Source organism: Manis pentadactyla, chromosome 16 (genome assembly GCF_030020395.1).
Source record: "Manis pentadactyla isolate mManPen7 chromosome 16, mManPen7.hap1, whole genome shotgun sequence".
Classification (NCBI taxonomy): Eukaryota; Metazoa; Chordata; class Mammalia; order Pholidota; family Manidae; genus Manis; species Manis pentadactyla.
In genome coordinates this window covers 14,541,622-14,685,800 of record NC_080034.1, presented here as the reverse complement: position 1 = coordinate 14,685,800, position 144,179 = coordinate 14,541,622, and the positions used below count along the sequence as shown (strand labels likewise).

Genomic DNA, 144,179 nt, shown 5'->3' with positions numbered 1-144,179 from the left:
AGCACTGTTAATTATAGAAGCTATGGCAGTTTGAAAATGACTGATAGAGTTTACATTATTTGTTGAAATTCCAGAAATACTAAAAGCATTTTTCTGCCACAATAACCAATTGTCCCCCTAAAGCTAGTCTCTCTAATCTCTGTCCACACTACCATGTGAATTACCTTTTAAAATCTCAGAGATCATTGGGTCTATGTTGTGCTAATGATTATTTAATATTGTTTACATACTATGAACACATATGTAATGCAATTCAATAAAAACTATTTTTGTTTTAATTTTATACATAAAGGATAAAATCCAAAGCATGGGACAGGAGGTCATCTTACATTATGATTCCAAAGAGCCTTTTCAGTCTCATCTCTTGTCATCCCTACTGCTCCTGTCCTCCACCAGCTTCTCTGAATTCTAATCACTCCAGCCTACTTGCCATTCTCCCGATTGAGTATGCACTTTCACACCTTTGATCCTTTGGAATTCCCTCTGCTAGAAAGCTCTTCCTTTGAGCCCCACCCCACTGCATGATTTGTCAAAACTCTAGTTTTCAAGGTCTAATTCAGATGCTGACTCTTCCTTCCCCATACATGTGTTCCAATGCCTTGATCAGAATTTATTACCCTTCCCTCTATGTTTCCATTGCCTTTTATTTATACCTCTATTCTAGCTTTGAAATCCTCTGATTGCTTTTTTGTTCATTGTGATTACTTTGCATCTATTCAGTATTTATTCATTCACTCAAAAAATATTTATTGGGTGCCTACTATATTACAAATACTGGTTACGTATCAGTAAGAAAAAAAAAACTTCTCTAAGTCCTCGTGGAGCTTAAATTCTAGTCATGAGTAAGATTTGAGTTCCTTGAATGTCACCTTCCCCAGCACCAAACCCAAGGTCCTTCCTATACAGAACAGTACTCAAAAGCTATGGCTGCCTGTCACCCCTTTTCCATAGGTAACTGTTTCTCTGCAGTTAACAAAAAGTGTTACTGAACAAAAAGTTAACTTGCCAATGGAGTGTAGGGATTGTCTAACTATTTTGAGAGAATCTAAGTAATTAAATATTAAATACCATTGTCCTAACAAAGAACATGATAGCAGTCACCTGGAGTATTTTTAACACCTAGGAATAATGGTTTGCTTCATTATCAATGATGACATCAGATGATGATATGTATGGGTATTTACTAAGAACCAGATAGGGTCTAAGGGCTTTCTGTATTCATCCATTTAATTGTCTCAACAACTCTAGGAGGTATTGTTATCTCTGTTATACAGAAACATGGAACCTGAGAAAGGCAGGTTAAGTAACGTGCCCCAAATCACATAGCTGGTGAGGGACAGAGCTGGCATTTGAATGCAGGCAGTCTGGCTCCTAAGCCTGTGTTCTTATCCACTGCATCTTAAGGACATAGAAGGTGAACATCTATTTCAAGGTTTGATAGCCTAGAATGAAATACAATGATTATGAATGCAAGAAGACTCTTAACACTAGTGGTTATAATTCCTGTTAGGCTTTTTTATATGTTAGAGGTTTATTCGATTTATCTGAAACAAGGTAAAATGAGAAGAGATGGCAATGTATGTTCACACATGTGTGTAAAATCCAGGAAAAGACAGAGCCCTTTAGATTCAGCCTCAGAGAGCCAGAAACTAGGTCATTTCAATTCCTAAGCTTCTCTAAGGACCCGAGGAGCAGGTCTCCATGAACGTTCTTTACTCTCATTTTCCTCTGTTAACTCATCTGCTCCTGTGTGTCCCCTTCTCTTTCATCTATCAACCAGTTTGCTTTACATTCTTCTCTGTTAAATTCCTTAGAAGGGTCTAGTTGAATCGGCTCAAAACTATTTAGAGAGAGCCTTTTGTCCCAGACTGATCGTGGAGGACTAGCAGGCTGTGGGTGGCTGCCCCTGAGTCCAGTTCCCTCTCCGGTCAACCACGGCCAGGCTGGGAGGAGGGAATGGACAGAGTCACCTGGTCCAAAGTCTTGAGCTAAAGCAAAGCCTAGACACAGGAGGCTTCCCTGGGCAAGTGCTCTGTGCCTGGCAGACACTCCTGAAGTCAAGCTTCATATAAAATTAAGAACATGTGATAACCGTAAAGAATTATATTTTTAATAAAATACTTAATATATTATATGTGGAAGTCTTATTAACTCTCAACCTGAATTATTGCAATTGCCTGCTGACCATGTTCTTCTTTCTACCCTGAACTCTCTGTATCTTTTCTCCTCCTGGCAGCCATATTAATCCTTTTAAAGTATGTCAAATTGCCACAAAACCCACTCTGGCCTTCTCATCTTTCTCCAAGTCAAAGCAAGAGGCCTGCAGATGGCCTGAACATGCACGTGACTGGTGGTCCCCTTTTCATCTCACTGACTACATCTCTTCCCTGTTGCTCTGCCCAGTGAATTGGCCTTTTTACTGTTTTTAGAATACACCAAGCACGTTTGCACAACAGTCTTTGCACTGGCCATTTCTTTGAGCTGCAATACTATTCTCAGAAGCCCTTACCTCTTCTAGTCTTTGTACAAATCACACCATTTCCATAAGGCCTAGCCCAGCCACCCTATTTAAAACTGCAATCATCCCCCGTGCCTCTAGCCTCCCTATCTCCCTTTATCTTGCTCTATTTTTCCCCCATACAATACTTAATAGCTTCTGACACACTTTATCACTCATTATTTCATCATGTTTATTATCTGCCTAGTTCTGGTAAAATATAAGTTCCACAAGGTCAAGGATTTTGTTTCCTGTTCACTAACTTATCTTCTTGATTAGAACATTACCTAGCTCTTAGAGTATACATGCAGTAAAATGTTCGTTGAGTGAATGAATGAAATTGCCATTAATTGATGTAAGGCATAATCCATCCTATTTTCCACACCTAAGAGTCTTGATTCATTTCTAACATGATCTAGAACTTTTCAGTTAATGCTGCATTCTAAATTAATGTTGGGGATTTTAGTTGAAAGTGAAGTTCAGGAAGAATCACTTTTCCATTGAATAGTAGTTAGCAAAACAGATTTGTGTGTTGATTTTTGGAAATCTTTCTAAGATAGTGTAGACTGCTGTCAGCGTGCCTGCTGACAGCAGCCTTTCTTTTTCTATAAACAGTTGTGGAATGGGATATCTGCTACATGTGGAGTCTGGCATGTCTTTACCACAAATACAGCGGCAGCTTTTTTGACATCTATTGTGACCACTCCGAGGCCTTTTGTTGTTGTTTATGTTCTCATTCTTAGCTGCAGGTTTGGGTTGACTGACTACTAACAAAGCAGTGTCGCTGTATTTATAATTTAATTGGTAGTCTACAAAATAGCATATCTGGTTTGGCTACTTTACTTAGCTTTGTGTTCTTAGGATTCATTTGGGATTTTAAAAATTTGAGACATGTATGTGAACGTTCTTGGTACAATCTAAGGGTTTCCATTTCTTTGGACACTACGAATGTAAATTTTTTAATTCTTTTCATGTCAAAACCTTTTGTTTATTTATGCCTCTAACCTTTGAGCAGTCTTCATGGAACTCCTTGCTTGAGTTAGTCTGTAGATGCCGATTTCAGGTATGAGAATGCTACAAGGCATATTACTGATAATTAAATGATGGCACTTATCCCGAACTCAAGGTAAGAAATCCAAGTTGCCCAGTAGAATTTAGATGTCGTCCTACAAGAAACTGAAAGAGCCCAGGGAGCTGTGATCACTGAAAACTTTCGTCAGCAACAGTCATCTGATTTTCACAATTCCCCAAAGGTTTGCTTCACTAAGATATTATTTTGTAGAGCTGTGCCTCATAGGATAATAACATTTCGTCTCAGAACGAGGTGCTTTTAAATTGGAACAAAGCAATCTCTTCTTTAGGTTATAAAGTATTTGGCAAACCTTCAGGATAAAAGACACTGTGCAAATATAGAACATTACTATCTCATTATGCTCTTTTATAATGCCCTAAATACTTTTTTGTTGTACTAGGAAAAAAATAATGAAACCTAGAAAATACTCACCAGATACAAAAAGGAGATCTAGACATTTTAAATGCCTATATGAGAGAACCAGCAATTCAGATTTGCTTAAATTTCCCATGATTTCACCCTCATTTACTGAATGATCTATGAGGATGAAGTATCTAAGTGTGAGTCAAAGGAACAACTTTCTGGGGTATTTAAAACTTAATCTATGAAAGTTAACAACTTTGGTCCAGTTACATGATATATTGAACCCACATTTTTATCTTCACTTTAATCCCAAATACCTATAAACTAACAATTTCTATATTTTAAATGGATAACCCCAGAGGGACAGTAGAGAACAGATCCAATATAAGGGAGGAGAATCATAAAAGGAAAAGAAAAAAGAAAAAGAGAGCTGGGAAAGAAATATCTAGGATAACAGTTAATAGAAATCCCAAGATGACAGTTGTTCAAAATCCATGGAAAACAACCAGTCTAAACTGAATCAAGAAGACAAAAGAAATAGTATCATCCAGGAAAAAAAAAAAAGAAAGTCTGATGTGTGAGCTATTCAGATGAGATTTTTTCAGTCTATAGGTAGAATGTGGGGATAAATTAGTGGTTGAGTCATAGAAAATAACAGAAACAAGAAAGTAATTCTGCACAACAGCAACTGAACATGCAACTCAACAATACAAGAAGTTAAACAAGAGGTGTAAACACTATGTAGCTTACCTGTAAATAACAGTCACATAATATAAACACAGATGTTGATTGAAGTAAAAAAATACTACACTTGCTGGGGATGTGAGACATGGAGATGTCATGTATCTGAATGTGTGTGAGAGAGAATAAAATCATCATTTCCCTTAACAGAAAAGGAATAACATCTAAAAATAAATGCAAAACCTTAAGAATCTTAGCATGTTATCCACAAACATGAAGGCAAATACCAAAAGAAATAGCTACAAGATTTTAAATTGACTGTTTCAGGGAAGCAAAACTCAAAAGTGAAAAAAAAAAATCAAAAGGAACAGGAGACTGCCGTTTTTTTTAATATCATGAATGTACAATTACTTGAACAACATTATGGTTACTAGACTCCTCCCATTATCAAGTCCCCCCCACATACCCCATTACAGTCACTGTCCATCAGCGTAGTAAGATGCTATAGAGTCACTACTTGTCTTCTCTGTGTATACTGCCTTCCCCGTATCCCGCCCCCTACATTATGTGTGCTAATCATAATGCTCCTTTTTTCCCCTTATCCATCCCTTCCCACCCACCCTCCCCAGTCCCTTTCACCTTGGTAACTGTCAGTCCATTCTCGGGTTCTGTGAGTCTGCTGCTGTTTTGTTCCTTCAGTTTTTTCTTTGCTCTTATACTCCACAGACATTTGTCTTTCTCTGCCTGGCTTATTTCACTGAGCATAATACCCTCTAGCTCCATCCATGTTGTTGCAAATGGTAGGATTTGTTTTCTTCTTATGGCTGAATAATATTCCATTGTGTATATGTACCACATCTTCTTTATTCATTCATCTACTGATGGACACTTCGGTTGCTCCCATTTCTTGGCTATTGTAAATAGTGCTGCGATAAACATAGGTGTGCATTGATCGGTCTTTCTCAAACTTGATTGCTGCATTCTTAGGGTAAATTCCTAAGAGTGGAATTCCTGGGTCAAATGGTATTTCTATTTTGAGTTTTTTGAGGAACCTCCATACTGCTGTCCACAATGGTTGAACTAGTTTACATTTCCACCAGCAGTGTAGGAGGGTTCCCCTTTAGGAAACTGCCTTCTTATGTAATTCTGGTAATACCATTTGAAAAGTATTCATTAATTAAAATAAATTTAAACTATTTCAAAACAAACCTAAGTGAAAAAAGCAATGTACAGAGAAATATACATGAATATATTTTATGCATCTATTGAGATGATCATGATTTTTAGTCTATTAATAGGGCATAATATATTGATATTTAAAAATTTTTGAACTAAACTTGAATTCCTGGGATAAATTCATTCAGTCATGATGTCTTAGGTTTTATACATTACTGAATTCAATTTTCTAATACTTTGTTAAAGATTTTTAACACAAAATCTTTAGATTTAGAAGCACTGCATCTATGTTCATGGGGGCATTGAAAGTTAATGTTCTTTTCTTTGAATGCCTTTATCAAAGTAATGCTGGACTCATAGAAGGAACTGGGATGTGTTCTCTGCTCATTTGTTTTATGGAACAGTTTGAATAGAATTAATATTTTTCATCTTCAAATCAAATAATTGGTAGAATTCTCCAATGAAACCATCTGGGTCTGCTGTTTCCTTTGTAGAACAGTTTTCACTCTAACTTCTATGGTTTTTTAATAGGTAGGGAACTATTCAAATTTTCTTTTTCTTCTTGTGTGAACTTTGGAAGTGTCATCAAGAGAATTTGCCTAGTTTGCCTAATGTTTCAAATTTACTGGCACAAAGTTATTCACAATATTCCTTTATTATCCTTTTTAAAGTATCTGTATGAACTTTCAGGATAACTCTTATTCCATTCCTAATATTGGTAAGTAATCTTTACTCTCTGTTTTTTTTCTTTTCTGGCTACAGATTTATCAATTTTATTGATCTTTGCAAAGAATATGTTGCATTCCTTTGATTTTTCTTTATATTTTTCTGCTTTCTATTTCACTACTTCCTTCTATTATTTTTATTATTTCCTTCCTTATGCTTACTTAAACCTTAATTTGCCCTTTTTTTCTAGTTCCTTAAGATTGAAGCTTGGATCATTGATTTAAGATCTTTCTTCTTTTCTAATATAAGTACTTAATGATAAAATTTTCCCAAGTACTGGTTGAACTATATTGGCAAATTTTGATGTTTTATATCATCATTATAGTATTTTATAACCTCAATTGAGGTATCTTGTCTGAACCATCTCTTATTTAAAATGTTGTTTAATTTTCAAATATCTGGGGACTTCCCATATTTTTGTGTTATGGATTTATATTTTAATTTCATTGTAGCCAGACAATAGACTTTGCATTCTTTTATTTTGATCCAGTTAAATTTATTGAGATTTTTGTTGTGGCCTGGAATATGGTCTGTCTTGGTGAATGTTACAATTATGTATGAAAAGCATATGTATTTTGCTCCTGTTACATTTCTGTAAGCATTGAATAGGCCAAGTTGGCTGAGTTCGTTGTTCAAGATTTCTGTATACTTACTGATTTTCTGTCTGTTTTATTACTAAGAAATTTCTGACTAGAATTATGTATTTATATATTTCTCCTTTCAGCTCTACCAGTGTTTTGTTTCAGGTATTTAGAAACTATTTTTAGGTGAATATACATTTAGGATTGTTAGGTCTTCTTAATGAATAGACCCCTCATTATTATGTAATGCTCTTCTTTACACCCAGTAATTTTCTTCATTACAACATCAATTTCACCACCACCCTACCAATATAACCACTCCAGCTATTTTTGCTGTTTTGATTGTTAGTGTTTACATGGTATATTGTTTTTTATCCTTTTTTTTTTTAAGGTGATGTGTTTTTAATTTAACTTTATGTCAATTGGCAAATTGAGCCATGTGTTAAAGAAGATATTTACAATGATACAAATGAAGCTCTGTTCTTGCTTTGATTGCTTTAACTTTGTAAAAATCTACTTTCTCTTTGCATCCTGGTTAAGTACCCCTGGGCCTTTTCAGAAGAATAAACAAATGCAGGCAGTCATTGTTTTCTTCCATCACCAAAGAAGGACTGTAGAATTTCATGATTTAATTTTAAGACAGCTCATATTTACCATCATCTTGATATTTATATCCTTTACTTTTCCAAAGACTATTTTAACATGCTCATTGCTCTCAGAAAAGAAGAGTTTGCTTTTGGTAGGCTGCCTTAAGGAAGCTGAAGATATTTCAGCATAACTATGACTACAAAAAGCTATCCCTTTCCTGGATCTAAATAAGGGGGCCACTGTTTAAAGTTCTCACTTTAGGGGAAATTGCATCAAATGCTTGGAAAAATGACACATTTTCTTTCCCCTAACTCTTTTTTTTTTTTTTTTGAGAGGGCATATCTTATATTTATTGATCAAATGGTGGTTAACAACAATAAAATTCTGTATAGGGGACTCAATGCACAATCATTAATCAACCCCAAGCCTAATTCTCAAAAGTCTCCAATCTTCTGAAGTATAACGAACAAGTTCTTACATGGTGAACAAATTCTTACATAGTGAATAAGTTCTTACATGGTGAACAGTGCAAGGGCAGTCATCACAGAAACTTTCGGTTTTGATCAAGCATCATGAACTATAAACAATCAGGTCAAATATGAATATTCGTTTGATTTTTATACTTGATTTATATGTGGATCCCACATTTCTCCCTTTATTATTATTATTATTATTATTGTTTTCAATAAAATGCTGAAGTGGTAGTTCAATGTAAGATAAAGGTAGAAAACTTAGTTTAGTGTTGTAAGAGAGCACATGTAGATGATCAGGTGTGTGCCTGTAGACTATGTGTTAATCCAAGCTAGACAAGAGCAATAAAACATCCACGTATGCAGAAGATTTCTCTCAGAACAGGGGGGGAGAGGTTCTAAGCCTCACCTCTGTTGATCCCCAATTTCTCACCTGATGGCCCCCCTGCGACTGTGCCTGTCTTAGGTTGTTCCTCCCTTGAGGAATCTTACCCGTCTCTGGCTAACCAGTCATCTTCCGGGGCCATACAGGGAAATGTAAAGTTGGTAAGTGAGAGAGAAGCAATATTCTTTGAAAAGGTTAGCTTTTTACTTCTTTGCATATTTATGCCCTGTCGCTTCTATGCCCAGCATTTGTCTTGAGATATCTTTAGCACTTGGAGGAGTTACGATATTCGGTAAATTCGATATGAGGCACGAATTCTATTTAAGGGTTGTAATTAGGAAGGAAGAAGAAAAGCTATAGAGGTAGCAGATGGAAGAAAACATGGGAAGATTGATTATTTCTTTGACATATCTTCTTGTAGAGTAACTTAAGCATGTACAGGTTTTAAACTACTAATTAAATTACGCACACACATTAACATAATAGGAATACAGTTACATAACCAAAGCAGATCTATAATTACCCAGCCATCTCCAGTGAAGCCAAGAAAACCAGTTAGGCACCCTAGGCATTTGTGAAAATTTGTCTATGATATGATGGATATTGTCCAACTGTACTTGAACAGTCTGAGAGAAATCAGACAAATTAAAACAACCCATTCCTGGGAACTGTTCACATCCCATATGTTCTTTTAACAGTAGATAGTCTGTAGTTGTAAGATTTTGGAGCACTACAACCTGCACTTCTCCTAATTCTTGGTTGAGTTCCAACAGTATAGATCCAGTCAAATTTGTTGTTTTACTGTATGCACAGGCCAGCTTAGATATCTCCTTCTTCATTCCCATGGCAAGTCCAGGAACCGGTGGGATGAATGCAGCTACAACTGCCGCATCGCCTGGATCTTTGTTGAGGTTTTTTGATGATCATCTTCTGGTATGACTCTTACAGAGAGTGTTGATGTTGGAAGTTCTTCTTCATATCATATCTTGGGTATTTACATAGTGAATAAGTTCTTACATGGTGAACAGTGCAAGGGCAGTCATCACAGAAACTTTCAGTTTTGATCACGCATTATGAGCTATAAACAATCAGGTCAAATACAAATATTACCCACTTCATTTTCTGGGTAGCCAAATTAGGCTTTGATCCTCTGTATAAACACAAACAGACCCTTTGCCCACACTTTGATCTGCCCTTTATACCATTGTGTAGATCTCATTGGAGGTCACCACACAGGAACTGCTTTTTTTTTTTTTTTAAGAGAAAGGAATATTATCAGAAAAGTGTACCTCCATAGCCGATCATCTGACACCCTTTAAGTAATCAAAATTAAGGATATTTAAAGCATGCATTAATTGTTGATTTACAGTTAGTTTTATCCTATCATGGAGTAATCCCCCTTTTCTTTCTTTCTTTTTTTTTTTTTGTTACCTTTAATCTACACTTACATGAAGAATATTATGTTTACTAGGCTCTCCCCTATACCAGATCCCCGCTATAAACTCCTTTACAGTCACTGTCCATCAGCAGAGCAAAATGTTGTAGAATCACTACTTGTCTTCTCTGTGTTTTACAGCCCTCCCCTTTCCTCCCACCCCCACCATGCATGCTGATCTTAAAACCCCCCTTCTCCCTCCATACCCACCCATCCTCCCGAGTCCCTTTCCCTTTGGTACCTGTTAGTCCACTCTTGGGTTCTGTGATTCCGCTGCTGTTTTGTTCCTTCAGTTTTTCCTTTGTTCTTATACTCCACACTCACACAGACGAGTGAAATCATTTGGTATTTCTCTTTCTCCACTTGGCTTATTTCACTGAGCATAATACCCTCCAGCTCCATCCATGTTGCTGCAAATGGTAGGATTTGCCCTCTTCTTATGGCTGAATAGCATTCCACTGTGTATATGTACCACATCTTCTTTATCCATTCATCTATCGATGGACATTTAGGTTGCTTCCAATTCTTGGCTATTGTAAATAGTGCTGTGATAAACATAGGTGTGCATTGATCGGTCTTTCTCAAACTTGATTGCTGCATTCTTAGGGTAAATTCCTAGGAGTGCAATTCCTGGGTCAAATGGTAAGTCTGTTTTGAGCATTTTGATGAACCTCCATACTGCTTTCCACAATGGTTGAACTAGTTTACATTCCCACCAGCAGTGTAGGAGGGTTCCCCTTTCTCCACAGCCTCGCCAACATTTGTTGTTGTTTGTCTTTTGGATGGCAGCCATCCTTACTGGTGTGAGATGATACCTCACTGTAGTTTTAATTTGCATTTCTCTGATAATTAGTGATGTGGAGCATCTTTTCATGTGGCTGCTGGCCATCTGTATTTCTTTTTTGGAGAACTGTCTGTTCAGTTCCTCTGCCCATTTTTTAAGTGGATTATTTGATTTTTGTTTGTTGAAGCGTGTGAGCTCTTTATATACTTTGGACGTCAAGCCTTTATCGGATCTGTCATTTACAAATATATTCTCCCATACTGTAGGGTTCCTTTTTGTTCTATTGATGGTGTCTTTTGCTATACAGAAGCTTTTCAGCTTAATATAGTCCAACTTGTTCATTTTTGCTATTGTTTTCCTTGCCCGGGGAGATATGTTCAAGAAAAGGTCGCTCATGTTTATGTCTAAGAGGTTTTTGCCTATGTTTTTTTCCACGAGTTTAATGGTTTCATGGCTTATACTCAGGTCTTTGATCCATTTTGAATTTACTTTTGTATATTGGGTTAGACAATGGTCCAGTTTCATTCTCCTACATGTAGCTGTCCAGTTTTGCCAGCACCATCTGTTGAAGAGACTGTCATTTCACCATTGTATGTCCATGGCTCCTTTATCAAATATTAATTGACCATATATGTTTGGGTTAATGTCTGGAGTCTCTAGTCTGTTCCACTGGTCTGTGGCTCTGTTCTTGTGCCAGTACCAAATTGTCTTGATTACTATGGCTTTATAGTAGAGCTTGAAGTTGGGGAGTGAGATCCCCCCTACTTTATTCTTCTTTCTCAGGATTGCTTTGGCTAATCGGGATCTTTGGTGTTTCCATATGAATTCTTGAATTATTTGTTCCAGTTCATTGAAGAATGTTGCTGGTAATTTGATAGGGATTGCATCAAATCTGTATATTGCTTTGGGCAGGATGGCCATTTTGACGATATTAATTCTTCCTAGCCACGAGCATGGGATGAGTTTCCATTTGTTAGTGTCCCCTTTAATTTCTCTTAAGAGTGGCTTGTAGTTTTCAGAGTATAGGTCATTCACTTCTTTGGTTAGATTTATTCCTAGGTATTTTATTCTTTTTGATGCTACTGTGAATGGAATTGTTTTCCTGATTTCTCTTTCCATTGGTTCATTGTTCGTGTATAGGAAAGCTACAGATTTCTGTGTGTTAATTTTGTATCCTGCAACTTTGCTGTATTCCGAAATCAGTTCTAGTAGTTTTGGGGTGGAGTCTTTAGGGATTTTTATGTACAATATCATGTCATCTGCAAATAGTGACAGTTTAACTTCTTCTTTACCAATCTGGATTCCTTGTATTTCTTTGTTTTGTCTGATTGCCGTGGCTAGGACCTCCAGTACTATGTTAAATAGCAGTGAGGAGAGTGGGCATCCCTGTCTAGTTCCCGATCTCAGAGGAAAAGCTTTCAGCTTCTCGCTGTTCAGTATAATGTTGGCTGTGGGTTTATGATACATGGCCTTTATTATGTTGAGGTACTTGCCCTCTATTCCCATTTTGCTGAGAGTTTTTATCATGAATGGATGTTGAATTTTTTCAAATGCTTTTTCAGCATCTATGGAGATGATCATGTGGTTTTTGTCTTTCTTTTTGTTGATGTGGTGGATGATGTTGATGGATTTTCGAATGTTGTACCATCCTTGCATCCCTGGGATGAATCCCACTTGGTCATGGTGTATGATCCTTTTGATATACTTTTGTATTCGGTTTGCTAATATTTTATTAAGTATTTTTGCATCAACATTCATCAGGGATATTGGTCTGTAATTTTCTTTTTTGGCGGGGTCTTTGCCTGGTTTTGGTATTAGGGTGATGTTGGCTTCATAGAATGAGTTTGAGAGTATTCCCTCCTCTTCTATTTTTTGGAAAACTTTAAGGAGAGTGGGTATTACGTCTTCTCTGTGTGTCTGATAAAATTCCGAGGTAAATCTGTCCAGCCCGGGGGTTTTGTTCTTGGGTAGTTTTTTGATTACCATTTCAATTTCTTTGCTCGTAATTGGTTTGTTTAACTTTTGTGTTTCTTCCTTGGTCAGTCTTGGAAGGTTGTATTTTTCTAGGAAGTTGTCCATTTCTTGTAGGTTTTCCAGCTTGTTGGCATATAGGTTATCATAGTAGTGTTTAATAATTCTTTGTATTTCTGTGGAGTCTGTCGTGATTTTTCCATTCCCATTTCTGATTCTGTTGATTTGTGTTGATTCTCTTTTTCTCGTAATAAGTTTGGCTAGAGGCTTATCTATTTTGTTTATTTTCTCAAAGAACCAGCTCTTGGTTTCATTGATTTCTGCTATTGTTTTATTATTCTCAATTTTGTTTATTTCTTCTCTGATCTTTATTATGTCCCTCCTTCTGCTGACTTTAGGCCTCATTTGTTCTTCTTTTTCCAATTTCGATAATTGTGATGTTAGACTATTCATTTGGGATTGTTCTTGCTTCTTCAAGTGTGCCGGGATCGCTATATACTTTCCTCTGAAGACTGCTTTTGCTGTGTCCCACAGAAGTTGGGGCTTTGTGTTATTGTTGTCATTTGTTTCTATATATTCCTTGATCTCTATTTTAATTTGTTCGTTAATCCATTGATTATTTAGGAGCATGTTGTTAAGCCTCCATGTGTTTGTGAGCCTTTTTGTTTTCTTTGTAGAATTTATTTCTAGTTTTATACCTTTGTGGTCTGAAAAGTTGGTTGGTAGAATTTCAATATTTTGGATTTTGCTGAGGCTCTTTTTGTGGCCTAGTATGTGGTCTATTCTGGAGAATGTTCCATGTGCCCTTGAGAAGAATGTATATCCTGTTGCTTTTGGATGTAGAGTTCTATAGATGTCTATTAGGTCCATCTGCTCTACTGTGTTGTTCAGTGCTTCCGTGTCCTTACTTATTTTCTGCCTGGTGGATCTATCCTTTGGGGTGTGTGGCGTGTTGAAGTCTCCTAGAATGAATGCATTGCAGTCTATTTCCCCCTTTAGTTCTGTTAGTATTTGTTTCACATATGCTGGTGCTCCTGTGTTGGGTGCATATATATTTAGAATGGTTATATCCTCTTGTTGGACTGAGCCCTTTATCATTATGTAGTGTCCTTCTTTATCTCTTGTTACTTTCTTTGTTTTTCAGTCTATTTTGTCTGATATTAGTACTGCAACCCCTGCTTTCTTCTCGCTGTTGTTTGCCTGAAATATGTTTTTCCATCCCTTGACTTTTAGTCTGTACATGTCTTTGAGTTTGAGGTGAGTTTCTTGTAAGCAGCATATAGATGGGTCTTGTTTTTTTATCCATTCTATTACTCTGTGTCTTTTGATTGGTGCATTCCGTCCATTTACATTTAGGGTGACTATTGAAAGATATGTACTTATTGCCATTGCAGGCTTTAAATTCGTGGTTACCAAAGGTTCAAGGTTAGCCTCTTTAATATCTTACTGCCTAACTTAGCTCGCCTATTGAGCTGTTATATACACTTTCTGGAGATTCTTTTCTTCTCTCCCTTCTTATTCCTCCTCCTCCATTCTTCATATGTTGGGTGTTTTGTTCTGTACTCTCTTTAGGAGTGCTCCCATCTAGAGCAGTCCCTGTAAGATGTCCTGTAGAGGTGGTTTGTGGGAAGCAAATTCCCTCAGCTTTTGCTTGTCTGGGAATTGTTTAATCCCGCCATCATATTTAAATGATAGTCGTGCTGGATACAGTATCCTTGGTTCAAGGCCCTTCTGTTTCATTGCATTAAATATATCATGCCATTGTCTTCTGGCCTGTAGGGTTTCTGTCGAGAAGTCTGATGTTAGCCTGATGGGTTTTCCTTTATATGTGACCTTTTTCTCTCTAGCTGCCTTTAACACTCTTTCCTTGTCCTTGATCTTTGCCATTTTAATTATTCTGTGTGTTGGTGTTGTCCTCCTTGGATCCTTTCTGTTGGGGGTTCTGTGTATTTCCGTGGTCTGTTCGATTATTTCCTCCCCCAGTTTGGGGAAGTTTTCAGCAATTATTTCTTCCAAGATACTTTCCATCCCTTTTCCTCTCTCTTCTTCTGGTACCCCTATAATACAGATATTGTTCCTTTTGGATTGGTTGCACAGTTCTCTTAATATTGTTTCATTCCTGGAGATCCTTTTATCTCTCTCTATGTCAGCTTCTATGCATTCCTTTTCTCTGGTTTCAACTCCATCAATGGCCTCTTGCATCTTTTCCATTCTGCTTATAAACCCTTCCAGAGTTTGTTTCATTTCTGCGATCTCCTTTCTGGCATCTGTGATCTCCCTCCGGACTTCATCCCATATCTCTTGCGTATTTCTCTGCATCTCTGTCAGCATGTTTACGATTCTTATTTTGAATTCTTTGTCAGGAAGACTGGTTAGGTCTGTCTCCTTCTCTGGTGTTGTCTCTGTGATCTTTGTCTCTCCGTAGCTTTGCCTTTTCATGGTGATAGGAATAGTTTGCAGAGCTGGGACGAGTGACGGCTGGAAGAACTTCCCTTCTTGTTGGTTTGTGGCCCTCCTCTCCTGGGAGAACAGCGACCTCTAGTGGCTTGTGCTGGGCAGCTGCGCACAGACAGGGCTTCTGCTTCCTGCCCGGCTGCTATGGAGTTTATCTCTGCTGTTGCTATGGGTGTGGCCTGGCTCGGGCTTCTGCTCCGATATGATGGAGTCGAGTTGGAGGGGGAGCATCTCCATAAGGGGCCTCCATGCTCCCTGCAGCCCAGGGGATTAGGATGCCCAGAGATCCCCGGATTCCCTACCTCTGGATTAAGTGTCCTGCCCTGCCCCTTTAAGACTTCCAAAAAGCACCCGCCAAGCAAAACAACGACCACAAAAAAAGATAAAAAATGGCCGCTCGTTTTTCTTTATTCTCCAGCACCAGCCTCAGGCACCTGCTCACCAGTCTTGCTGCCCTGTTTCCCTAGTATTGGGGTCCCTACCCCTTTAAGACTTCCAAAAAGCACTGGCCAAAACAAAACAACAACACCAAAAAAAATTTTTTTAATAAAAAATAAATTTAAAATGGCCACTCACTTTTCTTTTGTTCTCCGGCGCCGGCCTCCGATACCCACTCGCTGGTCTTGCTGCCCTGTTTCCCTAGTATTGGGTTCCCTGTTCCTTTAAGACTTCCAAAATCACTCACCTCAACAAAACAACAACAACAACAACAACAAAAAAATGGCCGCTCTCTTTTCTTATGTCCTCCAGTGCCAGGCCTCCAGTACCCGCTCACCGGTCTTGCTGCCCTGTTTTCCTAGTATCCAGGACCCCACACATGCCCTGTGTCTGCGCTCTGGCCCGGATGGCTGGGGCTGGGTGCTCGGCAGCCCTGGGCTCCGTCTCCCTCCCGCTCTGCCTGCTCCTCTCCCGCCGGGAGCTGGGGGGAGGGGCGCTCGGCTCCCGCGGGGCCGGGGCTTGTATCTTACCCCCTTCGCGAGGCGCTGGGTTCTCTCAGGTGCGGATGTGGTCTGGATATTGTCCTGTGTCCTCTGGTCTTTATTCTAGGAAGGGTTGTCTTTGTTATATTTTCATAGATATATGTGGTTTTGGGAGGAGATTTCCGCTGCTCTACTCACGCCGCCATCTTGGCTCTGTTTTTTATCCTTTTAACCAACATGTTACTGTATTTAGTCTCCAAAACAACTCTGTGAACTAGTTACTATTGTCATCTTCAACTTCCTTGTTAGAAAACTGAGAGCATTTAACACTCTCCTGTACTGCTTCTTCTCCCAGCCTGTTTCCAAAGCTTTTAGTCTTCATCTCTTGATACCACTTCTCACATATGACCAGATCATATTTTCAGAGCCAGCTTTTTCCGTTTACACTCCAATACAAATAAAACACCTAAATAATATGTACTTTAGCCATCACCATCATGGGACCCAGTAAGGCTCTTAGCATTTGTCATGAAAAAGATAGAAAAAAAGTAGACTGAAACATTTTTGATTTCTCTTAATTGGCTATGGGGTCAAAAAAATTAGTCATTTTTTTTTTATTGCTTACCTACAGTAGATATTGAACCCCACTTTTCTTTCTGTTGCCTGTCAAGTAATTTCTGTTTAAGTTAAGTAACAATTTATTTATTGACAGATAACATGCTTAAGGCCAAGGTCCATACCAGAAGCTTTCACCACCATGAGCACCATCTGGATCTCAGTTGTTAGTTTGCGTCTCAGAAGAAAGTGACCCTGTGAGTTGTACCCTCTGGTATTCATGCCACACAGACCCACTGGCACCTCCTCCTTGCAGCAGCTTCCCAGAGCTTGTGCTCCAATCTGTCCCCTCACATTGCCTCTGCTCCTAAGAAACTCAAAATAGGATGACAAGCCGTCAACTCTACCACTGGCCAAAGAACAGGGGTTTGGAAGTTGTTCTATAGAATCCCTTTCATCAAAGCCGAAGAGAAGATACAGTTACTCAGCCATGAGGTCAGGCCCCCCAGCACACTGCTGCCGGCTTCTCTGAATGAGTTAGTTAAGTTCTCCAGGCTTTACCCTGGGCATAACTTTTCAACAAAATCATTAGCATCCCTTAACTTCTCCCTAGGGAATTATACTGCCTTTGCACCTAAATGTAAGAAAAACAACCTTCAATGCAAATATTTATTCAACAGTCAAAATGCCTAACTCTGCTCAGAATGTTGCTCAGACTTGGCACACCATCACCTCCATCAACAAGACCACTGATACCGGAAATACCTGGGAACTGGGGGCTTAGTCCACACTACACCAAATTCCTGGTTTGACTGGATTTTTTCCAGACTAAATTAATTTATTTGTCATCTTGTAGCTATATTCATACTTTCTAAAACTTAAACTCTGGCAATTAAATATTTCAAGTATTTTTCTATCTAGAATTTTGACTTTTTAAAAAATTCCAATCAGATTTAACTAACACTTTTACATGCTGTCCATATGCCTGGCACTAGGTTGGGAACCTTTATTTTATGTCATAGTAGTAAAATGACAAGCTGATAGTTTCACAATTCTTTCTGTACAGGCTGTCATTTTAATTTTATGAAGTGACCACATGTAATAGCATTGGAAAGAAATGCCAGTGTCTACAATTTTTTTAATTTCTTCGCTTCTATTTCTCCCAACTACTATAATGTTATTTATATTTCCATATACCTTCCTTCAGAACGAAGGGTGAACTGTAGAGCTCTCATTAGCAGCTTAAGAAGAGCTCTGGGTTGGAAGCCTAAAGATCTTGGTCCTAGCAACCAGCTAAGGTTGGATGACTTTATAAGTCATTCAAATATTCTTGGTCTCAGTTTCAGCTTCTGTGACATTACAAAATTAGACTAAGTGCTTACCAGGGACTACTCTAATTCTAAGAGTTTAAAAATCCTTCAGAGAAAGAATGTACTTTGGAAACAACTAACTGGGTATATGTTTTTTGAAGTGTTAATGATTGATAGGTTGTGACACTGAAATCAGTAAAACATGAATCAAATATTTACACATACCTCCCAGCAGTGTATTTTCCATGATGGGAAGGTATTGGGCAATGGAAAATTTCTTAAATACTTTTACTGGAAGAAACTAATTAGGCTTAGTTTTTTGTTACCATTATGTAAAGTTCATACTAGAACAATTATGATAAGTAAAACTCTGTTTATTCATAGGCTAAATATCACATTAAGAATTATTTAGCAAGTTTGCTGTTAAGACTAAGAGGCTTAGGATTTGCCAAAGAATAGAGCCATTTCCTTCCATAAGATGGTGATTTTACCTAAAAGACCAAAATCTGTTGTTGTTTTTAACATTGTTAACAATTATAATTCAAAATATCAACAATGCTCTCATTAATTATAAGTATTGTTTTCTGAGGTTGTCCTAAAATGAAAGTCAGAAACCAGCGTTCATATTTTTAACTCCACCACTGACTCATGAGACAGTAAAATGTCAAGCCATTTGAATTCTCTCAAAAGATGGAAAAAATGCCATTCAACCAAGACTCCCAATTTCGGCAATGGACAGGTGGAGCCCACGTTAACTGTTCCCCATGCACTAATATAGAAAGCTTTGAAAAAAAACCCAGCTATCTACATGTTTACTAAAGTTTATTACACACTGATAATCACATTCTTCTAAATTTTATATATTTTTATAAATTGTCTAAATGTTCATTCTTCAGGATGGATTTCACATGTATGTTACCAATTTTTTGTTAATGTATACCTTCTCTTTGTTTGTCCTGAAATAACCTTTCTGAAGCTTTAGTGATTACCAAATAATGCTGGAATTTAGGGCTTTGATGACCAAGTCCCCATTATCCCCATGAGCACCCTTCATTGTGCAACACACTGATCCTATCTCCTTCCGGGCCTTTTCCACATCAGTCTTTCCACAGTCTTTCAGATCTGCTTCTACGTGGAAGCTTTCCATTCCCTGATTTTTATCACCCTCTACTACTGACCTTTATTTATTTTTAGCTCCATTGTCTTCCTTGTGTTTGTTGTCCAAAAACAAACGTTGGTTTTCAGAGTAAAAAAAAAACAATTATGCTTTCTTTCATCATCATATTGCCTAATAATATCCCACCTTGCCATGTATTCAAGCAACACATTGAGTAATTAAAGGAAAATATTTACCTGTGAATTAAAATGGACATATTAGAATTCTTTACCTTGAAATCATACTTTCATTCATTATTGCATGCTGACCATTACACTTGACTATGCTGAACATCATTTGCTACTTGTTCATTTCTTCTATTAGGAGAAATTTTCTTAGTTCCTTCCCTTCCACTATTACTTAAGTGGAAACTGTTTCCCAGAACCCTCCAGCCTAAGGGGGAAAACATATCACAATGCAATCGGCATCAGTATTTTTCTGGTTCTGGAGCATATAGTCTGTGGAAAACTGAGCCTCCCCCAAAACGAAGACTGCTTCCTGAATATTCTATTGACTGCTCTCTGCTGTTGTAGCTCACTGAAGCGGTGCCTCCTGTTGCTCCTGAATGCAGGGCAGTAGCGAGGATGACAGCATATGTTGAGGACGTCTCTACTGCCCCAAGTCCAGCCTGCACGCTGAAGTCACACTGAATGCCTGGTACTCAGGGGCCAAGTGTGCCCCAGGACAGCTTCTGTCCGGCGCAGCTACTGCCACCACTGTCGGTGTCATCATGAACACTAGGAATCTCTGTTCTTGCGGGTTTTTATTTACTCTCCTTTTGCACTCCCTCATCCGGGGTTTTAGTCCTAGATCCAAGGAGCCTGACTAATAGCCCTCCCCCCAAACACCATTCTCAAACCAACATTACCAACTTTCTCATCCCACAGGACAAGTTATTGCCCATGAAGTGCTTGCTGTCAGAATGTGTTCCCACATAAATGATCTGATTTGATCCTTAGGACCACCCTCAGAATAGGTGGTGCCACCAACTCTATAGAAGAGAAAACAAAGGCACCAAGAATTTAAATGAATTACCCCACATCACATAGTTAACAAGAGATGGAACCCAGAATTAAATCTGGTCTCCAGACCCCAGTACCCTGAAGTATAATATGCAGAGTTATCCACTTTCTACTGATTTATATTCAAAATATGTTGCTTCTAGACATTATATTGCCTCAATGTGAGGAAATCCTGGTGGCCTCCTGCCACTTCTTCTTAAGACATGCCCGCACACGCTAGAACCCTGAAACAAACACAATTCTGGCTCCAAATCCAGTTCTTTGGTGTAAAAATGTGACGATATAGTCAAGGGAGCTCGAGCTATGGAGACAGAAGGACCAAGGCATGGGTTCCTGTTCCACACGTACTGGGATAGATCCCCGAGCCTCAGTTTTTCTCGTCTATGCAATTGGCTAATAACTATTTTCCAGGGTAGAGAAAGTCCTGGCTCCCTTCCTTTGCTTCTGTGAGTGTCAAAGTCCTCTCTCTCTCTTCCAGACCTTTCCTAAGAGTTATCAATAAGCCTTCTCTGATTCTCCCAGGCAGAGCATGAGGTCTCCTTATGCCATTAACTTAGCACTTACTGCAAACCTCTTTCCACCTGCACATCCGCAAGTCCTCTTTGCCCAGTAGGCTGTGAGATAGTTGAGAGCAAGGCTTGAATCTTACTCAGGGCATATCCACAGGGTTAAGAAATAATAACTCCTGGAAAACATCATGTCTAAAATTGAGTGTTTATAGGTATGTATCCCTAGATTTTATTTTATGTTTTCTAAATCTCATTCCCTAAGCAGTTTATTTCAGTCTTCTCACCTACATGTCTCTGACAGCAAAAGGGTGTGTCCAGAGGGTCCGGAGGCTAATGCTACACAAGGTACTGGCCATAAATTCAGATGTTGACATCTTGATCATCAGTTTGTTTCAATTTTGCTGCAATCTACTGCATAATGAAATGTGTCCAAAAACATGATAGATGAGATCATCTGGAATGAAATACAGATAAATATATTTCTTTTTTTTAATTGAGGATGAATTTATTTTTACATGTATGTTAGGAGAAAATATGACCAGCTGACCAAGCTGTTGATTTCAAGGACATTTTTTCACAAATAAGAAGTAGTAAAAGGCATACTTGAATAACTAGGTGTTTGAAAACCATTGCTATACTGATTTCTTTTTCTTTTGATAGGAGAGAGAGCATGGTCCAGAAGCACAAGTTCTGGCACCGGACATCTGAACTTAAACCACAGCTCCCCCACACTAGTTGTGTGATGCTTGGCAACCTTCTTCACCTCCTTGTGCCTGGTCCCCATCTTCTAGATGGAAACACTAATCATAGCCCTACATTATGGATTTGTTGTGAGGATCAAATGAATTAATGTATGTTAAGCATTTAGAAAAGTGTCTGACACACATTAAGAACAATGTGAGCATATGTTGATATTATTGTCATTACTTGAAAGAATGTTCACATTATTTGTGGTAAAGACAAAGCGCTATGAGGTGGGCCACGGGGATCTGGTTGCCTCACCTTGTTCATCTTTCTAACCCTGACGCATTGTCCCATACACTTTGAAATACTCATACTCCTATTTGAGAAGCAAGTTGTGATAGATTCTTATAATATTTATGATGTTCAACAGCTCCTGTTTATTATAATACAAAAGTAATGCTTTAGATGTTTTCTCTTAAGGCTCTGTAGTCTTTCAAGGTCTTAAACCTTCCATGTGACTGCTGACTCTCTGTAAGAACTCGACATATTTTTGAGGTGTGATATTATTTGGGAAACCACACTGCTGGGGGAAAGCGGTTGTGCTTCCATGAACTCAACCAAATGAAGCTCTGGTGTAGAGCCTTTAGCTGTGTCAGTGGCACAAGATGGGTAATGACATGAGTTAAAAACTCAATCTTTATGCAGTGCCTTGTAGTCTAACAAAGTGTTTTAATTTACTACTCAAAAAAAAATCTGAGAAAAATTAGTATATCCATTTTGCAGATGAGAACACTTTGTTCCAGAAAAATTAAGCAACTGACCAACAAACACTAGGCCAAAAATGGACAATATGAGTTTCCAAGCAGATGTGGCTTAATGTTTATCCTTTAGAGACAAACAGTGAAATATTAATAAAATGATGATTTGGATTTTCTTCAAAATGATCAAATTGGGGAAGGGAGTATAGATGAAAAGAAACTGGCCAGGAGTTGATTAATTTTGAAGTTGGATGATGGATATTTGGGGTTCATTATCCTATTCCCTATTTTTGTAGATTTTTTTAACTTTTCCGTTATTTTTTTTAAAAAGCTTATTTAAGTTAAAGAAAATTTTTTTTTGTTTCTGGAACCAAAATGTCAGAGTGTGAGTCCTGGCTGTATTTACCTGCTGTCATTGGGTAAGTCTGCACTCAGTTGCCTCTTCTCTAAAATGGTAGTAATAATAGTTCCCTCACAGGGAAGTTGTGGGAATCAGACAGGCTGCATGGAACTGTTACACGTAACCGGCGCAGGGTATTGTCCTAATTCTCAGTCATTTGCTGTCTCTATAACAAGCTAATAATCATTTTGAACAAAATACAGATAAACTCATTCATTCCTTGAATAAATAAGCACCTATATGACATGCAAGACATGTTCTAAGATAAGCACTGGGATACAGAAGTGAACACAACAAGCAAATTAGGTGGTCTTACTTGGCTTAAATTCCAGTGGGAATTTAAAAAATAACTTATATATGTATATACACAATGTGTTCAATGCTAAAGGAGAAAAATATAGCAGGATAAGGTGGTACAGAGTGCCTGGGAGGGGACGGCTATTTGCTATAGGATGACTAGGGAAGTGGCCAGTGTGATGATGCCAGACCCTGCTCTTGTCTGCTCATGAAAACCCGTTAAGTTTCCAGAGATTTTATAAGCTGGTTGTAAAATACAGGCATGATGAAAAATTAAATTGTATCAACTTAAAATTAAATACATTTTATAAAACCAAGGTAATAAATATTTCAAACTCATCACTTCTGAACTATTTTACTACATTTTCTGTTACCACTGCTCTTGAGGTTGTTCATGTCTATTTATCTGTGTGGTAGCAATGCTATATGATGGTGTCTACTATGCACGTCTGTTCCCAAGACCACCTTGACCGACTCATTTTAGAAGCTTGACATTGGCCACTGTGGGAATATTTACACCAGGAAGTTTGACAAATGCAACAAACCAGGGCTTGGTTTATTTGATGGTCACCCTAAACTTCAGAAAATGATGAATAAAACATCAACAATGTCGGTGAAATTTAAAATTGTGTTCCAATGTAAACACAAGCACACATTTTCTTCACAGAGCCAGTTGTTAAACATTTAACAGCACACCACTAGGTAAACCTCTTTAATAAAGTGATGCCTGATTAAGAAAGTGGTAAAGAGACTCGGAGATGAGAGTGTGCCTCGCAAATATCCTGGAGAATGTATTAACAGAAGCGGCAAGGGCAGGCCCGTGGGGCTGTGACCGAGTGAACTGAGCAAAATGCTTGAGGTCAGAGACGTAAACAAAGCCAGCTCTTCTTGGCACCTTTTAGGTCATTATAGGGACTGCCTTTCAATATGGAAGAGACAGAAAACCCCCAGAGGGCTGCGAGCAGTTACCGGATCTGACTTACGGATTGGCAGGATGCTCTGGTTGCCGTGGAGAACAGACTGCCAGAGGGAGGCATTGAAGCAGGAGGATCCCTTAGAAGGCAATAAACCAGGACAAATGACAGTGGTGTCACCTTGGTGACAAGGGAGATGTTACAAATGGTCAGCTTTCAAATATATTTTGGTCGAAGAGCCAATAGGATTTGCTGAAAGATTTGAAATGAGACACGAGATAAAGAAAAATCAAGATGATCCCAAGGTGTTGGGCGTAGGCAACTGGGAAGGACAGAATCAGTGTTCACCGAGACAGAGAAGCCCGAGACGGTGTGCATTAGCCCTGCAGGAAGTGGAAGGAGGAATCTGGAGTTCAGCTTGGCTTTGGACATACTAAGTATGAGATGCTTATTGGACATCCAAAGGCAGATACTGAATAGGCAGTTGGATGTTGGTGTGAGGAGTTGAAGGGGAAACGTTTAAGCTGAATGTATTTATAGCTGGTGTTTCAAGCCACGAGACTGACTGAGATTATGCAGTGAGTTTACACAGGAAAAGGTTGAGTTCTAAGGGTTGAGCCCTGCAGCATTCCGACATTAAAAGGTCTAGGAAATGAAAAGAGATCAACACAGAAGACTGTGTGTGCCTGTAAAAAAGGGGGAAAATCACAGGGCAAAATACCTTTGAAACCGAAATCAATCGAAGGAAGAAATAAAGTGGGAGGAACCCATTTATTCTTATAAGCAGTCCACTTCTGCTCCCCCGTGTCTCTCGAGACCAGGTTGCAGAAGAACAGGCCCCCACTCAACCTCTCCAGTCCAGATAAGCCCTTGCTCGCCCTTGTAATTACCTATTGATCTGCAGAGGGACTACTTCTCTCCACCCGTTGGAAACACCTATTGTGTGGAGATACACTAAAGCCAGGCAAGAGATTCTGGAAATATTGCAATTTTACCCACACCCATAATAACAATCTATTTTAAATTGTCATTAATTTATTTGTGCCTGTAGCTTTTGAGACAGTAAACAATGAAAAAAATTAACCTGCTAATAAAATTCAAATTGAAAAAAAAGTCTGTCACAAAAGATCAGTAAAAATATGTGAACTGTGAGAAACGATAAGGTTACTATGAACTTCATGTTTGGTTCTGAGTTTCCTAGAACTCATGGCAAAAAAACAAACACACAATCAGTGTATTAGTTTTCTAGGGCTGTCATAAGAAAACACCACAAATGGAGTGGTTTAAACCCCAGATACGTATTTTCTCACTATTCTAGAGGCTGGATGTCCAAGATCAAGGCGTCGGCAGGCATGGTTCCTCCCGAGGCCACGCACCAGGGCTCTCCCTCAGCCCCCTCCCCGTGTCCCAGCATGGTCTCCTCTCTGCGTGCCCTCCCCTAGTGTCTCCCTCCTCTGATAGGTCAGCAGTCCTTCTAGGTTAGGGCCCCACACTTAGGACCTCATTTAACCTTAATTACCTCTTCAAAGGCTCTTTACAATGGAGGTTAGAGATTCAACAAATGAATTCTGGAGGAACTCAGTTCAGTCCATAACAATCAATGACTGTTTTTATTAACAAATTTTAAATATCCTCAATATATTTTAAATATTATGTTCACCCTCTTCAAGTCAGTGTTATTATAGGGTGCCTGGCTTGCCCTAATATTACTCTTAATGATTTCATTGAATGTACATGTGTGAAAATGCCCAGAGGGGAATGTTCCTGAGCTGGGCAGAGGAGCTAGGAACTTGGTTTGCCCTGCGCGCTGTCTTCAGAAGGGCAAATGGCCCTCTAAGAAGTGAAGGCTGCCGGCTCTGCTTCAGTTGCATCTTTAGGCTTTGATGCTGAGAAGATGGGTGATCAGGCAGGAAAAATTCTACATGATCCTTACTAAATGCCAAGTCAGATGCTGGGGTGCAATGCTGTAAGCACCTCTATTAGAAACAAAAGTTTAGACCAAAGGCCCAGAAAAAAGTCTGCAGACCAGAACCACCAATATCCAGGGTATGATGGGAGTCACAACATGTATTAAGAAAATTACCTTATGAAAATGTGACTTCTTTGTATCTCTAGGAGATGTATAAATACATATTTTTATGTTAACCTGAAAAAACTGATGTGTAGAGGTTCTTGAGACTACAGCATTCTTATCCCCATCTGTTTCCTTGCTCTGATTAGTACTTTTAATGATAAGTTATACTGAAGTGAGTGCAATGGGTTACAATGTGAAATGCATTTACTATGGTTGTGTTAAAAAAGATTAAGTCACTCTTCTAAATTTGTCTTAGCTCATCAAGATATTAATAGGTACCTCATTTAAAAAACTAACATTGAAACAATGAAGTAACTTTCATTAAAAATGAAAAAGGGCTCTGTTTGGTGGGGGAATAGAAATCTCACTGTAGATTATGCCCACTTTGAGGTCATGCTTAGTAGGGGCAGAGCCAGAAGAATGCCAAAGAACATTCCTGAGGGGCTATACAGCTGCTGGCTCCCCCAGGTAGAAATAAGTACAAGGAAGAGAGAATTCTATGGAGAGTATTACCTGTCATTGACTGAATACCAACATCTTGAACGCAGTTCAGGCTCAACCCTTTCAATCCACATAACAATATGTAATAAAAGGAGGGGATCTTTTCCAAGGTATTTATTGAAGATGACAATAATTAATTGAGGATCACTAAACCAATGTAATGGAATGAGGATTTGCATTCATCCTATCAGCTACCCTATGTTCCAAATAATACTAGTTTCACAAAATGCTCTGTGCAAAGAAAATTTCCATGTCAAATAAGTTAGGAAAATATTGCCGACTTCATATCTAGTATCAAGTCACAATTTCCATTAGTATATTTATTCTGCAAAGTACTTTAGTTAAAATTTAAAAAGGCCTCTAACTTTGTTTAAAAGGTCAAATTTACTTGACCAAAGAACACATTTTTAATGAGATACCTATTAATATCTTGAACTACAAAAATTTCAGGATAGTGACAATTTTTTTGCATAACCCACAGTAAACACATATTACATTATGACCCTTACACTCACCTAAATATAACAAAATCTTCATAGAGTAACACTAAAAATGTAAAAATGTTTCTACTTACTTCTGTTCTTAACATGGGCAACAATCCCACTAAACTGATTTAATATCCTATTAAACCATCGTAACTCACTGTTTTGATGATGATGCTCAATAGTTGATGTAGGCATGGATGGATGCAATAATGCAATGATTATAAAGGGTATACAAAAAGTTCTATCCGTGGTGTTTAACTCAGCTGGTCCACCCAGGTGACTTTGTACCTACTGGCCCATTAAAGCAAGCCCAGACCACTTTTTGACATTCCTCTCACTGCTCCTCAGACTTTCCCACTGAAGTATTCTTTAAAATAGCAAAGGAGATACCTATGCAACCCGAGATGGCCTCAGCATGGCCCAAAGCAAGTAGATTGTCTTCAAAGTCTTAGGTTTTATCTTAAAAGCTAATGCAAAATCTACATTAGACTCCATAAAGTAATATAATGTAAACTATCATTAAATACAACTGACATTCCAGGAAAGTGTTCCAGGAAGGATTTTCAGCAAATTTTCTTGCTGTGCCCACTGAGAGGTTTTTGTCACAATGTTCTAAGCAATTCATCAGGATCACTCTTATTCTTCCACCTAATCGTATCCAATTTGATCCAGGATTATTTCTGTTTTGCCATCTCTGTAATCGTCAAATTCTAACTTCATTTCCTGTCTCTGCAGCCACAGATTTAGCAATCTTTCTGACTCACCTCTTTACATTTTGGATCTCAGTGTTCCTTTACGGTTTTTGAGGAGGCACAATCTTATCAATTCCTGTGTCCAATGAGAAGCGTATTCTAGTATCCTGTCTAAAGAAAGTCCATCCAAAATCCCAGGTCTTTAGTCCACACTTGACTCACTCAGGCTTGGCCCCATCTTCATTTTGAGCTTACGCAAAAATAGAAACGGGGGATGGGGAATGGGTTGGGAATGCTATCAAGATTCCAAAGTGCCTCAGAACAAAATAGACTAGCCTTCAGTGATTCTGAAGTTCCTCAATGTTGTGTGCCTAATAGAGGCACTGAAAAGAGCCACCCTCATGTATCAACAGAATCTCTTGCCTTTGTGAGGTCCCCAGAGAGGTTCAACAGTCGATCTGTGGAATGCCTGGGCTTTCTGATACTAGTGCAAGACTACATATGTAGATCTACAATCCAGTGCTTGGGGAGAAGCCTCTTATTCCAACAACCAGTGAGAGCAAAAAGGTAGCTCCCTCCTTGAAAATTATGCTCGATTCCAGGCTACCTTTTCAAAGTTTTGGCATTCCTACCTCTCAGGATGTGGTAAAGAATGGGTTCTCCTAGTTCAGCTATGGGGAAGTCCACCAGTTAGCTGTGTTCCAGGAAAGGAAACTTGACACACTGTCCTGGACTTAATTCAGAGAAGGTCACAAGAGGCTGCTTCCATTAGAAGGTCACTTACTGATCCACTCCCAACCCAGTCCATCTTTAAATTCAGTCCTTGACCAACATCTCAGCTGCACCAGCCCTGCTCCTCTGCCCCTACTTCCTACCATACACATATAGATTGTCTAGGAGAAATAGACTGCAACCAGTTCTGTGTCAGTTTTTAGCTCCTTGTCACTACGTTGCAGATGAAATAATCCTTGGCCAGTGTGGTTGAAAGAAGAGTCTCTGCTGTCTTTCAGCCTGGGGTCCAGGTTGTCTTCATTCCATTTGTTTCCATCTGTATATGCCATGTTGCATTGTTTCACCTGAGTCCTTATCACTTCCCTGTTGTTGAAGCTCATTCTGTCTCTGGAGTTTGCTTGCTCAGAGGTAGCAGTATGCACCATAATTACATAGAAAAGCTACGTAAAACTAGATTTCTACCTCATAACCCTCCAGATCCAGATGCAGATATATCTTCTAAAGCCAAGAGCCCAGTGGCCAGCCCTCAAGCCAGGTATTGCCAGTAGTGTGCTTTATTTGAGCCACACATCTGTTCATAAATCGACTGGGCTGCCAGTATTTGGAAATCATAAGATTTTTATCCAAATGTCTAACTTTTCATGGAAAATCAGAAGACCTGGTTTGCCCCTTAGTCTGATATCCCCACATCCCATCTGGAGGCAAGTGACACACGTCTCCTGTATCTGCCTCTCCTCTCCAGTTCAGCCCATAATCACCATTCTGTTTTCTAACACACAAACCAAGGGCAAAGTGCTGTTTATTATTATATCTGTACTGCAGCTTGTACTACTGGTTTGTACCACTGATTTTCTTATAATCCAGAAATATTTCTTTGTATTCATGCTGATATCAACAAAAGGGAAATAAAAGACTTGTTCACGTATTTTATGACAAATGAGATAAGAGTATTTTGGGGGGAGAAATGAAAACTTATTCCTACAGGTTTAATATAAAGTGGGTTTTAAGTTAAAAGCATTCGATTTTAAGAACATCATTATAAAACAAACCACTGTAAGAACTATGACCTCTACAAGGAAAAAAATGAAAGTGATGAAATAAAAATAAATAATAATAAAAAGAACTGAAGTGTCAGGGTTGATTTGGGGTTGTAGTAATGCTGCTCTGAAGTACATTTATGGACCTGAACGTCCTCATTCAAACACTTACCAGCCACCTACACCCTAACATCCCACCTTTATCTCCACCCCCCTCCATTGGTTTTTGAGTTTGCAATTTCTGTTCTAAAGGAATAAATCTAAAAAATAACCACCAATTGTCCCCATCACTACTCCCGTGGACCCAACAAATCTGTCACCAAAATTCCATAACAACATGGTATTTTTCCGGTTAGTTGTGATTACAAATCACAGAGATGATATCTGTATACTTTGAGATGCCTGTTAAAGCTCAATGATTTAATGGTGAAGCAAAACTGTGGCATTTACACAACGGGGTGTTCAAATAGACTGGTGGTGAACTTTGTCTCCTACCCAAGACCTGTGCAGAGCTTTATGGAAACAGGGACTGAAATACGCTTCAAGCTTGATGGAGAGGATTGCAAACAGGGGATGGGGCTGATTGATATGGCAGCAAGAAACCCATTCCTAAGATTTGGGCTAATGTTGGTTAAATAAATCCCTCAAGCCCTGATTAGGTAAGGAGGACAAGGAAGAGGAAGTGGAAGAGGAGGAGGCCGCAGCATGGAGGTGGCCTGGACTAGAGTCAGAGATATTTTAAGCAAATCAGCATTTAGTCACACACAGGTTGTGGTGCCAGCAGGTCATGATCAGGACAGTCTCCCTGGAGCCAGCTCGGAACAGGGGCTGCTGAAATCCTAGCAGGCCTGGGGAGTGCTGTCATCAAGGGCGGTGCTTCCCAGGAAGAGGGGTGAGTGCAGGGCATCTGGAGCAAAGTTCAAGCAGGTGGAGTACTGACTCCTACAGTCTAAGAGCATTCGGATCAAGAACAGAGTGAAGATAAAGGATATTGTTATGCAGTTGTTATTTTTTTTAACTGTTAGATGTAATGAAGACATAAGAGACAGAGGCTTAAGGAGATTCTTCACCAGGCAACAAAATCTTTAAAAGTTCACTTTAACATTATAGTACTACCTCCTAATTAGATGACTTGTTTGTTGCAAGTTTTCAAACTGAGTTCTATCCTTGCAAATCCAGCAATTTCTTCATAAAAAGCCTGATGTGAGAGAGGTTGTTAGAGCTGTCTGGCAAAACCAGGGCTGTTCCAGTGAACACTTCTGGCATAACAAATTACCCCAAAATATAGCTGCTTAGAACAACCATTTTATTTGCTTACAATGTGAGGTGTTAGGAATTCAAGAGGATTCAGTTGGGCAGTTCTCCTTGGAGTTCCTCATACAGTTACAGTCCAGGTATTTGCTGGACTATATATATATATGGATGTCCAGGACAGCAGGCTGTTGCTGTCAGCTGAGAGCTAGCTGGCTGTTAACCCAAGCACCCACACCCTGTCTCTCAGTGTGGCTGGGTCTCCTCAGTGCATCACCACTGGATCCTAAGAGGCAGTAACTTAAGAGGGAAAGTTTGAACAGCAGAAAGCAAACATAACATTCCAAGGGACCAGAGAGGAACCTGCAAGACTCCTGACCTAGCTTTGGAAGTCACCCAGGATCACCCAGGATCACCCAGGATCCCCGGCACTGAACTCCCTTGGTCAAGGAGGTCACTAAGATTTGCCTGGATCCAACAGATCCCATCTTTCTACAAAGGAGTATCAGGGGATTTGCTACCATCTTTAATCCAGCATAAATGCCTTCCCATCATTCTCCTGTAAATCTTCTAAAATTGCTTCTTCTATGTTACTCATTCCCATCGAAACTTATAAATGAACATCCTTTCGTCTGAAGCTATGGCTTTTAATTGAAACCCTTCCTAGTAGTCAAGCCTAGAACAAAAGACAAGTTCTCTGTGTTTTGTTTGTTTTTAACATTCAATTTATTATTTTGCAATACCAAAACCTTTAGAAGCAACATTTCTCATCCACAGTTTGTGATAGGAATGTTATTTTGGAGTTAAGATTTAATATATAGAATTTCAGTTAATCTTCTTTGAAGAAATCATACAAAACAAAGTTTCTTAGGCTTGGGAATCAAGAAAGACAGGCGGTAGACTTCTCTCCGTTACATGCTGTTCCAGTACACTTGGTGTTATGCGGTCTGTTCCTAGTCAGTCTCAAATTACCCTTATACAATAGAAACTCATAATAGCACTTTTAATCAAATTTTTTTCTTTTGGTCACAGGTAAAAAGATGTTTCTGATCTCCAAAACCTTATAAGGAGTAAAAGGATGTTCTTATTTTCTCAAAATTATGAAATTGCTGTATTCTCTTTCCTCGTGGCTAAAACAGCATTTAAAATGCAGACCCCAAATCAGATGTCATAGTGAAAGGAATTAGTGCTTAACATGGAAATGGAGGGGTTCTTTGAAAAGTGCCTTAAGGGCCTCTGTCCTACACTGTAAAGCTTAAAAAATATCTGTGAGATCTGATTCTGTTTTCATCCCTTTTTGTTTACAGAGTAGGGGGTGCTTTTTGTTTTTTTTAAGTATCAAGTCAGTGGCTGTGTCTTCTTCAGTTGCTTCAATTTAATTTTCTTTCCTCTATGATACTGTTCCTAGTCCTTTGCCTCCTCCTCTTCCTCCTTCTCTGCGTGCTTCTCATATTCCTTTTCTTTCTTTAGTATTCCATACCCTTGAATTAGATTTATATTTAAAAAATCAAAATAAAAGAGGAGAAACTAAACAAGAAGCTTTGTATATTTTTCACTGTAAGGATTTATGGAATCAAATACATGGCTTTTCACTGAATCTCCCTAAATTTGAAGAGTTTCAGCTTAGTAGACAGTTATTTAAATTAAGCTATAAAGCATATTTGGAGCGAAGAGGGAAGATTTTTAAACGTTAGTGAAGTATTAAACTAAAAGTGATTTAAAATATATAGTAGATAATAGGCAAATCCAGAGAGACAGAAAGCAGGTAAGTGGTCATGAGGGACTGGGGGAGGGGCAAAGGGGAACAACTGTTTCTTTGGGGGTGATGAAAACGTTCTGGTGATCAAGTCCAACTCCTCATCTCTTGTTTTCCCTAATGCCCCTATGGGCCCTAGGACCTGTTCTTATTCGGAAGAAATCCTGAACTTCCATCATCAACCATAAATAGGTTGTGTCACACCATCCTTGTGGGTTGTGAGAGGTAAGCAGGAAAGAATTGCTCTGAGGAACAAAGAGCCAAAAATACTCCCAAGCCGACAGTGCAGCCTCACCACCCACACGCATGGTTCACGCTCGTCACACAGGCGGTCAGAGTCCATTCTGCTCTGGCATTCAGGAGTTTGAACTTACACCCTGGCACAGAGGTAACTGGAGAGAAAAGTAATAATGGTTTGAAAATCAGAGCACATACTGTGGTGTTCTGTATACTCACATGAAATTCAACCTAATTTTCATGCACACCTTCTTCCCTATATCCTATGTAAATAAAGAGAGGACTTAATTTTGAAATTATTTCCCTTTGTAAAGAAATTGTTCTATGGCCATCTTCTCTTTGAGCTTGTTTCCAGGCATTGTGCTTTATTTTGCTATTTGGGGGGGTCAGTGTTGTGGAGGCATTCTTGTTTTCTGTGATTAACTTCCAAAATCTCTTTACAACTAACAGTATTTTTAAACCCTAATAGACGGATGCACGTCCTAGGCTGGACAAAGCTGTTCCCTTCTGCTCTGAGAGCCTGGAATGTGAAAATGAGGATGCAGAATAAGACTGCAGTCAAAGAACAGAAGGGAGGAGGGGAGAGGGAAGATGTGGCAGGGGCGAGTTAGAGCGGAGATGTGGGATTTGGGCCTGAAAACTGTGTGTCCCTGAATCTGCGGAGCATGGTGACCCTCCACCCATGGGAGAAACCACAGGCCCCGGGTCCTGGAAGTCTCCAGGAAGACTGTTAGAGTCACATTTTAATTTAAACCCAAAACCACCTCCATTTCTGTGACTCCTTTTTTTTATTTCCTCCTCTCTAGGAAGTTTTTGACTACCCTCTACAAGGAAGTTCCTACCCTAATACTTTCATTGGCCAGCTCTGTACTACCCATCACTAGTCCCTCTTGGATGACCACACAAAGCCAGGCAGGTTTTACCCGTCCCTTTTTGTGGAGTCATGCAGTACTGTAAGTGTACTGGTTTCATGGCCTTTGACCTTACTGTCTTTTCTGCAAGGAAACCCTCTTCTGTGGATGTCCCCATGGCTCCCTCCCATCACAGATCGGGTTCTCTCACTCTGAAAGACTTCTGCACATAGGACGTTTTTGAGGGGTGTCGCAATCAGCGGTGCAGGAAGCGATGTAGGCTCAACAGGCTCAGCTGGCCCCAAGCGAGACTCTGAAACTGAACTCTCCTGTCAGGCAGGTCCTGTTGGGACTTTTATACCTTTACCTTGATCAGGCACTGGACATGAGCCACCAGCAGGAAGGAGGTGCCCCTGAGAGGTTCTCTGCAGCTGAGACAATCCCTGGGAGCTCTGACACTGAAGGCTGTCTGGTGACAGCTCTCTAGCAGCTAGGGTAGAAAGTTCCTCCTTGAAGGGTGATCTGGGTGGTATACCTCTGAAACTACACATCCCCTGCTTCATGCAGACTGCATAAAAGTTCTCTCCTCTGAGAAACCCTTCTGACCGTGCTATGTAAAATATCCTCTTCCTAGCCCCCAAACTCAATCCCAGCCTTCTTCTTATCCTACTTTATTTTCACTTGGCATATTATATAGTTAAGTGTGTATTTTCTACACATTACACACAGACACACATACTAAATGTAAGTTTCATTAGAACCTGAACTTTGCTTAACTCAAATTGCTGAACATACAAACCTGAACATACAACACATTGGCACATGGTAGGCAGCCCAAAAACACTTATAGAATAAGTCAGTCAACTCTGTCTGCCCACTAGATCCCTTCATTTGAAAGAAATACCCACTGAGACGATCTAGTAATTCTGTTGCTTAAGGCTGGGGTTCTTAGGTACTATCCAAAGAGACTTAGTAGCAGAGAAAAACAAGAATCTTAATATAATTGGTGTTGTCTAATGATTGACCCACTGAAGATGCCCTCTAACTCAGGCAGAAGGAATGCAAGCAAACTTAATGTATAGGGGCCTATGCTGAGGGCCCCTTGGACACATTGTGCTTGTTGGTTAGGGCTACAGTAACAGAGGACCACAGACTGGTGGCTTAAACAACAGACATGTATTTTCTCACAGTTGTGAAAGTGAGAGAGCAAGACGAGGGTGTACTCAGCAGCAGGTCTTCTGAGGCATATGGCTGCCCATCCTCTCCCTTTCTTCGCGTGGTCTTCTGATATGTCTGTGTCCACAATTCCTCTTCTTCTAAGGACACCATAGTGGATGATGGCCCAGCCTAATGACCTCATCTTAACGGAATTACCTCTTTAAAGACTATATCTCCAAATACAGTCACATTTGGAGGTATGAGGGCTTCAACATATGATTGTGGGTGGAGATCACCCACTTCAGTCAAATCACACAACCAACCAGGTTTCAGGGTTACCAGCAAAATAGATGTTAAAATTAACTCATGCACCACAAGCCCACCCTAAAATAAATGAACATCAGCCTGCACAGAAAATTCCAGAAGGCTTCCCAGATGTGAAAGCTAATTGACAGCATATAAATAAAGAAACTCCATAGTCTTACAGGCATGCTTTTAATTTTTTTGGCAAGTGGAAAGACTTAGTTTAGCTTCAAGTTGGCACTGCAAGCCTGCATTCTATACCAAGGCACAAATTAAAAGATGATTTACTGTCCAAGACATTATATTGAAGAATAACTTGGCCCCAAGGTATAACTTCTGGACCGGTTGTGTCAGGAATATCTACCATAATTGCTGAAAAACAAAAATAGTTGGGTCTTACAAAGAAAACTCTGAAGTGGTTTCAGTATTTTGGAACTGAAGCAGGGGTGAAATGCAAAGTTAATGTATCAGAATGTGGACACTCTGTTTCTCCCTATCAGAATCAGCTGAGGTCTTACTACTGGACAGTGTGATTTAGTCCTGTCCAGACCCATTGAATGTGATCCCCTGGATCTGGGACCCAGTAATCTGCTTTTGTGACAAGATCTCCAGGTGAGTCTTGAGTGCGATAAAACTTAAGAACATTGTTTTTAGAACTAGACTAGGATCCCATGTCCAAAGTATTTCCTTTGATGGACAGAAGGAAAAAAAATGCTCCTTAAACTAGCAGAAAGAGAAACATGAACAACAGTAGTTTTGTTTTGAATGTAGTTGTATATAGGACACACATGGACCCAAATGTCATTATGAGTACCTGAAGTCATTATGAATACTCTTACTAAGTCTATCCCATGACTAAGGGCTCTTCTATAAAGTGACAAGCATAGCTAAAGGAGGAATTTGTCTTTCAGGTAAGATACTCCTGGTCAAAACTCTTTAAAAAGGTGAAGATTCTCTACTCCTAGGAATTAACCCTAAGAATGCAGCAGCCCAGTTTGAAAAAGACATATGCACACCTATGTTTATTGCAGCATTATTTACAATAGCCAAGAAATGGAAGCAACCTAAGTGTCCATCAGTAGATGAATGGATAAAGATGTGGTACATATACACAATGAAATATTATTCAGCCATAAGAAGAAAACAAATCCTACCATTTGCAACAACATGGATGGAACTAAAGGGTATTATGCTCAGTGAAATAAGCCAGGCGGAAAAAGACAAGTATCAAATGATTTCACTCATATGTGGAGTATAAGAACAAAGAAAAAAACTGAAGGAACAAAACAGCAGCAGACTCACAGAACCCAAGAATGGACTAACAGTTACCAAAGGGAAAGGGACTGAGGAGGATGGGTGGGAAGGGAGGGACAAGGGGGGAGAGGGGGGCATTACAATTAGTAGACATAATGTAGGGGGGAGCATGGGGAGGGCTGTACAACACAGAGAAGACACGTAGTGACTCTGTAGCATCTTACTACACTGATGGACAGTGACTGTAATGGGGTATGCAGTGGGGACTTGATGATGGGGGGAGTCTAGTAACCATAATGTTGCTCATGTAACTGTACATTAATGATACCAAAATTAAAAATTTTTTTTAAAGGTGAAGATCCTATCTGTCAAGCAGCTGAGCAGATCCTAAACAGCAGTCACTACTACAGCTGCTCGAGCAGTTTGCCAAACTTCATGGATTCAGCCAGTAAGGAGACAATGAACCCAAATGTGTTTGTACAGCTTGCTACACATGGCACAGCAGACAGCATGGGCTCCATGTCCACACTGGTTCTTCTTACCCCCCCAAGTCCTATGGCAGTGATGCAGAGGTAGGCCCAGGTAGACACTGCACTCACAGTGGGTTTGTGTCAGAGGAAGGAACCTTGAGCTTGGAACAATCCCAGTCTATTAAAGGAGCTGCTAGTAAATTTGCCTATCCACCCCTAACGAGAGAAGCATTATCTCTAGTAGTCTGATTAAGAAACAAGTCTTCATTCTGACTAAGAGGGAGTTACCATCTTCATCACCCTGGATTATCTCCAGGAAGGGAAGGAAACTGGCTTTATTATCCTGGAGAATAAGCAAATCTGCTCCCTACCCACAGCAGTTTTGCAAATATCCTTGAACAAAGCTGTCAGTGCACTTTGCTGGAAGGGATCCAGAAATGCCAGAATTATCTTTCAATATGTTTTAATATGTTTTGCTTTGATGCCTCAAAAGTTAGCCTGGGTATTAGGAGAACTCAAGCTTGTCTTCTTTCACCGACTTCAGAGGGTAAACCTTTCCGTGTAATACTTTGTGTATCAGGAACTCAGGCTCCAAACTGTCTCAATGGTGTACCTATATCTCAGTCAGAATCTGGCACAGAACCTTAATATATAAAGCAGACTAAAGAAGAACTGCTGTCAGAGGAACTGGGGTTTCTGTTCAGCCTTCTTCCCTCCACCTCTCCGAGTCTGACTCTGGCCCACCTCTGAGCACACTCAAAAGCTCATACTCCCCCCAAACACAGCTGCAAACATCGCTGTACTGAAAGAGCAACTGATGCTGTGGAGTCACTAGTCCTCCTCAACAGGTGGGGCAGGGGGGTGGTTATCAGGCAATGAACGATGGGGTTACACAGTTATGCATAAATAAAAAATGTTCTTCCTGGCATCAATGGAGATGAGGAAAGCTGGTAGCTTAATTATTCACAAAGTCGTGGTGGTGAGTAGCTTAATTTCTATTAAGAGGAAACATATGCAAGGGTGACCTTAAAGGATAATAGTCATCTCTGTACCCATTTTCTTACTTTTTTCACCCATTCATTTTATTTAGCAAGAATATTGATACTGATAACCTACTAAATACCAATCAAATTGTTAGTATACAAAAGTGAATAAGACATGATCCCAATCAAAGGAGGTATAAGTGGAAGCAAGTATTATGTAAGAATTATATAATTTCTATAATTACAAAAAGTACACACATGTGCCATAAGAGGTTGTGATGTGTTTCTATGACGTTTTCTGCTAATTGACTTTTTCTGCCCAAGATAGTCACCAAGCATGTGTGCAGCAATTCTGTGTGTTGGAAGAAGAGAGAAAGGTTTGAGAGACACTTTTTTAAAATCTACTGGCTTTGAAGGCATTGAATGTTATAAACTCTAAATACTCTTATCATCCTTAAATTTTGCGATCAGCTAACCAAACTGTGCATCCAGGAAACCTTTTCCATATTAATGACCTCCAGCTGCTTTTCTAACAGGATAAACACATAATTATAAATCTGCTAAGCAAAGGATAATATTTTCTTAAAGAAGGATCTACAAAGTGATGTAAAGCAATGAAACATTACCATTAACTTATGTGGAAAATTGTGTTAGTTTTCCCAGACCCAAAATATAACCTCTCTTAGGCTTTTCTGATACCTTAGGACACATGTTGCTAATGGCTGCAAGAAATAAATTGAGATAAAGCACAGCTGCTCACAGACACAGTTCAGAGCTCTGGCCCTTGATGCTGAGATGCTGAACATGGTTCCCAGAATGCAGCCTGGCGGGGCCATTCTCATTGTTCGGGGTGCGCGCTGCATCTATAAAGGCTCAATGCAAAACGAATGCTGACCACTATTTTCACTTTATGCCTTTCTTTGTAAAATCCTCTTTGGATTTCATTTGGTAGGGGATAACAAGTACTAATGGATGTCTTTCATTAAAGTGAAGTAGCATAACTCTAACTTTTGAAAGGCAGGGGCTACAAATTTAGGAATGAAAATGAATTGTAAAATCAACTCAGAATAGTTTCAGCTAAATGAATACTCTTACTCTACAAAATTAATTTTTTGAGTGTAATGTAATCAATAGTTACATTCTGTTAAAGATATGAGCTTTATTTGCCATATTTACACAATTTACAATTCTGCTGTATGTCTAAGTAGTCAGAAATAAAATTTCTTTTATTCTAAAACTAAGTAACTCTGTATTTATTTTAAAATATAAAAGTAATCAAGAGAATGCCACCTGTTCTATAGTCCCTTTTCTTGTTATACTGGCCACTAGGTCTTACTTCAGTGAAAAACATGAAATGACATTTTACTATACTGGATGTACTCCGTTATGTAGGGGGAAATGCTCCAACTCATGAGCAGAAGGTTCCATCAAAAAGAAGATATTTGGTTTGAAGTCTTTACACAGCCGCCTGGGACACTGGTTCGCTGATGCCATAAGAGAGTACTGCCTCTGTCTCACTACCAGTTAGACAACAATCGTACCTCCCTCCCATGTTTCCACTGGTAATATGCACAATGTTGAAGGGTGGGAAGGCAATTGCAGGAAAACTGGGGTGGGGAGTGCAGTTTCTAAATAAGCATGTATGCTACCTACCTCCATAAGTGAATGGATCATTTCTTAGGTTGCTGGCACATGTCTAAGATGTATGACTTTATTATTTCCAGACAAGCAAAAGATACAGGGAAAGAAAACTCTTCTTTCCAGTCATTGTGCCAGCCAGACCAGCCAGAGTTGAACTTTGGTTTATGAACATTGTCACATGACAAGAGGGACCCTCCTCTTCCCTGACATTTACACGCTAATGGAGTGTCCTGTTTGGAAGCTGGGAGTTCACCAAGACCCCAGGGTTCCTAGCCCCATCTCAGAGCTGGGCACTATGGGCCCTCCAGTTCCAGCAATTGTTACGTAAGCTGAGCAACACCAGGTCTTCTCCTGAAAACAAACAAAAGCTGAATTCTAAGAGGCCCAAAGGTGATCAGTAAGCTCTTTCGGAATCCTCTCCAACTTCCCATTGCAGCAATGAACTTGAGGACTGTTTCCTCTTTTCAACCAAATCTAGGCCAATTATTACCTAAATTAAATCTGAATGGGCAGAAGACATCAAAGAGGAGTTAAAGAGTCTTTTAATCCCTTGTAAGTAATCAAGAACTTTCTGGCCGTGATACAGAGATGTCTTTCTGATTGCAATAGATGTGTTCCTGATAAATCACTTTTCAACTATATTTGTGCAAGTGTCATCTGCAAGTGTGGATTCACAGTATAGAGTCACATATTTTATTCTATTTCAGCTCCAAATTGGTGTCTAATAATTTAGCATGATTTTCACTTCTTTTTCCTCCTACATTCTGACCTCACTTACTCTCCCCTAACCCAGTATATTCCAACTTCCAAAAATATCTATTTAAGCAATGTGGTCCTGTGCATAACTTCCTTAAAGCAGGACACACCTATCTCTGCATTGACAATAGAGGCTAGTAAGTTCAAAGGGATCTCAGTAAATGCACTGCCAGCCAGCCCTTCCTTCCCAGCAGCTGTTATATGAGCTTATGCTACACTTAATTTATTAGCCTCGGACAAGTTAATTGCATAGTTTCCACAAAACAGAACATGTTGTTCATAGTCACTACAAGCTAATTCCTTTGAAAACATCAGTAATTATACAGCGACTTTGCATCTCCCAACAATTGTGTGATTAACTGGTGTTACATGTTTAAAGCTGAGTGAGCTCAGCGTCAAAGCAGACAGAGTTCTGACAAGGTTTATGCATAAAAGGACATTTTACTATCAATTCTGTTCCCCAAGAACTTTGCTTCTATATTAATGCTAGTGGGTTTGCACACAGCCCCGCCATGGGAGGAGGGGCTGTGCCTACCGCAGCAGCCTTGACATTTAAGGCAACCACAGAGAGGCAGCAAACCTTTTCCAGGCACAGAACAGGGTGTACTCACGGAAGACAGTATCAGTGGCTGCTCAGAAAATACACATCTATAAAAAGTTCAGTAAACACACAGGTGTAATAGCTTGCGTTCTATGTCTAAAAACAACTCAAAATCACACTTCAGGCTCAGTAGGTATGAGAAGTGATTGCACTTTAAAGATGTTTAAAAGTACATGGACTTCAGGGTTCTGTCTCCTAAAACCAGGAAGGAAGTGTCATTTTCGCCTGGAGTGCTGATTTGGCTTTGGCCATCCCACCTTATAGAATATTCCGCTTTGGGTTATGTTTATAGAAGGGAACACACATGGTGCTCTTAAGGAACATTTCTCCAGTGTCTTATGCTCTTTCCTCTTTCCAAACCCCTTCTTTAACACCTCCAGGTTTGAAGAAAAAAATTGGTATATTTTCTCATCACATTATTTTTCTCTGAATATCTGTGCCTTGCTTAGTTGCTTCCACAGAATGGACTCTTAGGAGAGTGAGATCATGAAGAGTTCCTGTGTTTTAAAATTTAAAAAGTGTTTTTATTAGAGAACGAAGGAGAAATAAGAAAATGCAAAAGTGTAGAAAGCAGCAATTTTACAAAGTGTACATTTTTTACCCAAGTTTAATAAAATGCAATCAGCAGTGTGACTCAGCTTATAGGTTACAAAACCCATTTTTTCCCTCTTTTTCCCAACATTTCAGTTTGGATGGAAGAAATGTTCCTTAGAGTTCAACCTTGGTGTTTTGGGGTTGGTACCGCTACAGGGGTCTCCAGGTTTTAGGTCTAATAACTTGATTTCTGGTACTTAATCCAGGTGTGGAAACATTCAGGACATCCCCTTCGACCCTGAGCCACTGTGTACATGGATGTCAGGCCTCTCTTGAGCAAGGCGGCTGCTCTCTGGGCCTTGCCTGTATAGCGATGGGGACCCCTAGTCATCTCTTCCTGTCCTCTGCTTCTCGTAAAGCAAAACCAGGAGTCAGCTGGCCTCACATGCCTGAGCACCACGGATGATCACTCTTTCTGATTCAGGTATCAGTTCACTGAAGATTCATTTTCAAGTGGCCCCTGACAGTGATTTCTGGAGTTCCATAAACCATGGCTTTATAAAAAAAAATTTTTTTATTGGTTTTCAGAGGCAGATAGAATTTCCAAGAATGGGAAAGGTGAATCTTTATATCTTAGGCTCCCTTGGAGCAGGGAAAGAGAAGGAAACATCTCTATGGTTCCTTGGATGCCTATATTTACCCAAAAGCAGCAGCCTATAGCAATTTATCATTCCAAGTCCTATATATTCACTGTCAATGAAAATACATAGGGTACACAGAATATATATATATATATATATACATATATATGCAATATAGGAGTAAAAGAATCAAAGAAATGAAGAGAAATAGTGGAGAATATCAAGAACATATGTTTCTGTGGTTAAAATTTCTGATCTTAATTACAGATCTACATTTGAAGTTATTTGAGAATTGGTATCCCACCAAAAACTGAAAGATCCATCATCCAATTTCTAAAGAGAATAGCATTTGTGAACTTTTAAATTATTCTGCTCTCCTTGTAAAGAAAAGATGTGTTACAGGAAAAAGCTTCTACTTTGCTTTATCCTTTTTACATGCTATAGAATCTGATACATTTGTTTATGTCATTTAGGGTCTTGCAGTAAAACATTTGGTATTCTACTAAATTAGATAATATCAGTAGAAAAATGTTCTGAAACAAGATACTTGCTGGGAGAACACTGGTTACTGGTTTCAATATCAGTAATTCCTACAAGTTTTCATGTCTTGTTTTAGTAAATATTAAGGTATCACGCATCTTAAGATTTTGAGGGTGAGGGTGGAGTTTTCATTGTCCATAGCCTGCATAACAACAGAATTAATTCATTGTCCACTGGTTGCAAAGCACTGTTCTAGACACCCTGGGAATTGTATTGAGTTTGCACTTACTACGTGCTCTACAAAAAGCAATTGTGATTACAGCTTATGTGTGTTGAGCACTTAAAATGCCAGACTTTGCATTAAGGATTTACGTGGATTATTGTGTTCAATCTTCATATTAACCCCCAAAAGTACTGTTATCCCCTTTTTATAAAGGAGAAATGAAGCTCAAATAAGCTGAGCAACTTTTCCAACATATCACAGTGAGCAACAGCAGAGCAGAGATGCTTCTGCCCCCAGAGCCTACGCACTAACTACTCGGCTGTAGTTGCCCTCTCTTCTCAAAGGTACTTTAATCTAATGAGAGGATTAGTATAAGGAGCAAAGGGAAAATTGAATAAATACTGCATAAGCCTGAACACCAGCATGTAAATGATTAAAGTAGAAAAGAATTGCTTGTATGTTTGCTAAGCGGGAAATTCACAGGTAATATCATGTGACTCCTCGTATCAATTTGTATGGCTGTTTAACCGATATTGTTGCTTAGCATTTTGCATGTATATGATTCCTTTTCCTCTGCTGGATTCTGACCTTACCAATGCAGACTGTGTTTTCTATTTTAGGAATCTGCCATAGCAGCTAGTAAAACCACACATAAATAGTATGTGCTTTGTAAATATTTGTGAAGTGAATGAAGGAAGGAATTACAGGCAATTAAGATTATTCTGTGGACCGGCTGTACACAGGGAGTTGGCAACAGTTTAAGTGAGATAGCAAAGCCCTGGATAAGGGATAAGAAAGAAGAGATAGAGGCAGGAAATGGTTTATAAAATAAGCAAAATTTATGGAGGACTTATTATTTGAAGTGCTTTAGATGTAGTAAACCATTTATGCTTCACAACAACTATCCTAAGAAGTAGGTACTATTATTATCCCCACTTTATAGATGAACTGCAGAGAGATAAATAATTTAACATCACCCAGGCAAGAAGTGCTTGTTTCAAGAACTCGTGCAGTTTTGTTCTGCCCTTGTCCATCTAGAGGATCCAAGGGTACTTTGAGCGTCCACGTGGATGTTAAGAGTCAAGGAGAACAATGATTCAAAGGTTACCACAAAAATTCCTGTTGGAATGTTAGGACGTTACAGCATTGCCTAACACAGAGAGCGCTGGGACGGGGAAAGTACAGACAGAAAATGAGCGTTGTGCTATTTTTTCCACATTCGGCTTAAGTGGCCTTCAGAACACTCCCCAGAAGGCATTTTGGAAAAAGGGGGGGGGTGCTAATAATAACAAAAACAACAGGTCTTTGTATTGCCCTTTTATAATCTGTAGGAATTGTGTTTACTGGAATAATTTACATTCTAAATTCAGTGACTGAATATGGCAACTCTCTTCCCATACATAAAGTTATTTTCCAGTGTTCCCCACAGTTCTATGAAGTTACATTTCTTCTTTTGGAGAGGAAAAAGCTGAGTCTCAGAGTTTTAGGGACTTGCCAGTGGTGTCCCTGCTAACTGGAGGTTCAAGTAGGTCAAAGCCTGACCTGGCTCCTTCTCAGGTAGATTTCAGTTTAAAGAAAACCCAGTCCGAGTAGCCTTCCCCACCTGGCAGCACACATTAAAACCAATCCACCCCATCACTCTTCATCTCATCCGCTATTGTGTTTGGCAATAGAGTCCTCACTCCCCCAGTGGCTTATCTCTACATTTTGTTTATTTTCTCTCTGCTCCAAGGGAACCTAAGCTCTCTGAAAGCAGGATCTGGATCAGTCTCGTGCTCTGATCTTTACCTACACAATGTCTGGTAAGTAGTGGGCATTCCATCACGGTGTGTTGCAGAAAATAACAAAACCCAAACCCCCAAAGCCTGTGGTCCCATCAGTGACAGGGGACATGTGGGCTGAAGAGTGCAGGGCAGTGTAGTAGTGTGTGTTCCTGTGGGCCCTCCCTTCCCAGTGTCCTGGCTGTGAGATAACTGCCAATTTACCAGGCCTAATGTGGGCAGGGAATGAAAAGAAATGGGAAATAATCGGGGAACTTTACGGGAAATTCTTCCCAACCGTCAACAGTGGCTTGGGATTGAGTAATGCTGGGACAATTGTAGGGTAGCCGAGAAGTAGAAAGCGAACCGGAAGGCTGAAGTATACCACAAGGTCATTTGGTGCTTACCGGATTTTACACTGGGCTTACATTATTCAATTTGTTACTTTATTAGCAGCCCCGACCTAAAACATATGCTTTAACCAAAATATTCGTAATAAATATAACATCTTAAGAATTTCTTTCCCATATCCTATATTCTTTCAGAATTTTTTTTTTTAATGTGTAAAAAGTGAATCTGCTTTGTGCACACATTGTTTATGGGATTGTTCCTTCCACATGTAAAGATAAATCAGTTCTGGGTTGCTTGCTTAGTTAGTGATCTGCCTGTGACTTGTATATGATCCACAATGCACAGAATTTTCCTTTAAGCATTTGAATCACAATAATATCCACATGGATTTTTGGCCCTGTGTGGCCTCCCACTGGAAGAGAATTGATAATTTGCATAAAAGCCACACAGAGTACAAAGAAAAGCACAGCATTATGAGTGGGTTCTGTCCCAGCTCTAGCAATTCTACTATTGAGCAGCTATGTTACCTCCAACAAGAAATGTTATGCTGGAGTCTGTATAACGGGGAGAATAATCCCTAATTCACAGAGTTGTGAGAATTAAATACATCCTGTCTGGTAAATTGTAATAGCTCAAAATTTAACTGTCACGTCACATTACATTGGATTCCTGAAATGCCGTCCAGCTGCTATGAGTGGGGCGTTAGGGGCCTTTCGATCCCTCCTACTTCCTTACAGTACATTCTAGGGATTATAGAAGAACAATCCTCTCTTTTGCGGTATTTCAGCAAAGGATATTTCTCTCCTGCTTCTGATACATCAAAAATCTTCATAACTGCAGCTGAAATTTCCAGTTCAGCATATCCTCCAGATAGGGGTTTCTCTCTGTACACCCCGCTGGAGGACCTCTGTCTGGTCCTGCCATCATGCTGTTAAAGGGCTTCTGCTGCTCAGACACTGTTAGGCTCTGTGCAGCCTGACCAATCCAAACCCCTCGACCTGGTGTGGAAGAGTTGACAGGGTAGAATGAAGGGTTGTTTTTGGAATTAGCAGTAAGGTGGGATATGGTTATGTTGCTATGTCCAATTTACATTAAGTCCAGGGTGGAAACCAATGTCAGAGAATCATGCAATCAGATGTCCAAGTTCTTGGCCTTCTGAGGTCCTTATTTACAAGTTCAGGCAATGCTAATTCAAGCTTCCATGTAAGAATAACTTCATACTTTTGTGGGATGCCTTTTTAAGGTTCTTGGGCATCCATCTCTGAAGAAGGCATATTCCTCAAATCCATATTGAGGAACTGGATGTCATGCATCACTTAGCCATGCTGCTCCAGATTACTGTGAATCACTGCAGTAAGCCAGTGTCACCTGCCCAAATTTGCCTCAAATGTTTTACCAGAGGCCCCTCCCTAAACTCAAAAAGCACAGCAAAAACCAAGCCATAGCCTTTAACAAAACTTACCAACAACTTGAGGATATAGAGAGGAATGAAACAATCAGAGAAGGAGAATGTAACCCTATAAAGTAGCCATCTGTGATCCAGGGGAGGCAGCTGTCCGAGCATGGGCTCGAGAAGTGGACGCCTGGGTGAAGGAGTGGCCGTCACAGGCTATTCAAAACCCCATTTCCACCACACAGAAATATCTTGAAGACTAAATGAGTCACCCTAAGTATTACCATTATTAGCATTACATAGATTTCTGCCTGATGCTTACTAAGCATCCACTAACTGTTTACTACTATTATTATTGTTCTTGGTGTTTGTGCCTCTCCGACACTCAGCCCACCACCTTATTCTAGGGATTAACCCACCTCCTGTGATACTGTCATCTCTCTTCCCCCAGGTCCAAATTTCCAATTTTATCTGGGATTCAGATATCAGGGAAAAATAATTTTTGCCCTCCAATAAACTAACATGCCCTCGGCCCCAGAGAAAGACAACTTTAATATTGTATAGATCAGTTTAGTTCTTTCTTAATTGTAACCCCCAATAATGGAAGAGGATTTCTGTTTTGCTCAGCAAAACCAAAGCACTTCCATTAAAGTGCTTTCTCCACAAAGGGGTACCATTCTTGGGGTGGATAAGGGCAAAGAGGACACAATCAAGTAAACCAGCAAAAATGCATAATTTCTAATTGAGAAGAATGCTGTGGGCAGTTTTCTGTGATCAAAAATAATCAGGGGACCTAGTTCAGAATCCACAGTTAGGAGAGGCCTCTGATAAGACGGCATTTACAGAGAGACCTAAAGAAGGAGAAGGAACCAGCTGGGCAAAGGGTGGGAAGAATATCACTCCAGGCAGAACAACATTTTCCCTTTGTTCTCTCCAATTTCTTGCTTTGGTGATCAGCACCGATACCTTTATGTAAAGAATGTTGATTCCCTTGGAACCTCCTACCCCCTCCCCATGGATGAGTATCAACTGGTTTTAACCAATCATGGCAATGCTATTCCCCTTCACCAGTGATTGGTTTTAGGGTAGGTGTCGAGACTATATTCTAACAAATGATAACATAAGCAGAAATACAATAGAGGGCTTCTGTAAGAGCTTTGCTTCTTTTTAAAAGGAGAAAACTACAGAGTTCACTGTCACCACCCCTTTCTTCTTCTTGCAGTCAATGTAGAAATGATAAATGGACCTGTGGCAACTATTTTGAGACTATGAAGCAAGAAGCACAGATGTTAGGAATGCCTGAATAGAAAAATGCAAACAAGATGTAACTTAATTAACTTATTGAGTCATTGGACAGCCCTGAAATCTGCTATTATACTTCATCTAATGTGAGAGAAATAAAGCTCTCTTGTTATTTACAGCTGAAAACATTCCTAATACAGCAAAGTAGTGGCTGATCATATTTTTAAGAGGATCATTCTTAAGGGGGATCCTGCTGTTTTCTAAACTTTTAGGATGATCTCAGTGTTATGTCGAGAATTAAGTCACTAACTAAACATTACTCTAGGTTTGCTACAATGAGCACAGTTTAAGTAGAAAATTCATAATCACAGAGACATATCAGATGCAAACAGAGACTTAACATTAGAGGAAAAACTTCAGAACATTCCCTCCTTAGATGAAGGTATCTGTTGGAGAAGTTCTGGCTCTTGAGAAAAAACAGAAAGTTTAGTCTAGATATAATTGTCACATCAGACTCCATGAAGTCTGATGACTCCTTCTTTGATAAAGGTTACAATATTTGATATTCTGAACCTCACTCTTCTATTTTACATAATATCTGTGAGAATGAAACTCAGACATGTGATATAAATAAGCCTTCATTTCCATTGCCAAAAAAAAGGAAAAGTAATATAATACATTAAGTGTTGATAAAGAGAAACCTGGTGATCCTTCAGGATAGTGATAAGATGGAATGGGACAAGTGATAGGCCTTCACTTTTCTTGAATATGATGTATCAAGTCATCCTTCCCACCCAAAAGTCATTAATACTGCAGAATCTTTAAAGGAAAAAATAAATAAATCCCAAACTTTGGATCCTATTAAATGCACTATACAATTCTCACTTCTGGTAAGATTTGAGATCAATCAAGTTCTATAGTCCTGAAAGTTTATGCTTCTGAACTTAATAATTGTGGGTAAAATTGTAGCATTTCCAGAATATCTTGCCTGGCTTTAGTACATCTGCATATCAATAGGCATTCAGAGGTGGAAAGAAGTATGGTTCTAGTGCATTTCATCACTCCTCAGGGGTGGAGAGAAGTTCATCTCCATATCAGTGGGTAACTACCTGGGCAAGGAGGGCTTATCTGTACCGGAGAGGTGAGGGGAGGGCCGGTTTTGCTGCTGCTGGAGCAGTAGAGAGAGATGGGCTGGACTGCAGTTTGTAAGCAATAAACGGGTTTTAAACTTTATTTCTCCCTTTGATGATTTCGGTTTTTAGAGGTATTTTGCCCCGGGATTTCCTCTCCCCAGACTTACAATAATACAGACCTAGAAAAAAATTTCTGTGAGATTTAAATAATGAGCAACAAGTACTAATGGGGAAATACCTCCAGTTTTAGAGTAAGACCTATACTCTAATCTGTCAATGGCAATCAATGAAGTAATTGATCAATCGATGTCAGATGTTATCAAAGCCTACTGTCATCTATTTCACATTTTTTACCATAAGTAATCAAAAATATATTTCCTGGTTTTTGTTCAATATTACTTATTTTTTCCAATCTATTGTTGGCTCTGTAAAATTGTTGTCTTTGTCATTAATAAATATTGTCTGCAGGCCTTTAAGAAATTGTTTAAATAAATAGGAATGGCATATTTATGGCTGTGGCCCCGTACCACTTATCCTACAGCGATGTAATCAGCTCTCCTTTAACCTGCCTAACTGGTAAGGTATGACTTTTCAGTCAGTCAGAGTTCTACAGAAGAACTCCGTAGACTAACAGAAATAGGCCCTAGTTAACTTATACAGAGTAAAGTTACTGAAAGCTATCAGAACTCATCATCTGGCAGTCAGGCTAGAGAACCAGACTTGGAATTCTGCAGAGCCACAGTATTCCCAATGACCCAGGATCTGGGAATGACAGGAATAGTGTCACGGTAACAAAAATCCAGGACCTCACCCCTGGATTAAGTGAATTCCTGCCATTTTCCACATCTTTAATCTTCTAGCCAAGATTTAAATTCCAGGGAATAAGTATCTAATTGACCTAGTTTCAATGATACACTCAGATTTTGATTAAGAAAGTATAGGGGCCCTGGAGTACAAATCCACCAGGCTGAGCCCAAAATAGTAATAATAATAAAATTATAATTCCTCTAAAAGAAATGTGATGTTATTAAGAAGGTATAATGAATTATGAGCAGTCACAAATTACAGATGTCCAACACACCATCTTTAACCCGTTTTTGCAAGTCACCTTACCTATTTTCCACTCATGGTTAAGTAATAATAATGCTTTATAGACACTTTGAAAACCAGCTCCTTATCATTTGCTTGATACCTCAGTTGCTGAAATACAGGGAGAGCTAAGTGGATTTTATTTAAACTGGAGTTCAAAGTGCTTGATAGCTTGGAGGGGTTCATGATACAGTCAGCCCACTAACACACTGTCTCCCCATTTTTCTGAGTGGCACCACAGCTAGCTGACTTGATAAGAAAGTGGCTCGTCACACATTATGTCAAGTCATAGTGAAAGATCTGGATGATGTGACCTCAAATGCTAAGATCAGCTATGCTTCCCTTCTCTTGCACACCACCAATGGCCGGTCACCACCTCAGACAGAGCCTTCCCTCTCTGTGTCATCCTGTATTATCCAGAGCACCCACCTCATCCCACATTTTGACTCCCTGTTGCTTCCCTGCTACTGCTGGTAACTTGCTTTTTCCACCTTATCAATATCTCCCCACCATCACCGCCACCAAGTACTATAAACTGATGCCCAGGAGCGATGTCACTATGCTCTTCCCTAACTCTTCAGTAGGAAAATCCCGCCATTCTTTATTTTTGATGGGACTCAGGGGATCCTGGAAATGCTTAGAAAGAAGATGTGCCAAATGCTAAACTAAGGAGAACAGTGGCAGTTGTTCAACAGCTTCAGACTCACTGAGGAGCTGAGTGGGAGAAATACTTTAAAAGGTATTACCTTCCTTGCTTAGGTTTTTGATAGAGTTGACAGTATTGAGAAATAGTCAAATTCAACCTGTGGGGTCATTTTAAGAAAAAAAATTAAAATTTTGATTACATATTGATTTTTCTCAGGATAAAGAGAATGAGATGGCTTCTTGTTTTGTCAATGAGACAATTTTCTTATTCAGTCTGCTCATAGACAGGTTTTATCTCAGATTACCAACCCAGTTATTTTATAAATGGTTGAGTTAGAGATTATTTTCAGAGGAGTATACATGAAAGTTATCAGAAATAATGTGGACAAGCTTCTCTTCATTTTCTTTCTCAAATAATGGAAAGCCGTAAGAATGGTTTGGGTCATCACTAGACACATATCATTGCTTGGGCAAAGTATGCATAAGTTGGTCTGGGAGACTGAATTGCCCACAAATATTTCAGTGAACTTTCCAGAGAGATTGGTTCCCCTCAAAGCTGAGGCACAAATTTGTGTGGTACTTACTACCTTACCAGTATCCCTACGGTCCTAGGGAAGCAGAGTGAAGGAACCAGAGACGGAGGGAGGAAGCTGGGAGAAATGATAGCAGAACATCTTACAGAGAGAATATTCCAGTTGTCCTCTGCCAGGCCCCCGACCAAGAAGCCGAGCCCTTCCTCAGTCCCTGCACATCCACACTTTAGCGTGTTTTTCTCTCTCCAAGTTAAGTCAGTAACCACTGACTTACTGTTCATAACACTGCCTACAGGGAGAAATTTTTTTCAAGACTGTCCTTCCATCTCTGGGTGGGACTGCAATGTGGTAGCAATCCACTTTCCACCAGCATGAGTGTATTGTGAGAATTCATTTGTAAACTGGCCTAAGTTGTCTCTTCTTCCCTCACTTGGGTGAAGTCATGGGGGACCACCCACTCTCCAACCTCTGTCCCAAGGAAGCCCAAGGTGTGAGCTGAATGGGGGTGTTGGTGCCACGGTGATGGGTGACACAAGAATTTGAGATCCATCTATGTGTGATTTAGTCATGCCTTCTAGACATGTTCAGGCTGGATCTCAGTGTTGCATTTCTATCCTAAGCTTGCTGATACATCCACTCAAACTTATCACTCATCATAACTGATAATACCATGATAGCGCTCTAGAGTGGGGCGGCACACAGTTTCTACTAGAATCTGGTAAAACCCAAAGCCAATTTTGATATGAGACCATTCTTGTCATCTACAATTCTTGGAACCTCCTAAACTGTACCGGCTGTGTCCATTCAAAGCCTGGGTCTCCAGTCTTTCTGCAAAACAGTGAGAAACCGAATCCTTCCAGCAAGTTCCCTTTAAGTTAAGAAGTCTGCTTTTGTTTCTTGCAGCCAAAGAACCCTGACGCAAAAAAATGGTGTACTGGTCAGGCAGGTTAGATAGTAGTTAGCTCTTCCACTCAGGCAACCTGAGCTATGTATTTTTGCATAACATGTTATCTTCATGACATTACTTACTGATCTGTTAGAGTAAAACATAAGGAACTATTTGAGCTTTCCATTGTGCCCAACATACAAAGAAAGTAACCCTGGTCTCTCAGCTCTACTGAAAAGCAAAGTAAAATACCACAACACTATTTACATATAATTTGATCATAAACTTCTTCTGTGGTTATTTCACGTCTAATTCACACAACTGTTCAACGCATTTAACTAACTAACCTAAGAGTGAAACGATACATCTCACTCCAGGAATCATGACAACTTCATATAAAAGAAAAATCAGCTACAGAGATTTTGCATGCTTTAATAACAATTCCATTTTTTGAACTACTTAGTAATTTAGGACATTAAACCTGAAAAAAATATTAATATTCTTAGGTTTCTTTTTCCTCAAAAATCACTTCCTAAGAACTAGTCATAGAGATAGATAGTGGCTGGAGGACAGAAGTGAGAGAGAAACTTTTCACTGCATTACCTTTGAACCTTTAAAACTTTGCATTAGGTGAAAATATACATATATCTATTCAAAAAATAAAATAAAACAATGAGCTGTCAAGAAAATAAATAATCTAATAAACTGTACTTGTATATGTTGATGTATCTTTATATGATGGAATAATAAAATCCATGAAAAATCATATTGTCAGCAAAACTAAACAATAATGTTTAGGGATGCACACTGAGTAGTAAAAATATAAAGAAAAATAAGGCAATGATTACCATAAAACCACTAAGACAATAAATTTCAGCAGTGAAGGAGAGAATTATATTACAAGAGTGTTTCTGGGTTGGCTGAGAAAGGGGTGGCTGCAAGAGTGTTTGCCTTTTAATAATTCACTTACGCGGTTTTCTATATTTGTGTTATATATAACAATATAAAAACTTTTAAGAGAAAAATGCTTTTTAGGGATTTTTTAATGAGATGTGAAAATGCTCACAATATTAAATTCAGTGGAAAAAAGGAAGATACACAATTCTATAAACAGTATATTCCAATTATGTATATTGGCTGGGCATTTGCAAAAATAGATATTAAAATAAATACATCAAATGTTAATTGTACCTTTTAGTTTTCTTATTATTTTGCTATTTTTCTTAAATGTTCCATATAGGAATTTGTAAGGTGAAAGTTTTATTAAAAAGGATGAGGTGGCAAACCTAACTTGTAGGGTAAATATTAACCCTTAACCCTTAGTTCTTATAAATACAGGCATTTGATACGTTATAATCATAAAATTTTTGGGCTAGAAGACATACGAGATCATTTTTTCACACACCTCTCTTTTATTGATGTGGAAACAAAGCAGTAGTTAGGCAAACTGACTTGGCCACGGTTTAGGATTAATTAGTCGCAGACCTGGGACAGGGCCCAGTTCAGCACAGGGTTCTACGCTCCCCCTAACATCCGTGCAGGCCTACTATGGAGAGAGAGCACAAAGCTTTGCTCTTTAAAGAAAGTTTCACTGACTTTAAAACATGAGCAGGTGAGAATTATAATTGCAACATCACCAATGAAATGTAAATTATGTAATGAAATACCCTAATAAAGCAAGTGTCAAAAACATTGCAAACATTTTGGTTTGGAATTTTTTGAAGAAAGAAACAAACAATACCAACACACCCTTGAACTCTTAGATCTGCAAATTCACTTATCTAACTTAGTATGGGTAGCTTGTGACTGCAATAAAGTCCAACAGGGCAGCTTTCATTGCTATAAAAATGGTACAGTATATGTGGCAACTGCTTTAAATCATGCTTGTTTTGACAAGCTGTTTCTTAGTTCCACATCATTTGCACTTTAGCTCCCCCCACTCCTGTGCCATGTAGACCCAAGCAATTTGGACAAACACCACATGACCTCAACTGTACCTCATAGGCAGAGGGAAAAAAATACAACAAAAAAAGAAAGAAAAGAGACAAATTACTCCTCCCGAGTTCTAGTTGCCACCTAACCTGTTTCTATTGCTTGTCTACTCTTCATTTTTTATATTAGTTTTTTTAGCACTTCAAGTTTTAACTCCTTGGTATGTAACATTTGAACTTTCCTCTCCATATTTTACTGCCTGAAAGATAATCTCCAACCTCCAATCTTCACTGAGGACCTACTATGTGCCAGACACAATCCTCAAAGTTAGGAATATAGATATAAATAAAACACGGTCTCTTCCCTCAAGAAGTGAATTATTGAATGGAACAGCTAGACAAATAAGCTGATGATGGCAATAACATGTGATTGGTGTCATAAAGAAACCAGTGGATACTCTGCTCATGGCCCTTTTTATCCCAGGAGTAACTATTAGCTAAAACAACCCAAGTATCTGGTTCTACACATCCATCCTTCTTTACAACATCTTAGGTTCCACAAAATGAACCCAAGTGGAAACCCTACCAGTCCCAATCCCCTGCTCATGTCAAGTTTATACAAGCAAATAGATTTTCAAACTGAATGTGCAAAAACAAACATATAGACACTTTCTATACAAATCCCTCAAATATAATTTCAAACACTAGACTATAAAAAAGATTACTGATTTATCTCTACCTTTCCAGGCAGTGACCAGAGAGTTAACTCCATGAACAAGGGTACTGTGAAAGGCATTGTTATTGACTAATCATCATCCATATCTCCCCTTATAAACAGAATCCCCATTTATTTGGGGCAGCAATGCACACAGGCCACATGCTTTGTGAGATATTACTTTCCCAGACTCCTTTGCTGTTGAGGATACCAGCGTGGCACTGTTCTGCCCATGAGAGTTTATGGAAATCTGCTAAGAAGCTTCTGAGGGTCTTTCAATGCTAGTAAAAAGGACAAAAGTAAGGAAAGATCATCCTTTGCCACTTCTTTCTTATTTGAAAGCAGAGGAGATATTTAGAGTTATAGCAACCATGGATAATGAGCTGACAAAAATAAAGACAAAAGTGAGCATGCTTAGGCCCCAGAGAAGAAAGAACTTGTATCCATGGTAACATTCTGGAGGGACTGGACTATGGACTTCTGACCTAAATTTCTGTTAGGTAAACATTACATGTTCCTATTGTTAAGCCACTTTTAAATACCCTCTGTGTTTATTTGCTGCTGAAAGCATTCCTAATGCAGATATATGTCTACCTTATTCATCTCTCTAGTCTTAGGACTGAGAACTGTGGCTGACACATTTTAAGGGGTCAAAGAATATTTGTTGAAATAATATTTAATGAGTGGATTTTAGAGCAGATACTAAGCATCATACCTAAACTTGTGGATGGAAAAGATGTTTTATTTTACATTGGATTTTTATTTTGAGTTCAATTTCTCTGAAAACAAAATGTGCAATGCAAATTTTGTTTGCCTTATACTACTTTATCCTTCCTGACAAAATCGCAGATTTGTTTATCTCTGAACACATTATCCAAGGAAAAATAGACGCCCTCTCCAGTCCCAGAAAAATCAGTATTGACTGGTCCTAGCCAATCATGGTGGTCTCATTTATACCCTTGTGCACAGTGAGTGGCATATGCCTGGGCATGAGAGGCAATTGGGGCCAACGGGGCTGATTCTTCTGGGGGCTTCAGAGAAGAGTCTTTTTCACTAAGAAAAGGTCATACACACTTCTGACAAAGATACTGCTGGAGAAGAATCATTGGGAAATGGGGACTTTGCCTTTATTTAAATGGACTTTAAAACCTTTAATAAGGAATACATGATAATGCATTACTTGTGTAAATCTGAGCTATTAATAAATAAAAGGATTAATAATAAATAAAAGGGAAATCTATTAAAAACTGATAGTTTGTGTTCTTCTGTCCACATCAGGCAACCGGTCTTGGTCTTGCTTGAAGTTTGCAAAGAATCAGACCAAAGACGTATAGCAAATAACTAGGACTCCCTGTTGAGCTCTGATTCTTGACCTCTTCTGTGAACACTATATCCTATGACTTCATATCATATGTTTCTTGGTTTCAAAGTGCTTTTCTGAGAGTAGAGGCAGCAGTGAAAATATCTCTTCGTTTCTAGGCAAACTACTGAATCATTAACTCTTGTCATCAGCCACTCAACATCCCTACGGTTGTCAGGGCTAGCTAGGTGAAGGACTTCTGTTGAATAACTGATATATCATTTTATTTTAATAGCATCCCTGAAAAGTATTAGCAAATGTACAGAGGGTCCTTAAAATGTTGAAAAGTTTAAGTAACATAGCAACATTAAATTCTGACATTTATAAAACATGGCATTTGCTTGTTGATTTATTCATTCACATTCACGTGTTTTCCCTTAATGCAGGAAAAGCAAAGAGAATGGCAGGCATAGGCAAGATTGAAAACTCTTAGAAGCTAGGCGGAGACAAGAACTTGGATGAAACTGAAGCTTAGAAAAAGAATAACAAATTATGCTTTATTAAAAGGAAGGAAAGAACAAAGGAAGGGAGGGAAGGAAGGAAGGAAGGAAGAAAGGAGGGAAGGAAAGCCTAGTTACTGATGTATTATATGATTTGGATTTTTCCTCAAGTAAGATATTAGAGAATTACAGGTTTACCATCTAAATGTAATGATTTTCAAGTATCTTAGAAGCAGTATGGTCTGATTTTAGATGTGCTGTCATTAACTTAAAAATATCTTCGGAGAAAAAATCATAATACTGTGACATTCTTCTACAGTTAGTCGTTTTTTCTATTTATTCTTACTGGCCCTACTGAAAACCTTGTTTTTTATTACTTTGTTTAAAATCTAATTTCAGTAGGATAGCAAAGCATACTTTAATGACATTTAAACCTGTTACAATCCTGAGCAAGTAAAAGACTGAAAATAAGACTTTAATATGTCAGCCAGGCAATTTTCTAAGCCTGCCACTAAATTCTGTGAATCTACCTATCCAAAAGGTCGGCAGAAGTAAAAGTTTCATTGCACAAGTTGATACCAGTACCATGTCTTTTGCCAAGAACGCTTGGTAGAACAAAGGATTCCACTGTTTCAAAACACTGACCTAGTGACTTGGTCAGAAAGGTTTTCTTTATATTAATTTAGTTGAAGAGACAGAATAAAGTCAAATAACTGTTTTGAGGTAGAAGCAATTCAAAGCAGTTCTTAAGGGCTCTGAAGGTTGATAGATCTGGGTTTGAATCTGACTCTACCAGCTGTGAGATCTTAGTAAGTCAATTTGTATCTTTATGACTCAATTTCTCCATTTGTGAGGTGGGAATAATATCAGCTCAAATACATCAAAAACTGCTGGCTGTGTCTCAATACCCATTCTTTCCTTCTTTCTTAACATTAAAATCTTAATTTTTACCTAGGCACAAATGACTGAAAAAGAATCTCTTTTACAACTAGGTATGGTCATTCGTCTAAGAGTTGGGATATATGTTACTTCAGGAAAGTATCTTTAAAAAAGGGGAGTGTGACTGGGGAAGGCAGTATAGCATAGAGAAGACAAGTAATGACTCTGTAGCATCTTACTAGGCTGAAGACAGTGACAGCAACGGGGGATGAGGACTTGATAATATGGGTGAATACTGAAACCACGTTGCTCATGTGAAACCTTCACAAGATTGTATATCAATGATACTTTAATTTTTTAAAAAAACGGGGGAGTTACCTCATCACCCTTCCTTCTTCCTACAGCTGGAATATGGACTTGATGGCAGGAGCCCCAACAGCTTCCTTTGTGAGGTAACCTTGGCAATGGAAGCTACATATGGAGCAGGAAAAAACAGAAAGAGACTTAGTCCCTCCCACCGTGTCATATCAGCCCTAAACTACTTTTGGAATACTTGAACAGGAAAGAGAAATAAACCATCTAACTTAAGCCATTGTTGGAGGCATTTAATTCTGTCAGCCTTAATCCTAGTAGATAATACTGCCACAACAAAGGTTTGAAGAATTAAATGAGATCATGTGCCTTTTATATAGTAAGTACACAACAAATAATGCCTATTATTAATCAAAGATAATATTTTGGGCTAAGTATTCAAAAGAATAAAATATATCTAGAAAAGCTTACCTCTCAGACCAGTGGCATCAAGGAATTATAGACACCCATCAAAGGATAAACTCTCTCCTGGGAAGAAATTTTTGATGTTATTAGAATAAAATACCTGCAATAAAAAAAAGAGATCAAACAGACCTGGAATAGCTCCTAATTCCCATAGTAACCACACATTTCCTTACATTAAGTGTTGCCTAATGTTCTCAGTCTGAAGGACCCTGAATTTTAGTAAGAAATTTAAAAAAGAAAATTAAGATAGGTACATGTGAAATCCTGGAAAGTAAAACCCTCTGAATGGTGATAGATCTCCTAATGATAACCTCAATTAACAACAATAGCACTATAGACAAAAAAAACAATTTTGAAATGGAAATAAATTCTCAAAAAGCTGAAAACCAGCTAAAACAGTATTGAAAAAAATGTATATATATATAATAATTATGAATATATGTGATTTCTGCATCAGATATTGTCAAGAATCATTTGAAATTGCATTGTATGTATTATAGATATTTCTGGAGAATTCGAAAATTCAGGGCACCCTTCCCCAGTCCCCAATCATAAGCTATATCTAAAAAATGTCATAAAAAATTTTTTGTTAGTGCAACCCAGTGGTTTTTCTAAGTATCCATTGACATAATTTTCACCTCTTTTCCCTAACTATCTTGCTGCCAGAGCACATCTTAGATTGCTATTTTACTTTCCCTAATAATCACAATACCAATTCTTTGTGTTTTATTTACTTCTCTGATTACTTGTACCTAAATCTCACAGCCTAAGTATCTTGAAGCCCTGGCAGAAAGGTCAGGGTAAGTTTTATAACTGCAAAGTATAAAATCAGCATTTTAGGCATCCCAGTTGCAAAGAAAGAAAAAGGAATGGAATCTAACAGTGGTAAAGCTTAAAGACCATACATACTCCACCTCACTAAGATTCATACTTTTTTTGAGATTAATACCAAAAAATAAAAATAAAAAAGAGGAATGTAGTTATCAGCATCAACATTTTACAAGTAAACATCATGCTCAGAGGTGTTAAGTAGTTTGACCAAGGTCACAGAGCTTGTGAGCAACCCAACCAGGATTTGATTCTACATCTCTTTTACTCTACAGCTAGGGCTTTTACCAGCAAGCCTTTCAGCCTCTACTGTGCACTAACAACAGAGAGCATAAAAGCAGGAGTTTGCCTTTAATACTTGCAATAATAATGCAGTAATCTGAATACACATGGAAAGTTGCAGAAATTATTAAAATAGACTCAACATTGAGAAATATTCATTAAGAGATTTCATGTCAAAGCAAAGGTACTCTTGAGGACCAATATGTTTTAGAATTCAGTATCTTTTAGATTTTAGGAAGAAAATGGGCACATATGCTATATATTATGACACCCTTCCAGCAGGATCTGGATAGCACCCCATTGTCAAAAACATTAATATTTCTGTAGTGAAGTATATGAATATTCAGACAATATAAAAGTCACACATCATTTGAGTAGTTTCATTGTTAAGTGAGTCAGCTCAGATTAGGTTTCAAGTTTCAAAAATACTTCCTCCTCTCATTGCTTTTTGGATTTCATAATCACAGGTAAGGAATATGGGCTGTACTATGTCCTACCTCACCAGGTGAGGGAAATACTAATGATAAACTGACTGATCCATTTACCAGAACTGACTTTCCACTAACAGAGCGAAGATACCATATATGCCAAGTGTGTCCCATATGCTCGGCATGAGTTTGTTTCCTGCTTTGTGACTCAATTTCCACCCATTATGTTACTCAACTGAATTTAAAAGTAGGTCATGAAAATGAAATACAGGTCAAACTACTAAAATCCCAGTAAGCTATTAAGTAATTCATGTGTGACTGTTGCAGTTCAGTGCTAAAACTACTGTTAACTTTCAACTGTTACACTTAACTTATGAATAAACAATTGGGAAAATTAGGAGGTACTATAGATACATTTTTAGTCCCTGAAATTCACCCACCACTGTACCACTAAGGTCCATCCCATTCGGGTTAAAGACATTTGTTGCCATACTATGACTTTGAAAATGGACTTGAAATAAACATTCGACACATTAAAATTCAGCCAACAATCATCTCTGCCCTGTAACTATATGAACCTGTGGACTAATTTAATGTGTCATTATCTGTCACTTGTTGAGAAGCCTTTAGACCTGGACCCAACATATTTTAAAACTACAGATAAATCTGCAAGTAAGCATACAGTTGCAAATAAAAATTAACCACTGAATCTCTTACATCATTATACTCTAGTATTGCACGGATATTTTTCTTTCCACTTCTGTGTCCATCTCTTTTTATCTTCAGTCTTCTTCAGTTCTAAAATTGGGAATTTTTTCCCATTAGATGTACACATGATTCATAGTTTTAAATGTTTAAATACATTGACCTTGGTCTTCAGGAGAGTTATTGATTAAATATTGCTAAAAACTAGGGAAAATAGTAAAAAACTAAAAAGAAAGTAGGCATAATTGTTTTTGGAAATGATTTTGGCACAACTGTTTTCCTTTAATTCTAATTCTCTCATAAGTTCATGTAGCATCAGGAAGAGGCTGCCACCCTTCTGTACAGAAATGCACAAAAGTAGCTAATTAGATACAAAACAGAAAAAACATAATACCTATGAAAAGGGTAAATGGCAGATGGTTAAATGTTATCTAAGTTTTACAAGTATTACTATTAACCAACAAAATTATTTCTTTCTTAAAGGTACATAGTGTGGAAAAAAAAATAGCATATATTTTAGAAACTGCCCCTTGACCTGCATAAAATAAATAAATGTACCTACCCCTTCAACGGCTCCAATACAGTAACTCATTTAACAGTGTAAATTACGTTCACCCACTTCCTGGCTCCACCAGGCCTTTCCTGCCTTTTCCAGTACCCACATGAAGAATGGATTCCAAATTAAATTCAAGCTTTTCAGCTTTTCATCAAATCAGTAACTCTACAATTTACCTACATGGGTATTTTAGGGAGCACTTTGGGACAGACTATTAGATCAATGGGAATCTTATAATAAAATGTATTAATCAAGTTCTTTGACTATTTAGATGAAATAATTGATGGCCAAAAGTGTACCACTTTGCTCAAGGGCTCACACTCATCAGTGGCAGAGCCCACCTAGAACCCAAGATGTCTTACTGCTTCCCCGGGGCTCTTTCCCACAGGCTCTCTCAGATCCTGTTTCATGTGTTGGATCACATCACATGGGTAGAACCTTCTGTAAAATAACAGTGGCTAAGTCCTTTGTCTTCCACATTGAGCTCTTCAATTTCCTCATCCCAATCCTACATTTATGCTTTCCTGATTTTATGAGATTTTAACTCACATTTTCTCAAAAGCATTTCAAAAGCTATATTGCAATTATTGTTTCTGCTATTTGTCTGAATTTGACCGAATAATTTGTGCAGTTATGAGAATAAAAGATCCAGAAAAAATACCCACAAGATAAGTGAACTCACTATCTATCTGCTAAAAGATGCTAGTGAGAGAAAAAGATGATAAAGAACAAATAGTCCTTGGAGTAGAGAGTTCTCATTAGGAGACCAGTTACAGCTCCGACTAGAACAGGCAAGATGCTGCCCAACGTGAGAGTTCTCTGTCACTCTCACCAAAACTGTTTCCGTGACAAGCTTCAGATAAGCAAAGAGAACAGTGGGAAGTGAGTTCTCTTTGAGCAAGAAAAGATCTCTATACATTGCTTATTACCCCAAACTATATTATTTGTATTACTTAAAAGAACACGACAGTACTACAGTGTAAAACAGTGTAATGGCCGGCAAACAAGTGTTTGCTCGGGTGTTTGCTCAGAGTCGGCACTCCTTGGATACCGGAGGCCATACCATGACACTGTTTGCCACAGTGCAAGGGTCAGTGCGATGGGTCCACTTCGACCGCCAGGTAACTGGGTTCGGACTGAGAGGTAATCACATGATCTCCTTTAGAAGACAGAATCAACTTTAAGAACCATCCTATAACCACCATAGACAGGGGTGTGGGTATTTATTTTATTTCACTATTCATTACATGCTTTCTCAAGTATTGTATACAGTTTGGTATTTACAAATGAAATCCCATACCAAGCTGCAACACCTCAAAAGAGGGCCAAGACATCTTCTTACCTGCCTAGAGCATTCTTCGTCTGAATTTTTCATCTTCATCTAATCCTACCATATAATGTTTTGTGTCATTGCCAAGATTCCAAGATATGATTATAAAAATAGTGGAAATAAATTACATGTTTTAAAAGGTACAGTCTTATCAATAGGCTTTCAATTTGTTACAAAGTGCACAGAGGCCGGGGGAACAGATTTATGATGGTCATTTATGTGAAACATTATTTCATCTTCAAGCCCAGTACCTTCTCAAAGCTGTGAGAGCAGATGCTTTTGCTCTAAAAGAACATCAGCTTTGGCCTTTGTTTCACCTGGAGTGAATCAGTGAGGAACTCTAAGGCATTATGTATAAAAAAGTATCTTGAAAAACATAACAGGCATAATTTTAATTATTGTATGTATTATGTCCAACTTGTCTCCAGGAAAAAAAGGTGTCAGACAACTCATAACTTTAAAAATGATAAAAACAGATGATTAAAGCAGAAGCCTTGGAAGAGCATGCACTAAATAACTCCGAGCTTCCTGGCAGCTAAAGCAAAAGTGAAATTCAAGATGTTTTTTTCTTCTTTTCCTTTTGTCTGATGAAAGAAAGTATACAGACTCACATGAAAAGGTAGATGTTTCTTTCTCTGGTATTAAATCATAAGAGGAATTATATATAAATGCCAAAATAATTGATATTGACTATCACAATAGACAAAACTCACCTGCAGTTGTTTCATACACCACAGAAGCATTCTTCTCGTTAGCTTTTCTCAAAGTGGAAAAAATTAAGGAAGCAAAATTAATTCATGAGCTTCATTGTCTCAGAAAACTAAATTAGTGGAACTGAGCATTTCACAATCTTTTGTTTGAACTTAATTCAAGGATTTAGCTTGGAAAAATTAGAACAGCCTTTCTGAAAGTGTGATTTGAAGATCCGATTATCAGAGGTTCCTTTTCAAAACTCGAAGATTTGGGGGTCACACTCTAAAACTACTGAATCAAAATTTCAGGTATGGATCTCAGGAATTTCTATTGTAAATAAGTTATCCTGGTCAATTGCATGCATGTGGTACTGATTATTAATAATCTCTTAGCATCAAACCCACCCGTCTGTGTTTGGCCTTGTGATGCTGAAGCCGGGTCTCTGTAACCACACTTGTTGCCGCCCGGCTCACTGTTAGGCTCTGCCGATAGGGGGCACTAGAGAGAGAAGAGAAACTAGGAGGAAGCCGCTGGACCGCGCTCCCATTGCGCTTGCTCTTCTGTCAGCGTCACCCAGATGCGGCTCTTTTCCCCAGCAGTTGGTTCCAGTTTCCACTTGGGTTCCATCTCACCCAACAACCCCCCTGGCGTTCCGTCAGAGCACCGGCATCTTCTGAAGTCAGGGCTTCAGCCCCACTGGGCTCTCCTCTGAGTTTCTGAGACACCAGCTCCAGCCAGGCAGCTTCCTCACCGCAGAGGTCTCCACGCTTCTAGGTGCCAAGAGCCACCCAGGCCTACACCACCGCCACCACCCAGTTAGTGGTGCTAACCGCTCCTGGCAGTTAGTTACCCTCTCTGTTAGCTTTGTTTCTGCCCTTTCAGTCCTCCAATTCCTGTATAACCGATATAACCAATTCCCTATATAAATTGTCTCTTAGAAGAATTGGTGTGGTTTCTCTTATCCTGACTAGGACCCTGACTTATATAAACGTTCAAGTTTGAGTTCTAGTAACTTGGAGTATTAAGGAGACATTTCCCTTGCCAAGGGATCTCTAAGTTATCAATTGTTTAAACTCTTCTGTTGTACCAGTAAATAAAACACTGGTACCAAGAGCTTCAGCTACTACATTTCATTGCCTTACAAATTTTTCAGAAGCTTTGAGTTCCAGATGAGCACATAATAAATGTGAAATTCTGTTATCAAAAATGAAAAATTTTTTTCTTAGCACCCAGATTCAGAGCTAATTCAGTTCTATACAGGAGTGGCCTACTTACAAGCCTATAAGCAGAACAAAAATTTTTCCCAGAAAAGATTTTTATTCTTCTTAAGGGCTTCCACAGGAAGCATGACTTGCATATCTGCAAGGCAAAGACCAAACTTTGGCCTTATATTTAAAGCCACCCACGACATTAAACCTACACAATTCGTCAAGCTCATTTCAATCATACTTATTAGGGTGCTGCTTCCCCCTGAGCTAGTCGTTCTCTGCCTCATCTTGTATACGGATTCCTGCTCCCTACCTTGGCTCAGGTAGTTCTTGCTGCCTGGGGGTCCCCACTGAATATACAGATACCTAGAGCAGGGCACATAATGTGAACTCAACACACGTTGGGCCTGGCTTCCATTGCCTTCCTCAGGACCATTCTGCTTTGAACTGCCATGGCAGTTACCTTATGTATGCATTTCACACACAGCACATGTTTTCTTGTGAATTGCTTGTATATATATATATATATATATATATATATACAGTCTTCCCTTCTAGATTATAAATTATGTAAGGACAAGCCATATGTCATATACCCTTGTATCACCACAGTGCCTCCCAGACTTTGCATAGAATAGTGACCAACGAATATTTGTTGAATGAATGAATGCCCTATGGATGGTCATCTACTTTTTTATGAGTCATTCCTTTCTCCTCTACTATACTGTAGATATCTCAAATTCTTTTGCAAATATAGAGGATACAAATAATGTCCAATATGCCTTATACTAATGTCTACAGTGTTATAAGACAATTTTTACATTTAGATCTGCATAATACTTTCCATACATTAGCTGTTTAAATTTCAGTGCCAACTCCATGGAACCATTTTCCACTGTTATTAGCCAAGGAAACTAAAGCTCCAAAATATAAGTGACCTTGTCCAAGGTCACATATTCCTAGAATTTGACAAGGGCTCTTTTCACACACATTGCATGGTCTCTTGGAAAGTTAGCACTTAGGATGAGGACAGTGATGAGCTCACATGACAGATTGCTCTTCTTCCTCTGCAGAGACTCGCTTCAACACCAGGAACAACCTGAAAAGAGTGACTCACAACTCCCAGCAGCATTGCCAGTTCATATGCTGTGATCCTGATCCTGACAAGTATAATAATGATCAGTCCAGAGAGTCAGATTTCTGCTGGATTTAGAAAAGCATCTTTGTTCATGTAAGGAGCCCAGTGGGTTGGTGAGAACACTGCAGCTCTTGAAGGATTTCCATCCACCCCTTCATCCCAGCCAGGAGCATAGCTATGGGAGAAGAAAGGCATCCGGCAGAAGGGTAAGTATGACTTCCTCGTGTCCCCCTCCTTCCCATCTTGAAGCTAGAGTGGTCACTGGGTAACCCAGTCCTGTACATGGGTTTCATAAAGACTAGTGAGCCACTGAAAATTTCAAACACACTAGCAACATAGAAGGGAACAGTGCAGAAGGTTCCAGCACTCTGAATGTATCTCCCACTCCTGTTGAGCTCTCTGAAAATAAGATGAATATACCCCTTTGGTGGCACTCTCCACAGAGGACTTGTAGTGAAGAACATGTTTTATAAAAATATTTGTTAGTAACTTTACAGAGCTTTCAAATAATTTTGATAGGCACTCAGGTTCTCTGGAGTCTCAAAAAATATTATAATTAATATCTACTCTTTCTAATATTTGATACATAAGATGGCCTTAATGCAAGACAAGTATTAGATTAGTACAAAGATCAAATCTGGTAAAGCTTAATTTCCTACATCAGTTCAAGTAGATAAGGTCTCTCAAACTTTTAGGCAAAAGGATTTGCCCACATCGATTTGCCTTTCTCACCCTGCCTGTCCTCCTTTGCGCCCCCTCTTGCCCCTTCTGCCACCTTTCCCTTCCTACCTCTCTCCCTGGTAACCATCCCCCTTTCTTCTCTGTCTGCGGAGAAGGGGCTTAGCCTTTTAAGAAATTGCCTTGTTTGCTGCACTTCTCTAAAGCCTGGTCTGAGGAGCCAATTCTGTTTGCATAAAATAAAAGTCAGAACACAGAAAGTTGCTTGAACCAAGGGTGGAGGGAAAGAGTTATGAATTTACTGCACAGTCCAGGGCACCCAAGTTCATGCTGTCAGCAGAGACCTAGGTTAGTTTTTTCAAAGTAATCGCTCATCCACCGACATCCTACTGGTAAGGTATATGCTTGTGAGGAGTCGGCAGGAAGTATCAGAGGACTAAAAATTATAAACTAAGCATAAAATATGTCTGCAGTTACTGCTAAGTTAGCATTTCCACTAGAGAAACATTGCATTTTCTCATATAAATGACATAATTTGGCTTTTCACCATTAATTTTAGATGCCTTTATAGGATTATGAGTGATATTTCACTTTCTTACAAAAAGAAAATTAGAATCATGAAAAAATTAACTGTTGCTGGAGACAAGGCAAGGATGATAACAGTATAGATTCCTGAAAGGAGCAGATAGGAAAGTCAGTCCAAACAAAACTGGCAGAAGGAAGCCGAATTGGAACCATGCAAAATGATGTCATGATGAAATGCAATCATTAAAACAGCCATAAGGTTAATTTACTTAATACTCTTTTTCATCCACTGAAGTCAGCAGATTATCCCAAGGTGAAGAAAAGATATAGGTGTAACCTTGTAAGAGGAGAGCTGTGGGACACAGCTACAAACAAAGCCAGCTTTAGAAAATGGCACAAAGACTACATATTGAATTTATATGATATTACTGGAAAGCAGCCAGGAGAGGTTTTCCCTGCCTTTTATTCCCAAGTCTACAGTTTAAATGGATGGGCCAAAAAATGCTACAGGTTACCTTGAAGACTCAGGCACCCAGACACAAACGGTTGCCTCATTCAGTCACACAGGCTGCTCACTGCACAACTCCAGGGGGTGCCATTCATATGGACTATGACATGAAAAGAAACCCCTCAATCTGTGAGATGGAGGCCCTTCTATGATAAACCACCAGAGTCATATAGAATAAGAGAAAAAAGCAGGATATAAAATTATATATAAAGTATGATAGTGATTCTTTCTCAAATAAAACATATACATAGAAAAATGACCAGAAGGAATTATACCAATATAACAAAATTTCTGGAAGTATGCATGTATTTACTCTCTCCTATTCCTAACTTTTTATATTTTCACATTGAATTCCTTAGCAGCTTTTTAATAAATTTAGTAGTAACTTAAAACCTCCAAATTGAAACTATTTATGGTTTCAATGTTTTAAAGTGTCCAAGATGTAATGATTAGAATGGTTTCCACACAGATGGAAAATCCTTTAGAAAAACTGGACACATCTTGTCTTCATGTGTTTACATTTCAAACTAGTTCCGCATTTTAAATTACTCAAAAAACATATAAGGATTAGCTTTGATTTCAAAAGACCAGATTCTATTTTAAATGCTGAAGAGCTTGCATGCTACATATCCAAAAGTAAGCAGGTTTCAAGTATAGTTCCCTCTGCTTCAGTGTTCTCTCAATCTCTTGGGTTGGCTTCGGTCTAGAACTGAGACGTGTCAGCAGCAACTATGGCCACATGATTTCCCTGCTCACAGCCAATGTAGAGAGGGACTGTCCACCCCTAAACCAATCACAGGCAAGAGAAGGGGACTGGCTTAGATTAATCAGGATCTACCCTAGGCCAAAGATCACTCTATCACTGCTACACAGTAGGAAATGGGTGGAATCAAGCACAAATACAGGTTTTGTAAGACCTGGAACTTACACAGTCTAGGGATTTTCTTTAAGTAAAACAATTTTTTTAAAATACAAATTTATTATGGAAATGGACATTTACATAGAATAGAAAAAAAATATAAACTTTAAAAATATGCGAATGCCATAGATATCACAAAATCCAGAAAAGGGGGCATAGTGTTTTTATTAATTAATTTCCTGACACATCCCTATTACACCTTCTACATTTTTTAGGCTGTATTCTCTTTGCCTCTTCATATAACAATTATGTAGACGTTAATAAAGAATAAAGAGAAATAGAATTCAGTCTTCTAGCATATATAGTTCAAAATTATTTTCATTATTGATCATTTCAAAAACTTTCTTTTGGCATCCATCCCAAGTTGTTATCAATGATGTCATACAATTTTCAGGAACATTATCAAATTTGGGTAGACCTCTCTTAAGTTCTTTTTTTCACATACAGCTATTTAATTTGTAAGAGTTTTCCACAGTCCAGCTTCCGGGCCCCTACCTCTCAAATGTTGAATCTCCTCCAGCACCCACATCCTGCCAGCACAAGGCACTACAGGACCTGCCCGTGGCTTCATGAGTATGGCTCTAAGCACAGTGCACAACAGGATGGTTTCTGGAAGCCATTTCTACACCAAGGCAGCTATGGGAGTAACTGCAAACCAAGTAAATACATGCCATAAACCCAAACAAAAATATTCCCTATTCACCATCCTCTTGATTGGATCTTAAAAATGGCCTTAAGCCACTGCACATCACCCAACTGAAAGGCAAGTGTGGTAGAAAGGAAGTCGGAGAGTGAAACAAAGATCAGTCCTAACTGATGAGTTAAAATATCCCATTGCTACAAATGCTACCAAAACATATGACCATGTTAAATCTGTGTCCAGGTCCCATAAATTGCATTCTATTTGGGAACAAGCTATCAAAAAATATTGTCTGGAAAAAATGGGATAACACACAATAGGTGTTTTGTTATAGTGATCAAATTATATATGCTTATTACTTAATTAGGAAATTTATTACCTTCCTGATGTGAGCCTACCTCCAATAGCACACAGGAGGAGGGAGTAGATGCAGAAATATTATCACCAGACCCTGCCTCTGAAGAATTACTGCTCAGATAGGAGCATCAAAATCTATCGGCATCCACTTTCTCCTTTAAAATACTCAAAAAATTAAAAGAAAACAATGAAATAAATACATTTTGCCATTAATATCTTGATTTCATATTATGTATATTAATTACATGAAAAAAATAAAGGCTGGCATGTGGCTATTTGAAAAAGAGTTGGGCTGGGGATTCATACTCACATTGGGCAAGGTTTGCCTACCAAACTATATAGCATGCATTGTTTCCTCTTGGATACGAGGCCACTTAACATTTTCAACACTTGGGTGGTCGATGGACTAGAGTGCATGATGATTACATTTACAGATAATAGAAACTGGAATAGGCGCTTATTACTTTAGAGGGCAGGAGTGGAATTCTAAACAACCTTTCAAAGCTGGAAAAGGAACCACATAAATAGATTAATGAGCAGTTGTATTGAGAAATGTGTGGGGAAGTACACTAACTGTACTTTTTTTTTTAACTACACAAAATGTAGCAAATTCTTGCACAAACGTTTTTCAAATGCAGAAACCACCATCCATCACAAATTGAATACACGTCAGTAAGTACAGAAATTACATTTTTAAAAATGCTTCATTTGGAGGTGGTTTAACAACAGTGTAATTGGAAGGAAACAGAAAATAATACATTTTGCCACTACATCTGATACCTTGCAGTCTCTCCTGGGTTGCAGTATTCTAACCTGGGAGAAAATGGCTTCCTGATGGCATTTTACTATAGAGCTTCTGCATCTGATAAGATTTCTCTCCACTGAGTGGAAGGAATGTCAAAGCAGAGAAATGGAGGGCCTGAAAATTGGGGTCTAAGTCAGTTCAACCACTACTTATAAAACATTTATATATAGCATTGCATCAAGTACTATAAAGCAATAAGATATAAATAGGACATGATGTCTGTGGGCAAAGGAGGATTTGGAAGGATTAAAAACAGAAACAGCAATATGCACTTTCTTTCTTAAGTGGATAGTAAATAAGTTTCACTTATTCCATAACTAAAATTAATGGCTTTTGTCAATTATGTGTCATTAATATTTCTCGAAGGTTAATATTATGAGATAAATTGAATGTTAATACAAATATGGAAATATTTATAAAATAAGTCTGATATGCAGAGTGACACCACAAACACCCTTAGAGTAGCTGTGATGAGTTAGTCACAAGGACTGTGCCCCACACATATCATGGGATCAGACAGCTGGACAGCCTTCCAGGGCATTATGGATAGTTAAAAATCTACAGATGCTTATTTTTGGCACAGGTCATTTTATTACTCTGCTTTTCTGATATTTGAAAGCCAGTCACAAAGGTTTAAGGACATCTCATTAACTTCGCTGAAAGAGTGAAGTATATAAAAAGATAGGATCAAAAGAGTGGAATTAGAAAACCTCTGAACAAGGAACTCCATGGGAAGCAAATCACCGTTTATATTTTATCCACATGATTTTATCCAGTTTTAAAGATAATTGATGAATGAAGTACAGTGTTTCCCCACTGAAACATATGTCTGAGCTGTGTTTCATCCTCAAGGATTATAATGCTTTAAAGAAATTTCCTACTCTGTCGAAAAGAGGTATCACTCCAAGAAAAGGCAACCTTCATTATTATTTATATATCATTTCTTTAAAAACAGTAATAATAAATTTATTGTTTAAGGATATAAAGCATTTTTGATAGTCTTAGCAGTATTAGGCCTTTTTGTAGCTTCAAATTTAAGAGACTTAAATTATCTTTTGAGGAAATTCTCTGTGATTGTAACTCTCAGGATTGGTGTTACTACTTTAGGTGGAATTTTTTAAACTGTATTTCCACATAATTATAAACCGTCACATATAAAATGAGCTGGAGTGCTTTTGGTGGGGGAGGATGGAATGGGAGTAAGGATTGGGAATTAAGGGAAATAGTTAAAAAAAAAAAAACCTAAAAGAAGATCTTTCATGGACCAATAATGATAAAGTGGAATTAATTAGGAATTATTCTTTTAAAAATATTTGTAAAGTACTTATAAAAAGTATTTTTTAAAAGGAGGGTGGCAATACAGTATTTCAAGGGCGGGACAAAAGTCACCTAACAGTGATTTTTTTAGTTTTCACTAGAGCAACAATTCTCAAAGTATGGTCCCTGGACCATCAGCATAAGCATGCCCTGGGAACCTGTTAGAAATGTAAATTATCAGGCCCCATCCCAGAAACTTTGAACCAGAAACTCAGGGGTGGGGCCCGGTATTAATGAAGCCCTAAAACCCTACAGGTGATTCTAATGCCTGAAAAAGGTGGAGAACCATGCTAGTAAAACTTCAGAGCTTTTAAAACCACCAATGCTGACTGATGCCAGTCCCAGACCAATTAAATTAGAATCTCTGGGGAAGCGGCATTGCATTAATATGCCTTTTAACACTCCCCAAGTGTTTCCCAAAGTTGGGCAGAATATCTTTGCCTCAGAGAGCCCCTCGTCACCCCAGAGGAAGGAGCCACAAGGCTGAGCTCCAAACAGGATTAGCTGAATTAGTTGAATTCAGTCTCCTTCAACAGGATTAGCTGAATCTTCAACTAGTTTGTTTTACTTCTTTTTCAATGAAAAATTTTCTTAAAAGAAGTGTAAAAACAAGATGATCTTTAATTAAATAGAGTTAGCAAAAGCCCCTTAATTTCAGGTGGGCATAAAAAAAGGGTTAAACATGGTACATATTAATCATCTCCAATTTGGTTAAATTTGGTGGTATATAATACATTTGAAGATGTATCTATTATTATCTTTAGTGGTAATAGTAATTAAGTTTTAAAGTAATCAGTTATATTAAAAAAGAAAACCACAAGCTGAGTACGGTCAGCCAGAATTGTTTCATTCTCTTTAAATCCATTAACGCCTGTGTCAGTCCATCCTAACCCTGAGGGAATAGGGACCCAACAGCTTCATTTTTGTTCCTGTGGAAGGGGAGAGGGAGAACTACCATCCTGACCTTGGTGCTGGGTGAGGATTACCTCGGCTGCCAGGAATCTAGAGAAAGGGCCAGGGCCGCAGTGAAGGGGAGGGTGAGAGGGTTCCTGCCACAGGAACACAGGCAGGCCCAGGCAGGGGTTCGAAGGAACAAAAAGCGGATATGGTGTCACAGATAAATCTCTCACCTGCATTCATCAGAGTTCACCTGAGGCTAGCCTTGTACAGCCAAATGGAGATTAGTCAGATATAGGGCTAATTATCTCTGAAAGTATTTTGCAAAATATTGGGGAAACTTAAAAAAATTTGCTGACATTAAATGAACATGCAAATTTCCAGCACTTATCTCAGCAGGGTTGTGCCCAAGCATCACCATTAAATATTCTTCAGAATATGAGCCACGGTATTCACCAGTAGGGAAATGACAGGTTGTTCAAGAGACGGTGTTTCCCAGGTTTCCAGCAGGGAGATGGCATCAAGAGAAGGAGACAGAGATCTTTTTAGCACTTATTATTTTATTCTCTAAACTATCATTTGGGAGTAAATTGCAGACAAGGTGCCCTTAACTCCTAGTGTCCTAAAACTCCAGAGTCCTAAAAACCAAGAATGAGAACATTCTTTCACATAACTGCAGTACAATGATTAAAATCAGGAAATGAGCACTGATACAATAATCTTAGCTAATCCACAGGCATTTGTATTTCTCCAATAGTTCCAATAATATTGTTCATAGTAAAAGAAAATCACAGGTCATAGACTGTATTCAGTTGTCATGACGTGTCATGTTTGAGTACTTTTTAAATTTCTAGCTCAGAATGTTCTAGACTCATTTTGAATGTTCCCAGCCCCAGCCCTGGAAACAGGGAAGCCTGTTGCCTTTTAGAAGAGAATGCTCTTTAGAAACCAAAATCTGGACATCAGGTGTCCTGGAAATCCAGTCTGATATCCTAAGCTTTCCCATGTTCCTGACAGTGAAAAGCCTGGTTCCATTATACAAAATATATTTATTTATTTTCTTATTCAAGAATATTCAGAAAGTAGTTCCAGAGTTCTAACCCATACTTCTAAGATAATCAAACCTTCTAACCACAGTCCAATATTTATTCAGAGTTTTTTGTATTTAGGAAGCATTCTTGAGGTCTTCCCACATAACCCTGGTTTCCCTGCTGCCACAGATCCATGTCTCCAACTGACTCTTGACAGTGATTCACTTAATAAGTGATCCAAAGTCTTTTAAGACTTCTAAGGATTATGGATTGAAATTGTGATTAAAGAAAGATTTTCAAGATAGTGCCAGAATTTTTTTAAGTTTTGGATTAAAGTAGTAGTAGTTGATCTTCCCCCTTTTTTCTGTCAAAACCTTTGAGGACGCTCTTCTGCTAGGCACCTGCTCTGCCGTACTCAGATGCAAAGACGGATCGCACTTAACACAGTGCCCTCAGAGTTACAGACTAGTGGGAGCGAGGACAGGACAACAAACAGCCAGGTGTCTTTCTGTTACAGCACGCCTCAAGGTTACCTCCCTTCTTGCTCTCCAGTACCATTTAAAAAGCCACAAATTCAACATAAGGTTTTCATGCTTAAAACTATTTAAGGCAATAGTCTCCAGCATACTCAAGGCTATTTAAAAACATGCCTTCTGACTTGTCATGCCCTTAATCTGTACTTGTTACCCATGCAAATCATTACATTCAGAAGTAGGACAATAAATATTATGTTGTGTTATAAAATCCCTTAAATAAAACCATCCAGCTTAAATTGAAAAAAAAAAAACTAAGGCTTCCCATTCTCTCTGGATGCTTTTCATATTCCCTAGCATGGAATACAAAAATTCTTTCACAATCAGGGACTTGTTTATCCCACCATGCTCTCCCCATTTCTGTCTCGTCCCCTCCCCCATTTTCCCAGACCCACTTCTCTTCCACAACTCAGGCTTGAAGTCGGACATCCTCAGGAAAGTCCTCTTTGAATCCTCAGTCTCAGATTCCCCGCCCTGATTTCCCTTAGGCCTTATATTTCCCCTATTAAGTCCATTTCTGTGTTACTGTTAATCCGTTTGCCCAGCGACTATTTGTTAAACAGCAGTGTTTCATGGTGCTTAAAAGACAGAACCTGCAACCAGACAACCATGTTTTGGCTTGAGCTTCTGCACCACCGTTCTCTCAACTGTGAAGAAATTCGAAAACCAACCTCATGGGGTTGTTGTAAGGATTAAATGAGTTAATGTATAGAAAGGGCTTAGAGAGGTGCAGAGCACACATCAAGCGCTGCAGACATGTTTGCTAGTAACTGCAATCATAGAACACGCGCGTGCCACCTTTCCACAGACAGACTCTCAGTTTCCTCATTTGTCTCCATCAAGACTGAGCTACATGGAGCCTCATACCCTGTCTTGTTCTTCCTTGTATTCCCATCACCTAACACAGCCCAAGGCACAGAAAAGGTTCACTGAATTAATATACACTCCTAATTTAATTATTGTGACAAGATTTAAAGGCGTAAATAAAGATTTTTACATTGGGAAGTAAGAATCACAGAGATAATCCACATGATTGATTTTTTCAATCCAAAATAAAGGGACTTGAGGGCCCCTCCAGGATTGCTATTGAAAAGTGTGAAAGAAAGTTCCTTTAGAGATAACTTGATCAACCCTCTAGCGGTAAGGAAAGGCGTGCCCCCTCCCCAGGAGGATAAAAGGAGCTGAGAGAGGCTGAGGTGACCCATCCGGGCAGCCGAGAGGCAAGCTACCAAGCGTGGAACTTTCTTTGGATAAACCGAACCAACCCCGAGAGAGCACGGCGGCAGAGAAGGTACGTAGAACACCCAGTACCTGTGTCCAAGTGCTGGGAAGTCGAGCTCCTCAGGCCTTCAAAACTGTTAACCATGGTTCTCTCCATTGTTGCATTTGGGGTGCCAGTGTGGATGGGGAGGTTGTTTGTAAATTTACTGATTTTGTTTGATTTTTAGAACTGTGTGCATGATTTCTTTTTTATTAAAAAAGTTCCAGTTTCTTAAGAAGTAATCTGGATCCCCCATGTACAGAATACAAATGTGAAAATATTCTGCAGACCAAATATCAGGTGAGCCGGTAAGACAAATTTTGGACATCAGGCCTATCCCAGATGACTGGGGAAACTGTGTCACACAGTTTATAATCTGATCATCAAAAGATGTTGAAGTTGGAACCCATATCCAGTAAGAGCAATGCTATGTAGTAATGTAATATCTGGTCACTGGAAAGCTTAAAAATCCATATTTTTTAATAATTAAAAAATCAATCTCATAATTGAAAAGTGAACCATAAATTTTTTTCAATAACCTGAAGTTAATATTGCTTTGGGAATCTAATTGGATGTATATAGTTGATAATTACCTTGGCCTTTTAAAAAAAGTGTTGATAGTTTAATATTGCTTTCATATATTATATATATATATATATTATATATGAAAGCAATACAAGCCACTATAGATAATTTGGAAGAGGAAGTGTTTATAATCTGTGCTACTTCAGAAATAGCCATTATATGTATTTTTGTATTTCTTTCCATACTTTTTTCTATTTACATACAAATAATTTTGTTTCAAAACTAAGATCATGTCATGTAAAGTTCATTATCCTTAACATTGCTCCATGGCCATGACTCTTTTAATGAATATTCTTGGGAAATGTGATATAAATAATTTAGCATAGAATTCTTCATATAAATTTCTTAGATTGTATTAAACTGGTCCTAAAGCTTCAAAGTAGTAAGGAAAAAGTATATCTGCATATGTATGGTTAAATCCAAACCATGTTTTTTTCTCAAAATGCACTATTCAACTTCAAATTAAATATTTTGCCTAATTAACTGAGTCCCCAGTAATCATGTGATAGGACTTAGTGAGTACAACCTCTTGCAAAGCTCTGCCTTTAAAAGACACTGTTGGCAACTGAGTTTGAGTAGAATCTTCCAGGGCAGCTGAGTGGTTTCACACAGTTTTGATCTCCATGCTTAATAATGAAAGCCAAATGTCAATGTGCTTCCTCCTTATAAATAACCAATTACATGGGAGGCTTAAAAATAGAGTTCTTGTTGGTAAGAATCTAATTGTAATGGGATACAACTAACTTATTTGACTCAGGTTATTTAAAAGGCAATGGCTATAGTTGTTTAAAGCAGATAAAAGAATAATAGCAGGGCATCAAAGTTAGTAATGTCATATCAGTTGGCCTTATTTTAGGAAACTAATGAGCACAACTGAAAATTTCCAGTTATCAATCTAGAAATTTCCATAGATATAGACTATACGTGTTTTTTTTTTTGGTAGTACAGTGATTTAATTTCTTTTTAAAGCGGAATACTGGAAGCACAAATGTTCACATTAACAGATGGTAGACTCCTCTCAGCAGAGGCAGTAAAAAGACTATAGTTTTTCTCACCAGAAGTGTATCTAGTTACAATTTACGCTTGCAGTCTTTTTTTTTTCTTCCATTACAGTAGAATTTTTCTCTATTTTTGTCAAGCATCTGATCTCTCTTGAAAATCTCAATACATGTGAGAAGGACTCGTGTTCTTTTTATCCAAATACAATAATACCAGGAGTATCTGGTCTAAAACTTGAGACCAGAAATGTGTACAATCTTTCTTTCAGACTCTAGTCCCTCCTTATGAAGGTTGTCTTAACTTCAGCTCTACCCCCATATTCCAGCCCCCTAGACAGAATTAGGCACTGTTCCTCAGGATTCCCAGAGCCCCCAACGGAAAATGGAAAACATCTATTGTACATTTTATTGCACGATATTGTAACTGTTTACATATGGGTCACTTTTGAAGACATCTTTTTCATGATTGTATACCCACCTTAGACCAGTGCCAGTGCATAGTAAATGCTCACAGCAATTTTTGTCAGACCATACAAGGAGAAGATTGTTTAAATTTAGAGGGAGCATGGGCAGTTCTAAAAAACATGGTATGGTTTGTGCTAAAGTTGTCAACATGTGGTCATATCTGAACAGAGTCAAGCAATGTAGCAGTGATACAATGCATTCCTAGAAAACTCCTATCCCTCTCTTCTACTCCCGGAACAATTACTGTTCATTTCTAGCAATAGAAGAGGAGTGCTAACTGACCCTCCCTTTTTCAAAGAATATAATTGGCTCAGCAAAGAAAATGGGCTCTCTAGAAAACTTACAGGCTGCCCTGAGATAGGCAGAGGGACAGTTACTATTCGCCATGGCAACCATCTCCATCATTAGAGGACTGAGTCAGATTTTCAGAGTAAAAACAAGGAACTTAGAGAAGGTCCCTGGAAATCAGAGCATTTAAGAGTTTGGTTTTCTTGCCACACTCATTAGAGTAGATCTAGACCCACAGGAGGTAAAATCCTTGAAATTACTGTCAGCAAGAGTGTCCCCCTTTCTCCTGTTTCTTCAGATACGGATTTGTGTGAGTGGCCTGGAGCCTGGGTTACTACTATTGTTGCAGCTGCTAGTGCAATCTTAATTCTTGGAACCACAGAGAAATGTGTGCTCCCCACTGCACTTTTAAAAATGAGTAATTTTGTCTCCCTGAGTGACATACCTACCCTACATTACCCAAGATATGCTGTCACTCTGCTTAGCAATGACGAGTGACCCTAGAGCTGCAGCACCTGGAAGACTTTAAGAATCACCCTGGGTACTTCTAAAGGGCTTGGGAGCCACAGAGAAGATTTGAGTATTTATTTAATGGACTCACGATCCTGATTTTATGAAAAGAATAGTGAGTCTGGGAGCAGCTTTCACATTTGACTAGTTCGTTTATCAAGTGTGTTTTAATCCCTCCTTACATGAGATGGGTTAGCCAATTCTCCTCCCAAGGCTTTGCTGGAGTTGGTATGAGGTGCAATCAAATAATACAAAGGAAATCATTTGGAGACTTAGGTTGCCTGGAAATGCAAAGCACATTCTGGTTAGGAGGACTTCCTCTTGGCTCTGACATGACTTTGCCACTTTCTGTGAGCACTTGGATGAGTCACTTATCCAGAGCTCTGTTCCTTGGGGTATAATTGGTTAATCTTCTCTGCTTCTCTAGGTCTATCTTTACATGACTCTAAAACTCTTTCATCATCTTATATTTGGAAAAACACCATCCTCCAACCCCTTATTGCATTTCCTGCCTTTCATCATTCTAACAGCTTCTGAATCTCAGCTCCTCCAAAAAGGCATGCAGAAATAAACACTTTGCATTTCCTTCTACATTGACTATGGCAGGCAGAGAAGCTGGGTATGTAGTTAGAGTGCTTCGAAAAGATAAAAGCCCTTTAAAATGAAAGATTATTGTGTAGAAGCCAAGGGTTCAAGAATAAAAAATAATTATGAACCTTGAAGGGCTATTTTTAATGATTTCTATGGTACCATAAATTTTGTGCATGGTTACAGGATAAAACTCTAAATAGGATGCAACTACCACAAATATTCACCATTGTGAATTAAGCCCTAAATGCAGAATAGGCAACTGCCAGGATTTTCCCCTCTCCAAAAGGATGTTGCTGAAGGTAAACTGTTAAAAATATTGTAAAAATCTGGGCTTAAATAACTGTCATTACCATTGATTGGTAATTTTAGTGTATGTAGAGATTACCTGTCAGCAGAACACATGCCAGACTCTTCTCAATTAAACTGTAAGATTTATTAGCATTTCTTTGGGCCAAACAACAAAATAAAGACAAAGGAAGTGTTTTCCTTAAATTGCCAAAAAGTTAGTCCAGTCATCAAGTTCATATTTTTGCAGGTCTGAAAGCCTAATCACACTAATACAATATAGCAATTTAAAAATATTACAATAAACTTGCTTTGAGTCTGCCACGTTAAATATCTTCCCAGAGCCTGGTTTCTGTCTGCCTAATGGTGCACAAGTGGCAGAGGGGAAGTTAAGTCTAGAATTCTCTGTGCAAAGTCTCTGCCAAAGGGATCAGCATGTCATTATCACTTTGGGTGAATCTGTACTAGATCAATAATTTATTCCTGAGCCACTGATACTATTTGTCAGTTCTTTTATCTTGTTATTTATTTCAAGGAACAAAAAGTAAGATTATTCTAAAAAGTAATGAGAAAGTGAATTATTAATAGTCCTTTAGAAGAAACTCTCAAATACAGGGGGAAAAAAAGATAGTGAACAATCTGTCCTGTCAAGTGATACTATCCAAGATAAATCAGCCTGTTATCATCATCCCTTTCTTGATTTCACCTTCTGATCTCATAGCCTGCTACATCCTATTTCTCAGGGTTTCTGTGCCTACCAAACACTAGCACTGTCCTGCAAAATATCCTTAAATCAAGCATGAAATAGTAATAGCACAAAATATGCTAGTTGCTCATGACTGTGGCCCAAGTACTATCTTAGGCACACATAAATTAACAGACATGGCCTCTGCCTTGGAAAGCTTCATGGGGTATGAGGAAAAGAGATGGAGTTTACAAAAATGACCATCAGATTGCAATGAATGTTGCAAGTAGAGGTATGTATGAGGTACTACGGAAGCACAGGCAATGGAGTAGTCATGTTGATGGGGAGGTCTGGAAAACCTCATAGAAGTTCATTTCGGACTTTAGGGGAAGTAGAAAAAGAATTTTCCAGGAATTGCAGACCACGGAGGTTTGAGGAAGCATGGCATATATTTTGGAAGTCACAATTGGTTTCAAAGGCTAGAAGAGTAACAGGATTAGGAGGTAGGACGAGTAAGCCAAAGGCATGATTTGAAGGCTTTTAAACGTCTTGCTAAAGAATTTGGACTTTCTCTACAAGTTAATGGAGGGCCACTGGAGGATTTTAAGTAGGAGAATGATGAAAACAGATTTGCTTTTTTTTTCAAAGATACTGAAATTTTTTAAATGCAGATGGAATTAGATGGAGAAAAGACTAGAAGTCATTGGCTCAAGTTATTTCAGTACAACCTAGTAAATATTGTTAAAGGAAATAAGGAAGGAAGTAGGTAGAAAAGAAGGAGGCAGGGAGTGAACAAATCAGAGGAAGACTGACAGTAAAAAAATAAAAGGAGGGGGATAATTTCTGATATATTCAGTAGATAGACTCAGCAGAAATGAGTGGCAAATCAAAAAGGCATAAAGAAAAGGGAGACTGTAGTATGGCAGGTTTCTGGCTTGGGCGTGTGAGGGACAGAGGTGTGAGTCACGGTTATCAGGACAACAGTAGGATGACCAGGCCTCATAGTGGAAGGGAGGAGGTTATTGGCTTAGCTTTGACCATGCTGAGTATGAGGTAGTTGGAATTTATCTCTGGAAATACATATCTGGAATGCAAGACAGTAATCTTTATGGAAGTACATGTAGAGTCATCATTAAATGTTTGGAAGCTGAAACCAAAGAAGACTTGTATAGTTTAAGAATGGCAGAGAAAAAAGTAAGAAATAGCCTTAAAAACACCAATACCTGTAAGGCAGGAAAGTAGAGGGAGCCCCCAGAGAAGTAGTGAAATGAGACAGTTAAAAACAAGAAATGTAGACAAGGAGGGAGTTTCCTTGCCTGTCAGCAGGTTGTCAGATAAGCTCCTAGCGTTTATCATGAAGCCTGCACATAGTGAGTACTAAGGAGCAGGGTGAACAGCTTTGGACAGAACATACCCAAGTCGGTAAGATTCTCTGGCAGTGTGGAGAATAGATCATTTTGCTCACTGTGTTCCCTTTCTCAGTGAAAAGAACTCTGGAGAGATGAGTCGCTGATGTTCACGAGGTCTATTAGCGAGGAATTAGTACAATGTCATCAAAATCGATTCATATTTACAAATAGCATGCTAATGAAGAAAAATACCTTGTGATTATAAGTACTCCTTTGTCATGTTAGTTTTTTAAGCCATTCCTAATTAATTAAAAGCATCGTGCTGATACTTGTAAAAAGGGACTTAAATGGGGTTATTTGGGGAACTGATTGTACATAAAGCTTTGAGTTCCATTTCCATCATTACTTGTAAAAACAGTGAATTCACACAGTGAGCACCAAATAAAAGGAAAAAAGCTTAAACAGCAGTAAGAAGTAATTAGGTTAAAAAATGGATTTCCCAGAGACTATAAATCAGTTGATCTGTAAGTTTGTTCACACACTTTTCCTGGCTGTCATCTGATGTTGTCAATAACATTTTTAGCTTCCTTTTCAAGCTCTGTGGAAGTGTGTGCTGCAGTGACTCCAAGTTGTCCTGACAGGTACACCCCAATATATCAACAAATACATGTTCATATACTTGTAAAACCACTATCAAAAGTCTTAAAGATTATTGAAAAAAAAAGCCGAAAAAAGTGTGAATGGTTTCTTTCCTCCTGATGAAAGCAATGCAGGCTGGACAGACTAGGAATAAATAGTATCATAAAGATAATGGAATGGCTTCATTCATGAAAGACTTAAAAAGGTGCCCACAGTAATGCCTTTCATAATAACTAATTTCCAAAGTTTTCATCCTATAGAGCAGTGTTTCTTCATAAAAATGAATCACTTGAAAGTGCAATTTTAAAAAATACTTACTTAAAAATACAAGCCTAATCTTGTAAATTCAATAGACATAAAGTTACCCTATCGAATTGCCATAAAAGTTTTTAAATGCTTGCTCTCAATTTCTACATGTATCTCTTCTCAGACTACAAACAAACAGTTCATAGTTGGCATGAGTTCACAGACTGCACTTCGTGGAGCACTGGCCTGGAGGGCAATTCCCTCCTGAAATATTCATGAGAATGAGAGGGATGGGTGGGTTTTCAGCAATTTACTATGTAATCATATTTTATGATTCACTTTTATTAAACTCACAGAAAGAAGACATATAAGCCAAAATGCAAATACATTTGTAATGGAGTCATTTCTCCCCAGGATGAGAATATGTGAGAATCCAAATTAACAATTAAAGTTCGTTTGTTGAGTAAAAAACCAGGGCATAAGGAAATAAATAACATTAAGGGATACTTCAAGGCAAGGAGAACTTAGCAGAGTGGTGGAGGCAGAGACTCTAGCATTCAAGCCATTGGGGTTTGAATCCCAGATGCATCACATAATGCTTGTGTGACCTTAAACTTTCTGAGGCTCCATGTCTTGATTTTTATAATGGGGATAATATCAATCTGGAGAGACTTATAAAAGTATTAATTATACCTTTATATGCACTTATTAATTATACTTAATAAGTGCATAGTAAGCATTCAGTAAATGTCAGCTGATGTTACAGTACAATCCTATAAGAACTAGCTCTGTAACAACCTGCTAGCATGCTCATGGTATACAAATTCAAAGCCTCTTTTCTGGCCAGAGCTGGATAAACACTGACAACCTTCAAATCTTTAGACCTCACTTCTGTGCACCCAATCATCACTTTTCTTCTGTTCTTACAATCAAGATACAATAAATTGATTCACTTTCAGTTTTTAATCACATTGCAATAGACTTTCCCTTCAATTACACTCACCACCTTGACTCAAGTTTTAGATGTTTCCAAATTTTTGTCATATATTTATGGCAATCTTTTGATTTATAGCCACACAGATATGGCATATAAATGCCTTCATTGTGGCTGAGTTTCTAATTTAAGTCTCTGAAGACAATCATACTTTTTTTTTATTTCAAGTTCTCAGGGAACTTCTCATGGCTGTGCATTACATTCTTATATCTCATGGCAAATAAATCCTCATTAAAGGCAAATTAATTCTCTGGAAATATGGGCTCAGAACAAGAATGGTTGTGATGTTTTGACAGCTAGCATCAGGCTAGGATAACCTGGTGCCTCCATTTCTGCTGCACGGTTTACAACAAGGCCTCAGACTTATCAAAACAATCTTTTCTTGGACAAATTCTAACTTTCCAATTTCCAAATGCTGCACAAGTACCCTTTTTCCTCTACTTCTGAAGAGTCATCATAAAATTAAATGCTTCAAATTGCTTCCATATTAATAATATGCCACTCATTTTCTGCAAATATTCCCTGAAATTCTAAAAATCTTAATAATATTGGATATAGTTAAATTTCTTCAAATATTCATATAATATCCACTACCACAAGCACCATTCCCCCCTTTCCTCTGCCACAATGTCCTAAGAGTAGCATGTTTCTTGGAAAGAAATTAGATCACCCAGTAAAACCCACAAAACACACAGATGTCAATTATAACAATGCTATTAACTATTAACGTTTTGGTTTATTTCTATTTTTAACATATTTTTACCTAGTTGTAATTTACAAATTACATAATTTGTATCCTACTTTTTTCACTTAACATTACAAAATAAGCATTTTCTCCATGTTAAAAGTTATAAAAAGATAGTTTAATACATGAAAATATTGAAGATGCTTTATGTAGATGTTTCCTTTCTACATGTATCTCTTCTCAGTATACTCTTAAGTATACTCTGCATTTTTAAACATTTTTATAATCACACAAGATTAACTTTGGATGTAAAATAAGCTGTTCTATAACAGCAAAAGGAGAATAAACTTTTATAATGTTGACAGGAGCCCTAATTGTATCCCTGAATTTTTAGGACACTTCTCAAATATGGGAAGATATTTAAGATCGTCCTCTGCACTAGTATCCAGACACCCCCTAAGTTATTTGCCTCTATTAAGTATATTTAACATTAAGTGATATCACCCACTATGGGTCAACTTTGTTAACCAATTTCTGTCTCAGAGCCTGATTTTTCTAACAAGTTCAAGAAAAAATGCAAACGTGTGTTTAGCACACCTTGGAAAATAAGGTCACAATAAATTTTAGTTTGTCTTACTATTACAATTATCTTTCAGGAGTTTGTTCTCTGAAAATTTGAATATACAATTTTTAGGAGTTCCCACTCCTCTACGATACTAAAATCCTCAGAAACAGTGCCTTTCTCCAAGCACACTTTGAGCACCTTTATTTCTTTCAGCGCCTGGTTTATTCCTTACAAACCTATTGCTAATGAAAATGGTCATATGAATTGTGGAATGTTATGTCAGTGTGACTGACAATTCAGCATTATGTTTAAAATAGACTTATAATAATGGCCTCAAATCTTAGTACAGTGACAGCAATTCTTGGAAGCTGTGGGGCATGTTGTGATTCAATTCTTCTTGATTCTATTTCCATATCTCTGATTTACCCACTTTCCTCCATTTCCACTGTCCTCATGATAGGCAACGCTATTATTGGTCTCCCTTTAGCAATGTAGGAAACCTCAAGTTTTTCACCCCATCACACTGATTCCACTCTAAGACTCCCTCCAATCCATCATCCACAGAATAGGAACAATGGGTTTCTTAGAACATGTATTTCCTGTTGTGCAGCTGTTGTTCATTGTCCTTAAAATAAAATTCAAATTCTTATTATGGCGTACAAGGTCCTGCATGGTCTTGTCGTTGCCAGATCTCTTGGCTGACTCCTGCTTCTCTTCCCTTTTCTTATTTTGTTGCAGCCCTTCAGGTCGTTCATTTCTTTATGCACCACCAAACTCTTCCCAGCAAGAGTATCTCTCTCCTTCTCCCTCTTTCCATGATTCATTCTCATCATGTAGGTCTGGGTCTCCTGGGAGACACTGCCCCTGAATTTCCAGTCTAAAATAAGTCACCCCAGTTACGCAGTTTATCTTCTTCTCAGCACATATTACAACTTACATTCTTGCTTAGTTACTTGTTATTTTCTCTCTCGTCTGTATACATTCCACTGGAGGCAGAAACAATGTGTATGTTGTTCTCAGTAAGACAGCAGAGTGTCTAGCATATATTAGGCATTTAACAAATAAGTTTTGAGAAGAGAGGGAAGTCATAGCTAAAGCCAAGGAAGTAAGCAAAACCCCAGGGAGCATGCAGAGCAGGGCCAGGAGGTCCTAGGACAGAACTCCAGTGAACAGCATCATTGTGGAGACTGAGAAACTAAAAAGATCTCATAAAGGAAACAGGAAAATAGATACATCTGGGAATGGGGTGCCCCAAAAGGATATTAGGTGAGAAACTAACCTGATCATATCCAAACAAATACTGGTTGAGTATCTACTGTTTGTATTAATATGTCTTAGGATTCAAGAAACAATGATATGAAAACTACCTTTAAACAGAAGAAATTTTGACATGCTTCTATAGTAATTTTCCCTTTTTCAGTGTCTTCCAAGTTGAGATGACCTACAGAAATACACTAACATTGCAATGTTTGTTGAACATGCCCAGTTAAAACACAATAATTGAGTTAGTGTAGGGGAGAAGGTTTTTAGTTAAGTAAATGTTTTCCGAAAACAGTTCGAGAACACTTCCCCTTATGTAAGGCTTACCAGTACTGCTGCTTAGGTCAGTGTCTGTCTGGATTACCTGCAGCCTAAATGCCAACTCTGTAAATTAAACCTGTCAAGTGACAGCTTTGCCATAGCATGCATAACCAACCTTTAAAATTTATTTATACTCCATTCCCTTTCTCTGGCCAGATTAAATTCTCCTTTCCTAAGCTATTTTTTCCTCGCTTCAGACTGGCATAATTCAACATGTTGCAAACAATGACCTGGAGACTGTGGCCCTCCCAGTTTCCAATTTCCAAATGATTTTTATTCAAACTTTAGAATAGCAGAAAAAAGTTTTTCCAAGATCACTAAAAATAAGAATTTTCTCAAACTAGATTCCTCCAGGTACCAGCATGTGAATCAGCCATAATAATGGTATGCTAAGAAAATGCTATAAATTATTATAAATTTGTAAGTCCTCTACTCGGTGTCCCAAGGAAACAGTTCCTTCCAGTGTGCAAAGGGAAATACTCTTTTGACTAATCTGTCCATCAAGTCATAGTATGTACACTGGAGCTCCACAGAAGTGAATGCTCACTACATTAAGTGGTAGGGTTTCTGACATGACATTTTCACATGAATAGAAGACTTACCTAAGAAATTTTCAGGTTTTATGTTTAAAGTGATTAAAATTAGTCATGAAAAATAAAGGGGAAGAAAATGAACATAATAGAGTTTAACTAAAGAGAATTCTTTCTTAAAATAGACAGTTTTTTAAAGTTTTTGAAAACTGCCTTAATCAGTTTTACAGAGAAAATATTACTTCTAATGACTGGGTTTGATGACAGTAAAATGTTTTATTTCTGATAAATGGGATTCATTAATTTAAAGATATATACATCTTTAGAACCCACCTGCACACATAACTCACAGCTTCTATGTCTGACATAAGTTGGCCTATGGACTTTGTCCTTGAAAGGCTTGTTGTGACAAGCTTAATTGCTTGTTGGAGATACCTACATCTAAAACTCCCACAGAAATGATGATGTAGCACTGCTGTGTGCTTTTTATTATTCATCAAATTATTAAAGAGACTTGATATCCCCAGCACAAAAAAAAATTGTGACTATGTATGGGGATGGATGTTGAGTAAACGCGGATGGTAATTATTTCACAATATATACAAATGTTGAGTCATTGTGTCATAGACCTGAAACTAATATGTTATACATCAACTATTCTTAATAAAATAGTATTAATAGATATGAAAAAAGACTTGATAAAACTTTAAATTGATGCCTTCAGGGAAGACAAGTCACTTTTTAAAAGCATGTTTTAAACATTTCATACAGAAAATTATATGTGCACAGAAATTTAAGTATACTCTGCATTTTTAAACATTTTTATAATCACACAAGATTAACTTTGGATGTAAAATAGGCTGTTCTATAACAGCAAAAGGAGAATAAACTTTTATAATGTTGACAGGAGCCCTAATTGTATCCCTGAATTTTTAGGACACTTCTCAAATATGGGAAGATATTCAAGATCGTCCTCTGCACTAGTATCCAGACACCCCCTAAGTTATTTGCCTCTATTAAGTATATTTAACATATTTCAATCTCATGTTTTTTTCTGGGTTCATGGTCACATTTGATCTATCACTGCAGTGGCAATACTCTTACTATATTGAATGTTTTTTCTTAACAGACTTCTTCATAGCCCCAACTGACCATTCATAGCCTTAGTCAATCTGAGGAAATTGAAAGGGATGAAATCCCCCATTCCTTTTATGTATCTGGTTTAACTGGAATGATTCAGTATTTACTAGATCTGCTACCCTTTTAAGTATTTCTGTTCTTCATCATCAGGATTTGCTGATTTACACTGTCTTCTGTAGTGTTTCATCTTCCATAAAGATCTTCATAAGGCTCTTGGAGTCTTTTTTATCTCCCAACTGTTTACTTTTGCATTTTGAATTTGCTGATGAAAAGTCCTGCCTACCATGATAAGCTCCAGGACACATTTGGTGAGAAAAGTAATACAGCTGGGCATCTTGTCTGTCAAGAGAAGTCTTCCATCCTAGGGCTTCTTCTGGACGTTGGAGTAAGCAATGGCTTTCAGAGGTTTTATTTCTTACCTCTGAGTATCTGGACTACTATTTGGAAGCCTGTGGGCTCAGTCTGGAGACAGTCTGCTATGAAGTACCAGTGCTGATGTTGCAAATGCAAATCTGTAGAGGTTAATGACTCCCCAGACCACAGGAGTCTCCTGACCAATGTCGGGATTAACTACTGTTCTCCAAGAATGAGCAGTTTTAAACTGCTGGGCTCAGTAGAGCAGAAACCCTCAGCGCGGCTGTGACCACAATGGTACCGGACATATATAAACACTGCAGCTGCCAGAGTGGCAGTCCCTTGAATACCCTGAGAGAATTTAGTAAGCTGGGCAGAAGGACCACATTTATATATTGTTTAAAGCCCATCCTTTCTCTCCATAGCTAGTTTTCTCCAGTTCATTATCCATGAACTCTCCTTTACAGAGCAGAACAAGGTGGTATCTCATCAGAGAGGCTAAGACCTCTGGAAGCTGATTAGTTCACTGGTGGGTTTGAGCCCAGCTTTTAGAGCTTGATGAGCAGAACTGACTAGATACTTCACATCAGTCCTGCATATGGTAATTACAGGATCTGTGGATCACAAAACCCACAATTTGTATCCACAAAAAATTTCCACAAGAAAACTGACTAATAGTGATTTGGCTCTGCCTACCATTTGTTGAATTTATATCTTGTCCCAACAAATTCATTTTTTGAAAAGTCATTACATGAAAAATTTTCACTATTCCAATTAGTATCATTGTGCTGGCCAGCTTTTGGGGTGAAAGTAGCTGACTGAAAATGTATTTTTTAATTACACTATTGTGTACATTGGGCAAGCTTTTTATTCACTATGATGTTAATTCTGCCCAGGATACATTGCCAATATTTTCTCCCAGTAAAACCTTCATATTTTAACTTTGTCCTAAGTCTTTTGCCATAAAGAAGTCTCTAATTTTTATATAATGAAATGTTTTTTTCTTTGAGGCTTGAGTTCCCTGACCTATTTAGAAAGGCCCCTCGCATGCCAAGATTTTTCTTTTAAACCCTCCTATAGTTTTTTAGGACTTAAAATTTTTAAATCTTTGTTCCTTTTGTAGTTTATTTGTGAAGAGGCATAATATGTTTCTCAAGTCTTTAGTTTGCCGTGATTTTGATGCATTCCAAAGTTTCCTAGGTGAGCACTCTCTTTAAAATGAAGATGACTGACTTTTGTTTCTGTAAAAACCTGACACTTTGAAAAAAGTTTACAAAGTATGCTTTTAAGAAAGTTGAATAACTGCATGCACAGTCTCTCAATAGATCCACAGTCTCTAATAAATCCTAAGCAACTAAGTATTCTGCCCCAGCAAACAATTTGATCCTTAAAATCCTCTCCAATCTACTGCTCAGTGAAAACAGCAAACAAAAAGCCTCAGTGTTAGCAGAAAACGAAGTTCTTCAAAGCAGGTAAAAGTCCTGTTCACTACTTACAGAAAGCAGAGAAAGGGTTTTCCGATTACAAACGATAGAGTTGCCCTTGCGTAGCATAACAGCGAGTAATAAGATTTTACTTCTTTTAAGGACCTAGATTACGAAGACAGTGGAACAACAGGACTGAAAATAAACAGAAAAGGAGAGCTTTAGCTTTGACGCAAGGAATCACATCAGCCCTTGACACAACCGAAGATTCTTAATTTTTTAAAACGCTTCCTTTTTAGCAGTGACTAACCTTTCATTATCTGTGACAACACACTAAGTGAGCAGTAGTACAAAGGATGCATGTGATTTCGAAATCCCGCAACTGAGCCAACGGCGGCGGCCCGCGTATGTAGTGAGGAGGCGGGACCAGGAAAGATTATCCGAGCAAAGAAAGGCCTGTGCGCATCCCAAGACAGTCTCCGGTCTTCCATAGGATTAAGTTTGCGAAGACAAGTCTCTCCCCGCTGGAAAGTGCCCCCAGCGACAAGCGTTCACCTGGTCCGAGCCTAAGGCCGTGACATTCAAGGTGTTGAGTCATGGGGCACAGCGGTCGTGCGACATTAATGTTATTTGATGACGGAGATCGTAGGGGGCAGGTGCCAAGGTAAACCCTGGCAAAGGCGACTGCGGTTTGACTTTAGGCGGAAGAGAGCAGGGTCAGGGCTGAGACCCGGTTCCTGCGCTGAAGGGATTGCGTTTTAAGTTTGGGGCAAACTTCAAGCCTCCCATGTGACATGCGTGTCCTCCTCGGCGTGAGTCCCTCCAGTCGGGTGACCGGAACCCTCGCCCGCTCTCATCCCGGCCCACCTCAGGCGTCGTCCTCCCTCGGGCCCCGCTGGGCCCGGCCCTCCCCTGCCCGGGAGACGCTCCCACTCCCGCGCTTCTCCATTCATCAACCGGTTCACACCGGCGGCGGCCGCCGCGCCGTGACGCCCGCGGGGGGCGGACCTCCGCCCCCGCTCGGCGGTGTCCGCCCCAGGCCCGGCCGCGATTGGCGGCTGGGGGTTTGCACGTCGCGCCGGCTATAAAGGGGAGGGCTTGTGACGCAAGAGCGCCTCGGCGCGCGCATTGGCTCCGTCGACTGCGGGGCGGCTCGGCGACGCGCTCTCCTCGGAGCCGCTCACTGCATGGTAGAGTCTGGTGCCCCCGCCGCCTGCACCGCCGCCGCCGCCCCGCGACGACCACCGCTGCCCCCTGCCCTGCAGCCGCCGCCGCCGCCGCCTGTGTCGCCGCCGCCTCGGGACCGACTGTATGGTTAGGCCACAATCTTCAATGAGTAAACATATTCCTGTGAGTATCCGTCGCTCCGCCGCCTCTCGAGCCGGGTTTCCGCGACCGCCCCCCCATCTCCAGCGGCGCCTTTGTTCGGAACCCGGCGTCCTCTCCCCGGTGCCCCGGGCGGGCCACGGCCCCGGGGCTGCGGTGCGGCGGGCGGCCGCCGGAGGCACCGGCTTCCTAGTGCCTGCGGAGGTGGGGGCGGTGCGGGCGGGCGGAGGCGCCTCGGCCGCCGCAGCGGACCGGGCGGGGCGGCACAAAAGCCGCTTTGTGACCGCCGCCTCCGCCCTCTGCTCTCCGGCCGGCGCGCCTGTCTGGGGCTTGGCGGGCCCCGCGGCGTCCCAGGCCCCTTTGTTCGGCCGAACGCGCGCGGCCCGCCCGGGGAGCTGGAGACGTGGCCCGGGGTGGGGCGAGGACTGCGCGTGTCACTGCGGCGCCGGATGCGAAGCGGGCGCGGCGGCGGCGGTGTGCCGGCAGGCCCGGCGGGGCTGGTAACGGTCTCCCGGGAGGCGGCCGCGGCCGCGCGGAACAGGAGCCTGGGGCGTCCACTCCCATGCTCCGGGGCCGGGGCCCGCGCCTCCAACAAAATGGCCTCGGCATCCGCTCCTGACCCAAGGTGCGGCGCGAACCCGTGATTGCGGCGCGGACAGGGGGCGCCGCGGGCGGGTCCCGGAGCTGCGGGCGCCGAGCGGCGGCCGACGCGGGGCTCGGCTGGGTGCGGAGACCGACTCCCTGCCCCGCCCTGCTCCCTAGGCTCCACCTGGTAATTCGAGCTGTTCCAGATTGAACGCCCCACTTCGGGCTCTGAATAATGAGAACAAGTCGAGTCTTGTCCTGTCTCTGGGACAAGTCGGTGGAGAAATGGCCCGGGTCTGAGCGCCTTGGAAACCGCCAGGGCTCCTGTTGCCCTCAGCTGAGGAGTCCCCAGCCGGGCGCCAGCAGGCATTTCCCCTGCCAGTCTTGGAATGACTCTGGGTGGCGCCTTTGAATCGGGGGCTATTCAGAACTCCTGAAATCCTTGGTGTGATGTGGTGTTGCCTTCTGTTGGCTTGCAGCGACAGTAGCCAACCAGAGCCAGGATTCCGAGGTTTATCTTATGCCCGTGGAAGCCTCTCGTGTTCGAGGATTAAGTTGTTCTTTGCATTGTTGATCTTCTTGGGATCCAGATTCGGAGGCAGTGCTTCCTGTTACTTTTTGCATGAGTTTTGTTTGGTGGCAGTAAATCAAAAAATACAAAAACTACATCATTTCCCAAAGGAAGCAGCAGTTTACACGTGCTGTACACTAGATGGATTCCCTAAGACGTAGGTAGATGCGGAACAAGCACTCCCAACAAGCCGTTTGACAAAGCAACTATGCAGATGTTGCCTTGACGCTGAGTCTGACAAACTGACTTAAGCTACTGCACAGAATTTGCTTTTCCCGCATGTATATATTATTCTGATTATCTGCACCTGAGCATTTGGCGGGGGGTAGGGGGGCGAATTCCTTGGTCTTTCCAAATTGCCCTTCGGTGGGTAGTTCTTTCTGTGACAAAGAAATTGGGAATGGGGGGGTGTCTTGGACTAACCAGATGATGTTAGGTTAGAGACTACTGCTGCTCTGGTAGAAGTCTCCCCCCCAGCCACTGGGTGGCTCCACTCAGCAAAGATAACCAGTTCACTAAATGAATTATTTCTATATTGCTTTCTCTGCTTCCTAATGAAACTGCTTACATGAAGGGATATGGACAGATTCGGCTGCCACAGAAATTTTAGCTGTTAAATATGGAAGTAGTGGTGTGAAATACTCTCATGAGTGGGCTTTTAGTTGAAAAAAAATAGTGCTGTACCTGGAAGTCAGAATACTGAGATACGTGTCACTGTCCTTAACAGCTTTACAGATGACTTTCATTGTATGTCATAGGGAAAGTGCCAGGATACACTTTTTATTCTAGGGAAGTAAGGGAGTAACATATAGAATTTGAGATGAAAGTATAGTCCACTATGATAATTTCTGGAAATTATTTCCACATTAGTCTGTGTTGCTGTAATAGAGTGAAGTCTTCAGTGGTGATGTACCTAACTCATTTTTTAACCCAGCTATGAAGTAGATGAACTAGCAACCTCTGAGGGCTCATATGAACAAATTTGGAATAATTGAAAATCACCTCCCTTTTAGGACAACTTTTAAGAAATGGCTATTGAGGCCAGTTCCTTTGTTTTGACAGACGAAATGAACTTGGTTTTTGACTTGATGTTTTCTGTGATCTGCTTAGATCTCCATATGTATGAATGATTTCTTCTAGAGTAATTACAGAAATGGTAGCTTGTGTGGGACTCTATTTAAAGATGTAAAACGAAAATAGGAGCAGATAGTATGAGTTTAATTTTAAACCTTTTTAAATGCTTAAATGTAAGCAAAGAGAACTGATGGAACATTTTGTTAACATTTGTTATTTAATTTGGTAGTTCACCCTTGAGCATACTAATACCATACATACAAAGTGTTTGGGGCAGTGGCTGGCACTTGGTGCTCTTGTCAATCTGCTACTACTATTTCTCAGTTCTCCCTTGACTCCCAAGTACACAAAGTTCCTTATAAACTGCTTGGAAGAAGCCAGACATTAACATCTATACTTTTTCTGTACCTATTCTGAAAATAACACTATGAATATTCACTTAATGTTTGATACTGGCATAAAACTGATTCTGTTCCTTAAGGGCAATTTGGGGTAAAGATTGATTGATTGATACTGGCTAGATAAGTGAAATTTTGTTTTTGGAATGAAGTTTTATCATAGAGTATAAAATTATGACTATCTTATACTTACAAATGGGAATTTTTTGAATTTATAAACATAACATCTGTATGATACTTCACACAGTAAATTAAGATTCAGATGAGGAAAATCTGTTAAAAGGGAATGATAAATTAGTAAATTGAGAATCAAATGAGGTACAGTTTCTATGGCAGCATTTTGAAAACCACTTTTTTTCCTCCTAAGAATATATTGGTTAAATCTTTGGAAGAGGAAGTAAATTCTGCAAGGACTAATAGCTTGTTTTCATGAAGTATGTAAAAATATTTTATCAGTTGGAAAAAAAAACTGTTAAAAGGAATAATAGAAGAATATGTATAAGGGATATTCACCAAATGTAACAGTGCAATTCCTTGTGGGGCCTTTTTTAGTAGATGAGTAATTTCAATTTAATCTTGAATTTTGTTATATTGATGTAATTTTGCTCACTCTTGAAGAGTTGAAAAGGTGACTCGGACCCCAAATTTGAAAAGTTTGTTGGTACTTACGTAAAGCATAACGTGTTCCTTTTGAATAGGAAAACAACTTTTTTTCTCTCTCTCTCTTTTTCTTCTTAACAGCAGTTCTGTGGTGTTCTTGGTCACACATTTATGGAGTTTCTGAAGGGCAGTGGAGATTACTGCCAGGCACAGCACGACCTCTATGCAGACAAGTGAACTGTAGAAATTCATTACTACTCCACCAAGAAGCCCCTGTAAGAGTGGTTAACCTGGACACAGAAGTGTTGAATTGAAATCCACAGAGCATTTTACAAGAGTTCTGACCTGGATGGGGTAAACCTCAGTGCACTTCCTTTCTATTGCCTCAGTATTACTGGATTGAAGAATTGCTGCTTCTTGTTAGGAGGTTCATTTCATTTCCCATTTCTCCCAACTTCATACTCAAAGCACTGAGAATTTCAAGTGGAGTATACTGAAGTAGACTCAGTTTCTTTGCATCATTTCTGTATTCAATTTTTTAAATTGTTTCATAACCCTATTGAGTTTTTTTTTTTTTTAACTAAATTGACATGGCTCGAATGAACCGTCCAGCTCCTGTGGAAGTCACATACAAGAATATGAGATTTCTTATTACACACAACCCAACCAATGCAACCTTAAACAAATTCATAGAGGTAAGGTTTGCTGCTTCTTAATGTCTTGAATTGATTGTAGTTTTAAATAGGGGCGTTTTATCGACCTAATATTTTGGAAAATTTGAGATGGTATACCTACAGCTTCAATTCCCAGAAATGAAATAACCAGTATCTTCTTTAGGTTAGAGGTAAATTATATTATACATTTCTAGGACATGTACTTGGTTAATTTGAATTTATAGGATCTAGTCCATTTATCGAAGTTTGTTTAAGTTTATATGTGGACAAGTGTAACAGTGTAGCTCTCACTTGTAAGAAATTTATAGGAGAAAGGCTGCCACTTAGGAATTGTTCATATATCTGCTTAGCATAATCACTAATACCATAAACCAAGCTTAGTTTCTGTCTTAAACCCCATATGAACCTTAGAACCCAATTTTCAACTATTAATTCTACTTGTTAGTTGCTAGATATCCGAAACTGTTGTCCCTGCCTTCCTCTTTTGAATAAAAGGAATATAATCCTAAATAATCTACTTGGATGCCTGCACATTTTATTTTATAAATATCTATATATGCTCAGAAACAACAAAAAGGCCTCCCAGATCATAAGAATATACTTTTATTTTTGATTACCATTTATGTATTTTTTTAAATGCTGTTAAAGTTATTTGTCATAATACAATATGGGACATAAAGCCTGTAGTGTTAAGTGGGGTAGAATTTTTTAAACACTGTATTTTGGGGTATTTCAGAATCCTTGAGTCTACTTTTAAGGTTCTAAATTACTCATTGTGTACTGCGAATGAACAGAAGTTGAAGGAGTTAATAATTATAATTGAGTCAAGTTTACTTGACTCAAGATTACTTAGAGTCAGGAGTGATTCATTTGGTTCTATTTACCTTTATCTCTGAATTTCTTCTAATCTTCTTTATTAGTGCTCCATCTCTATCTAGCCAATATAGCTACGACTATAAGCAACTCTAGTATATGACAGGCCACAGATTTTTTTTTAAACTACTTAATTAGAAATGTATGTGATATTTAACATTCCGTCTTCCTTTTTTGTGCCATTGTAATATTATTTAGAACAAGAGTACACTTGTCTGTTAAACATACAGGTTATATTATTCATTCCATGATTTTTTGTTAGCAATATCTAGCAGAGATAATCAGAATGACAAATGGCAAACCGTTGTGATGTGGTTAATAAAGACTGCACTAAATGTTTTTTTATGTATGTTTTATCCAGGAACTTAAGAAGTATGGAGTTACTACAATAGTAAGAGTATGTGAAGCAACTTACGACACTACTCTTGTGGAGAAAGAAGGCATACATGTTCTTGTAAGTATTTAATAGCCCTACATATTTGACACTATGCTACAAACATTTATTCAAATAAACCACCTATTTCCAAAGGCTTGATCGTTTAAGTTGTGACAAAATTATCCAATATCCTAATTTCCAAATAAGGGTGAAAGTTAAGCAGAGGTTTGAAAGTAGTAAAGGAACTTTATATATAAAGATTCAGCATTTATTTGCATTTCATTGACAGTGGGGTTTCATAAAACATTTATGCATGTTAAAATGCTGTTGAAAACATTTAGGTGTTAGAAATTTAGAATTATTTGTACAGTATTTATAGTTCAAATCTAAAATATTTACATACTCTTGATTTAGGATTGGCCATTTGATGATGGTGCACCACCATCCAACCAGATAGTTGATGACTGGTTAAGTCTTGTGAAAATTAAGTTTCGTGAAGAACCTGGTTCTTGCATTGCTGTTCATTGTGTTGCAGGCCTCGGAAGGTAAGGTAATTTCTTAAGTCCATTTAATGATATTAGTCCTAATTCTAGAAAAACGTGATTTTGACTCCAGCAAAGACTCAGTTATCACTTTGTGAGTCTGTTCACTTTGTTAAGTTACTTGCTAAACTAAATTAGAAATTAAACAGAATAATGTATTCCATATAGCTAGAACTAACAAATAATAAAGCTGTAATGTACACTTGTCTGTGGGCAAAATTACTTAAAGAATTAATCATGTATCCTAGATTATGTCAGTGGTCTTGGAATTATTGTCCAAGCTCCTGGGAAGAAAAAGTATGATGAATTGTCAGTGAGGTGGTTTGCATTACATAGTGTTCTTGATCCTGGAGATTCTGACCCAGTAGCAACCCAGCACTCAATGATGCCAAAATACTGCATGTCCAGATTTGTAAACCACCACCTTCCACCCCCACCACCAAAAAGAGTTGTCCTATTCTAGTGGCGAAGAGTAAAATGAACAGCCCTGGAGTGCAACTGTGTCATAATCTCACTGATAATAAAAGAAGGCAAATTTTTCCAGAGGATCTTCAGGAAAGGGGTTCATGACATTTCAGAACAAATCTTTTTTGGAAGTGGAAAGTATTTATTACTGCTTGGAATTCAGGAAAAAATTGTCTGAATTTATCAAGATTTACCCTCTCCCTTAAGTTTTTCAAGGTTGCCCTCTAATAATAAAAGATTCAACTTTTAGATTATTAGACTTATTTGTAATAGTTAAGGCATGGTTCATTTTTTGTTTTGGATAAAAACCTGGGTTTGATATGCAAATACTGATACTTTATTATTTTAACATTCTTAACATCAACATTTACTACACATATTACACAAAGTGTGAATAATAGTTCTTCTGAATTGGGGAATGGAGTATTGAATTTTCTAGGATTTGATTTTGAAAAAAATGATTACCGAAATTCTTGCCTTACCAGAGCTCCAGTGCTTGTTGCCCTGGCATTAATTGAAGGTGGAATGAAATACGAAGATGCAGTACAGTTCATAAGACAGTAAGTATTTAATTTTCTTTTCCTTTGCATCATTTTTCATTTCCTTGTTGTGTCAGTTTAATTATGTTACTATGAAAACAACTTTTTCCCAACAGCCCATGTGACCATTTTGTTCATTTAAAGATAGCATTAAAACCAGGAAATAAAAATCTGATCTCCTTTTTTACATTCCATGTATGTGCTCATACTACAAGGTTCTAATGCAGTAATACTTTGAATTTTACTTGAGGTTCTTGATTGAACATGTTTCTTTTGTTTATTTTTACTGAGGTATATATTATAGTTAATATACAGTAAAAATGCATAGGTCTCAAAGGTAAGGTGGTTGAGGTTAACCAAATGAAATAACCACACAATAGATAGATGGAATATTTAGGTCACTCCAAAAAGTGCTCTTTATGCAGTTTATTGTCATCTTTGCTGCCACCAGAGATAACATCTAACTAACTTCTATTACCATAAATTAGTTTTGTCCTCTCTTGGCCCTCATATAAACAGAATCATAAATTTGGACTATTGTAACTGCCATGCAAAAGATTTACAAGGTTAACTTTTTTACTACCCTTTTTCCATTTACACATGTATACCTGTTCATTAAGTCAGTGTAATAATCAAAAGATAAACTGCCACAAGAGGTGGTAATTGCCCATGGCACAGTAAATGTTAATATAGAGGGATTTTGCTTTTAATTACTTCATCTTTTGTTCTTACCTTCCAGAAAGCGACGTGGAGCTTTTAACAGCAAGCAACTTCTGTATCTGGAAAAATATCGTCCTAAAATGCGGCTGCGCTTCAAAGACTCCAATGGTCATAGAAACAACTGTTGCATTCAATAAAACTGGGGTGCTTGCTATCATTGCCTTGGATGTGGAACTTGAGAAAGGAACTTGTCATACATATTAGCCAACATGTTGGCTTGGTGAATAAGTCTAATGAAGCTTGCATAGGAATCTTGAAAAGAGTTTTACCAGGCCACAAGCTTGACAATTGCAACCTCTGTGGGTTACAGTCAGCCTATTTGGACACTTAGCAAAAGATTCTTGCTGTTCAGCATTTAAGATGTGCTTAGCATTTATACCACTTGACCTTTCCTGAAATCATGCAGCATTGAGTTATGTCTTTAAATTTATTCCCATGCCAGAATCCTGTCAATATAAGAAATTTAGAAAGATTAGGTGCCAAAATACCCAGCACAATACTTGTATATTTTTAGTATCATACAGAACTAAAATCCCAGGAACTATGAACACTCTGGACCTTATGTGGTTTATTCCTTAAGTCATTTCAAACATAGAAAATAGGGCCTATATGATTATTTGCCTGCTCACTTTATGTTTACATCTCCCACATTTGTACCAATGTTCATCAGGTTTGCTCAACTTTTTTTTTTTAAACCAATTCTTACAGTGATTATTTAATGTCTTTCTCCAAATATTTTGTGCTGTTATGGAAAACCTCCATTTGAAAATCTACATCATACAGAAGCACATGTCTTTAACGTCTCCAGACAAAAAAAGCCTTACAGTTAATTTTAGTGTTTGCACTTTGGGGTGCAACTTACAGGGAGGGCCTGAAAAAAGGATGGGAGGAGGCTATTAAGTATTTTTAGTAAAATGTTGCCTTTGTCTTGTGCAGATTATGTAGAATATGCTCTTTAATTTAGTAAATATTTTTTTAAAAGGTAGAGATGCTTTGTTATTGTAGCTAAAACAATTCTTAATCATAAAATTTCCAAAAATCTTGTAGTTTTTTTTCATACTTATCTGAAGTTGTTCACCAGCTTACTTTTGTTTGAAGTGTGATCTTTTCCCCTTCTCTTCCCAACCTCTCTTGCAAAAAAGAAAAAAAAAAGGAGTGGGTTTCTGCTAATGAATTGAGCAGACATCTAATATTTTATATGCCTTTTGAGCTGTGTAACTTAATATTTGGATACTTGATAATTTGTTTTATTATGTAATTGATAAAATGGTGATGTGTATTAATGTTAGTTCAACCATATATTTATACTGTCTGGGAATGTGTGGTTATAGTTCTGTGGGAGAAATAATTTGTCAGTGTTCACCAGCTTGTAAAAATCTAGTGCGAAAGCTTAAACATCTAAATAAATAATGAAGTGCATTTATCATCATTGAAATTATTTTGCTTAAAGTTAACTTACTTTGTAGAAAACAGTATGAATGAATTATACTTAGTGCCATTTGAAGTGTGTCTTCATTTTTTTTAACAAAGGATTAAATGAAGTTAGCATTTTAGTAAGCTTCTTATAGACAGAATTGCTTAGGGTCATGAGAACTGCTTAATATTAAAAGAACTTTCCATTGTAAGTTTCCTTTTTAAAGATACAGATAATTTTGAACCAATGTACTATCCTGAGAAGAAATAATGTAGTAGAGGAGAACCGTGATTTGAAGCTGAGTTGCACCGAATAATAACTGGTTTGGGGCAGTTAAACTTGTGAGGCCCAGTTTTCTCATTTGCAAATTTAAATAATTACATACCTTTATACATTTTGAAAATAATGTGAACCTATGTATTTGGCACATGAGGGCTTCATAAACGTTAAGTGTCTCAGTGATCTGAAATACTCCTCTGCAACCTTCATTTATTATTATCTCCTAATTTCTAATGCCCCTTTTCCTAGGCTAGTGCTCTATTCCCACACCTTCACACAGCTCCATGCCTAGAAGTACCCGGCCTAGGTATGCACCAATTTAGCTTCAGAATGTCAGTATCTGGGTTCTAAGATGCCATTCTACTCATCTGACAAATGTCTATTGGTTGCCAGGCATTAAGAGTGGCAGAGAACATAAAAGATGGTGTTACCAGATTTTGGTCACCAATGAGTACCCCAGCCCTTTTCCTATGAGAATGCTTTCTACTGGAGTTTAACACTGCAATTTTCAAAGGAAAGTAGGTTTTTTTGCATGTGCACTCGGTCAAGCAACTCAAGGCCGAATTGTCTACAACTCTTGTAGTCGAGTTTTTGAAGTATAAGTTTGAAAAAAATACACATGCACACATGTATATATACATACATATGCAATATGTCTATATACACACACCCATCCTTACATTTAAATTGAATATGAAAATGATTTAAAAGTGACACAATTTCTGCATAATGTTTGGGGTATGTAACCTAAGCAGAATCTCAGAAGGAAAGCAAAGGCTTCAAATAAGCCATGTTAAATTATGAATGGAAAAATTAACAGTAATTCTACAGTTTGACAAAAATTGACCCTTAACACAGGTTTGAGCAGTGCAGGTTTCTCAATATTATTATCGGGAAATTTTTTGGAGATTTGTGCAATTTGATGACTTCAGCTCACTCTATTCTAAGAGTGTATATAATACATGCACAAAGTGTGTTGATTGTTTATCATTAAGGCTTCCAGTCAACAGTAGGCTATTAGTATAAGTTTTTGGGGAGTCAAAAGATAAGTGGATTTTCAACTTCACAGGCAGTTGTCACTCCTAACCCTGTCAACTATATACTGCCAGACTAGCCAGTCAACTAATACAGCTATTATGATAGCTAGCATTTATTAAGGATTTTACTACCCTTATTATTAAGGAAATTACCCCAGTTTTATAAGGGATTTGAGCCTCCAGTTAGGTGAGTAGCTGATAAGTGGCAAAATGCAGGGATTCAGACATGTGAGTTCTTGAACTCCTGCCTGTGGTCTTAAAATGTGCTTCAGAAATTGTGTGATTTTGTAAATTGTTTAGATTGAACCCTTTTCTATTTTTGCAGAAAAACTTTTTTAAATTAAGTCAGGATAGGCTAAGGTATACTGCAGAAATAACCAACCCTGAAACTTAAGATTTCTTTTTCACTTAAGTTCGGTATCCTAACAGAGACCCAAGCTGAAGGAGCATCAACTCTGTAGGACAGTGCTAGTTGTGACAAAAGGCAAGTAGGGTTTTGAAGTGTTTCAGATACCTAAGTTCATAACTAAGAAAACACTTCAGTTCGACACACTGGGCAGAACTGTTTACACAGCCACTCTTCACAGGAAATGCTACCCTGTACTGTGGAAAATAGATGAACACATTTTTTTAAAGCCAGACATATATTATGAAGCATTAATCACTACCACACCAGTTTATTATAAAGTGGATTTATTTTTAAAGAGTTATCTGCAGCAATATCCTACATAACTGAAATATCAAGCATAAGGGAATAAAGTTTCCATGCAACCAAAATAGAAGTCACAAAGTTTAGGCTATGAATTGTGTTCTTATGAGGGAATCATAGGTGCTTATTTAAGCTTATTTAACCTTATTTTAGACACAATTTTAGCAGCTTTGGTACTTGAGTTTTCTGCCAGACTAGAGTGATAAGATGCAGAGCACATGGGTAAGGTATACTTGTCAATCTGATATTAAAAGACTTGGATTATAAAAACTAAACAATTCAAAAAGCACAGCCATTTGGGACGCATCAGTGCTGTGACTAACAGCCTTAGGCTTATATGCCTCAGTGGACCTTTAGGCCATCATGTTTCACACAGAACACAGAACGATTGTAGATATTGATTATAGTTACCTTTAGTCATCAAGACTATAAGCCATTAAATTTGGCTTTGTATGTTTTAAGGCAAGGAATTTTATAATTCAATGTACTCAAGGGATGTTCTTAGATATATTAGAAAAATGGTGCCATAATTAAGTAACTTGGCAAACACTGGGCTTAATTTAGACATTATTTACTGCTTTATTATTTAGAGCCTTTAATATGCTAATGTGAATTTTCAGTCTTTCCAGGAGGGCAATATAATATTTAACCATTCTATAAATCAGTGTCCCAGAAGGAAATAGAGGGTACACTGCCAGTGGGGAATAGAGAAATATTTAATAGAGGAAAACCAACAAGAGAGGATGCAGTATTGTCAATGTCTCCAGTCCTGAAGAAACAAGGGAGGCGGAGCAGGTAAGGAAACGAGGGAACAGCTAAACGGAAAGGACAGGCACAACAGAACCTGTGACCCTCCGAGGAAAACGGGGCAAAGGAACCTCTATTCTGTACAGATCAGCCCTTTGGACACAGAGAGGAAGGGAGAATAGTAAAGAGTGGAAAACAGAAAATATCCTGCACAACTGGAACACTTTTTTCACAAATGACTATTGGGGACGACAATACTCTGCGGAACACACTTTGGGAAACCGTGGCATCCACTTGTGAACATATCCAAGCTGACACATACAAATACACACACTTAAAGTGGCAATAGAAGAATCGACACTAATGAGAAACAGCTCATTCAATTTCAATTTAATGAATCAGGGTTGATGGGGAGGGGAGTAAAGTACAGGTTCTCCAACAAATTAGCGAGATAAAACAACATAGCGTGCATTTCAGTGATTACTTACACACTTTGATCATAAACTTGGTCATTTTTGCCAAAATATTCCAGGGCTTTTAATTTTTCCAAAGGCTTTGATTTATCAGCTATTATTTAGATAATTTTGTCTTGAAGCATCTACTATGGCATCCATAATTTTCCTTTTTTTTTCAATTTTTAATTGATTTCCCTCTACCAGATATTCATCTGATAATAGCTTTTGCTGTCATCTGTACAGCTCACAGACATCACTTTCCTTGACTTCATACAATCCCAAAACTTAAATTTCAGTTGCATAGGTTTGCATTGTGCTGTTGGCTATACTGATTGGCAAGAAGATAACCAACAAACGGGTTTGGATGTAATACACACTACTACTGTTAAATGGGGAGAAATACTTTAGACTAATTTTTTAAGTGTATGTTCATTAATGAAAATACTGTACTGTTCTCCCCTCAAACTGAATTTGCATAGGGACTCAAATAATGAATACACAGCTAAAAAGAGCCCCTTGTCTGGGGACTAAGCAGCAGATTTCAGCTCCATTTTATCTAATGGGACCTGGATAGGTGGTGACTCACTATAAATCTTTCATTCAGTTGTCTGTATTTGTGGAAAAACCTGCTCAGGCTAGAAGCCCAGCGATACCGTTGATACGATTATCCCACAGAACTTTACCAATAACTCCCATTTCTTGTCAAACAAGAATCCAGCCTGAGGGAAATGACTCATCAGCTGGTTTCCTTAATTCTCATAAGGCAAAATCTGTAACATGATTATACCTGCAACTGGCTTCCCCCAGTTTAATGTATTTAAATACCTGTTTCCTTTGTGAGGAGCCCTGTTTTAGGGAAATCTCTGCCGGGGTGTTTCCTTAATTTGAATTCAATAGTAAAATTAGACATACTAAGAAAACAGCCTTATAATACAGTTCATTCTGTTTTTACTAGTTAGTATTGTGTGTATGTGTATGTGTGTGTGTACTTAAAAATTATCATGTCTGCTAGAATTTATTCAAGTATTAAGTGCCAAATTTGATTATTAAATGCTTATTGTCATTTTAATGCAGATTTTTCTAGGAAGGAAACACTTTTTCTTTTCAGAACATAGTAGAAAGCCTCTGGCTTGTGGTCAAGGCTAGGGGCAAAATTCTAGCCCTGAAAGACCTATCCAGTTTTTCAATTGCCTAGCATCAGGAAATGGTGCATTAATTCCATAGATGTTCACTGAGGGCATATTATATACCATGTAATTGGCACTTAAGACAAAGTGGTTGAAAACAAACGTGGTCCCTGCTTTCATGGAATTTAGATTCGGAGATCAAAATTTTGCTTGAACTGCTGGGTATAGCATCATAAAACCAAGCCTATCTAAACAAAAACAACCTCTCCCTAAAGGTTTTGGATTACAAAAGTATATTAAAATGCCTGTGCTGCGAAAATGTATTCAAGTAATTTTCATGGGTAGTTATCTGTTGGACCCCATTAAAACACAGATTCAAAGAAAGAAAATATTTAGACACTAATTAAACGACAGTTATAGTTACAGCTGATACATGTGCTATGCATACAGAACACTGCCACGTTTGCTAGAGCTCATCAATATGTCTGAATACTCACACCCATCACTCAAGGGCAGCTCAAACAGCAAAAACTTGATAGAATGAACATCCCTGTATAATAGGCCTTGGCCTTGAGTTGCTTGACCGAGTCCACATGCAAATCAGGTTGTTCCTCATGGAGGATCTAAAGTTAACAACTTCTACTTGGAAAATGATTCTGTCCACTAATTCTACCTCCTCATGGATGGAATAAAAGGTCATTGTGACTTAGTTCTAACAGCCCTGACTGTGCAATCAATGAAGGCTGATTTTTGGCTTATTGTTTTTTCTTTCTTGGAAAATTTCATCTTCATGACTGCACAGTATAAGCAAAACTAGTGCTAGTAACTTTTCACTTGTTGACATTACAGGATGCCCTCAATTCCAAGCATTTGTGATGTATTGGGTCCAAATATTGCTTACAAATTAATCATCGGGGAAAAAAGTTTCTTACCTTGTGGCTTTATTGAAGTCCTTGCTACTCTTCTTTTTGGATACAACTAGTTTCTCACTACCTTTCAAGCTTTCACAAAGCTAGGGAGGCAACGCTGCTTTGCACTCGCCCAAGGGAACCATTCCGCCTCACCCCCTCCCACCCCACCCCTCCATGGTGCGGAAGCCGCAGGAGAAGCTAGTTAACAGAGATCTGGCTCACAAAAGCAAATGGTATCCTGTTCCTCTGAATTGGGCCCTCGCAGGGGTAGTCTTATTATATTTGAAATCTACAAAAATAAATTCCAACCCAATAGAAAGCAAAATAATTAATTTTTCTAGCCCTTCACACATCTTTCATCTCTTTCCACAATTTCCTAATGTTTTTAGGTTTTGTCCAAAATAAGTGATTCCTTTCTCTGGATTACAATTTATTTTAACTTCTGAAAGCAAACAATGATATGGGAAAGTTTAAGACATGTAGAGCAGCCAAATGATTATTCCACTGTGCCCTTAGTCACTAAGGCAGTGATTCTTAAACTTAAGCCTGCATCAGAATCACCAGAGGGCTTGTGAAAACACAGATTGCTGGGCCTGACCCCAGGAAGTTCTGATTTGGTAGGTCTGGTGTGGACCTGAGGGTTTGAATTTCTAACAGGTTCTCAGGTTTATGCTACTGGTCCTAGGAAAATCCTTTCAGAGCCACTGCTTGAAGAGAAAGGTGTTAGAATATTCAAGAAAATGGAAATGTTGACACAGATCTATTATGTGTAACCTGAACCATAGCCTCTGTGGTGACCTGGAGGATTTGCCATTTTCCAAGGTATTAAGAAATAGGTTGGAAAGACAAGTATCAAATGATTTCACTCATGTGTGGAGTGTAAGAACAAAGAAAAAAACTGAAGGGAACAAAACAGCAGCAGACTCACAGAACCCAAGAATGGACTAACAGTTACCAAAGGGAAAGGGACTGGGGAGGATGGGTGGGAAGGGGGGGACAGGGGCATTAGGATTAGCACACATAATGTAGCAGGCGGTGAGGGGGCGGGCACAGGGAAGGCAATATAGCACAGAGAAGACAAGTAGTGACTCTATAGCATCTTACTATGCCGATGGACAGTGACTGTAATGGGGTATGTGGGGAGGACTTGATAATGGGGGAGTCTGGTAACCATAATGTTGCTCATGTAATTGTACATTAATGATACCAAAATTTAAAAAATTTTAAAAAAGAAATAGGTTGGGATGATGATTCCAGCATCTATGATGAACCCTGTAGTGGGTGTCTGCTGGATTGGATTTTCAAAGTAATATTGCAGGATACCACATAGGATTTGGATTATGCCACAAGAAGGGAGTAATGAGATCTTGGAGTATTAGAGGTCAAGTGACAGTGCCAGACTTTTGGATATAAGACAAGTGACCTTTCCACAGTAAGTCACAGAGATGGAATGGTCATGAGGGTGTCTTGCCCCCGGGGTCATCATGGGATCATTAGAAGTGAAGTAGATGGGCAGCTTACTAAGGTGCCACTTGACAGAGATAGAAAATTAAAGGTCTTCTGATCAGAAAACATAATTCAAGTCTCTGAAGGGATTCGCAGTCTTTTCCAGTTTCCAAATCTAAGCCAGCTCAGAGTTTGAACAGAGCCTGGTCTCTTTCAGGAAGCCTACAACTCTTCCACCAGTGTTTATCATGGATTTTCCTTCAGACCTCCCCTAGAGTCTGTTTAACGGTTGACTCTGCCTTGTGGAAAGGCAAACACCCAGAACTTCTGGGAATTATATGAGACAATCATTCTGAACTTACACTGAAACCAGAGACCAGAAGTACCACTGTGGTATCTGCCAGTCAGGGTTTGGGTTTATGGAGGTCAGAGGCTGGATGAAAGCTTGGTCCAACCCCGTAAACACGGGGTCAGTGTGGAAGCCAGTTTCTAAGGCGGCCCTAATGATCCTTACCTTCAGGTGTTTATACCCACCAGTGGTCCCTTTCATATTGTGCCAGGTTCTGTCAGCATGACCAGTAGAATATGGCAGAAGTGATCACTGCTGAGATTAGGTTATAAAAGACTGTGGCTCCCCTCTTGGGCTTTGCTCTGGGGGAAGCCAGCTGCCACATCTTGAGGAATCCAAGCAGTTTACAGAAAGGAAAAAAAGTGAGGTATCCAGCTACAGCCAGAGGGATTAAGATTAGCCAGCCGACCACTGAGTGAACTTGGAAGCAGATCCTCCAGTCTTCAGATGACCACAAAACTTCAAGCCAGAACCATCCAGCTGAACTGCTTATCGATTCCTAACCATGGGAACTGTTTATTATTTTAAGTTGCTCAATTTTCAGTAATTTGAAATACAGCAAAAGATACTAACAACAACACCCACCATACTGGGTTATTTGAAGCAACTGCAAGATATAATATTATTTCATCCAAATATATTTTGTTGTGAATTTCTAAGAGGTAATTTTTCTTTTCTAAAGATGCCACAGTATCATCATCACACCCAGAAATGAACAATAACTGCTTAATATCATCAAGCATCCAGTGTATCCCGTCACTGTTCGAGTTTCCCTGATTGTCTCACAAATTTTTTTTAAACAATTGTTCCATTTAGGATTCACATAAATTCCATACAGTGCAATTGGCTGTCATGATTCTTTTCATTTATAGGCTTTTTCTCAATTACTATTTTGCCCCTCTGTAATATATTTGTTGAAGAAATTGAGTCATTTGCCATTTTGGATTTCCCATACTCTGGATGTTGCTGGCTACCTTCACATAGTATCATTTGATAAGCTCCTTTTTTGTATTTTCTGTAAATTGTTAGTTAGAGACTTGTTCAAACTAAGATTTATTTGCTTGTTGTGTAAGAAGACAGAGGTGTTCCTTTTAAATTTTGAATCATGTGAATATGTGGATAAATAAGCATAAATATATTCTTAATAGCTGGATTTGATCCTAAAACCCTGTGTGTTTCCTTTCATTCAAGTAACCTGAGTATCGGAATACACAGTTTCTTATATTCCAAGTTGTACTCATTTTCTTTCTACAGCTCTTAGTAAAAGCATATTTCACAAAGATATAGCTGGACTATGATATACTGATCAACATCAATCTTAGAGCTCCTTTAGCGTTCTGTAGCTTATTTAACTGAAATATCTTCCATCAAATCCTTGGCAAAACTAGGTGAAATTGCTGGAAATCACTTAAGATTTTCTCCTGACAAGGGATTTGTATGTCTAATATTTTTTTAATTTTATGTGCCTCATCAAGGAATAATTATTTCTTGAGCCCTGTGTGACATGGTTTGGTCACACATTCAAGATGGTTTTGTTAAAGTAATTAAGGAATAGAGAATAGCTGTCCTACCATCATTCTAGAGTTAATCAAAATGGAACGTATAGATCAGATAACAAATAGAATATGATAGTACTCAGTGATACTGTGTGATGCAAAATAGGTGGGAATTTGGTCATATTTCTTTCTATTTTATAAGTCATCCTTAGGTGACATAATCCAGATAGATGAAAAAATACACTAAAGACACTCTTGATTGCCTATCCCACAGCCATTTCTGCCTTCTTCTTTGTACAGAACCCTGATTCTGTTTGTTGTACAACAGCCCCAGAGATTGAACCTTGTTTGATCCAAGCCATGGTTTCCAGTAGTGATTGCACATTAAATCCCTGTGAGAGAATTTAAAAAATATTCATGCCAGGCACCACCCCAGAGCAATTAAATAAGAATCTGTGCAAGTTGGGCACAAGGGAAAATATATTTTAAAGTTTCCTGGGGTTCCTGATATGCAGCCAGGGAGCTGGACCACCGGTCTAAACCAATCATGGCAATCCAGCCCCTTTATCAGCAACCAGAGGAAGGTATATAACCCTGTTCTGACTGATGAGACTTATAGAGAATTCTGCTAGGGGCTTCTGGTAAAATGTGTTGTCCCTGAAATAGGAGAAGAATGTAAAAAGAAAGGTTTATTTAGTTCCAATACTCCTTCTCCATGCTAGGAACAATGTCGTATGATGTGGCAGCCATTTTGCAACGACGAGGAAAGACATTGTTGAAACAATAAAGATGGAAGAGCAGAAAGATAAAAAAAGTCCAAGTGTATCAGTAGGAAAACAGAGCCACTGTAAATAAATGCAAAAAAACAAAGGGATTTATTATGACAATTAGACCTTACACAAATATAAGGAGAGTTGCAAAAGTGAAGGTCTGGTAAGGGAATCACAAGGTCAGAGATTTGCCCCTAAACTAATCCCACAGAAGCACTAGTGTAAGTGGACAAATTGGAGCTGGCAGAGAAATCTAAGAAACCAAACTCAACCTCTTGCCAAAACGGGACTGCAGAGGGAGCACTCACAGGTTTCTTCAAATTGCCACCTCTGGGGAGATAGCTGCCTTTGTGTAGCAGATCCACCTCCGGGTCCGCGGCAAAGCATCCCAGAGTGGGACAGGACTGCTATTGGTTAGCAGGACCAGCAGGGGGCAAGAGAGGCAAGACACAAAGCGGACTCGAGGACAAACTGGATTCACCAGGCATCTCTGCTACTGTCACCCAGTCTGACAGCACTGACCTTCCGAACAAATGTTTTCAATTTCATGCACCTTCCAAATCTCATTCAAATTGTTCTTTTCTCCAATTCTAACCTGGAACCATATGGGAAAGGGAATTCTGGGAAATGTAGTTCCCAATCTCAGCCAAGAAATGGGATAAACAAGCTGTAATCCTGGAAAGTCTAAATTTGATAGGCTAAAATCAGTAGGAAAGACAAATTTGGAGATGACACCAGTTGACAATCCCTCAAAACCTTGCCTTTGCCTAATATTATAAGTGAAAAACAATTTCTTTAAACTTGTGGTTCCATATCTCTTTTTGGCTGAGTCCTGGTACCTCTTTCTGATACAAATAAATTTATAATAAGCACAGACTACAAACAGTAATGGAATAGGGACAAAAACTCAAACACTAAGAAGAATTTTTTAATGAACTAACTTAAAATTTAAAACAAATTGATATTAAAAACAAATACTGATACGAATTAAAAACATTCAATAGATAGGAAAAACAAAATGAAGTGGGAAATAAAAACAAACACCTATTTGTAAAGCTAGGTGGTAAAATAAGAGAGTACAAAAAAGGGACCAAAAGCAGCATAAATTTGGGCAAGGATATTAATTAAAACAGTTAACTTAAGCACGATTAAGTCATCATTGGAATGAATTATAATTAATTCAGATTTCTAGAGGCAACTAATGCTGAGAAAAAGTTAAATTGATCCCATTCTAACCAAGGTAGATGACAATTCTAGTGGAGGTTTTAAAAAGTCCTCATTATGCCAATATATCTCCATTGAGTATTTTTGTAAGACCCACATGCTGTGTCTATCACGACTTTCACAAATTTCCCTGGTTTGGAAAAATTCAAAAGGAATCTGGAGAGAGACGAAAACTGCAAAACTTACAGAAAATATTTTACAAAAAATTTTGGAACATTGACTAGCTAATGGAAGTAAATACATGGATTGGTGTCTGCATACAATATTTATTTAAAAATTAGTGTGCCCTCAATATATTTAAGAATATCAGTTGAAAGAGACTAAATAAGCAATAGCTTTATTTGAATGGTAAACTGGCTTCAAACAGGCTCTGATGAGGCAGAGAAAGACAAATACCATATGATTTCACTTCTTTGTAGAATATAAAAACAAAGCAAAACAGAATGAACAAAACAGCAGTAGACTAGTAGACACTGAACAGTGACTAGAGGTTACCATGGGGCCTCGGAGGTTAGGCAATAAAGGGGTACAAAAATTCTCAATCATAAGTAAGTTTGCCCTGGGATTAGTAGTACAGCATGGAGAATATAGTCAATGATTCTGTAATCTTTCTATGTTGACAGATAGTAACCACATTAGTGGGGGTGAGGATTTGATAATATGGATAACTGTTGAACCACTGTGCTGTATACCTGAAACCAATGTAAGATTGTATATCAAGAACCCTTAAAAAAAAAAGAAAAAAAAGAAAGAGTAAACAGGCTCTGATGGACCCGTGATGCCTCTCCTTGTAAATATCCCCAGCCTCTCTCACTTTGCCCCGTGAGAATAATCTCATCTACAGATGCACAGGAGACCCAAGAAAGTAGTAATGCTGGTTGCCTCCTGGAAAGGAAAACGGTATCTTGAGAAGAAGTAATGAGAAAAATCTCTGACTATTCCTCTTGCTATCTATATTGTAAACATCATACCTTATGAATATATTAAGTATTCAAAAACAATTTAAAAACCAACCTTTCCAGGCTTTCACCTTCAGAGGCTTTGGCGACCACCTTAAGGAAGAAAGCAGTCTTCAAAGCCAGGTCACCCTCCTTCGGCTTTCCTCCTGTCCCAGGTCTTGGTCCACAAATTCTCACTTGTTTAGTTGTCCTCCCACACCTTCAAGCTGATTATTTTTATGTCCACCCGAATCTCAGCTTTTAAAATTGTTTAGTGGGAAAGATGGACCAAAGTGATCTAGTCTATCAGTATCTGCAGCAGAACTTCTACAACCTCTGAGCCAGAACTTATCTCCAAGCTCTCTTTGAAGTGGAAATATTATTGCACTTTCCAAGTTACCAAGACCTTGGCAAATGCAACATGTTTATCAACAGGTGTTTAAGATAAAAACAAGGACAAATGAAGCATATTCAATTCCACAGACATTTGTTTGTAGCCAACATTCACTCTGTCTACCATAAAACAGTCCCTATATCAAATGCTATTAACATACCATCTTATTTAAACTTCCTAACAAACCACTTGATACTTACCATCAGTCCCATTTTACAGATAGAGAGCTCTATCTCAGAGATATAAAATAGTTTTCTCTGGGTCACATTGCCAATGGTTGGTAGAACTTAATTCAAATTCAGCTTTGATCATTGAAGTGAGTAATATTCTCCACATATTGCCAGGCTCTGCAAGGCACGGTACTAGATCCTAAATTAAAAAGAGTAATAAGAGCATTAAACAAACCAACAAACAAAAACCTGCCATAATGTTACGTAGTTTGGTATTTTCTGTTCATAATATGTTGATGTTTTGAAGGTATGGGTTTCACAAGACGGAGTTTGTGACTAGGAGAAAAAACTATCCTGACGAACAAAAGCCCCCTCAAAATGGGATTATTATCTCAAACCTGCTTTTGGATAATGCCTCCACTATATTTGTAGAGCCCAAGTTGTTTTCCATTTCTCCAATAGTTGAAGACCCCAGCTTCAAACTCAATCCTTTACCCACTTCTCAGAACCACCATTCACTTTGTTTAAGCATTGCCAGCTCTAATTTCAATGAACTCAGATCAAATCCCCTTCAACACGTCTCTGCTAGGATAAAAACCTTACCGTTTTACACCAAGGTCCCAGTTCGAGTCACCCTTGGCTGCCTCTCTGGCACCTTCGTTCTTTCTTAGGGCATTTGTTCTTGTCAGTCCCCTTCCAAGACCTGGATGTGTGCCCCTGCGTCTCAAGGACTATCGAACTTCTACCACAACTGAATGCCTGCCTGCCTGCGCCTCTTTATATCACTCATCACAGACCCGTGCTGTTTTGTCCTGTTCCCTACCTGCTTCCCTCTAACAGCCCCCACTCCCAACACACACATGTAGCAATCAATTGCTGTTCCACTTGACTCTCTCCTGCACTAAGATACGCACTCAGTTGCATGTACGTTTCCCTACACTGTCGAATGAAGCTTCTGCTTCACAAAGTTACGTGTAAAAATGTTTTCTTTCTTGGATAAATGGATTGAACAATGACTCTTGCTTTAGAAATAAACCATATTTAAACTATTCTTCATCTTCTCTCTACTGCTAATGCTACACGTTACAGTAACCAGAAAAATAACAACAAAGACATAATCATAATCATCACCCTCATGGAATTCACAGTATAATAAGAGACAAAGGCACCCTCAGGGGGCAAAAGGGGGCAGAATGGAAAAGTGCCTTTGATGAAGAACAGATAAGTACCATGGAAGCAAAGAGAAGGAAAAATATTTCTTCCAAAAGGAACAACTGCACATGACTTACTGAGAGAAACAATTTTTGTATGTGGAGCCGTCATAAGAGAATCCCTTTCTCTCTGGTGGTGACATGAGCCCAGTAGCAGCTAACAGCTCTTCTCCCAAGCAACCCTGGGAGTGGTGTGGGGGCCCACAAGCAAGGAAGAGCAACCCAGCAAGTAGGGAGAGAGGAGGAAAAGGAAGGGAGGGCTGGAGGGAGGGAGGGACACCCTCATGACATTTGAGTCCCTGGATCCCGGCACCTATTACCTAGTTGTACTGCTAATCTTAATAGAGTTTGTTTGCATGCACCGGTAATTTCCTTTTTTGTTTGCCTAAATTAGTTCCCTAAACTGAGATTTTTAAAAATTATTTACAAACAAGAATCATAATGAATCCTTTTAGACAGCTACTCTTCTGAAATTTACCCAGTTACTAATTACATCTGAGTTAACTAATATTAACTAAAGATTTAGCATCACAGCCTAATGTTTTAACTTTTTAAAATGTTTGATTGTTCATTTTAAAGTTAATTTTTAATCCTTCTTTGGCAATCCTGTTTCTTAACCTTTCTTTGAGGGTTAATACTCCACAATTTGAAGGATGAGAAATAGTAATAGATGCAAAGGATTCGTAGGGCCATTAAGATATTCAATACTTTAAAACCAAACACACTTATTCTCCACATACATGGTGACGAAAAAATCCAGACAAGCAGCCTAACATTTTGTAGGCATTGCATTGATTTTTATACCAAAAAGAAAAGCCTATGGCTCAAAAATAGAAAGTAAGTTAAGCTTTGAAGCAAAACTCCATGGGAATGTGTTATCTGAACTGCTCTATAAAATAGGTATATTCATGGAAACAACCTAAATGTCCATCAGTAGATGAATGGATAAAGAAGATGTGGTACATATACACAATGGAATATTATTCAGCCATAAGAGGAGGGCAAATCCTACCATTTGCAGCAACATGGATGGAGCTGGAGGGTATTATGCTCAGCGAAATAAGCCAAGCAGAGAAAGAGAAATACCAAATGATTTCACTCATCTGTGGAGTATAAGAACAAAGGAAAAACTGAAGGAACAAAACAGCAGCAGAATCACAGAACCCAAGAATGGACTAACAAGTACCAAAGGGAAAGGGACTGGGGAGGATGGGTGGGGAGGGAGGGAGAAGGGGGGGAGGAAGAAGGGGGGTATTAAGATCAGCATGCATAGGGGTGGTGAGAGAAAGGGGAGGGCTGTACAACACAGAGAAGGCAAGTAGTGATTCTACAACATTTAGTTATGCTGATGGACAGTGACTGTAAAGGGGTTTATAGAGGGGACCTGGTAAAGGGGAGAGCCTAGTAAACATAATATTCTTCATGTAGTGTAGATTAAAGATAACAAAAAAAAAAAAAAGAAAAAGAAAAAAAGAAAGAAAAGGGGGATTACTCCGTGATAGGATAAAACTAAATGTAAATCAACGATTAATGTATGCTTTAAATATCCTTAACTTTGATCACTTAAAGGGTGTCAGATGATCGGCTATGGGGGTACACTTTTCTGATAATATTCTTTTCTCTTAAAAAAAAAACAAAAAAACCCAGTTCTTGTGTGGTGACCTCCAATGAGTTCTACACAATGGTATAAAGGGCAGATCAAAGTGTGGGCAAAGGGTCTGTTTGTATTTATACAGAGGATCAAAGCCTAATTTGGCTACCCAGAAAATGAACTAAGATACAATATGAAGAAGAACTTCCAACATCAGCACTCTCTGGAAGACTCATGCCAGAAGATGATCATCAAAAAACCCCAACAAAGATCCATGCACTGCTACAGGTGTAGATGCACTCATCCCACCAGTTCCTGGACTTGCCATGGGAATGAAGAAGGAGATATCTAAGCTGGCCTGTGCATACAGTAAAACAACAAATTTGACTGGATCTATACTGTTGGAACTCAACCAAGAATTAGGAGAAGTGCAAGTTGCAGCGCTCCAAAATCTTGTGACTATAGACTATGTACTGTTAAAAGAACATATGGGATGTGAACAATTCCCAGGAATGGGCTTTTTTAATTTGTCTGATTTCTCTCAGACTGTTCAAGTACAGTTGGACAATATCCATTATATCATAGACAAATTTTCACAAATGCCTAGGGTGCCTAACTGGTTTTCTTGGCCTCACTGGAGATGGCTGGTAATTATAGATCTGCTTTGGTTATATAACTGTATTCCTGTTATGTTAATGTGTGTGCGCAATTTAATTAGTAGTTTAAAACCTATACATGCTTAAGTTACTCTACAAGAAGATATGTCAAAGAAATAATCAATCTCCCCATGTTTTCTTCCGCCTGCTACTTCTATAGCTTTTCTTCCTCCTTCCTAATTACAACCCTTAAATAGAATTCGTGCCTCATATCGAATTTACCGAATATCATAATTCCTCCAAGTGGTAAAGATACCTCAAGACAAATGCTGGGCATAGAAGCCACAGGGCATAAATCTGCAAAGAAGTAAAAAGCTAACCATTTCAAACAATAAGGCTTCTCTCTCACTTACCAACTTTACATCTCCCTGTATGGCCCTGGAAGATGACTGGTTAGCCAGAGACGGGTAAGATTCCTCAAGGGAGGAACAACCTAAGACAGGCACAGTCGCAGGGGGGCCATCAGGTGAGAAATTGGGGATCAACAGAGGTGAGGCTTAGAACCTCACCCCCCGTTCTAAGAGAAATCTTCTGCATACTTGGATGTTTTATTGCCCTTGTCTAGCTTGGATTAACACATAGTCTACAGGCACACACCTGATCATCTACATTTGCTCTCTTACAACACTAAACTAAGTTTTCTACCTTTATCTTACATCTCTACCTACCACTTCAGCATTTTATTAAAAATAATAATAATAATAATAATAAAGGGAGAAATGTGGGATCCACATATAAATCAAGTACAAAAATCAAACAAATATTCATATTTGATGTGATTGTTTATGGTTCATAATGCATCAAAACCGAAAGTTTCTGTGATGACTACCCTTGCACTGTTCACCATGTAAGAACTTATTCACTATGTAAGTATTTGTTCACCATGTAAGAACTTGTTCATTATACTTTAGAAGATTGGAGACTGTTGAGAATTTGGCTTGGGGTTGATTAATGATTGTGCATTGAGTCCCCTATACAGAATTTTATTGTTGTTAACAACCATTTGATCAATAAATATAAGATATGCCCTCTCAAAAAAAACAAAAACTATTATTTCTTAAGATGCTTACTCATGGTTTTTTTTTTGAGGTTTCCACTTATTTTTTAAATTGTAATTTGATGTCTGATCACATATTTTCTTTGAGACAGGCTTGCTTATGGATATCTTATATATTGCTACATTTTTTTTACTATTGCAGTTTTTATCTTGTATTATGTAAAATATTGTTAAAATAAGCATAACACAATATGTCAACTTTTATTCTTCTTCGGCATTGTTCTATGAATACCTAAGTTCCACATTATTGTTAAAGAAATGTAAGATGTAGAGCTGTAGATATGATGTCTTTTTTTCTCAAGCTTATCTCTGGGAGTAGATAATTACATCTCCCAATATTTATATTGATTATTATACAATATGTCCTTAGAAATATTTCTTAAATTAAAAGGAAATGGATGTTTGTTTATCCAAAAAAAAAAAATTGGTGTATTCACTATTTGTAGGAAGAACAACGACTGAAATGCAGGGGCCTGCGCTGCTGGCTCGTTTTCCCTAAACAGCGTTTTGATGTTGGGATGAGAGCGCGCGGCTGCTTCAGACTATTCATTTATTCAAAAACTCTGATTGTTCCCTTTGACAAAGCACTGCAGGGTCCAGACCGGTGCACTGCCAAGTGGAGAGAAGAAAGTGGAAGCTTTCAATTGGTACTAATAAAATCTGAGAATTTGGGGTCTGGCAATTCTCCACCTTCCCTTCACATTTCACTTACTCATTGTGTTGTAAAAAAGCCACCTCCAAATTTAGCACCTTAAAGCAACAATCATTTTCTTATCTCTCATGGTTTCTGTGGATCAGGAATTCAGGGAGGGTTTGTCTGGGTGGTTCTGGATCAGGTCCCTAATGTAACTGCTGTCAGAGAGTGACTGGCACAGTGAAGGGCTCACACAGCTGGCAGCAGGTCGGGGGGTTCTCTCCCTAAGCCATCTCAGGGTCTCTCCATGTCTCCAGGGGGCTTGGTTGAGGCTTCCTCACAGCGTGGCAGCCTCGCAGCAGTTAGACTGCTTCTGTACGGGTGGCATCCTTCAGCAGGAGCATCCCAGGGGATCAAGATGAACATGCGTGGCATTCCCCTGCCATACACTTTGATCAAGGCAGCCAAGTCACAGCCTCCTGCCCAGGTTGGAGAAGGGAAGTCACAGCCCCCATTTCTCAGTGGGAGGAGAGAAAAAGTCATGTTGAAAGAAGAGCACAGGCATCAGTCACATCCCAACAGCAGTAACCATGCCTATCGTAAAGTGTTAACTCCCACTAATTCCCTCCTAGTCCTGCTTTGAAAGTAGCTGGAAGCAGTGACTTTTATTTTGATAGAGATCCCTACAAACCACAGCCATCATTTTTCAGTCTGTGTATCTGCTATTCCTATTTTATGGCATATGTACATAGACAGACCATAATAAATGCTTAAACATTAACAGTTAAACAAGCACAAAATTATCACAGAATAATATCACAGAAAATATCACAGATTTTTATTAGCAACTTCATGCTTTCATTGCCTTCTGTATATTCTCACATTTTTCAGAAATAATTCATAATGAAATAATAAAGTGAATACCTCTTGAGACCTTCTTTAGTTACCTTTTAATTTTAAATTATAAAAACTTCATGCATAGCAAAAAATGTGAAATAAAAAGCCATCTAATAATGAATCACAACATGGAACAACAGTTACCATTTGACCACATTAGCTGCTTCTCTCCCTCCCTCCCTCCCTCCCTCCCTCCCTCTCTCTCTCTCTCAAAATAAATTGCAGATACAATTCAAAAGTCATCCCTAAACTTTGGCTCCCCTTCCTAGGTCTGCATCTAAGAGCGCAGATTATGTAAACCTTGGAATTTATACAAATAGGGCACAGAGGGCAACACAGAACACAATTATACATGGCAATCCCAAAATCACTGTACTGAAATTAGTGGTTTTCATAATTTTCAATATAAGTGAGGATTATATATAAATGTCTTTCACATGCTGATCTGTAAATTTTTATATAGATGCCATCATATTAAGATTATTTTGCAATTTGTATTCTTATTTTTTCCATGTTAAGGAATGTGTGTCTAAATAATTATGACAGCTCTGTAGTATTCCATTTTGTAAACAAACCACAATTTATCCATTTCCCCTCTGGGAGTTGTTAATTTTTTCCTTTTTTTTTTTTCCTCTGTTAACATCAGTGCTGCAATGAACATCCCTGAGCAGGCATCCCTGTTTACATAAATGTGAATTTCTTTAGGGAATAAATATACCTGGAAACAGAATTGCTGGCAACTAGGTTATAGATACTGTATGTTGCCAAATGCATCTCTGAGCGAGCCTAGGCTATGGTGACAAATAGATTCCAAAATACAGTGCTTCAACTCAATAGCAGTTTACTTCTCATTCACCCAAAAGCCCAGAACAGCATGTGCTCTGACCTTCACAGTTGCCTGAGTGAATACTAGGGAACCTGCAGAGTGCATTGGGCAAGGAGGCTCTGCTCCATAAAGCTATTCAGGTCACCATTCCAACAGAGATTCTGCAATTTTTAACACGTGGCTTCCAAGTTTCCCTAGGCATTGCCACTCCACTCAGCCAGAAAGGCAACAGTGCATGCAGAAGGACATCCCTTTTAATCCCATCCCATTGGTAACACTCAGCTATGTGACCACATCTAACTGCAGGAGAAGCTGGGAAAGGCTGTGTGTCCAGGAAGAAGAGGGGAATGGATTTGATAAAGACTTAATCTCTACCTGCTTCATTTTCCAAAGCAGTGGAAGTAATTTATATTTCTTCCAGGAGGATACAAGAATTTCTATTCCTTCGCAGCCTTACTAACACTTGATCTTGACAAACTTTGCCATTTTCTCAAGATAATGGATATGTAATAGCCTAGCACTGTGCTTTTAATTTGCTTCTGTTTGATGAATAGTAAGGTTAACGTATTTGCATATGTTTCTTTCCCTATCCATTTTTTTCCTTCTCTGTTTAAATCAATTGCTTCATTTACCCCCTCAGCTTTTCCTTGTTCACTTGGTAGGAGTTCTTCATAAATTCTCTCTATCTATTATACCTCTTTTGGCTACATTAGTTGTAAAATTCTTCTGTTTGTGTGTCTTTTCACTCTGCTTATTGTGCCTTTTATCGCACAGTTTCAAATTTTATCGTAACCCAGTTTATCAGTTATCCTTTACGGATTGTAATATTTGTGCCTTAAGAAATCCTTACCTGCTCAGATGTAATAAAGATATTTTTACTATATTTCCTTCTGAAAGTTCTATAATTTCATTTTCCACATAGATTATGTATTCTATAAGAATTTGGAGGATAGCAAAATTTTCTTTTTTACCCCCATATTAGGAGTCTGACCAATCTTTTCCTCACTAATTTGTAATACCACCTCTGTCGTAAATCAAAATCCACGTGTCAAGGGTCTGTTTCTAGATTCTTATATCTTTCAATTGGTCTGTTTGATTAACCATTTGATTGTAACAAGGGCATGTTTATTACAGATTTATTATAAGGCTTTATAGCTCATAAGTGTAATCCTCTCCTTCGAAATCATCCTGGCTCTCCTTGGCTCTTTCCATTTGTTTTAGAATGGCTTTTGAAGTTCCATGAGAACCCTGCTAGGAGTACAGTAGGAATTGCAATAACTTTTTGGAAGAATCATTTCTATGATAGGCAAATCTTGCTGTTTTCATGCCTGCTAACATAACATTCATTCTGTAGCCCATGGATCAAGGAGGAATTTCAAGTCTTCCTGTTTTGTAAAGTTATAGCTGCCATAGATAGTGATTTCACTGATGGATCTGGCAAAGTAAATTGGAAACCTTCTGGGAAGGATTCAGTCTTCTAAATGCCATTAGAAACATCTATGACTCATGGGAAAAGGTCAAAATATCAATATTAACAGGAGTTTGGAAGTTGATTCCAACTGTCATGGATGACTTTGAGGGGTACGAGACTTCAGTGGAGGAGGTAAATATAGATGTGGTGAAAATAACAGGAGAACTAGCATTAGAAGTGGAGCCCAACTATGTGACTGAATTGCTGCAGTCTCACAATAAAACTTCAGTGGATGAGGAGTTGCTTCTTTTGGATGAGCAAAAAAAATGATATCTTGAGATGGAGTTCACTCCTGGTGAAAATGCTGTAAAGATTTTTGAAATGACAACAAAAGATTTAGCATCTTACATCAACTTAGTGCTCAAGCAGCTGTGGGTTTGAGAGGACTGACTTCAATTTTGAAAGAAGTTCTACTGTGGGTAAAATGCTATCCAACAGCATCACATGCCACAGAGAAATCATCAGTGAAAGGAGGAGTTAATCAACATGGCAAACCTTATTGTTGTCTTATTTTAAGAAATTGCTTCAGACACTCCATCCTTCAGCATCCACCGCTCTGATTAATCAGCAGCCATCAATTTCAAAGCAAGACTTTTTACCAGCAAAAGATCATGATTCCCAGAAAGCTCAGATGATGGTTAGCATTTCCTAACAATAAAATATTTTTAATTCAGGTATGTACATTGTTTTCTTAGACAATGTTATCACACAATTAATAGACAAGATTAGTGTAAATATAGCTTTTATATGCACTGGGAAACCAAAAAATTGATTTGACTCACTTTATTGTGGTAATTACTTAGCTGCCATGTTCTAGAACTAAACCTGTAATATCTCCAAGTTATGCCTATAGATTGTTCAGATCATGGTAGATTTATCATTTTAAAACTTAAGTTTTGGCTATTGTAATGGTATGATTGCTGATAAGTAGTTCATTATTCTAGAGCACATTTTGAATTCTTCATGTCTTTTTTTCATATAAAACGTGTTCAGTCATGTTTCCTGCCCCTTGTTGTTCACTGGATTTCAGTATCACATACAATTCTTTAAAATACTCATGGGTTTCTTAAGAAGCTAACATAGGAAGCAATCAATAAAGACTATGTGTATATACCAAAGAACTAAATCTGATCCTAACTAAAGCTAGTACTTGCCCATGTTTCCACTAGTAAGAAATTGTTAGAAGCCTGCCATAGAATTTGAAAATAAGGTAAAATTTCTCTTTTTTTAGGTCATTGCATGCTTTTAATAGACCCAAAGCAAAGCATTTCCTGAAGTTCGAATGTTTCCTATACATAAATTTGTATATATATAGGTAATATAAGATGTTTTATATGTATACACACATATATGTATTACATCATATATATATAATTAACTTAGGAAAAATATATATTATACTCTCACATTGCAATCAGCAGTGTGAGTCAGGTATTTGCTTATTTGTTTGTTTTAAGAAATAAGCAAAAGAGCCAGCACATGAACATGAGTTTGCAGTCTTAACATGTTTTGAAAATGTTGTTTCGAGATTTCTACTTTCCTGATATGCTATTTTCAAATATGATTTTCTAAAGTAAGAAATGCTTATTTATTTTGAACTCATAAAAGTTATCTGCCCAAAATACTGATGCATGATGCTTAAAATGACTTTGACTTAGGAAATGTTTTGTAGTATTGTGCACATGCAGTTCATTACTTTTAAAAATTATTAATATTTCCCTGTGTTATCACTAAACTGAAATTCTAAAGTGATAAATGTAAGAGGAATTAGATAAAAGAATTCCCTTTGATGAAATATGAGCAGCTATTAGCTGTTACACTATATTATAGCATTTATTAGTCATCCTTCATGAATTTGTAACATTTTCATCTTACAGCCTTCTACTTAAAATTCAATTGGTATCACACAAAATGAAAACAGTAATGTCATGAATACCAAATGAAGGCTTCTATTTAATTAAGGGAGTTTTCCCATTGCATATTTTAGCATTTGGGGAACATTTTATTACATTCTTTTTTAAAAAAGCAGGAAGAAAGAGGGGGAAATGAATAATATAATAGGAAAGAAATCTGGTTTAGAACAAAGCACAAATATCAGTAAAAATGAACAAGACCTGAATCTAACCCTGTTGGAACTCGTTGTCTACTGGGAGGGTTAGATAGCTAAACCTTCCCAATGAAAAATGAGGAATGTGTTTTTCACCATCTCTATAACCATAGATTTGGAGCCCAAATTCCAGAAAAGTTCAGGAGAACAACCTTAACTTCTGATGCCAAAATTTTGGAATCTATTTTTCCAGTGAGCAGGGGGAGAGCGCTTAGATAAGCCTCAGCTATGTTCTCAACTTCTAAGATAGAATGCTTTTGAACACTTAGGTTCCACATGGTACTTTCCAGTTATAAACACACTGTCTAAAATCTTTACATGTCCACTAAAACGGGTCGTAGAGCTAAAAAATGTAGTCAGTATTTAAGTGCTTTTTAAGACAATTGACAAAGCAAGTCTTTTTTCAAAATAGATTATTTTCCTTCATTCTTTTGGTGTAATTATCCCAAACCAACATCGTAAAAGAACTTCTGTAATTACAACTTATCAAATCTCAAATAGGACACTTATGCAGTAAATCTCCAATATCTTTTCCAGACTTGTCTTCTAAATATATGTCATGTACCTGGATTTTAGAGTCATGAAGACTTGCATTTGGAACCCCGCTCCATCACAAACCAGCCATTTGACCTGAAAGGTTATTAACTTCTGTGAGTCTTAGTTTTCTCATCTGTCAAATAGGGATAATAGTAACTGCTTGTGCTGATGCCTACATGAGACATGGAAGGCACTGAATAAATCATTACCATTGTGTGGACCTTTCCTCCAGGAGTGTGCCTCATCAAGTAGTCGAAGCAATGGTGTCTGAGGCTTGAGGACCTGGCAGGTGATTGGCCAAATAGAAATGGTAATCCTTATATGCCTATTTGAGGCTGGGCTCTAGAATTTGATTTTGCCCTTCTTATAAACTAATAAGTTACTATGTTACTGTTTTGTGGATCCTGGGCAAAGATCCAAAACTGGTGGGTTGGAGACGGAGGACTTTATTACTCACAGCAAGAGCAATGTGGACTTTAGGAGGCGGCTACACATGCAGTGAGTTTCCGTTGAGACAGAAATACTGAGCTTCAGGCAGTCACTACTTTTAGGGTGAGCAGTAAGCAAACCTACCCTTTGTCTGGGGGAGACATCACCTCATCCTTCCAGAGTGCACACTGCAGACACAGCCCTGAGAAATGTCCCAGGTAAGGAGCAGTAAGAGCCTTGCTCTTTTGGCATAGCTGGCAGGAACGTACAGTGTCTCAGGGCTCCTGGTTAATTGCCGTTCACAACCCCTGCCTACCTCATAGGTGAGACTGGTGTTAAATATCGACTGAGAAGTGTTTTGCGCTTTTTGGGGGAAAAAAAACTAGTAAGGGTGACAATTCCTAGAACTTAGCATTATGTTTGACACCATCAGTATGTAATGAATAAATTAATGCATAATTATGCTCACAAACAATATAATTTGTATGTTTATTAGTTTGTTTTCTCTTTTAATTTTATTTCAAAATTAAAGTAAGATTTAAAAGTTAATAATTTTGTCAATTAAAGTAAAACCACATATCTGGATCATTACTGTACTTTATAAAACCATGAGCTAGCCTGAGTCCCTACCAGGAAATACCAGTCTGTAAGAGATAGTAACAGAATTAATAAATGACTTGAGTGTTTAAACAAATAAATGACCAAAGTTGAGAATACAAAAGTAAATCTATCCGTAATTTCTGAATTTCCTTATCATTTTTAACTGCCTTCACTATACAAGTTGTAATTTAGAGACAGGAGCAAATACAGTGAGTGATTGACTAACCTCAACACCCATGGGGCTGCTCTGCTAATCAGTTTTAACCCTGTGGCGCTACCTTATGTAAATATGCTTTTTGGCATTCACACCACACCACCTCTTTTTTTCCTTTCAAAGCCAAATTTCTGTATTACAAGGCAGCTGTTTGGTTTAACCTCAATATATTCAGGCCACTAAAATATCTTTTCTTTTATAATTTCCGATCCTCTACTTCACCGATTCTCTTTCTGAATACCTATTAGTCACATTTTGAAGTTCCTGGAATGAGCCTCTCTACAGGGTGAGCGGTAAGCAGTGAGCCTCTGTGTGCTGTGCTTCCATCTCTATCTTTCCCTCTTCATTCTGGAAGACTCTTCTGTAGTCCTTCTATTGATTTTTTTAACAATTATTTTATTGCTTCCAAAAGCTTTTTGTGTCTTCTGATTGTTTAGTTGTCATAGTTTCCAGTGAAGTGTCTAGCACAGTTTAATGGGTAAAATATCATGTTGAACTTTTTAGAGGGTACTGATTAGACTTTTATTAGTGTTAGAGGTTCTTTTCTCTATCCTAAATTGGCTCTGTTTCTGCCAGTTTTTTGTTTGTTCATCTTGGCCTTTTATATGCATGTTGTTAATTTTCTTCATATTACTGGGGATATGTATTTGTCCAAAATAGAAGGCGAGGTTAATTAGCAGAGATATTGGCATGAGTTTCTACTGGTGTGTGTCGTTTCTCTAACAGGCCTCTCCCCTGACTGGTGGCAACATGAATGCAGATGACTGAGAGGCATTGGTTGGTCGGCTTTATTTCGGCTTCTCAGGTAGAGAACCACCAGAGTGAACAGGGAAGGGGGAGTTTGCTCTGGGGTGCAGCCCTTGGAACAGCAAGACCTTAGGCCTCCCTAGGAAGTTCTTTAAACTTCTTTATAAAACAGCCTCCATTCTTAGCCTCGCAGGTAAGCTCAGGGCTTCCAGCTGCTCTGCTCCTATAGGGAGAGAGAAGTTAGAAGGACAAAGTGAGTGGTTGTTCTGGAAATAGACTCATTAACGCTGCGTGGAGCACGTCAGCCGCAGCTAGAGCCTTTCTAGGCTCCACTTGGAAGTTCAGATCCTATCTCACTACAGCTTCTGTCCTCCTTGTATTTTAGGCTGAAGCCTCTGCTTTATGTTATTTGTCAACAAGCTGTCATCCATTTTCATTCTTCCAGAAACTCACCGAAAACTCTGGTTACCTAATCAACCACTTTCCCACTTTATTCACTGCTTTGGGTTTATTCTCTCTTGTATTTCTTTACTGTCATTTCAATGATATTTGGGGGAAGTAGGGACATAAAATAAGTGTTCTCATCCTATTTCACTTTATTTATTGATTTCACAAATATTTTTTGAATGGATATTGGGTGTCAATACTAACATGAGATTGGGTTGTTGGGCTGCAGATTTTCTCATTTTCATATGCTGCTTTTCTTCTTATTTCATATGTGTAAGATGTAAAGGGCCCTGAGGCCTACCCCCTAACCACAGCTCCAGTGAGGGCTCTCTGCCTGACCGAGGAACCAACCTCCCTCTACCTCTCACTTCTCCCTCAGGTGGTTTGCACCTTTCTCTCCCTCTGATCCTCCCTTCCAGTCTGGCTTCTGCAGATTCTTAGGAGTATAGGACAGCAAGAAGTTAAGGAACTATTAGGCCAAATTTGACAGGAAAAACAAGAACCTAAAGAGTTATTCCATAAAGGAAGATTTTGGCCAACAATATTTTCCCAAGGTCAAGTGGGGAGTTGAATTTGACATTTTTGTGGAGTACCAGGGAGATCAATACCCACCCAGCTTTTGAACAAGGGGCTGGGGGCAGGGGTGAGGGGGACTTCAGAACTTTCCAGAGGATCATTCCTGCAAAAAATGGGTTTTTCTTTCAAACTGAGGAAGAGCCCATGTAAAATCATAGCCCCCCTCAATCCCCTGACACCTCAAAAAAACTGAAGATGAACTTCGTGTTCTGAGGTCAGGGACTTACAACATGCCCAGATACAAATGCTAATTTTTCTGGAGGAAAATAACATTAAAGTTTTTTTTTTAATTTTCAAACATAATATCCAGCAACCATAGAGAAACAGATACCTCAAAAATCTAGCCACTGTGAGCAAGAAGCAGATGCTCAGAGACCCAGATATTGGAATTATCAGATTTTAAGAACACGATGCTGACCACTTACAGAAATAAAAGACAGGCCTGAAGATACCTTCAGAGAATAGGAAACTATACAAAGTGACACCTGGGGGTGGGTAAGTATGGAAAGTGAAACAGCCTTTTTATCCTGAGAACCTTACAGGAGAGAAGTTAGGTCCCTCATGGGCTTGGAAAATAATAGATAATAATAAGGACTGAGAGAATCTGAACAATTACTATATACCAAATATTTTAGTCTGTTATGTTAAGGCTGCCATGACAAAATGCCACAGACTGGGTAGCTTAAACAGCAAAATGAATTTCTCACTGTTCTGGAGGCCTGGAAGTCTAAGATCAAAGTGCCAGCCGGTTTCTCCTGAAGTCTCCCTCTTGGACTCTCAGATGTCCACCTTCTCTCTGTGTCCGTTGGTGGCTTTTTGTCTGTGAATACGCATCCCTGGTGTCTCTTCCTCTTAGAAAGACACTGGGCTGCTGGGTTCTGATTCCACCCTTATCTCCCTTAACCTTAACTATCTCTTTAAACACCCTTTTTTTTTTTACTTATTTATATTAAGGTATGATGGATATACACTCTTATGAAGGTCTCACATGAAAAACAATGTGGTGACTAGATTTACCCATATTATCAAGCCCCCACCCACACCCCAGTGCAGTCACTGTCCATCAGTGTAGTAAGAACTGATCTACTATGTGCCTTCTCTGTGCTACACTGTCTTTAAACACCTTTTCTTCAAGGCAGTCATATTGGAGGTTAGGGCTTCAATATACGAATTTCGTGGGGAGACACAATTCCGTTCATAACACCAAGTGATGTTCTGAAAGCTTTACATTTGTTATTTAATCTGCACAGCACTCCTAGGAGATAGGTGCTCTCTTTACAACCTTTTTTTTCCCCCCCAGAGGAGAAAACCAACACACAGGGACGCTAAGCAACTTGCCCAGGTTGTGTGGTATCATGTCACTTGTGTAGCCGGACTGATGTGGAGAGTAAGTGCCCTTAACCATTCGATATACTGATAAATCAAAGGTTTCAGGAGCTTGGGATCCAGGGGCAGCAACTGTCCTGAACTCAGTCTAACTGCTCAGGATTTCTTTTGACTAAAGGGCTTTGGTTCACCTAGAGCACCCTGGGGATGAAGGGAGACGCAGCTCAGCCCAGTTTTCCCGAGCAGGACTCAGGCTGCAGTCCAGTGCCCTCCTTCGTGGTGCCCAGGAGGGGCTGTGCACTTCCCCCCAATCACCTGGCGAGTCAGCAACCAGCCTGCTACCCCACTTCTGAGACATGGTTCACTAATAGGTCAGATGCCTCCCAGGTTCTGTGCCTAAGATGCTGCTTACTGATCCTGATTGCTGCACTAGCCAGAGCATTGTTTTGTCAGCTTCAGACCAGCTGCTATTTCGCACGATTCTACCCTAGTGGGTTTCATCAGAGGTTCATTCATTTATTCACCAAGCGTTTCTTGAATTACTACTATGTAACAGATGGGATATAGCAGTGAATAAAATAGTTGAAAATCCTTCCCCTCAAATAGGGCCTTTTACTAAGAATCCCCCTGCTCTTACTTAATTGGGACAGGGCTTAGACTAGTGCGTGGTGACTGGGGTCAGGAAAGCAAGTAGAAGCCCAGTTACAAATACTTGAAATATACGTACAGAAAATAGTTAGAAAGATACACATTACATGAAGTGCAGTTTGGTAGTGAAATGGATATTAGGGGATTGAAGAACTTTTTACTTTATAATTTCTATTAGGGTTTTAAAAAAATCAATGAGCATCTGTTACTTTTATTTTTAAAAATCAGTTTTTATTTTTTTAAGATTCTCTGTGAGGTGAAGGAGAGCGGAGACATGGGCTTCTTTAATTTCTGAAGAGAAAGAGTCAGTAGAAATAAAGAGGGAAAATACCAGAGAGGAAAGGAGACGGCCAAAGTCAGGTCTGTGTGGATGTCGGGAAGGTGGGGACGCAAACACACCTGGAGATACAAGCTTTGGGTAAGGAAGGGCCTCTCTCGTGCTGAGACAAGAAGGAAAAAGGAAAGATTGAAACAAAACAGTATATCTGATACAGACTGAAGCAAGTTTAACCAGAAGAGAAATCTGTGAGGAAAAAAACTCAGGCTTAGGTGGCTGAAAGATCTAAAACCAGAGGCCAGTTACTTAACTTTTTATCACCTCTGAACGGGGCTAACAATCATGTAGGATTGTTGAGGCAATCAAACGTGGTAACGTATGTACAGCATTCTGCCATCATTCTCAACAAAGGCTGCTTGTTTTCTCCATCAGTACTTTGTACGGCCACCTGCACAAAAAGTTTCTAAGAATGGAATTTCAGAGCTGTTATTTAACAGCTCAACATGGTCTGTCCTGCTGTTGCTTCAGCTCTGACCTTGACACCCCAGCGATCCAGTGCACGAGCCAATGTCATACACCTCCTTTACACGTTACTGGCACATGGTTTCTAAACCACTCCTCCCCGACAGCAGGTTCCTACCTACAAACACGCCTCTCCCTGTGAGACGCCTCGAGATGGCATGAATCCCACAGACTCTGCCGGCCCTGCTCTCCTGTGTAGCCCAGGCTTTACCCTTGTTATCAGCTCGCATCTTCAGATTCACTTCAGTTTGGGCCTTTCTTGGGAAGGCTGATTAGCTGAGTACCTTTTCTAGCATCACGTTGGGCATCTCTGACACTGTATGGGCACATAAGTAGGTTACTATCATAAACAGCAAGTCTAACAACCTAGTAATAAACACTAAACATGTCATTTGGATGTATTATTGTGAATATGCACCTTAAAATGTAGGTAAATATCCTAAAAATAGAGTGAACATGCTCTCCTGGGCTTTATTGTTTGAATTTTTTCAGTTACTTTAAGTATAAATATATACTTACGTTATTAGAAGAATAAATGAGGCAGTGATTAATGATGATTATAAAAACTTCATTTTATTCATTGAAACAATTTCTAAGAACTTTATGATAAATACATAAAGCAATAGATTTATAATAAATTTATAATATAATCGATTTCTAATAAATACTCATGTCAAGAGAAACTATTTACTAGAAAATACTTTGGGATTTACTACTAAAATACTTTGGGATGTTAAATACTGATGTTAGAAAATATTTACTACTTTGGGAAGAACATTATATCCATCTTGAGACAATATCTATAAAAATGCCTTGCTTATAAAAATTTAAGTAATGTTTATAAAAATTTTTAATAAAAATTTAATAATAGAAGAATGGAGATTAGATCTTATCATCATCATAGTAACAACTGTTATACAACTTTTGTAGAACCTTTTGATGCACTAGAAGTTTTAGCATCAAACAAAATAATCTTTGAGAATTGTATTTTATTTTTAGCTATTTAGCTTCATTTGTGCTATAAATTCCTTGAAGAAAAAAAATCCCTTTTGGGAATTTTTTACTTCTGTGAAGAGGAATTAAAAACAGAATATTAATTTTGTCAACTCAGATTTTGGATTGTTTGTTCACAAACTGTTCAGTCAAGATGGACTATCTACTATTACATATGTAAAAGGCTGCTGGAATAAAAGAAAGCCTTTTCATTGTACTTTGCAGATTATAATAATACCAGCACAGCAGGATTTACTAACAATGAATGATTGCCTGCAAAAGAAGTTATTTGCTCCTGAAGAAGTAAACTGATGTGCCTGGAGAAGGCAAGCATTTTTCACATGATACCTGATGTAAAGATTGTCCTGTTATTTAACTTCAAAGAAGGTTCTGGAATTGGTATGCATGAATGAATGCTAAGAAGGAGATGGAAATTCTGTGGTGATTTTATTTTCCTTAAAGTCAAATCTGTGTTCCATTGCCACATTTTTAGATCAAAAGCTTAAGGACAAAAATATTCATGCAAAGGAAGTAGTTCATAAAAATACATTAAGGTAAATCTATGTAAGTAAAAATAAATTTAAAAGTTCACTTTTTATGGTGCAACTTTTTAAATATACATGCAAAAACAGTATAAGCTTTTTGTACCTATCACCTAGCATCTACAATGATGGGAATGACAATCTTAAGACTGTTCTGAGAATAATCAGAAACATCGTTTCCCCCCAGTTTTACTGAGAAATAATCGACATACATCACTGTGTAAGTTCAAGGTGTACAGCATGATGGCTTCATTTAGATGTATTGTGAAATGATTACCCACAATAGGCTCATCTAACTTTCACCTTCTCATATAGATACAATAAAAAGGAAAGAAAAAAGAATTTCTCCTTGTGGCGAGAACACTTAGGAACATCTTTTTGAGGAAGAACACAAAGCTTTGTATCCTAGGATTGCCTTTAAAATACATATATATGGTCATTCTTCTCTTACTAGACTCCATTCATTATATATGAATATATGAAAAGTATCAACCAAATCTTCAAGTCCAGAAGTAAAGATAAAGATAAATCTTTAGTCAGTTACTACTGGAGAAGAGGGAAAGCTTAACATTACCATGGGCACTGTCTATGTCGACACAACTAACCACAAAAATATGTAGCTTCTCTACAATCTCAAGGGGAAACTCCAATTTGATAGTCTCAGAAATGTACCTGAAGGGACTATAAGGGCAACATAGTTGCTGTGTTTTTCCAAAATAATGTTTGGAATGTTTGGAAACAATGTTTCTCCAACAATGGTTTTTCCTGCACCATAAAGTCAAACTGTTAAAATTGAACTGTTACTTTTTATAAAAACCTAACAACAATGAAAAATGTTAAACTTTCAAATAATTGTTTTCTAGAAGTTTATTCTTTTAAGATACCGTTGGGTTTGGCAGCAGTTTTTGCTGAATATTCACTTTACCATTCAGTCATTTATCATTTGCCTAAAATGTTAATCTCTGCATGAATAAATACTTATTTCATTTTATTATAATGTGAAAGGGATGCCCACTTCCTCCTGCTCCAGCCAGGGTGCTCCAGTCCATCTTTAATGCACAGGAATTTGCTCTTATCCTTGAGTCAGTGAAAACATTATTTGAACCAAACATCCCTTCTGCCACCTTTACTGGGGGGGATGCGGGATAAGAGTCTAGTGATTCCATAAGGTGTATCAATGGCTAACATTTTTCATTTAGGTATAGTTGCCTTAACCTGAAGATTAGAGGGTTTCACATGGGCTTGCAGTCTCTGCCTAGCCTGCCCTAGCTTTCCTTGTACTCATTGCCTACTAAATTACTACTATTGTGTTTGCGGATGGGGAAGCTCTGACAATGGTGATAGCCGGGCTGAAGGTCACATCTCTCAGAGCTATCAAAACTGTGGACCCTTAAGGTGCGAACAAATCACCATGTCCCCTCAAGTGGGGTAAGTGCCAAGGCCATCTATGCTCCACTCCAGAAATGAAGGAAATGTTTTCTCCCCCATCTATACCACACTTGATCTTCTGGACACCAAAGGAGCAGTGCCTGTATCTTCACATTTCATGGACTCCTTCACTGAGAACAATTCCCTTGGCTTCTGACTGAAGAAGTGTTGTTCAGTCTCCACTCTCACTGACCTCTGACCTGGGAAGGGCTGCAGTGGGGTGGTTGGGGTATTGGAGGAGTGAGGGCAGAGTAAAGGATGATGGTGAGACATAGTAGAAGTCCTTTTGCAGAGGTTTAAGTTCTCATGCAAATCCACTCTTGTCAGAGTGAAGTCATCAAGCCAAGGAATGTTTATTGAATTACTACCGTGAGCCAAATATTGTGCAGGCGGCTAGAGATAAAGGTTTGAGCAATATATAGCTTCTGCTCTTTTGAAGCCCACAATCTAGGAGAGAGCAGGAACATTAAACAATTATTTTACACACACTTAATTAAATAGTTGCCAGTAGGTGGAGTCAGAAAGAAGTCGAGGGGTGCCCAAGAGAACATAAAGGGGGATCTCAGGTGTAGGGAGTCAGGGACGGTGTCCTGAAGGAAATGATGTTTGAGTCACAACCAAAATATTAGATAGTTTTAAGTTTCCGTTTATATAAAATGTGCCAGAATAGGCAAATCCTTGGAGACAAAAAGTAGATTAGCGATGTGATTGGTTGCTTAGGTCTGGTGGGAGGGTGGGGGGTTGGGAGGTGATGGCTAAAAGGTATGAGATTTCCTTTTGGAATGACTAAGTGTTCTAAAATTGATTTCGGTGATGGTATGCAACTCTGTGAATGCACTAAAAGTCATTGAATTGTACCCTTTAAAGGGGTAAATTCAATGATATGTGAATTATGTTTCAACAAAGTTATAACCAAAAAAAAGAAAAGAAAAGAAAAGATCATGTCACTTCCTCAATTAATTCCTACCACCCCCACCCCCCAATTTTGTTTGTAAGAGATTCTAAATTCCTTGCTTTAGCCCACCAGTTTCTTAATAATCTCTTGGCTTTCTGTCTTGCACCCTGTGCTCCAGTCGCCCTATGCTCCCAGCCTTTCCTGTTTCTAGAACATCCCAAGCTCATCACCACCATAGAGTCTTGGAATTGGCTCTTTTTTTTTTAAATAATTATTTTTTATTGAAGGGTAGTTGACGCACAGTATTACATTACATTAGTTTCAAGTGTACAACACAGTGATAAAACATTTATATACATAATTCTAGGTTCCAGCTATCACCCTACCAAGCTGTTACAATATCTTGACTATATTCCTTATGCTATACATTACATCCCGGTTACTTATTTATTTTACCATTGGAAGTCTGTCCTTTTTTATTTATTTATTTATATTTATTTATTTATTTATTTATTTATTTTTGTGAGGGCATCTCTCATATTTATTGATCAAATAGTTGTTAACGACAATAAAATTCTGTATAGGGGAGTCAATGCTCAATGCACAATCATTAATACACCCCAAGCCTAATTTTCATCAGTCTCCAATCTTCTGAGGCATAACAAACAAGTTCTTACATGTAGAACAAATTCTTACATAGTGAATAAGTTACATAGTGAACAGTACAAGGGCAGTCATCACAGAAACTTTCGGTTTTGCTCATGCATTATGAACTATAAACAGTCAGTTCAAATATGAATACTCATTTGGTTTTTATACTTGATTTATATGTGGATACCACATTTCTCTCTTTATTATTATTATTTTTAATAAAATGCTGAAGTGGTAGGTAGATACAAGATAAAGGTAAAAAACATAGTTTAGTGTTGTAATAGAGCAAACGTAGATGATCAGGTGTGTGCCTGTAGACTATGTGTTAATCCAAGCTAGACCAGGGCAATAAAACATCCACGGATGCAGAAGATTTCTCTCAGAACAGGGGGGGTGAGGTTCTAAGCCTCACCTCTGTTGATCCCCAATTTCTCACCTGATGGCCCCCCTGCGACTGTGCCTGTCTTAGGTTGTTCCTCCCTTGAGGAATCTTACCCGTCTCTGGCTAACCAGTCATCTTCCGGGGCCATACAGGGAAATGTAAAGTTGGTAAGTGAGAGAGAAGCCTTACTGTTTGAAAAGGTTAGCTTTTTACTTCTTTGCATATTTATGCCCTGTGGCTTCTATGCCCAGCATTTGTCTTGAGGTATCTTTACCACTTGGAAGAATTATGATACTCGGTAAATTTGATATGAGGCATGAATTCTATTTAAGGGTTGTAATTAGGAAGGAAGAAGAAAAGCTATAGAGGTAGCAGGCGGAAGAAAACATGGGAAGATTGATTATTTCTTTGACATATCTTCTTGTAGAGTAACTTCAGCATGTATAGGTTTTAAGCTACTACTTAAATTGCGCACACACATTAACATAATAGGAGTATAGTTACATAACCAAAGCATATCTGTAATTACCAGCCATCTCCAGTGAAACCAAGAAAACCAGTTAGGCACCTTAGGCATTTGTGAAAACTTATCTATGATATGGTGGATATTGTCCAACTGTACTTGAACAGTCTGAGAGAAATCAGACAAATTAAAACAACCCATTCCTGGGGAATGTTCACATCCCTTATGTTCTTTTAACAGTAAATAGTCTGTAGTTGTTAGATTTTGGAGTGCTACAATTTGTACTTCTCCTAATTCTTGGTTGAGTTCCAACAGTATAGATCCAGTCAAATTTGTTGTTTTACTGTATGCACAGGTCAGCTTCAATATCTCCTTCCTCATTCCCATGGCAAGTCCAGGAGCTGGTGGGATGAGTGCATCTACAGCTGTAGCAGTGCGTGGATCGTTGTTGGGGTTTTTTGATGATCATCTTCTGGCATGAGTCTTCCAGAGAGTGCTGATGTTGGAAGTTCTCTTTCATATCGTATCTTAGTTCATTTTCTGGGTAGCCCAATTAGGCTTTGATCTTCTGTATAGACGCAAACAGACCCTTTGCCTACACTTTTATATGCCCTTTATACCCTTGTGTAGAACTCGTTGGAGGTTACCACACAGGAACAGCCCTTTTTTTTTTTTTGGTATCACTAATCTACACTTACATGACGAATATTATGTTTACTAGGCTCTCCCCTATACCAGGTCTCCCCTATAAACCCCTTTACAGTCACTGTCCATCAGCATAGCAAAATGTTGTAGAATCACTACTTGCCTTCTCTGTGTTGTACAGCCCTCCCTTTTCTCCTACCCCCCCATGCATGTTAATCTTAATACCCCCCTACTTCTCCCCCCCCTTATCCCTCCCTACCCACCCATCCTCCCCAGTCCCTTTCCCTTTGGTACCTGTTAGTCCATTCTTGAGTTCTGTGATTCTGGTGCTGTTTTGTTCCTTCAGTATTTCCTTTGTTCTTATATTTCACAGATAAGTTAAATCATTTGGTATTTCTCTTTCTCCGCTTGGCTTGTTTCACTGAGCATAATACCCTCCAGCTCCATTCATGTTGCTGCAAATGGTTGGATTTGCCCTTTTCTTATGGCTGAGTAGTATTCCATTGTGTATATGTACCACATCTTCTTTATCCATTCATCTATCGATGGACATTTAGGTGGCTTCCAATTCTTGGCTATTGTAAATAGTGCTGCGATAAACATAGGTGTGCATTGATCGGTCTTTCTCAAACTTGATTGCTGCGTTCTTAGGGTAAATTCCTAGGAGTGCAATTCCTGGGTCAAATGGTAAGTCTGTTTTGAGCATTTTGATGAACCTCCATACTGCTTTCCACAATGGTTGAACTAGTTTACATTCCCACCAGCAGTGTAGGAGGGTTCCCCTTTCTGCACAGCCTCGCCAACATTTGTTGTTGTTTGTCTTTTGGATGGCAGCCATCCTTACTGGTGTGAGGTAATACCTCATTGTAGTTTTAATTTGCATTTCTCTGATAATTAGCGATGTGGAGCATCTTTTCATGTGTCTGTTGGCCATCTGTATTTCTTTTTTGGAGAACTATCTGTTCAGTTCCTCTGCCCATTTTTTAATTGGGTTATTTGTTTTTTGTTTGTTGAGGCGTGTGAGCTCTTTATATATTCTGGACGTCAAGCCTTTATCAGATGTGTCATTTTCAAATATATTCTCCCATACTGTAGGGATCCTTTTTGTTCTATTGATGGTGTCTTTTGCTATACAGAAGCTTTTCAGCTTAATATAGTCCAACTTGTTCATTTTTGCTGTTGTTTTCCTTGCCCGGGGAGATATGTTCAAGAAGAGGTCACTCATGTTTATGTCTAAGAGGTTTTTGCCTATGTTTTCTTCCAAGAGTTTAATGGTTTCATGGCTTACATTCAGGTCTTTGATCCATTTTGAGTTTACTTTTGTATATGGGGTTAGACAATGGTCCAGTTTCATTCTCCTATATGTAGCTGTCCAGTTTTGCCAGCACCACCTGTTGAAGAGACTGTCATTTTGCCATTGTATGTCCATGGCTCCTTTATCAAATATTAATTGACCATATATGTCTGGGTTAATGTCTGGATTCTCTAGTCTGTTCCATTGGTCTGTGGCTCTGCTCTTGTGCCAGTACCAAATTGTCTTGATTACTATGGCTTTATAGTAGAGCTTGAAGTTGGGGAGTGAGAACCCCCCTACTTTATTCTTCTTTCTCAGGATTGCTTTGGCTAATCGGGATCTTTGGTGTTTCCATATGAATTTTTGAATTATTTGTTCCAGTTCATTGAAGAATGTTGCTGGTAGTTTCATAGGGATTGCATCAAATCTGTATATTGCTTTGGGCAGGATGGCCATTTTGACGATATTAATTCTTCCTAGCCACGAGCATGGGATGAGTTTCCATCTGTTAGTGTCCCCTTTAATTTCTCTTAAGAGTGACTTGTAGTTTTCAGAGTATAAGTCTTTCACTTCTTTGGTTAGGTTTATTCCTAGGTATTTTATTTTTTTTGGTGCAATTGTGAATGGAGTTGTTTTCCTGATTTCTCTTTCTGTTGGTTCATTGTTAGTATATAGGAAAGCCACAGATTTCTGTGTGTTGATTTTGTATCCTGCAACTTTGCTGTATTCCGATATCAGTTCTAGTAGTTTTGGGGTGGAGTCTTTAGGGTTTTTTATGTACAGTATCATGTCATCTGCAAATAGTGACAGTTTAACTTCTTCTTTACCAATCTGGATTCCTTGTATTTCTTTATTTTGTCTGATTGCTGTGGCTAGGACCTCCAGTACTATGTTAAATAACAGTGGAGAGAGTGGGCATCCCTGTCTAGTTCCCGATCTCAGAGGAAATGCTTTCAGCTTCTCGCTGTTCAATATAATGTTGGCTGTGGGTTTATCATAGATAGCCTTTATTATGTTGAGGTACTTGCCCTCTATTCCCATTTTGCTGAGAGTTTTTAACATGAATGGATGTTGAACTTTGTCAAATGCTTTTTCAGCATCTATGGAGATGATCATGTGGTTTTTGTCTTTCTTTTTGTTGATGTGGTGGATGATGTTGATGGACTTTCGAATGTTGTACCATCCTTGCATCCCTGGGATGAATCCCACTTGGTCATGGTGTATGATCGTTTTGATGTATTTTTGAATTCGGTTTGCTAATATTTTGTTGAGTATTTTTGCATTGACGTTCATCAGGGATATTGGTCTGTAGTTTTCTTTTTTGGTGGGGTCTTTGCCTGGTTTTGGTATTAGGGTGATGTTAGCTTCATAGAATGAGTTTGGGAGTATCCCCTCCTCCTCTATTTTTTGGAAAACTTTAAGGAGAATGGGTATTATGTCTTCCCTGTATGTCTGATAAAATTCCGAGGTAAATCCATCTGGCCAGGGGTTTTGTTCTTTGGTAGTTTTTTGATTACCGCTTCAATTTTGTTGCTGGTAATTGGTCTGTTTATATTTTCTGTTTCTTCCTGGGTCAATCTTGGAAGGTTGTATTTTTCTAGGAAGTTGTCCATTTCTCCTAGGTTTCCCAGCTTGTTAGCATATAGGTTTTCATAGTATTCTCCAATAATTCTTTGCATTTCCGTGGGGTCCGTCGTGATTTTTCCTTTCTCGTTTCTGATACTGTTGATTTGTGTTGACTCTCTTTTCTTCTTAATAAGTCTGGCTAGAGGCTTATCTATTTTGTTTATTTTCTCGAAGAACCAGCTCTTGGTTTCATTGATTTTTGCTATTGTTTTATTCTTCTCAATTTTATTTATTTCTTCTCTGATCTTTATTATGTCCCTCCTTCTGCTGACCTTAGGCCTCATCTGTTCTTCTTTTTCCAATTTCGATAATTGTGACATTAGACCATTCATTTGGGATTGCTCTTCCTTTTTTAAATATGCTTGGATTGCTATATACTTTCCTCTTAAGACTGCTTTTGCTGTGTCCCACAGAAGTTGGGGCTTAGTGTTGTTGTTGTCATTTGTTTCCATATATTGCTGGATCTCCATTTTGATTTGATCATTGATCCATTGATTATTTAGGAGTGTGTTGTTAAGCCTCCATGTGTTTGTGAGCCTCTTTGCTTTCTTTGTACAGTTTATTTCTAGTTTTATGCCTTTGTGGTCTGAAAAGTTCGTTGGTAGGATTTCAATCTTTTGGAATTTTCTGAGGCTCTTTTTGTGGCCTAGTATGTGGTCTATTCAGGAGAATGTTCCATGTGCACTTGAGAAGAATGTGTATCCTGTTGCTTTTGGATGTAGAGTTCTATAGATGTCTATTAGGTCCATCTGTTCTAGTGTGTTGTTCAGTGCCTCTGTGTCCTTACTTATTTTCTGCCCAGTGGATCTATCCTTTGGGGTGAGTGGTGTGTTGAAGTCTCCTAGAATGAATGCATTGCAGTCTATATCCCCCTTTAGTTCTGTTAGTATTTGTTTCACATATGCTGGTGCTCCTGTGTTGGGTGCATATATATTTAGAATGGTTATATCCTCTTGTTGGACTGAGCCCTTTATCATTATGTAGTGTCCTTCTTTATCTCTTGTTACTTTCTTTGTTTTGAAGTCTATTTTGTCTGATATTAGTACTGCAACCCCTGCTTTCTTCTCACTGTTGTTTGCTTGAAATATGTTTTTCCATCCCTTGACTTTTAGTCTGTACATGTCTTTGGGTTTGAGGTGAGTTTCTTGTAAGCAGCATATAGATGGGTCTTGCTTTTTTATCCATTCTGTTACTCTGTGTCTTTTGATTGGTGCATTCAACCCATTAACATTTAGGGTGACTATTGAAAGATATGTACTTATTGCCATTGCAGGCTTTAAATTCGTGGTTACCAAAGGTTCAAGGTTAGCCTCTTTAGTATCTTATTGCCTAACTTAGGTCACTTATTGAGCTCTTATATACACTGTCTGGAGATTCTTTTCTTCTCTCCCTTCTTGTTCCTCCTCCTTGATTCTTCATATGTTGGGTGTTTTGTGCTGTGCTCTTTCTAGGAGTGCTCCCATCTAGAGCAGTCCCTGTAAGATGTTCTGTAGAGGTGGTTTGTGGAAAGCAAATTCCCTCAGCTTTTGTTTGTCTGGGAATTGTTTAATCCCACCATCATATTTGAATGATAGTCGTGCTGGATACAGTATCCTTGGTTCAAGGCCCTTCTGTTCCATTGTATTAAATATATCATGCCATTCTCTTCTGGCCTGTAGGGTTTCTGTTGAGAAATCTGACGTTAGCCTGATGGGTTTCCCTTTATAGGTGACCTTTTTCTCTCTAGCTGCCTTTAACACTCTTTCCTTGTCCTTGATCTTTGCCATTTTAATTATTATGTGTCTTGGTGTTGTACTTCTTGGATCCTTTCTGTTGGGGGTTCTGTGTATTTCCGTGGTCTGTTCGATTACTTCCTCCCCCAGTTTGGGGAAGTTTTCAGCAATTATTTCTTCTAAGATACTTTCCATCTCTTTTCCTCTCTCTTCTTCTTCTGGGACCCCTATAATACGGATATTGTTCCTTTTGGATTGGTCACACAGTTCTCTTAATATTGTTTCATTCCTGGAGATCCTTTTGTCTCTCTCTATGTCAGCTTCTATGCGTTCCTGTTCTCTGATTTAAATTCCATCAATGGCCTCTTGCATTCTAATCATTCTGCTTATAAACCCTTCCAGAGTTTGTTTCATTTCTGCGATCTCCTTTCTGGCATCTGTGATCTCCTTCCGGACTTCTTCCCATTTCTCTTGCGTATTTCTCTGCATCTCTGTCAGCATGTTTATGATTCTTATTTTGAATTCTTTTTCAGGAAGACTGGTTAGGTCTGTCTCCTTCTCTGGTGTTGTCTCTGTGATCTTTGTCTGCCTGTAGCTTTGCCTTTTCATGGTGATAGGAATAGTGTGCAGAACTGGGACGAGTGACGGCTGGAAGGACTTCCTTTCTTGGTTTGTGGCCCTCCTCTCCTGGGAGAACAGTGACCTCTAGTGGCTTGTGCTGCGCAGCTGCGCGCAGACAGGGTTTCTGCTTCCTGCCCGGCTGCTATGGAGTTAATCTCCGCTGTTGCTGTGGGCGTGGCCTGGCTCAGGCAGCTACTCCAAAATGGTGGAGTCGCGTTGGAGCAGGAGCTGCTGGGAGGCTATTTATCTCCGTAAGGGGCCTCCCTGCTCCCTGCAGCCCAGGGGTTAGGGTGCCCAGAGATCCCGGATTCCCTACCTCTGGATTAAGTGACCCGCCCTGCCCCTTTAAGTCTTCCAAAAAGCACCCGCCAAAACAAAACAACGACTACTAAAAAAAAAAAAAAAAAAAAAAAATTTTAAATTAAAAAAAAAAAAAGTTTTTAATTAAAAAAAAAAAAGGTGGTCGTTCATTTTTCTTTATTCTCCGGTGCCAGCCTCAGGCATCTGCTCACCGGTCTTGCTGCCCTGTTTCCCTAGTATTGGGGTCCCTATCCCTTTAAGACTTCCAAAAAGCGCTTGCCAAAACAAAACAGCAAAAAAGCAAAAAAAAAAATGGTCGCGCACTTTTCTTATGTCCTCCGACACCCCGCCTCCAGTGCCTGCTCACTGTTCTTGCTGCCCTGTTTTCCCAGTATCGAGGGCCCTGCACTCTGGCCCGGATGGCTGGGGCTGGGTGCTCGGCAGTCCTGGGCTCCGTCTCCCTCCCGCTCTGCCTGCTCTTCTCCCGCCGGGAGCTGGGGGGAGGGGCGCTCGGCTCCCGCGGGGCCGGGGCTTGTATCTTACCCCCTTCGCGAGGCGCTGGGTTCTCTCAGGTGCGGATGTGGTCTGGATATTGTCCTGTGTCCTCTGGTCTTTATTCTAGGAAGGGTTGTCTTTGTTATATTTTCATAGATATATGTTGTTTTGGGTGGAGATTTCCGCTGCTCTACTCCCGCCGCCATCTTCCGCCCCTCGGAATTGGCTTTTTTATCCTGGAAAACACTCTTCCTCTGTAACCTCCCTGGTTTTCCACTGTCACACAGTCTCATCCCCTTACTTCCTCTCATCTGATGAATTCTCTTCCCTGGTCTTCCCTCCCAACCTTTCCAGTATGTGCTCTGACTTCCAATTTGGTGTCAGTAAAGCGTCCCACACATTTCTATTGGTGGCACCACGGGAAAGAACTTTACCCACAGGGCCCATACTCTCCTAGCAATCGGTACATTTTCTTGGGGCTCTCATAATGTAGACATGAAGTCCTGCACAGTATTTGGTAACTTTTTTCTTTGGTGATTGTTTGACTTCAAACACAAATTATAAACAAGTTATTAGCTTTTAGTGATATAATTTGAAAGAATTTATGAATGGGCAACCTAGCCCAGGAATGCTTGAGAAAAACTATGACTACACTTGGTCTCATAAAAAAGATGTCTCTTACCTCGACTTTGAGGCAATCTTGATGAACGGTCTGCGTTCTGCTGTGGCTCTAACTTGCTGAGCCTCCTGCAGAAGTTGCTTTCCTACCTCAGCTCTCAGGAACATAGACCCAGTGCATCCTGCGAAACCGTGAGCTGCAGGGAGACAACCATCTGGTTCTTTACCTTCTTCCTACCACAGGGAGAGCTGTAATCAGTCCTTCCACGGGTTTGGGCTATGGACCTGCCCTTTTGCGTTCCCACTGTGTCTGGGCCTAAGGTAGCATAAAACCTGTTTTTCTTTTAATCATTTCTGATGAATCTGGTTCTGTATGTGCTCAGAGTACAAATAACAGCCTAGCAACTAGGAGATCAGTCTTGAACCAGTAGAAAGTTATACTTAACTGCCTCTCTCAGCAGATGCCCTTCACCCCTTGATTTAACTGAAATCTAGTTATTTATTCCCAGAGGATCTTACTTGCTCCGCAACCTTCTCAGGTAGAGGCTACATATTTTTCTCACCCCTCTTACTTTGGGCTAGGCTTTCCATTCTCCCCTGCAGTTTCCTTTAGACCCTTTACCACTTTTCCTTATGAAAAATAAAAATAAAAACTACTCTTTTGAAATTCTTGCTCTTCAGAGGTATTCCATTCTCCCCACCATTTCTATCATCTACCTCTTTCCAGTCTTTTCATGATGACTTTAGTTTCTAGCTCAGCCTTCTGTACTCCTGTTCCTACCATCCTGCTCAATGATGCCAACTTTCACTCATTTAATGCACTGAACTCTCAGATCCTTGACACTTCACCTTAACTGTTCCATTCCCAAAGTCATATCTGAGAACTTGCCATCATCTGAAATTATAATACCAGCAGCAGTCTTGATTTAAGAAATCCTACAATCTAGTTACCAGCAAGGCCTTATACCACACTTCCTTTACTATCCACAGTACTGCACTATTTTACCTCATTCAGATGTCTACCTATTGAACCCTACCACTTTCACAATATCCATCATCTTCTTCCTGTCTTTTTTCCTGGCTTACCCTGCTTATAGTGCAAGGTCCATCATTATTATTGTCCCCTAAAAATTATCTCCAACTCTTTGCTTCTCTCTGTTTTCACTGCACTTGTATGGCAAAATCTCAAATCTAACTGAATCCAATTATCCATATTCTCAATGCCTGTCATTGAGCAGTAGATGGTTGCCGGAGGGGTTGGGGGTGTTATCATGCAGCCAGACTAACTGGCTTGATTTCACAAACCTTGAAGAAGCACCCAACACTATCTAAAATGTCTCGTCCATTTCCTTGGGTAAGCTTGCTTTTCCACCTTGGAGACATCAGCTTCACTGCTTCTCCATTCTCTTCAAATCCTCGAGTATGCCTCCTTTGTTGACTCTCCGTTATTAGGAAAGAGCACCTTCGGCCATCTCGTAACAAGTCAACAGTTTTAATGGTAGCTTTACCCACGCTTCCCACCTGTTAAAATGGTGAGAGTATTCTTATACCTATGTAATATCAGTCTCTAATGATTTATATTTAGTACTCAAACCAACAAACTAAGTAAACTCTCATCCACACACAACTCTCCTTTGAGCAGAATCCCTTACTTCCTGCCATTGTCCATTTCTATGCTTCCCTTAACAACAACATTTCTCAGGTCAGCTGCTCACCCACATTGTCTCTGCTTCCGTATCTATTTAGTGATCATTGCCCACCGTTTCTTCTTTCACTTCCAATCAGCTTGTCTTTTCCTATCAAGCTTGAGACTTTTCCTTTGTTTCTTAATGTGGCAAAGCCATCACTCTGTGAAGTTTACGTTTTTTATCAGACTCTATGAGTCAAAGACTGTTCTCAATAACCTAAATTACAGAGAGAAAATTCCAGCAAAGCAAAGCACACCTTTTCTAGAACATAATTATGAGAAGAGCAGCAGAAACTCCAGTGCCCGAGAGGGTGTTCAGAATGATTTGTGCTAATGCACATTGACTGCAGGCTTATGGTTCAGTCAGCCCAGTTATGTTTCTGTGTTTCAGTGTGTGCAAAGGCACTCATACCATACACAAATGCAGAAACGTACCAGTGTCTGCTATAATGGGCTGCTTTAAATATAGGTATTTTAAAGAAAAATATTTCAGAAACAAATAACATAAAAAAATCAGTGCTATGTGAAACAACATTTACCAAATAAGCCCAACAATGAGGTGCTTACTGCTAGGGCCACAGGAGTGAAATGACATCCTGCTCTTCCAAGGACTCAAATTTTAATGAGAAAGACAGCAGCCTCATTAGTTTTGTAATAGAAATAATGTAGAGGATACAAAGTGGGGAGTGAATTACAGTTGACCTTTAAACAAGTTTGAATGTTGTGGGTCCACTGATAAGCAGATTTTTTTCAATAAACACATTGGAAAATTTTCTGGAGATTTGCAACAATTCGAAAGAACTGGCAGACAAACAACCTAGCCTAGAAATATTGATAAAATTAAGAAAAAGCTACATATGTCATGAATGCATAACATATATGTAGATACTAGTCTATTATTGACATTTACTACCAAAAAATATGCACAAATCTATTATAAAAAGTTAAAAACCATCAAAAATTATACATATGAACATTTACAGACTGTATATGGTGCCATTTGCAGTCAAAAGAAATGAAAACAAATGTTAAGATTCAGTGTGAAATCATAATTGAATAAAATTAACTGAGGTACCCATTTTGCTACTGGAAGAATTTCATAGCCACCTCCTGTTACTATTGCAGTGAGCCTCAGTATGCCAATATCTGTTTAAATGCTATGAGATGTTAATCATCTTCACCTGAGCAGTTCATTTCTTCAGTAAACTGTGTATCACAGAAAAAAGGGATCCCACAAAGTTTCATGTGTCTTCATCATTTTAAGTACAATACTATACTCATTTTTATTATGATAAATTTATGTATTTTTATGCCCAGATTGAATGGCCCACCTCCCACTCCTGCACATTATTTAAAAAAAAATTTGATGGCTATGTTAGCTCTTCTATCTTCCTAGGTTAACTTTGAAAATTTTTTGCCAAATTATAAAAGGAATGGCAATACTTTCATGGTTATTTGGGAAAAAATGGACATCTTCATTACATTGTTTTTCTCTACCTAGAGCAAAGTGTATCTTTCTAGTTATTCAAGTTTCTTTTAAATAATTTAGTGGTTTTGTTGAGATGAAATGCACATATCATACAATTCATCCATTGAAAGTGTACAATTCAGTTGTTTGTAGGTGTTTAACAGATAGGTGTAACCATTATGACAGCCAATTTTAGGATATTTTCATCATCTTGAAAAGAAATTCTACACGCTTAGCCATCATCTCTCTACCACCCCTTCACCCACACAGTCCTAGGTATCCACCAATCTACTTTCTGACTTTATAGATTTGCCTATTTTGAACTTTTCATGAAATATGTTATATTTTGGGACTGGCTTCTTTAACATAATGTTTTCAAGGTTCATCCATGTCATAGCACATAATGGTACTTTTTTTTGCCATATCATATGTCATTATATGGGTATACCTCATTTTATCTTTTCATCAGTGGATGTAGATTTACTTTGTTTCCACCTTTTACTATTGTGAATAATGCTGTTATGAACATTTGTGTATAAGCTTTTGCGTGGACATATGTTTTCTTACCTCTTGGTATATACCTAGGAGTGGAATTACTGGGTCATATGGTAACTCTATGTTTAAAAGTTTGAGGATCTGCCAGTTTTTCAAAGCAACTGCACTAATTTAATTCCCACCAGCAGTGTATGAGTGCTCTGATTTTCCATAACCTCATCAATTAACTATTATCTATTTTTTTAATTCTAGACATACTAGTGTAGGTGAAGAAATATCTCATTGTGGTTTTGGTTTGCATTTCTCTAATGACTAATGTTGAACAACTTTTCATGTCTTATTGGCTATTTGTATATTTCCTCTGGGGAAATGCATATGTAGATTCTTTTCTTAATTTAAATTGAGTTGTCTTTTATTGTTGAGTTGTAAGTGTTCTTTATATAGTCTAGATACAAGTCCCTCAGGAGATATATGACTTGCAAATGTTTTCTCCTATTTTCTGGGTTGTCTTTTCACTTTACTGATAGTGACCTTTGAAACCAAAGTTGTTAGTTTTCATGACATTCAATTGATGCTTTTTTTTCTTTTGTTGCTTGTGCTTTCATGTCATATCTAGGACTCCATTGCCATATTTACCCTCATGGTTTCTTCTAAGAGTTTTATAATTTTTGCTCTGCCATTAGGCCTTTGGTCCATTTTGAGTTAATTTTTGTATACTGTTTGAGGTAAGGGTACAACTACTCCATTCTTCTGTATGTATCTATCCAATTGTTCCAGTATCATTTGTTAAAAAAATTATTCTTCCCTCATTGAATGGTATTGCAATT

The 144,179-nt window shown here is 38.6% G+C and overlaps 2 protein-coding genes and 1 long non-coding RNA gene across 11 annotated transcripts; 2 read left to right on the top strand and 1 right to left on the bottom strand.

Annotated features, from left to right (window-relative positions):
* Positions 1-31,936: 31,936 nt before the first annotated feature.
* Positions 31,937-88,782, bottom strand: LOC118927728 (uncharacterized). 8 transcript variants are annotated; one of them, XR_008994440.1, is made up of 4 exons: positions 88,128-88,782; positions 57,509-57,565; positions 54,228-54,372; positions 31,937-32,628 (listed from the first exon to the last, which is right to left on the bottom strand). It is a non-coding gene; the product is annotated as an uncharacterized LOC118927728 (long non-coding RNA). The 8 variants fall into 8 exon arrangements; XR_008994441.1 differs by lacking the exon at positions 31,937-32,628 and adding an exon at positions 39,491-40,987 and having other exon boundaries at positions 54,228-54,429; XR_008994439.1 differs by lacking the exon at positions 31,937-32,628 and adding an exon at positions 39,491-40,987 and having other exon boundaries at positions 54,228-54,376.
* A 474-nt stretch (positions 88,783-89,256) lies between these two features.
* Positions 89,257-92,986, top strand: LOC130681347 (uncharacterized). Its single transcript, XM_057494198.1, has 2 exons — positions 89,257-89,405; positions 92,751-92,986. Exons 1-2 carry the CDS (start codon positions 89,367-89,369, stop codon positions 92,844-92,846), a joined length of 135 nt encoding a protein of 44 aa, XP_057350181.1. The 5' UTR covers positions 89,257-89,366; the 3' UTR covers positions 92,847-92,986.
* A 126-nt stretch (positions 92,987-93,112) lies between these two features.
* PTP4A1 (protein tyrosine phosphatase 4A1) lies at positions 93,113-98,217 on the top strand. 2 transcript variants are annotated; one of them, XM_057494197.1, is made up of 5 exons: positions 93,113-93,304; positions 94,518-94,610; positions 94,947-95,077; positions 96,025-96,099; positions 96,822-98,217. In XM_057494197.1, exons 1-5 carry the CDS (start codon positions 93,200-93,202, stop codon positions 97,000-97,002), a joined length of 585 nt encoding a protein of 194 aa, XP_057350180.1. In that variant the 5' UTR covers positions 93,113-93,199; the 3' UTR covers positions 97,003-98,217. The 2 variants fall into 2 exon arrangements, with proteins under 2 accessions (XP_057350180.1, XP_057350179.1); XM_057494196.1 differs by having other exon boundaries at positions 96,818-98,217.
* The last annotated feature ends 45,962 nt before the right edge of the window (positions 98,218-144,179 follow it).

Excerpts from the sequence above, each read along its gene's own strand:
- LOC130681347 (XM_057494198.1), top strand. The coding sequence starts at position 89,367 with ATGGTTAGGCCACAATCTTCAATGAGTAAACATATTCCT. Across the intron at positions 89,406-92,750 it reads CAATGAGTAAACATATTCCT|CAGTTCTGTGGTGTTCTTGG; the intron begins GTGAGTATCCGT and ends TCTTCTTAACAG.
- PTP4A1 (XM_057494197.1), top strand. The coding sequence starts at position 93,200 with ATGGCTCGAATGAACCGTCCAGCTCCTGTGGAAGTCACATACAAGAAT. Across the intron at positions 93,305-94,517 it reads CCTTAAACAAATTCATAGAG|GAACTTAAGAAGTATGGAGT; the intron begins GTAAGGTTTGCT and ends TGTTTTATCCAG. Across the intron at positions 94,611-94,946 it reads AAGAAGGCATACATGTTCTT|GATTGGCCATTTGATGATGG; the intron begins GTAAGTATTTAA and ends CTCTTGATTTAG.